The 144,179-nt window shown below is 41.5% G+C and overlaps 2 protein-coding genes across 6 annotated transcripts; one reads left to right on the forward strand and one right to left on the reverse strand.

Annotated features, from left to right (window-relative positions):
- Window positions 1-2,395: 2,395 nt before the first annotated feature.
- setd9 (SET domain containing 9) lies at window positions 2,396-41,293 on the forward strand. 2 transcript variants are annotated; one of them, XM_073064462.1, is made up of 6 exons: window positions 2,396-2,514; window positions 11,538-11,893; window positions 18,007-18,130; window positions 19,415-19,530; window positions 23,028-23,133; window positions 40,718-41,293. In XM_073064462.1, the coding sequence occupies exons 1-6, from the start codon at window positions 2,429-2,431 to the stop codon at window positions 40,803-40,805; spliced, it is 876 nt and encodes a 291-aa protein (XP_072920563.1). In that variant the 5' UTR covers window positions 2,396-2,428; the 3' UTR covers window positions 40,806-41,293. The 2 variants fall into 2 exon arrangements, with proteins under 2 accessions (XP_072920563.1, XP_072920564.1); XM_073064463.1 differs by lacking the exon at window positions 23,028-23,133.
- A 19,870-nt stretch (window positions 41,294-61,163) lies between these two features.
- LOC140737806 (mesoderm induction early response protein 3-like) lies at window positions 61,164-111,437 on the reverse strand. Of its 4 annotated transcripts, none has more exons than XM_073064466.1 (14): window positions 111,336-111,399; window positions 106,462-106,486; window positions 105,787-105,849; window positions 103,300-103,445; window positions 99,329-99,463; window positions 99,093-99,213; window positions 93,261-93,343; window positions 89,653-89,725; window positions 81,512-81,663; window positions 79,743-79,824; window positions 79,550-79,644; window positions 77,934-78,061; window positions 72,593-72,738; window positions 61,164-65,199 (listed from the first exon to the last, which is right to left on the reverse strand). In XM_073064466.1, the coding sequence occupies exons 4-14, from the start codon at window positions 103,396-103,398 to the stop codon at window positions 64,739-64,741; spliced, it is 1,575 nt and encodes a 524-aa protein (XP_072920567.1). In that variant the 5' UTR covers window positions 103,399-103,445; window positions 105,787-105,849; window positions 106,462-106,486; window positions 111,336-111,399; the 3' UTR covers window positions 61,164-64,738. The 4 variants fall into 4 exon arrangements, with proteins under 4 accessions (XP_072920567.1, XP_072920568.1, XP_072920565.1 ...); XM_073064467.1 differs by lacking the exon at window positions 111,336-111,399 and adding an exon at window positions 109,866-109,885; XM_073064464.1 differs by lacking the exon at window positions 105,787-105,849 and having other exon boundaries at window positions 111,336-111,437.
- Between the last annotated feature and the right edge of the window lie 32,742 nt (window positions 111,438-144,179).

Consider the following 144,179-nt stretch of genomic DNA (forward strand, 5'->3'; position numbering starts at 1 on the left):
TGATGGACATGGTCATTCAGAGTTGATGGATAGCTGAAACCCCGTTAGTACGGATAAAAGACAGGTCTGGAGAGACACCCTTCAGACACACCAGTGGACACTGACTGAGTGTTGGGAACCCACAGAAAGGTGGGGGCTTCGGAGACCAAACCAAGAGATCGGTCAGTAAAGCTCACAGTGTTACAGAAGGGCCGGTGGGGACTTGTGTGTGTGTCCACTCATGCCAGAGTGACGAGTCCACTACAGAAGAACGGTCTGGCTGAAGAACAGAGGGGTCATAACTGAATGACCACAACGATACGACGGATTAAGAAAGCAACGGAAGGTTTGGCTGCTGTAGCTGTTACATCTCGCTCGCTCTCTCTCCAACTATTTCAATACAACAACCATAACCACCTCAGCATTTATGAACTGAACTCTATACTTTCCTATGACAATTCATTTACCCCTAGACATCGATAGAGCTTGTTTATTATTGATTATTATTACTCCTACACTTTTAGGTTTATTACTGCTAACTTGTTTTATATGTATATTTGCATTTTTGATACTGTATTGTGTAGTTTACTAATAAACACCTTTAGTTTGGTACCACCAGACTCCAACGGATTCTTCTTTCTCTGCTGGTCAGACACCCAGTTACGGGGTACGTAACACATAACTTTCTGTCTCCTGCAGTTGTCTGTTATCTCTCTATAGAATATATATCACTATAGAAAGAATAAATAAATAACAGTAAGTATATACACATATATTGAATAGATTTTAAATAGTGCAAAAATAGAAATAATATATATTCTTTAATAAGTGAAGTAGTGTTCATGGGTTCAATATCCTTTTAGGAATTGGATTGCAGAGGGGACGAAGCTGTTCCTGAATCGCTGAGTGCGTGCCTTCAGGCTTCTGTACTTCCTACCTAATGTTAACAATGAGAAAAGGGCATGGCCTGAGTGATGGGGTCCTTAATAATGGATGTCACCTTTCTGTGGCACCACTCCTTGAAGATGTCTTGGGTACTGAGGCTAAGACTCTTGACTACTGAGGCTAGTACCCAAGATGGAGCTGACTAATTTTATAACTTTCCATAGCTTCTTTCAGTCCTGTACAACACAGTTATGGGTGCAGAAAGAATAGGGAAGTGGGCTAAGCACACACCCCTGAGATGCGCCAGTGTTGATCATCAGTGAGGAGGCGATATTATCACCAAACCGCACAGATTGTAGTCTTTCAGTTAGGAAGCTGAGGATCCAATTGCAGAGGGAGGTACAGAGGTCCAGGTTATATAATTTATCAATCAGGATTGTGAGAATGATGTTATAGTTAACAAATAGCATCCTGACAGAGGTGTTTATATTGTCCAGGTGATCTAAGGCAGTGTGAAGTGTCATTAAGATTGCATCTGCTGAAGACCTATTGCGGTGATAGGCAAATTGCAATGGGACCAGATCCTTGCTGAGGCAGGAGATCATTCTAGCCATGACCAACCTCTCAAAGCACTTCATCACCGTAGATGTGATTGCTACTGGACATTGTCAGTGGTCCCTCCCATCCGTCCAACGATCTCTTTGACCTCCTTGTATTGCGCAAGAGGTACATCGGGCATAAGACAATAACATTTAGGACAGGAAACAGCTTCTTCCCCCAGTCCATGAGGCCACTGAACTCCCTGCTGCCACCCAGATTTCATCAAGTATGAAGTGTCAGTAGCATTGTACCATTGACTTTCTAGCTTGTGTCATAAAATGCACCTTATAATCTGTGGTAATATTACTTTCTGTGTTATGTGTGAGAGAGGAGTGTTGTTTCATTTGGTGGTTTACATGTGTATGGTTGGATGACAATAAACGAACGTGAGCTTGAAGCTGGGCGGGGTGGGGGGAGGAATGAGAAAGAGAAGCAGAGAGGGGAAAGGAGAGGGAGTGGGGGAAGAGATCGTTCAGTCATGGAGCATTGCATTGCAGCACAGCTACAGACTCTTACCCCACAATTGTCTATACTTGGTGGCCCATATTCCTCTAAGCTTCGCCCTTCCATATACTTCTTAAATAATATTGTTCCTGTGGTCATCTGGCAGCTCATTCCTTATACTCAACACCCTCTGTGTGGAAAAGTTGTCCCCTAGGTCCGTTTAAATCTTTCCCCTCACACCCCGTCTATTGTATAAACGGGAGCATAAATGGAGGGATGAGGGTGTGTTGGGGGGGGGGGGTGCTGTTGAGAGGTGTAGGAGAAAAAGGGGGAGCAGGAAGAGGGGTGTAGGGGAATGTGAAGGGGGGAGTAAAAGGGAAATGAGAATGAAGGGGAGGGGCTGATTATTGCCGAGGGGACTGGGGAGAGGTTAAGTAGCAGCTACGGTGAGAGGGAAAGTTCAGATGTAGGGCCGGTGTGAGCGGTCCCGGGAAGGGCGGCCCGAAGCCGTTCCTCCGCGATGCTGCGGCGGCTCCTCTCCGTCTGGAAGCGCTACAAGTACCGGCTGGTGCCCTGGATCGCGCTGAACATGGGCAGAAACCCCAGGTAAGGAAGGCGGCTGCCCGCAAACAGCCGGACCCTAATCTGCGCCGCGGGGAAACGGCGGACGAGCAGCGGTAACTGTTCCAGCAGCGAACTGCGCATTTAAAGACCAAACCATGGTGCAGAAACATTGTCCAAAAGCAGCAATATTCTCATCTGTATAACACAGGACTGCAATAAAATACAAAATAGGTGCAACAACTTTTATAAAGTACTATATATCAACATTTAATTAGCTTTAAATGTTGCATTTATTAACATATAATTAGTAAGGCTATTCCGAAGTTCTGCAGGAATGAAATGCATTTGAAACATCGATTCTAGGTTCTAACACAAACATGGCAGCCGTGCTAGAAAGAAGAGACGCACGTCTCAAAGCAGAAGGAAATTGTCCGCCGCTGGGTTGTGAATGGCGGCGTTGCGTGAGCGCTTCACGTGGGTCTTACGGAAGGAAACTCGCGCTGCTGGAAATCTGAAATAAAGCCAGCAGTGCTGGTCTGGTGGTATGTTACAAGGTGACCAAAGTTAATGTGGGTGGTTTGGAGCACAGTACACATCAGTTTGTTGCATGAAAGTTCAAAGTAGATTTATTATCAACGTACATATATGTCACCATGTACAGTCATGAGATTCGTTTTCTTGTGGGCATATTCAGTAAATCCAGTAACATAATAGAGTCAATGAAAGATTGCACCCAACGTGGTAGACAACCAGTGTGCAAAAGACAACAAACTGTGCAAATACAAAAGGAAAAAAATAAGAATAATAATGAAAAATAAATATCAAGAACAAGGGATGAAGAGTCCTTTAAAGTGAGTTCTTTGGCTGTGGTAACAGTTCAGTGATGGGGCCAGTGAAGTTAGAGTATAGCACAGAAACCGGTTCTTCAGCCCGTCTCATTTGTGCTGAACCATTTAAAGTGCGAGTCCCGTCAACTTGCACACGGACCATAGCCATCCATACCCCTGCTATCTGTGTATACATTCAAACATCTCTTCAACTTTGAAATCGAGTTGGCATTCACCACTTGCCCTGGCAGCTTGTTCCTAGTCTCATGACCCTCTGAGTGAAGAAGTTCCCTCTTGTGTTCCCGTTAAACTTTCACTTTTAACCCATGACCTCTAGTTGTAGTTCCCCCCCAACCTCGGTGAAAAAGCCTGCTTGCATTACTCTACCTATTACCCCTTATAATTTTGTATACCTCTGTCAAACCTGCCCTCAATTTTCTATGTTGCAAGGAATAGCCTAACCTGTTGAATCTTTCCTTATAACTCGTGTCCTCCAATCCCAGCAACAACCTTATAAATTTTCTCTGTACACTTACAACCATATTTACATCTTTCCTGTAGGTAGGTGACCAAAACCGGACACAACACTCTAAATTAGGTCTCACCAATGATTTATCTAACTTCAACACGTTCACTGTGTAAGACCAACCCTGGTTGGTCCTACTGACGTGCAACACTTTTGACTACATTAAATTTCATCTGACAGTTTTCCAGACCATTTTCCCAGCTGGTCCAGATCCCACTGCAAGCTCTGATAATCCCCTTCACTTTCCACTACACTGCCAACCTTGGTGTCAACCATAAATTTGCTGATCCAGTTTACCACATTATCATCCAGATCATTGATGTAGATGACAAACAACATGGGACCCAGCACCGATGCAATTGCAAAAAAAGCACGATAGTGACTCTACTTCCTTACGTCTGAGGAGATTTGGCATGACATTAAAAACTTAGACAAACATCTGTAGCTGTGTAGCGGAGAGAGAATTGACTGGCTGCAATGTGGCCAATGTCTTTAAATGGAAAATCCTACAAAAGGTAGTGAATTCGGCCCAGTACATCATGGGTAAAGCCCTCCCCGTCACTGAGTACATCTACATGAAATGCTGTCATAAAAAAGCAGTATCAATCATCAGAAATCTTCACCACTCAGGCCATGCTCTTTTCTCACGGCTGCCATCAGATAGAAGGTAGAAGAGCCTCAGTCTCGCACGAACAAGTCCAAGAATGGTTACTATCCTTGAACAAATGGAAATAACTACACTCACTTGCCCAGCTGTTAAGATGTTCTCACAACCAATGATTTCACTTTAAGGAGCCTTTTATCTTATTATTTTGTGTTCTCGTTATTTAGTGCTATTTATTTAGCATTTGCACAGTTTGTTATCTTCTGCGCTCTACTTAATTTTTCACTGATCCTGTTATAGTTCCTATTCTGTAGATTCGCTGAGTATGTCCACAGGAAAATGAATGTCAGGGTTGTATGTGGTGATGTGTATGTACTCTGATGATAAAATTTACTTTGAACTTTTAACTTTTTGAACTTTGATCTCCACGGTACTCCACTAGTCCCAGTCGCCAGTCAGAGAGGCAAACATCTACTACCACTTCCTAGCTTCTCTCACAAAGCCAATGTCTAACCCAATTTACTACCTGATTTTGGACACCAAGCAACTAAACCTTTGTGACCAAATCACATGCGTGACCTTGTCAAATGTCTTCCATGTGGACAACACCTACTGCCTTGCCTTCATCAACATTCCTAGTAACTTCATCAAAATCTCTATAAGATTGGTTAGTCATAACCTACCACACACAAAGCCATGCTGACTATCCCTAATCAATCCTGTCTATTCAAATAGTCAAATGTCTGGTCTCTTAGAATAACTTCCAATAACTTACTCACTACAGATTTCCAGCTCACTGGCCTATTATTTCCTGGTTTATTTTTAGAGCCTCTCCTTCAACAGTGGAAAACATTAGCTACCTTCCAATCCTCTGGTACCTCACCTGTCACTAAGGATGGTTTCAATATCTCTGCTAGGGCCCCTGCAAATTCTGCACTTGGCTCCCACAGGGTCTGAGGAATTTACCTTAAGACAGCAAAGACCATCTCCTCTGTAATCTGTATAGGTTCCATGGCCTTGCTGCTGCTTTGCCTCACGTCTAAAGACTCTGTCTCACTCTCCCAAGTAAATACAGGTTCAAAAAATCCATTTATTATCTCCCCCATCTCTTTTGGCTCCACGCTTGATTACCATCCCAATCTTTCAGAGAACCAGTTCTATCCCTTGCAGTCCTTTTGCTCTTAACATATCTGTAGAATCCCTTGGGATTCTCCTTCACCTTGTCTGCTAGGGCAACCTCATGTCTTCTTTCAGCTGTCCTGAATTCTTTCTTAGGTGCTCTCTTAGACTCCTTATGAACATCACTTGTTCCTACCTGCCTACACCTGCTATACATCTTTTTTTTCAAAGTTCTATAAACCTGGTACCTTTGCCTTTTATTCAGACAGGCACATACAAGTGTTGTATTCTCAAAACTGCTCTTCTGAAGGCCTCACATTTACCAAGTACATCTTTGCCTGCCCCAATCCACACTTGCCAGATCCTTTCTCCAATTTAGAATTGCAACCTGTGCACCACACCTTGAAATTAAAGGCATTATAATCACTAGGTGCAAGTGCTGTCCGACACAATGTTCCATCTTCAGCCCTGTCACATTCTCTAATAGGAGATCAAGTATCACATACTTTCTCACTGGGACTTCTACGTACTGATTAAGGAAACTTTCCTGTACACAGTATGGGAGTTCCAGTCAATATGTGGAAAGTTAAAATCACATACTCTTAACAGGAGCCTGACCTGGGTGGTGGGGGACCCTGATGATGGATGCTGCCTTGCTGAGACAGTGGTCTGTCTAGATGTGCTCCATGGTTCGGAAGGCTTTACCTGTGATGGACTGGGCAGTATCCACTACATTTTGGCCAGTCATCCATGATGGTACAATTGTGTCGCTGGCTACAACCCCACAGAGGAATTCTTTTCTTCACAGGTTAGAGAGCACGGTATCATTGGCTATTACCCGCCAACAAGTTATTTACTATCCTAGTTATTTGCTATTTATTTATTCCACATTTTATTTCTCCTACAAATTAATAATCTCACTTTGTCCACTCAGTGCTCTAATAGCAACCTTCTTTCCTTCTTACAATCTCTTTGAAGTTTTACTCACAGTTTGTTCATTTGCTTGTATCAGCAGAGTCAGATCTTTTAAAATCATTCTGTAGTATGAGTAAATAAGTGTGAAGTCTCCATAGGATTGTATTTGACCATGGGTATCCCTGAGTATACATGCACAATCTGAGAAGACCCTCTCTCCATGCTGACAATATCTGCCCCAGACTGACAGTTTATTCTGTCATACCTCATTGAGTGTCTGCTGAAAATTTAAATGAGCTGCTTCCATTGGTTCTTATTTCGGAAGTATGTATAAATTATAATTTCATGTGCCCTTGAAGTGACTCTTTTAATTCACACTGATAAGTGCCGATGGCAAAAACATACACCAATGTAACTGGAGAGACTGCTTAATCCTTAACCTTGCTAATACAAACACATGTGATTTAAGATGAATCAGTTATAATGGCCTTGTGTTTGAAGTTGAGGTGAGGTTGTGCAATTCCATTGAGTCATACAGCTCAAAATACCTTTCAAACCTTTTTTAGAAATGTGAAATGCTGGAAATACCTCACAGGTGAGGCCATATCTGTGGGGGAAGGATCAGATCACCATTTTTATTTTTATTTTAGACTTCCATCATCTGCAGATTTTATTGTTGACCTTCAAATCCATTATGAAGGATTATCAGATTAATCTCACTCATTTTTTTCCCCTCAAAGTATCTCTTTTCCATGATATTGAATCTGGTTTCATCCTATTTTCAGATTGTACGTTACACATCACAACCTGCTGAGCAAGTCACATTTTACCTTGCATCCTAATGTCAGTCACATTTAAATCAGTGTCATTGGTAACTGATCCCTCTCCCACTGGAAGCGGTTCCTTTTTCTCTTTTTCTCTATTAAAACCGTTCATGATCTTGAGAGCCTCTGTCAAGTGTGTTCATAACCTGGTCTGTGGTTCCAGTTTTCCCATACAACTGATCCCTGATCCTTACTGCCATTCTGGTGAATTCTTCCTGCATCCTCTCCAAAGCCTGGTACTCTTTCTTAAATGACCACATAACTGGATACAGTCCTTTGGGGATCTAATCAGTGTTCTTTAACTTCCCTAGTCTCTCTTTATCTGTTTATTATTTAGAGATACAGCGTGGAACATGATCTTCCAGTCCTTCAGCCGCGATACACAGCAGTCCACTGATTTTAACCCTGGCCTAATCATGACACAACTTACAATGATCTATTAACCTACTAACCGGTAGGTTTTGGGACTGTGGGGGGAAACCCATGCGCACACAGGAAGGAATGTACAAGCTTGCTTACAGAGGATGCTGGAATTGAACTCTGATGCCCCAAACTGTAGTAGTGTTGCATTAACCACTGTTCCATAAGTTCTATAATTTATAAAATCAAGAACTACATGTGCTTAACAGACTTCTAAAGTTACATAAAGCAGTATAGACCCTTTGGCCCACAATATTGAGCTGACCTTTTAACCTACTTCACGATCAGGGCACAGGTTTAAGGTGCTGGGGAGTAGGTACAGAGGAGATGTCAGGGTTGTTTTTTTGCGCAGAGAGTGGTGAGTGTGTGGAATGGGCTGCTGGCAACGGTGTTGAAGGCGGATACGATAAGGTCTTTTAAGACACTCTTGGATAGGTACATGGAGCTTAGAAAAATAGAGGGCTATGGGTAACCCTAGGTAATTTCTAAGTAAGTACATGTTCGGCACAGCATTGTAGGCCGAAAGGACTGTATTATGCTGTAGGTTTTCTATATTTCTATGACCAATCCAACCTTTCCCTCCTGCTTAGCCCTCCATTTTTCTTTCATCCATGTGGCAACCCAGAAGTCTCTTAAATGTCCCTAATGTATCTGCCGTTATCACCACTCCCAAAGTATGTTCCATTCATTTGCCACTCTGTGGGGGTGGGAAGAAAAAACAAACTATCTCTGAATGCTAATGTAAAACTTCAACTGTTTATTCATTTCCATAGATGCTTCCTGGCCTGCTGAGTTTCTCCACCATTTTGTGTGTGTGGCTTTGGATTTCCAACATCTGTAGACTTCCTCGTGTTTATGATTAACTATCTCTGAAATCCTCCCTGTACTTTCCTCAAATCACCTTAAAAGTTTGTCTGCTCATATTAGCCATTGCTACCCTGGAGAAAAGGAGCTTGTTGTTCACTCTATCTGTGCCTTTTATCATCTTAGTTAGTTAGCTAAGTCCTACACCCATACTGGGGCATGGGCCCCCGACAGTAGCTTGCCAGAGTCCTCTGTCCTGGGCCAGAAGATTGGCTAACTTGCAGGAGCAAGGAGTGAGAATGAAGGGGCTTTTACTCATTGGCTGCTGGTGACTAATTGTGTTTCGCAGCGGTTGATATTGGGACTGCCTCTTTTCACATTATATGCAAATGATTTAGACGATGGAATTGATGGCTTTGTGGCCAGGTTCATGGATGAAATGAAGATGGGTAGAGAGGCAAGTTGTGTTGAGGAAGCAGGGAGTTTGTAGAAGGACTTGGACAAACTGGGAGAATGGGCAAAGAAGTGGCAGATGGAATATAGTGTGGGGAAGTGCACGGTCATGCACTTTGGTAGAAGGAATAAAGGTGTAGACTGGTTTCTAAATGGGGAGAAAATTCAAAAATCAGATGTACAAAAGAACTTGGGAGTCCTTGTACATGATTCCCTAAAGATTAACTTACAGGTTGAGTCGATGGTAAGGAAGACACATCCAATATTAGAATTTATTTTGAGAGGACTGGAATATAAGGCAAGGATACAATACTGAGGCCTTATAAGACATTGGTCAGACTGCACTTGGAGTATTGTGAGCAGTTTAGGGCCTCTTATCTGAGAAAAAATGTGCAGCCATTGGAGAGGGTCCAGAGAGGGTTCACGAGAATGATTCTGGGAATGAAAGGGTAAATGTACTGGGGGTGTTTGAGGGCTTCATGTCTGTACTCACTAGAGTTTAGAAGAATGAGAGGGATTTCATTGAAACCTATTGAATATTGAAAGGCCTAGATAGAGGGGATGTGGAGAGGATGCTTCGTATATTGAGGGAGTCTAGAACCAGTGGGCACAGCCTCAGAATAAAGGAATGTCCATTTAGAACAGAGATGAGGAGGAATTTCTTGTGTTAGAAGGAGGTGAATCTGTACAATTCATTGCCATGAACAGCCATGGAATCCAAGTGATAAAGTATACTTAAAGTGGAGGTTGATAGGTTCTTGATTAGTCAAGGCATCAAAGGTGATGGGGGAGAAGGTAACAGAAAGGGGTTGAGAGGGGTAATAAATCAGTCATGGTGGATTAGCGGAGCAGACTTGATGGACTGAATAGCCGAATACTGTTCCTCGCCTTTCAAGTTGTCCCCTGGTGTAGCCTGCTTTGTGTCAGCTTCAAAGTAGTGTCGCCTCTCTTCTGCTTTCCCTGGGGATTCCATGTTAGTGCTCTGCATTTGTACATGATCTTTACATTCCATGTTCCAATGGTGGCAGCCTGGATGATACATAAATAGGAGCAGGAGCTGGCCATCCAGCTTGTTGAGCTTGCCCCCCTATTCAATAACATCATGGCTGATCTGGCCATAGACTCATCTCCCCCACCTGGCTTTTCCCCATAACCCATAATTCCCCTACTATGCAAAAATCTATCCAACCTTGTTTTAAGTATATTTACTGAGGTAGCCTCCACTGCTTCAATGGGCAGATAATTCCACAAATTCACCACTCTCTGGGAAAAGTAGTTCCTCATAATTTCCGTCCTAAGTCTACTCCCTGAATCTTGAGGCTATGTCCCCTAGTTTTGGTCTCACCTACCAGTGGAAACAACTTTCCTGCCTCTATCTTATCTACCCCTTTCATAATTTTATATGTTTCTGTAAGTTCTCCTCTGATTCTTCTGAATTCCTGCAAGTACAATCCCAGGCGACTCAATCGCTCCTCATGGTCTGACCCCCTCATCTCTGGAACCAACCTGGTGAACCGTCTCCAAAGCCAGTATATCCTTCCTCAAATAAGGAGACCAGAACTGATCGCAGTACTCCAGGTGTGGCCTCACCAGTACCCTGTACAGTTGCAGCATAACCTCCCTGCTCTTAAATTTAATCCCTCTAGCAGTGAAGGCAAACATCCCATTTGCCTTCTTGATAGCCTGCTGCACCTGCAAACCAACCTTTTGTGATTCATGCACAAGCAAGAAGGTGGTGTCTTCTAGGTGAAGATCCTTCCTCTCCTAGAGATGAAGTCTTTGGAGCTTCTGTTGATGTGTTTGTTAGCACTATGCCTAACTCTCCTTTCGCATCTGGGCTTGGGACCATCATCTTATACACCTCTATCAGATCTCCTCTTTCACTCCAAAGAGAAAAGCCCTAGCTCACTGAACCTCTCCTCATAAGACATAGTCTCTAATCCAGGCAGCATCCTGGTCAATCTCCTCTGCACCCTCCCTAAAGCTTCTACTTGAACACAACACTCCAAGAGTGGGCTAACCGAAGCTGTGACATTACTTTGCCACTCTTGAACTTCATGCACTAATGAAGGTCAAGATACCACACACTTCTTAACACCCTATCAACTTGCATTATCCTAATATGTTATTCAAGCATGTGTGAAGATTTTTCTTTTACACCCCAGGTCCATCTGTTAAAAGCAGCAGCAAGAATGAAGGATACAGGATATCATTTGTGATTTCGATCATTCTGATCATTGTGCTCTGGAGGGGCAAGTGCAAAGATTGGACTGAAAGCTCACTAATTGGGAAATTATAGCCAATAAATTAGTGAAATAAATAAAATCACTGATCTTTAATCGTATATGCATAATGGTCCAATCAAATTTAATTTCTTTTGAAGAATTTTGTTCTGGGAACTTAACAGTTCGAGCTATAAGGATTCAGGGAGGTACCATTCTTAATTTGCAGATTGTACCTATAAGAAATGACAAGGATTGAGGGAATCTGTGTTTGTCAGATTCCTTTGCTGAGGTTTAATAGTGTATGGTATTGCTAAAGTATACAAGTAATCCTCTTACTTTTCATTACAGGACAATACGATTCGTTCCAGAAGCATCTTTGGATAAAATTATTTCTGACTCTGCGATTGAGGACTCATTACAGAAGTTGTTTTGTGCTTTGCTCAGAGGAGATTTGCGCAATCAAGCTGAGTTTCTTAATATGCTGCCAGAAAGTATTCGATCAAAGTATACGGGTATATTAACTCATTTTCAATCTGTTAAAGAAACTGAAGGAAATCATATGGATTTTAACCCTGAAGGGGCAATGTTTGAAACATTTGGATTCATTATAAGAAGAGCAACAAGTTCACTTTTGTCTGCAGGAAGAGGGGTGTTTGTTACGACAGGAAAGGTGCCAAAAGGAACCGTTGTTTGCATGTATCCTGGTATTGTAGTCATTTTACATTTTCTTTTCCGTTTGAAATTACTGTTGTAATGTGATCTCAGATTTTTGCTCTGTAAACTGGAGTTGTAATGTTAGACAACTTAAGATATCACTTTTGTTTGTTGCTAAGGGCATGATCTTTCATTGCTCGTACCTCCATTCCTTTCACTTTGTACAGTGTAGAGCAGGTCCCTCTGGCCCAATGAGCCACACAGCCCAGCAACCCAACTATTTAAAACTAGCCCAGTCACAGGACAATTGACAATGACCAATTAACCTACTAACCGGTAAGTCTTTGGACTGTGGGATTGCAGTTACTTCTGCCCTTTGTTATCTCCATTTTACTCAGTTCTCCCTCCTGTTCTCATTTTGCAACTCATCTTCTCCTGACTTTCTACTCTTACCTTGTCTCTCCACTCTGTTCCTATGATTACTACTGTCCTTTCTCTGTCATATTTCTTCCCAACACCCCATTTGCCCTCCTTTGCCACCCCTTTATCCTTCAGCCACTCTTGATCATTTCATCTTCTTCCCTTACTAATTTTCTTTCTCAGCTGAAGGGGTTTGAAGTCCAAAATGTAACAAATGTTGGAAGAGGACGTACTTCCTTCTGTAGCTGCTTCACACTGCTGGTGTGAGAAGGTAGACCAGGGTTTTGAAACTAATCGGCACAGGGACTTGGGAGTTCTTGTGCATCAGTTGCAAAATGTTGGTTTGCAGGCGCAACAGGTTCTCAGGGGGAAAATGGAATGTTGGCCTTCATTGCCAGAGAGATTGAATTTCAGATCAGGGAGGTTATGCTGCAATTGTAAGGGTACTGGTGAGGCCACATCTTGAATACTGCATGGAGTTCTGGTCTCCTTACTTGAGAAAAGATATGCTGGCCTTACAGGTGGTGTGGAGGGTGTTCACCCCAGGTTGATTCTAGAGAACAAGGGTGTTAACATGTGAGGAGAGATTGAGTCACCTGGGACTACACTTGCTGGAATTAAGAAGAATGAGAGGTGATCTGGAAACATTTAAAATTATGAGAGGGATCGATAAGATAGAGACTAAAAAATTGTTTCCACTAGTAAGTGAGACTGGAACTGAGAGACATGGCCTCAAGATTTGGAGAAATAGATTTAGAATACAGATGAGGAGAGACTGCTTTTCCCAGAGAGTAGTGAATCTGTGGAATTCTCTGCCCAGGGAAGCAGTAGCTGCTGCCTCATAAAATATATTTAAGACATAGATAGATTTTGGCATAGCAGGGTAATTAAGAGTTATGAGGGAAGGGCAGGCAGATGAAGTTGAGTCCATAGCTAGATCAGCTATGAATCTTATTGAATGGCGGAGCAGGCTCAACAGTCTAGATGGCCGACTCCTGCCCCTATTTCTTGTGCTCTTATGAGATGATGGGGTTGTGGGTCTGTTACTGGTATTGGTGAACCGTGGTGGTTTCCAGCCTCAAAAGGTCTAATATATATGTGGATGAGGGTGGGGATAAAAGTTACTCAAGGCCACTCAAGGGTGGTTGCCCAATGAAACATATCCAGTGATTATTATGGGGTGACAATGGGCCATGTGACTGTAGAGCAAAAAAAACTGTTTGGAAGGCAGCACTCAAATGGTATTGAGAGGTAAAGCACAAAAGTGGTTTTGAATGCTCTGGAATGCAAGAGGTTGTGAAATCGTAATATGGTTACTGGGGAGCGCTGTAGCAAAGACGTAGCATGTCTGAAGTGAAGCCTTACAGACAGTAGTATGGCCAAGGTGAATACTCACCTCCAATGTACATTTGCGCTAAAGCTTGTATCAGGATTCCTAAGGCCCAATGAGCCTCCACATCCAGCACATCGTTCTCCATAGCTTCCTCCAATGGGATCCTACCACTGAGCACATCATTCCCTCCACCTTCCTCTCCGCTTCTCATAGGGATCACTCTTTTTTATTCCCTTGTCCACTCATCCCTTCTCAGTGATCTTCCTCCTGGCACTTATCCCTGCGAGTGGGTCTTGTGCTACACCTCCTCCCTCACCGCCATTCAGGGCCCCAAACAGTTCTTCCAGGTGAGGTGACACTTAACCTGCAAGTACTGTGTCTGGTGCTCTGTGGTGCAGCCTCCTCTACATCAGTGAGAACCGATGCAGATTGGGTGACTGTTTTGTTGAGCATCCTCGCTCTGTCTTCCACAGGATCACCCAGTGGCTACTCATTTCAGTTTGAGTTGCCACTCCCATTCTGACACGTCTATCCTTGGTCCCTCTACTGCCATGATGAATCCAAATGCAGGTTGGAGGAGCAACACCTCATATTCCACATGGGTAGTCTCCAATCTGATGGCATGGACATTGAGTTCTCTAACGTTTGGTAATTTCTGCCCCTCTCTCCTTCTCCCTTTTTTCTACACTCCATTCTGTTTACCTTTTTAACCCTTCTCTTCACCTGCCTTGCACCTCCCTCCATTTCCCCTCCTCCTTCCATGGTCCTCTGTCCTCTCATATTAGATTCCTTTGCTTTAGCTGTTTATCTCTTCCACCCATCCCCACCCGCTCACCTGATTTCATCTCCCACACCTTCTTGTTCTCTAAGTTCAAAGCAAATTTATTATCAGAGTACATATATGCCACCATATACAACCCCTAAGATTAATCTTCTTGCGGGCAATCACAGTAAATCACAAGAAACACAATAGAATCAATGAAAGACCACACCCAATTGGGGGAAACATTAACAGATACGGAAGGGGAAAAAACAACAAACTGTGCAAATAGGAAAAAAAAGAAATAAAATAAATAATAATAATAAATAAGCAATAAATATTGAGGACAGGAGATGAAAAGTTCTTGAAAGTGAGCTCAGTTCAGTGGGAACGGTTGAATGATGGGGTGAGTGAAGTTGAGTGAAGATATCCCCTCTGATTCAAGACCCTGATGGCTGTGGCGTAATAACTGTTCCTGAATCTGGTGATGTGGGTCTTGAGGCTCTTGGATCTTCTTCCTGGTGGCAGCAACAAGAAGGGAGAATGGCCAAGATGGTGGGGGTTCCTGATGATAGATGCTGCTTTCCTGTGACAGCATTCCTTGTAGATGTGTTCAATGGTGGCAAGGGTGGTGAATTTGTGGTCATGTGCAGCTGTCGGGGCCAGGGTGTTGGGTGTATTTAAGGCACAGAGATTGATAGATTCTTGATTGGACTTGGCATCAAAGGTTATGGGGAGAAGGCTGGAAACTGGGGTTGAGGAGGAGGAAAAAAGGATCAGCCATGATTGAATGGTGCAGCAGACTCGATGGGTCAGATGGCCTAATTCTGCTCCTATGTTTTATGGTCATTACCTGTGATGGACTACGCCAAATCCACTGCTGTTTGCAGGTTTTCTATTCAAGAGCACTGGTGTTTCCATACCAATACTGGAATTTTGCAAAGTTCTGAGAAAGTAGAGGCACTGCCATGCTTTCTTCATGATGGCTGGATTCAGGACAGATCCTCTGAAATGATAACACTGAAGAATATAAATTTGCTGATCCAATCCACCTCTGATTCAACCCCCCGCCCCCAGTGACTGGCTCATGGACCTCTGGTTTCCTCCTCCTGAGTCAATGATCATCCCTTGATCTTGCTGACATTGAGTGAGAACTTGTTGTGGCACCACTCAGCCACATTTCCAATCTCCCTCTTGTATGCTGATACATCACCACCTTTGATTTGGCCAACAACAGTGGGGTCGTTGTCAAACTTAAATACGACTTTAGAACTGTATTTAGTCTCACAGGCAGAAGTATGAAGTGAGTAGAGCAGGAAGCTAAGTACATAACTTTATGGTGATCTTGTGGAGGAGATGTCGTTGCCGATTCGAACTGACCGGGGTCTGCAAGTGAGGAAATGGAGGATCTAGTTGCACAAAGAGCTGTAGTCAATGAAGAGCTTCTTGATGTATGGACCTTTGCTGTCCAGATGTTCCGGGATTGAATGAAGAGCCAATGAAATGGCATCTACTGTTGACCTGTTGTGACAGTAGGCAAATTGGAGTGGATCCAAGTTGTTTCTCAGGCAGGAGTTGATATTTTTCATCTCCAACCTCTCAAAGCACTTCACCACAGTGGATGGAAGTGCTGCTGGATGATAGTCATTGAGGCAGGTCACCATATTCTTCTTGGACACCAGTATAATTCAAGCTATATATTCTGGCTTCTGCCCCTTCCTTTTCAGCCCCAATGAAAGTTCTTGACCTAAAAGGTTGACTGTTTATTTCCTTCCATTGATGCTCTCTGACTTGCAGAATTCCTGCAGTGTTTTGTGTGTGTTGTTCAAGATTTGCAGCATCTGCAGTACCTCTTGCATGTATTAGAATACTGTTTGAATATTACGGAAGTGTTTTAGTACTTCTGCATTGGAGTGTAACACCCGACCGAGGATTGGACTGGGAGCCTAATGAGGGGATTTTTCAGTAGGTGAAGATTTCTACCCTTTTCCAGATGGTAGCAGGCTTCCAGTTTTCCTTTCAATAGAAAAGTGCATCCTCTACTGCCTCCCAGTGGAATTTTAAAGGCATTATGTTACCATTGCTGAACAGTAGTTACAAAGCTTGTTTGGATCGATCACTTGGGCAGTTTTTTGCATTATAATTTATTAAAATAGATTCAGAGAAACATGTAGATAACGTTTAACACTTAAATGTTCCTATTGCCAAGTCTGACAGGAGTTTCCCCTCTATTTTGTGATTGGCTATAAAAACCCACTTATTGAGTGTGTGTATGCACGTCTTTATTTTTGTACACCATTGTCCGTATTTACCTCCCTCCAAAGGCAGATGTCATGATGAACATGTAGAGCACATGTATAAGATAAACACATACATGTGAATTATAACCCTGAAGTTGCAAATGATGAAGGCTATTATGCACGAATTGTGTGAAACATTCTGGGTTTTGTTCCCTGTGATGCTTGCTGATACAGCATCAATATGGCAAATGCCAGCTTTTTTATCTACTGTATCTCAACAGGCTTTTCTGAGGTGTAGATTTAAAAATTTGAAGTAATTTGTCTGAGAGTCGTATACTATTTTCGAGAAATGAGGTGTGAATTCTGCTAATAAAAATAGTGGTCATTTCAATAACGTAAAATTATTTTGGGTTTCAGTTGCTATTATAAAATAGTTTTGCTACTGAAATTCAACTTCATGATTTTGATTATTCCAGTGGTTTTTTGGCCATTTTCCCAACTTGCTCCATTTACAAATGTGAATTGATCCGAAACTGCTGGCTCTGTCCCAGCTTAGACCAATCTAATCATTACTAAGAACCTGTGCTTGTTGATCTACATTGGCTCCCAGCACTGCAACGTCTCAGTTTTAAAATTCTCATCCTCGTTTTCAGATTGATTCCTGGCCTTGCTCCACCTTACCATTGCAACCTTCTTCAGGGTTCCTCCGCATCTGGTCTTTAGGTAATTTTCCATTTCAATCGCTGTACCATTGGGACCATACTTTCTAGTGCCATGACCAGTTTTCTTAAACCCTGCTGTTGCTAGAGGATATGTGTAGATTCATCCTGTGGGTATCCTTCATCCCACATGACCACTGCATTCTTGACCATCAACATCCACATTAAGCTTTGCACAGGGGATGCTTTCACAATCTGTTTTCATGTTTCTCGCAAGATTACTCTCTTATTTTACTTTCTCCTTCCTTATAAATGTCTATCTTCCCTTTGTAAATTTTGAAATGTTCCCATCACTCTGACTTGTGTTCTCTCTGGAAAGAGTATAGGCCTTTTTCCTGTTACCTAATATCACATTTAAAGGTTATTATCAATAGTTGGACCACATTTCCTGCTTAGTACTTGTGTTCTATATGAATGGATACTTCTTGTATTCAGTCTATTTATTATTTTAATATTAGCCATTCCATGTCATGTATTTTTAGTTTCCCGATCAATTAGAACCAATTTGCACCTCATTAGTAATTTTTTATTTAGGTTTAATATCTTAGTATAACATTGAATTGAGCCACTCTCCACCATATGTCTTCATATTTGCACCCCACTTTATGTTTTGTGTGTGTGTGTGTGTGTACAATTTAAGAAGCATATAGTTAATTTGATCACATTTAACTGATGTTTTTATTATTAAAAGGTACTGTCTATCAGCAATACGAACCAATCCTTTTCCAGTCTATATGCAACCCATTCATCTTCCGGTGTATAGATGGTGTGTTAATTGATGGAAATGATAAAGGAATTTCTAAAGTTATTTATAGGTATGTCTTATTCATTAAGTGCAGATACTGTATTTTAAATTAACGCACAGTGGGAATTTATAACTAAACTCAATGATACTACGATTTGACCCTCTAGTCTAGATCAGTATAACATCCCCTAGCACTGAAAACCTCCAGGATCTCATGACCACACCAAATCTAACCTCTTGTGAGTCCCAAATTTTTATCACTGCTGTGCATCCATTTTACCTGGGTACCTTGATGCCACACACAGTAAAATGCTGCTGTTCTCAAAGGCCATCGTTCACCATGCCTGATCTGTCAAGAGTAAGGACCATGGTGAGGTCTAGAATTAAGTGGTCTTGGCAAATCCTAAATGGGGCAGCAGTGTGCAAGTTATTGGAGAGAAAGTGCCACTTCATGGCACTGCCCACCACACCTTCCATCCACTGCTCCCTCTAAGCTGTGGGGGGTGCACAGCCGTACAGTAACTGAAATGCTCCCATGCACATAGCCTTTGTTGCATTGCAGCTGGTATTTTATATAATGTTAAAGTGCCGTGCTGTTTTCAGGCCATGTAAAAATTGTTGGTCCGTAAAGCTGTTTTAAAATTTTTTTAAAAAAAAATTAGAGGGAGCGTTGCTTCCAACACTTTACCTAGCGTGATTAAAGCAATGCGGGCAAAATTGAAATTAGCATAGTATTTGTCAATTATTGGATAGCTACTTTTGTAGCAATTATATTGGAGCAGCTTCATCAAAGATAACTAATTCTTCAGCACGGGTGGGATGTTTTCTGTCCCATTACCTCTGTTGTGTGAAGTGCCCCAAGCCATTCTTCACAATGTCGAATGAATCAAATTGGCTGAAGACTGGCTTCTCCAAATGTCTGAATCACAGCAGGGAACCAGGATGGATAAATCACTTGGGGCTTCTGGTTAAACGTACTTTCAAATACTTCAGCCTTGTCTTTAGCTCCATTGTGTTTGAGCTCCACTTTCACCACTGTTGTAGATTGGAGCCACTTTCATGCATTAGCTGTGTCATTATCCAGTACCATTCACAACCGAATGACTTAAGGCTGCAGAACTTTGATCTGTTGTTTGTCGGATATCATAACGTACATTGTTGTTGTTCGGCATCCATTATTCTGTATTACAATTCTGAAGCATGTTGTTAAATCTTTTACCTATTGGACTGCCACCAATTTTACATTGTTGAGAAGTTTGAAGAAAATCTTACTTGCTTTGGAAAGGTATTTATCATAGCAACTAAATTTGCTTGGATAGTCTTGTTTCAAGTTTCTACCTTTGTCTCCTTTCAGATCTTGCAGTGGACGGGATAGACTTGGTCCTTGTAAAACAAGTGATGTCACTTGGCTTACAGAAACCCCAGCCAATCCACTAGGTGTGGGTCAATATGTCAACAACTGTTCTAATGGTATGATGCATTATTTTAGTCAGTTTTTTGTTAAACACATTAAAATAAATGCATTGGAATCATGTAATTAACACTATTTGTGCATATTAACATTATTTCATCAAAGAGCAAATGGAGATTGTTGGAGGGAACAGTAGTAATTGAAGTTGTGGGAATCTCGTATGAAATCAAGAGATGATGATGATGTCACGAAAATCAATTGATCATGATGGGGAAAAGCAGATATTCCCCTTGTACTCAGCATTAAGCCGGCCAGTGGTGTAGAGGTATCAGCACCGAATTTTGAGGCGAGTGTCCTGGGTTCGAATCCAGCTGGCTCCCTGTATGCTTCCCATCCATGCTGGGCTGAGCATCAAGCTAGCAATTCAACCTCATTGAAAAACAGACCATATGCTAAAGAAACAGCAAGGCTGCCACCCAATGTGCCACACAGTACAGAGAGGAATAAAAAAATTCAGTATTAAAGGCCGGTGTTTTGCTCCAAGTGGGACTTTTCATACCCATTACCCGCCATTTATAACAGGCACATTGACTGGGGAAAACAAGGCCTAGAGATTGTTGTAGCAACAGAGCCTTGATAACCATTCTATGTTTACAATTTACAAGAAATCAGGCAACTAAAATTTTTTAATTGAGTAACTTTATCTGTCTTTTGTGATATACCTTTTAAACTTACTGTCAATACTTATACTGCTAAAATAAATCGTGATTCTTCTCTCAGATCCTCGACGTAGCTGATATTACAGACATCTCCATGATGGTCAACCTTGCCCAGTTTGTTATTAGCAAGGTTCCAGAACCTGATACAGTGGATTCGGGTCATGATTGCCTGTGAAAATCAGCAAAGCCACTTCCTCAGTCTTGCTGACCATCAAAGCTATTAATTTTTGAATGCTTATGAACATCCCTGATAACTAAAAGCATTCAAGATCTATTACCAATGAATAGGCAGTTAAAAATATCATGACAAATAATTACGGATAATAAAATCCGTAATTGCCAGTTTTTCTTATTGGCAATTGTAAAACTTCCATTGAAGTAAATAGCCTGTGGATTCTCTGATTCTCTGCCTGTCCAACCTGGCACAAATTATAGAGAAGTACATAGATAGGGGGCATGGTAGCATAGCAGTTAGCACAACAGTATTACAGGTTGGGGCATCAGGGTTCAATTCCAGTGTCTCTGTAAGAAAGTCTGTACATTCTTCCAGTGTGCGCATGGGTTTGCCTCAAGTGTTCAGTTTTCCTCCCACAGTCCAAAGACATTGTGTTTAGGCAAGGGTTAAATCCATGGCTTGCTGGGCTGTATGGCTCAGTGGCCAGAAGGGCCTGTTCTGTGCTATTTCTCTAAATAAATTTGCAAACCAACCCCAAAGCATGTGACTAATGAAAAGTTCAACAACTTGTGCTTTGCCATTAGACATATTCACCAAATGGAATATGCCAATCAGTTCAGAAGAGTCTGATTATGTGTGCACTAATATGTCAAAAGAACAGAAGAAAACAGGAGGTAGAGTAGGCCAGTAGGTTGTACAAGCCTTTGCCACCGTTTAATATGATAGCGGCTGATCTATGCTGGTCTCAAATAGTGGCATCAAACATTTATCCAGCTCCACTTTAGAATAGTGGCATTTCTCTTGCCCCACTTTATCAAACATCTATCCAGCTCCACTTTAGTATAGTGGCATTTCTCTTGCCCCACTTTATCAAACATCTATCCAGCTCCACTTTAGAATAGTGGCATTTCTCTTGCCCCACTTTATCAAACATTTATCCAGCTCCACTTTAGAAACCTGGCTATATTCAGCTGCCATTGCTCATCAGGCAGAGAATTCCAGAGTATTATCACCTTCCGTGAGAGCAAATTTTTATATGGCTCAGGTGTAAATGACTGGCTCCTTATTTTCTAGTTATGCTCCCTTATTCAAGACTTCCTCTCTGGTAAAAACGTCTCAACATCTACCCTGTCAGGCTCCCTTAGGGTCTAATATGTTTGAACAAGGCCACCCCTCATTCTTCTGAACTCTTAAGGAATATAAACAGTAAGCCCAGCTGACTAGGAGAACTCTTTCTTTCCAGAGATTAGCCCAGTGAATCTCTCTTAGACTGTTTATAATGTTACTATGTCCTTTTTTAAGGTAGGAGGACCGATCTTGTGTGCAATACCCCTGGGTGAGGCCTAATAAACCACCTGTACAATTGCACAATAAAAACTCTTATTTTTAAACTCCCTTTCCAATGCAGGCCAAAATGCTGTTTGCTTTCTTAACTAGGTTTTGGATCTGCCTGCTAGTTTTTGATACTAGAACACAGATTCCTCTCTAGTTCACTCATTTGCAGTCTTTCTATCTCTCTCCATTTAGATAATAATCTGCATTTTGATTTCTCTTAGTGCAGTGTATGACCTCACACTTAAACACAGAATGTAGAGCAGTACAGCATATTCGGCCTACGATATTGTGCCAACCTTTTAACCTGCTCCATGATTAATCTAACCCTTTCCTCCCACATAGCCTCCATTTTTCTTTCATCCTTTTGTCTGTTGAAGACTCTCTTAAGCATTTTTAAGGTATCTCCCTCTACCACTGTTGTGTATTTAATATTTCTGTAGTATTTGAATAAACTTGTAAATAAATTGATTAAGCATTCTTGTTCGTTTATGTAATTCATTGTGGGTTATGTGTAAAAATAAGTGAATTGCATACGTCATGATGCTAATCTGTGAGATGTGTGCCACTTGTTTAAAGTAAACATGAAGTTAGACTCGCATTCCTGGCTCTCGTTTTCCTTTCAATTAGCTTTAATGTTTTGAAGTTACAAAACATAACATCCACCACCGCCCCCCCCCCCATCCCCAGCAGTGCGTCCATTTACCTACCACTTTGCCTTAAAAAAAAAACACCTACCTCTGACATCTCCCCTCTAATTTCCACCAATCGCATTAATATTGCCACTCTAGGAAGGACCTGGATGTTCACGCTATCAATGCCTCTTATCACCTATATCAAATTCAACTTCGTTTTGCAGCCTTTTGCCACTTGATCTATATCCTTTTGCAGAATCACAGTATCGTTAACACAAAATACCCATCCTTCTATTTTTGTATCATCTGCAAATCTGGCAAGTTTACATACAGTTTGTTCCTCAAGGTCATTAAAATAAATGCAAATAATTGCAGGTCAAGAACTGATCCTTGCAGTATTCCATGAGTTACTCCCTTCCAGTCTGAAAAGAACCAATTTGTTTTGATTTTATGAGAAAGTCAGTTTTCTATCCAAACTTGCTGTTGTTTATGAGCCTAAATGCTAGCATTTAGCAGCAAAATTGATTAATGTGGAAGAGTATTGAAAAATCTGAGAATTATGCCTGAATTTGAGGATACTAGCAGTTTGGAGCTTCAGGCATAATAGTAAATATTCCTAGTTTTAAAGAGTAAAATATGCACTTACCTTTTACGTGTTAGTATGAAAAATAATCCTATCAACTGCTGTGTTGCAGAGAAAGAAGCCAATGTATGCTATCAGGAATTTGATGTCCCCAAAACCTTTCCTCTCGAGTTCCGTCAGTACATTCCTAACGTCAACTACAGGCATGATGCAGAAAGGTTGGTCCTTTTGATTACCTCATTTTAATGCATCAGACATTAAGATTAGGAGATAAAAATCCAACACTTTCAACAGGAATTTCTACAGTGACTGCTTATTGTTGTACTAAAGGAGGAGAAGGATGTGAAGTATTTCGGATTAGTCACATATTTTCAATTTTTGTTCAATATTATTCTGTTTTTATATTTAGAAAGATGGTCAAGATTTCACGCAGCAACATGACACAAAATGTAATTGCGTTGCAGTTTTTAAAAAATTTGCACATTGAATGAAAGAGTATTTCCCATCAGTGAGATTCTAGGGGTACTAGAGAGAAACTCACGTGAGCAGTCTAGAACAAGGAGGCATAACTGACAATCAACCTTAATAAGAGCTAGCGCTTTCTCAGAGAAAAGCTGGTGGACATCTACATATAATCCTCTTCCCCAAAACTGCTGGAAACTCTCAACAGTTTGGGCAGCTGTGGGTCCTGATGGTGGGTCTTGGATCTGAAACATGAACTCAGCTTCCAGACTGTTGAATGTTGTAGTATATTCTGTTTTTATTTCAGATTTCCAGCATCTGCAGCTTTTTCAGTTTGTTAGATCCTCAAATTGCTGTTTTTGGTTAATAATTTGAAAAAAAAAGAGGGTGTTGGATTTCTGGGAGATGGTGATTAAGGGTCATAAAACAGGATGGCTAGTCAAGATTAACATACACATGATAAATGCAAGGCACAATAAGGTCAAGGAAATGTTTGCCAGATCCTGCTCCTTTGCTAGATGCACATCAGGAGGCAATTGAAGAACTAGGAGAGGCAAGGAAGGTGGGTGGTGAGGGATTTCCAGATTACGCAATTGGCCTAATTGCCACTCATGGAAAAAGTGTTCCGAAATGGAGATGAGCAGGTTCAAACCTAAATGGTGTTTACAATTGTAAAGGAAGGGGGGTGGGGAAACACAAAACGATGCTAGGGCTTAAACTCTATATGTTGGACAATGGGGAAGTTGTTGCAGGCAGAGCCCTGGAGAGTGTTAGATAGGCGCTGAAGGTTTGGATGAAGAATTAAATAATAGTGTTGAATGCACTGAGTTTTCACTAAAATCGTATACGATGATTAGGAACTAGCAGAGAACATTCAAAGCAATTGTTTTTGATGTTTTAAAAAAAGTGATTTTCATCATTTCATAGCTATCATCGTCTCTGATCATCATACCTTCTGATAGAGCCTGAGCCAATAGCCAAGGTTGAGGGCAGTGTTTAAGTTAAACTGTAGCAGGTTTCTGATGGGACCTGTTGCTTACTGGGGGAAATTGTTTGGCTTTATGGGGGTGGTAAAGGTGTGTAGGCATTGAAAGAGGGACAAGTCATGAAAACAAGGCTAGCACTACAGTTAAAGCCAGGTATTGTTGGGACGTAAATAGAAATTGTTCTGCCCTCAATCGCCCCTGAAGGAAAACAAGCAAACAGGAAAGACAAATACAACAGAGTCATGAGGCTGCAGATGCTGGAATCTGAGGCAAAAAAATGCTTCTGTGTGAGCTCAGTGGGCCAGACAGCACCTCTGGAGTGAAATGGACAGTCAGCCTCTCGGATTGAGACCACTTCAACTCAACTAAAAAAGAAGAGGGAGCTGGTAGGAGGAGCTGGAGAGAGTGGGAGTGGAGCAGAAGTAGGTGGCAGCTGGTAGGAGGAGCTGGAGAGAGTGGGAGTGGAGCAGAAGTAGGTGGCACCTGGTGGGTGGATCTAGAGTAGGTGAGATGTTGGATTGGCTGCTGGGGGAAGAGAAGGGTGGAAATAAGTGACAGCCACTGGAGGGTGGTAAGTGCAGGTAGCAAAGACCATAAGATATAGGAGCAGAATTAGGCCATTTGGCCCATTGAATCTGCTCTGCCTTTTCATCATGGATGATCCAACTTTCCTCTCACCTCCAATCTCCCGGTATCCCTTCATGCCCTGACCAATCAAGAATCTTGTAATCTCTCCCTTAAATGTACAAAAAGACTTTGCCTCCACAGATTCACCACTCTCTGACTAAAGTCATTCCTCATCTCCTTTCTAAAAGGACGCCCCTCTATTCTGAGGCTGTGTCCTTTGATCTTAGACTCTCCCACCGAAGGAAACATCTTCTCCATATCCCCTCTATCAAGGCCTTTCACCATTCAATAGGTTTCAATGAGGTCACCCCTCATTCTTCTGAATACTAGCAAATCGAGGCCCAGAGCCATCATACGCTCTTCATATGACAATCCATTCAATCCTGGAATCATTTTCGTGAACCTCCTTTGAATCCTCTGCAGTTTCAGCACATCCTTTCTAAGGTGATGGGCCCAAAACTGCTCACAGTTCCCCAAGTGAGGACTCACTAGTGCTTTATAAAGTCTCAACATCACATCCTTGCATTTATATTCTAGTCTTCTTGAAATGAAGACTAACATTGCATCTGTCTTCCTCAGCACCGACTCAACCTGCAAATTGACTTTTAGGGAATCCTGCATAAGGATTCCCAAGTCCCTTTGCACTTCAGTTTTTTTGTATTTTTTCTCCATTCAGAAAACAGTCAACCCTTTCATTTCTTCTACCAAACTGCATGACCATACATTTCCCGACTCTGTATCCATCTTCTATTTCTTTGCCCATTTTTATAATCTAAGTCCTTCTGTAGCCTCTCTACATCCTCAAAACTAACTGCCCCTCCACCTATCTTCATATCGTCTGCAAACTTTGCAACAAAGCCATCAATTCCATCATCCAAATCATTATCATATAATGTAAAAAGAATCTGTCCCAACACCAACCCCTGTTGAACACCACTAGTCACCGGCAACCAGCCAGAAAAAGCTCCCTTTATTCCCACTCTTTGCTTCCTGCCGATCAGCCACTGCGCTAGAATCTTTCCTGTAATACCATGGGCTCATAACTTATTAAGCAGCCTGATGTGTGGCACCTTATCAAAGGCCTTCTGGAAATCCAAGTACACAACATCAACCAATTCTCCTTTGTCTATCCTGCTTGTTATTTCTTCAAAGAATCCCAACAAGTTTGTCAGGCAAGATTTTCCCTTGTGGAAACCATGTTGACTACGGCCTATTTTATCATGTGCCTCCAAGTACCCTGAGACCTATCCTTAACAATCGACTCCAACATTTTTCAACCGTTAAGATCAGACTAACTGGCCTATAGCTTCCTTTCTTCTGCCTCTCTCCCTTCTTGAAGAGTGAAGTGATATTTGAAATTTTCCGGACTGGCAATTCTTGAAAGATCATCACTAATGCCCTACAATCTCTTCAGCCACCTCTTTCAGAACTCTGGGGTGTACAGCATCTGGTCCAGGTGACTTATCTACCTCAGACCTTTCAGTTTCCCAAAAATCTTCTCTCTATTAATGACAACATCATGCCCCCTGACACCTGGAACTTCCACCATGAAGACTGATGCTAAATGCTTATTCAGTTCATCCGCCGTTTCCTTGTCCCCCATTACTACAACCCCAGCATTATTTCACAGTGGTCCGATATCCACTCTTGCCTCTCTTTTGCACTTTATGTATCAGAAGAAATTTTTGGTATCCTCCTTAATATTATTGGCTAGCTTACTTCTGTATTCCACGTTTACCTTAATGACTTTTTAGTTGCCTTCTGGTGGTTCTTAAAAGCTTCCCAATCCTCTAACTTCCCACTAATTTTTGCTCTATTATTTGCTCTCCCTTTGGCTTTTATGTTGCCTTTGACTTCTCTTGTTAGCCATGATTGTGTCATCTTTCCTTTAGAATACGTCTTCCTCTTTGGGATCTATATATCCTGTGCCTTCAAAATTGCTTCTGAAAATTCCAGCCATTGCTGCTGTGCTGTCATCCCTGCCAGTGTTATTTTTTCCCAATCAGTTCTGGCCAACTCCTCTCTCATGCCTCTGTAATTCCCTTACTCCACTGTAATACTGATACATCTGACCGTAGCTTCTCCTTTACAAATTTAAGGGTGAATTTCTCATATTATGATCACTTGCCCCTAAGGGTTCTTTTACACTAAGATCTCTAATCAATTCTGGTTCATTGCACAACACCCAATCCAGAACAGCTGATCCCCTAGTGGGCTCAACCACAAGCTGCTCTAAAAAGCCATCTCATAGGCACTGTGGAGACTCCCCCTCTTGGAATCCAGCACCAACCAGATTGAAGTCTCCCATGACTATTGTAACTTTGCTCTTTTGGCATGCATTTTCTGTCTCCCGTAATTTGTAGACCACATCCTTACTAATGTTTCGGGGTTTGTATACAACTTACATCAGTGTCTTTTTGCCCTTGCAGTTCCTTAGCTCTATCCACAATAATTCAACACCTTCCAACCCTATGTTACTTCTTTCTCATGATTTGATTTCATTTTTTACCAACAGAGCAACACCGCCCTCTCTGCCTTCCTGCCTGACCTTTCGATACAATGAGTGTCCTTGGACATTATGCTCCCAGCTGTAATCTTCTCTCAACCATGACTCAGTGATACCCACAACATCACATCTGCCAATTTGTAACTGCCTCAAGTTCATCTATACTGCGCACATTCAAATATAACACCTTCAGTCCTGTGTTCACCCTTTTCAATTTTGATTGACTTTTACATTGTAGCTCGTCCTGTTGACTGCAGTTTTGCCCTATCAATAGCCTCTCCTCGCTACACGTTACCTCTGTTTGTAAACTAGCCACCTCATCTTCAGTACTATTATCCACCTTTCCTACGATAACTCTTGCATTGAAATATATGCAATTCAGGACACTATTCACACTATGCTCAACCTTTTGATTGCTAACTTTGTCTGTGGTCTTACTAACATTTGCCTCGACAGCCTCCTATCCGTTAATCAAACAAATGAATCGCCTATCACCACAGCATGTCTCTTCTCCCCACTTCTCTACCGAGTCACAGAGGCAGACTCAGTGCCAGAGACTCGACCACTGTGACTTTCTCTTCTTAGGTGACACCACCCCCCCCCAACAGCATCAGAATCAGAATTGGGTTTATTATCACCGGCATGTGATGTAAAATTTGTTAACTTAGCAGCAGCAGTTCAATGTAATATATAATATAGAAGAGAAAGAAAAATAAATAAAATAATAATAAATCAATTACAGTATATGTACATTGAATAGATTAAAAATCATGCAAAAAAAAACAGAAATACTGTATAATAAAAAAGGTGAGGTAGTGTCCAAGGGTTCAATGTCCATTTAGAAATCGGATGGCAGAGGGGAAGATGCTGTTCCTGAATCACTGAGTGTGTGCCTTCAGGCTTCTGTACCTCCTACCTGATGGTAACAGTGAGAAAAGGGCATGCCCTGGGTGCTGGAGGTCCTTAATAATGGATGCTGCCTTTCTGAGACACCACTCTCTGAAGATGTCCTGGGTACCTGTACAAGAGAGACGGGTTACACCTGAACTACAGGGGGACCAATATCTTTGCAGGGAGGTTTGTTAGTGCTATTGGCGGGGGGTGGGGGGGGGGGTTAAAACTAGATTTGCAGGGGGATGGGAACCAGAGTGCCAGAGTAGATAGTGGAGCGGGGGTGAAAATAAATTATGTTAAAGTTTCATGCAAAGTCACAAATAGAAGGGTTGTGTGTGGTGGTAATAATCTCCTGAGGTGTGTCTATTTCAATGCGAGCAGTATTGTGGAGAAGGCTGACGGCGTGGAATGACACATGGAATTATGACATTGTAGCCATTAGTGAAACTTGGCTACAGGAGGGGCAGGACTGGCAGCTTAATGTTCCAGGGTTCCGATGTTTCAGACGTGATAGAGGCAGAGGGATGAAGGGTGGGGGGGGGGTTGGTAGCATTGCTAGTCAGAGAAAATGTTACGGCAGTGCTCAGGCAGGACAGATTAGAGGGTTTGTCTACTGAGGCCATATGGGTGGAGCTGAGAAACAGGAAAGGTATGACCATATTAATGAGGTTGTATTATAAACCACCCAGTAGTCAGCGAGAATTGGAGGAGCAAATCTGCAGAGAGATAGCAGACAACTGCAGAAAACATAAAGTTGTGATAGTAGGGAATTTTAATTTTCCATGTATTGATTGGGACTCCCATACTGTTAAAGGTTTAGATGGGTTAGAGTTTGTAAAATGTGTTCAGTAAAGCTTTCTAAATATATAGAGGTACCAACTAGGGAGGATGCACTATTAGATCTCCTATTAGGGAATGAGTTAGGGCAGGTGACGGAAGTGTGTGTAGGGGAACACTTTGTTTCCAGTGATCATGACGTCATTAGTTTCAACGTGATCATGGATAAAGATAGATCTGGTCCTCGGGTTGAAGTTCTAAACTGGAAAAAAGCCAAATTTGAAGAAATGAGAAAGGATCTAAAAAGCGTAGATTGGGACAGGTTGTTCTCTGGCAAGGATGTCATTAGTAAGTGGGAGGCCTTCAAAGGAGAAATTTTGAGAGTGCAGAGTTTGTATGTTCCTGTCAGGGTTAAAGGCAAAGTGAATAAGAATAAGGAACTTTGGTTCGCTAGGGATATTGGAACTCTGATAAAGAAGAAGAGAGAGATATATGACGTGTATAGGAAACAGGGAGCAAATAAGGTACTTGTGGAGTATAAAAAGTGCAAAAAAATACTTAAGAAAGAAATCAGGAGGGCTAAAAGAAGACATGAGGTAGTTTTGGCAGTCAAGGTGAAGGATAATCCAAAGAGCTTCAACAGGTATATTAAGAGCAAAAGGATAGTAAGAGATAAAATTGGTCCTCTTGAAGATCAGAGTGGTCGGCTATGTATGGAACCAAAAGAAATGGGGGAGATCTTCAAATGAGTTTTTTGCATCTGTATTTACTAAGGAAACTGGCACGGAGTCAATGGAAGTAAGGCAAATAAGTAGTGAGGTCATGGAACCTATACAGATTGAAGAGGAGGAGGTGCTTGCTATCTGGAAGAAAATCAGAGTAGATAAATTCCCAGGACCTGACAGGGTATTCCCTCAGACCTTGAAGGAGACTAGTGTTGAAATTGCAGGGGCCCTGGCTGATATATTTAAAATGTCGGTATCTACGGGTGAGGTGCTGGAGGATTGGAGGATAGCTCATGTTGTTCTGTTGTTTTAAAAAAGGCTCTAAAAGTAATCTGGGAAATTATAGGCCGGTAAGTTTGACGTCGGTAGTAGGTAAACTATTGGAAGGAGTACTAAGAGATAGGATCTACAAGTATTTGGATAGACAGGGACTTATTAGGGAGAGTCAACACGGCTTTGTGTGTGGTAGGTCATGTTTAACAAATCTATTGGAGTTTTTTGAGGTGGTTACCAGGAAAGTGGATGAAGGGAAGGCAGTGGATGTTATCTACATGGACTTCAGTAAGGCCTTTGACAAGGTCCCCCATGGGAGGTTAGTTAGGAAGATTCAGTTGCTAGGTATACATGGTGAGGTAGTAAATTGGATTAGACATTGGCTCAATGGGAAAAGTCAGAGAGTGGTAGTGGAGGATTGCTTCTCTGAGTGGAGGCCTGTGACTAGTGGTGTGCCACAGGGATCAGTGCTGGGTCCATTGTTATTCGTCATCAGTATCAATGATCTGGATGATAATGTGGTAAATTGGATCAGCAAATTTGCTGATGATACAAAGATTGAAGGTGTAGTGGACAGTGAGGAAGGTTTTCAAAGCTTGCAGAGGGATCTGGACCAGCTGGAAAAATGGGCTGAAAAATGGCAGATGGAGCTTAATACAGACAAGTGTGAGGTATTGCACTTTGTAAGGAAAAACCAAGGTAGAACATACAAGGTAAATGGTAGGGCACTGAGGAGTGCAGTAGAACAGAGGGATCTAGGAATACAGATACAAAATTCCCTCAAAGTGGTGTCACAGGTAGATAGGGTAGTAAAGAGAGCTTTTGGTGCATTGGCCTTTATAAATCAAAGTATTGAGTATAAGAGTTGGAATGTTATGGTGAGGTTGTATAAGGCATTGGTGAGGCCGAATTTGGAGTATTGTGTGCAGTTTTGGTCACCAAATTACAGGAAGGATATTAATAAGGTTGAAAGAGTGCAGAGAAGGTTTACAAGGATGTTGCTGGGACTTGAGAAACTGAGTTACAGAGAAAGGTTGAATAGGTTACGACTTTATTCCCTGGAGCGAAGAAGAATGAGGGGAGACTTGATAGAGGTATATAAAATTATGATGGGTATAGATAGAGTGAATGCAAGCAGGCTTTTTCCATTGAAGCTAGGGGAGAAATAAAACCCAGAGGACATGGGTTAAGGGTGAAGGGGGAAAAGTTTAAAGGGAACATTGGGGGGTGGGCTTCTTCACACAGAGAGTGGTGGGAGTGTGGAATGAGCTGCTAGATGAAATGGTAAATGCGGGCTCACTTTTAACATTTAAGAAAAACTTGGACAGGTATATGGATGAGAGGGGTATGGAGGGATATGGTCCAGGTGCAGGTCAGTGGGACTAGGCAGAAAAATGGTTCGGCACAGCCAAGAAGGGCCAAAAGGCCTGTTTCTGTGCTGTAATGTTCTATGGTTCTACTTTATAGGCTAGTACCCAAGATGGAGCTGACTATATTTACAACCCTCTGCAGCTTCTTTCAGTCCTGTGCAGTAGCCCCTCCATACCAGACAGTGATGCAACCTGTCAGAATGCTCTCCATGGTACAACTATAGAAGTTTTTGACTGTATTTTTGACATGCCAAATCTCTTCAAACTCCTAATGAAGTTAGGAGTTTGAATGCAACCTCTGACTTGCTGCCTTTATAACTGCATTGATATGTTGGGACCAGGTTAGATCCTCAGAGATCTTGACACCCAGGAACTTGAAGCTGCTCACTCTCTCTACTTCTGGTCCCTCTATGAGGATTGGTATGTGTTCCTTTGTCTTACCCTTCCTGAAGTCCACAATCAGCTCTTTGGTCTCACTGCCATTGAATGCCAGGTTGTTGCTGCGGCACCACTCCACCAGTTGGCATATCTCACTCCTGTACGCCCTCTCGTCACCACCTGAGATTTACCAGCAATGGTTGTATCATTAGCAAATATCGTCAGCCACATAGTAATGTGTACACAGAGAGCAGAGCAGTGGGCTAAACACACACCCCTGAGGTGCACCAGTGTTGATCGCCAGTGAGGAGGATATGTTATCACCAATCTGCACAGATTGTCGTCTTCCAGTTAGGAAGTCGAAGATCCAATTTCAGAGGGAGGTACAGAAGCCTAAGTTTTGCAACTTCTCAATCAAATTGTGGGAATAATGGTATTAAATGCTGAGCTATAGTCGATGAAGATCATCCTGACATAGGTGTTTGTGTTGTCCAGGTGGTCTAAAGCCAGGTGGAGAGCCATTGAGATTGTGTCTGCCGTTGACGTATTGTGGCGATAGGCAAATTGCAATTGGTTCAGGTCCTTGCTGAGGCAGGAGTCCAAAGTGATAACCGGTTGTTGACAGAGATGGCTACAGGGATACTCTGCACTACAGAGATACCCTTCCTGACTGTCACCCAGTTTTCTGTGTCCTGCACCTTGGGTGTAACTACCTCTCTATATGTCCTGTCTATCATCCATTCAGCCTCCTGAATCATCTGGAGTTCATCCAGATCCAGCTCCAACTCCCTAAAGTGGATTGTTAGAAATTGCAGCTGAATGCACTTCTTGCAGTTGTAGTCATCAGGGACACTGGAGATCTCCCTGCCTTCCCACATCCCGCAAAGGGAGCATTCCATTATACTGCCTGTCATCCTTACTGTCCCTAATTGAGCAGACATAAAGAAGGAAAAAAACTGGAGCTTTTCTTTCCTTTGCTTTCTGTGAGTGAAGCCTCTCTTTGCTGAAGCCTTGCAGGGCTAAAGCCTCAAGATCACCAATCTGATGACAGCCGCTGCACTTGCCCCTGTCTTCCTTTAATTTGCTTAATCTTGTTAATCAATCCCAAATGCCGAATGGCTGCTGGTCAAAGTTCTTTGTCACTGTATCGACCCGCTGCCGCCTTTTATCCTGGGGCAATGGACCTGATCAAAGCCCCCTCCTCTCAGAGCTTCCAATGTCAGGATTGGCTGCTGGCCCAACATGGGGCTCGATATTTATTTGCTAAACACAAAGATAATTCCATATTTACAAATTATAGACAATGCTTTCTTTTGAAACTACATATAAACTTCACACCTTCTGATTTCGCATCCATCCCGCAGACGCCAGCAGTGTCTGTACTGGGATCCACAGCTTTGTAGGAATCCATTGTTCCAAACTGAATCCACAATACATTATGAAGGAACAGAAGGACTGGTAGCCAAAGCCATTTCCTAAATGTAAATGACCTAAACCCAAAAATCACTCTGACAGTCCCTCCTCTTGGCCCTCCTGGACAAAAATAAATTTGTATCAGGAAAGGCCAACCTAGGAGGATCTATTCAAATAGGGCAGTAAAAACACCCCCACAGGGGGCAGTATAGTCTTTTGTTAATGGACTTTACTGACCCATATAGCCGAGTTAGTAGTTGCCGCAGTCTCTCTGAGTTCCCCTGGGTGTTTTAGTTCCGTCACTATACCCTGAACAGCAGTCAGTGCGTCAGTTATAGGGTACTGTTTATGGGGTTTATACAAACCCTGCTCTATCTTAACTGGGTTTATCTGTACTCGACCACAATCTTGCTTGTGTTTACCCCACACTGCTGAGAATTGCAGGCTCCCCTCTCTAATGATCGGGGCAGCTGCCAGCCAGGTTCTGTATTCTATTGGTTGTACATGTTTGCTGCCCCTGATTTGTCCATATTATTTCTCCCTTCCCCAAATCTATAATGGCCCCTGCTTCCCTTAGGATGTCTATTCCAAGGATGGTGCCCCCGATATTTGGACATACCAAGAAATCCACTGGAAGCTGCACACCCCCCCCCCGCCCCCCCACTGTCATCAGCGCTGGCAGTGGGGCCCACCGCCACATCTTTTTCTGACCTAGAGGCTGTCTTTACTAGCTCTATGATCTGATCGACCATCAGTTTGGTCAGACTGGGCACCGATGGGGTGAGACATTGTGTGTCTGTTGTGATGTTCACCTGTTCTTTCATCTTTCGGGCACTGCCCCAACCATGTCCCAATAGGTCGCATCTATAGCATATCAACTCCTTTACCCTCCCACGTCTGTTCCAACAATTCCTTGCCTTGTGCCCTGGTCGCCGGCAAGCTAAACAAACTCTCTTGGACATCACAGCAGCTACATCCACTATAGCCACTTTACGATCTCTCTTGCACTTTCTTCGGTCTATCTCACTGGCCCATGAAACTATCGCAGAGTAGGTCGACCCCACTGCTGTCCCGAAATCTAAACCTTCCTGGTGGGCTGAGCACAGGCCTTCCTTTATCATTTCCAGGATGACTTGGTTGTCCCTCTCTGATTATCCAACCCGGAATACTCCTCATACGCTCGATATTTACGTTCTGCATAATCCGTGGCCGTCTCATCTGCTTGAATCACTGCCATTATCGTTCCCTGGTTACTCTCACCTCCCCCCAATCGCTGCCTCACTTCCCCTTTAAAAGAGCGATATCTTTCTTCATTGGCGTTCCCGGTAGTTGCCCAGGTCCCATCCTGCAACCCCTGGGCCATTCTATCCCACATATTCCTCAGGCACTTCGCCTTCACTAACACATGTATATTTTTAGGTTGCATCTGGTGAATTTCAACCATTTCCTTAAGTTGACGCCAGAATTCCAAATTCCCACATGCAAATACAAGTGAGGGCAGCTCAGGCAAAATGCTGTTCCTCCCCGGGGTGAAGGGCTTATGAACGGTCGGAATCAAGGTCAAGGGCCGGCTCAGATCATCAGGGTTCGCAACCTGACGTTGCCTGATCTCAATAGGTGCCGTTCTGGCAGATATATCTGGGTAAAACCTCTCCCCGAGATATCTCCACGATAATTCCCATACTAGCAAAATATAAAAGATGGGTACCAGTTAAACAGCACTTACTTAAAACCACAGTACGTAGTCTGCAATCTGCCACTTTTGAGCACCTTAACCCATGATGTCTGCTGTATTCCTTTACATCACACTCATAAAACGTGTACGCTAAAATGCAGCTCCCTGAACGAATGAGCTTCCACACCCCCACTCTGGTGTCCTGAATCGTCGGTAACCACACTTCGCAACTGCTAGCTCTGTCCCAGCACATTAATACGCAAACTTTCATCTCTTACATAAACAAACATGTACGTGCACACACTACTGTTATATCTACCAGTTCAACTCTCCACGTCCGTGATACCTCGTTTTCCCGTGTACCACCGACCCGAACAGATCCCAGTGTGAGTGCTAATTTTAGAAAATACTCACCCACTTAGACTGCTAAAATCGCTGCCCCCACATTGGTCATGAGGGTTTTCCACTTCTGACACCAAATGTTGTTGCGTGAATGAAATCGCTGGAGAAAATTACTGGTAGATACATAGCAGCTTCCTTATTCGACAAAACAAGGTGCAGCAGGCATCATTCGGAGACGCTTTCAGTCGAAAGGTCTGCTAGCCCAATGTGGGGCTCGATATTTACCATAGAGCATTACAGCACAGTACAGGTCCTTCAGCCCTTCATGTTGTGCCGACTCATATAATCCTTAAAAAAGTACTAAATCCACACTACCCCATAACCCTCTATTTTTCTTTCATCCATGTGCCTGTCCAAGAGGCTCTTAAATACCCCTAATGTTTTAGCCTCCACCACCATCCCTGGCAAGTCATTCCAAGCACTCACAACCCTCTGTGTAAAAAAAACAAGAAAAAAACAAAAAAAAAAAACAACTTACCCCTGAAGTCTCCCCTAAACTTCCCTCCCTTAATTTTGTACATATGCCCTCTGGTGTTTGTTGTTGGTGCCCTGGGTAACAGGTACTGACTATCCACCCTATCTATGCCTTTCATAATCTTGTAGACCTCTATCAAGTCCCCTCTCATTCTTCTACGCTCCAAAGAGAAAAGTCCCAACTCTGCTAACCTTGCTTCATATGACTTGTTCTCCAAACCAGGCAACATCCTGGTAAATCTCCTCTGCACTCTCTCCACAGCTTCCACATCCTTCCTATAATGAGGTGACCAGAATTGAACACAATACTCCAAGTGCGGTCTCACCAGAGATTTGTAGAGTTGCAACATGACCTCTCTACTCTTGAACTCAATCCCCCATTAATGAAGCCTAGCATCCCACAGGCCTTCTTAACTACCCTATCAACCTGTGCAGCGACCTTGAGGGATGTATGGATTTGAACCCCAAGGTCCCTTTGTTCATCCACACTCTTAAGTAACTGACCATTAATCCTGTACTCAGTCTTCTGGTTTGTCCTTCCAAAATGCATCACCTCACACTTATCCGGATTGAATTCCTGCTACCATTTTTCTGCCCAACTCTGCAGCCTGTCTATATCTTCTTGTAAACCTTCAACAACCTGCAGCTCCATCCACAACTCCTCCAATCTTCATGTCATCCACAAACTTACTCACCCATCTTTCCACCTCTACATCCCGGTCATTTATAAAAATCACAAATAGCAGGGGTCCCAGGACAGATCCCTGCGGCACTCCACTAGTCACCGACCTCCAGGCAGAATACTTTCCTTCCACAACTACCCTCTGCTTTCTTCCTTTAAGCCAATTTTTTATCCAAACAGCCAAGGTTCCACTTATCCCATGCCTCATGACTTTCTGGATGAGTCTCTCATGAGGGACCTTGTCAAATGCCTTGCTAAAGTCCATGTAGACCACATCCACTGCCCTACCCTCATCAATTTCTTTTGTTACCTCTTCAAAAAACTCAATAAGGCTCGTGAGGCACGATCTTCCCTTCACAAAGCCATGTTGACTGTCCATGAGTAGACTGTACTTCTCCAAATGCTCGTAGATCCTATCCTTAAGAATCCTTTCCAGTAGTTTGCAGACCACCGACGTAAGACTCACCGGTCTACAGTTCCCAGGTTTCTCTCTATTACCTTTTTTTAAACAAGAGAACTACATTTGCCATTCTCCAGTCCTCCGATACTTCCTGTGTAGCCAAGGAGGATTCAAAGATCATAGCTATTGCTCCAGCGATCTCTTCTCTCAATTGCCACAACAACCTGGGGTGTATCATATCCGGCCCTGGGGATTTATCAATCTTAATGTTTTTAAGAAGATCCAGCACTTCTTCTGTAATCTCCACATTGTCCAGCACACAGGCCTGCTCTATTTCGACCTCATCCTGATCAAGATCCTTTTCACATGTGAATACTGAAGCAAAGTATTCATTTAGGACCTCCCCAACCTCCTCCGCCTCCAGGCACATGTTGACCTCTTTATCCTTTAGCGGTCCCACCTTCGTTCTCATCATCCTTCTATTCTTCACATACGCATAGAACGCCTTGGGGTTCTCCTTAATCCTACATGCCAAGTCCTTCTCATGCCCCCTTCGTGCTCTCCTAAGTCCTTTCTTTAATTCCTTCTTGGCTACCCTATATTTCTCATGACCCCCTCCTACTTCTTGTATCTAACATATGCTTCCTTTTACCTTTTGACAAAACAGATATACAGTTTTGGATACTGTTGGGGGAGATGTCTCATCAGGGGAAGGCAGCAGCAGCCGAGTTCATTGCACCATGGGTGGCTCTGCAGCACAGGAGGGAAGGAAAAGGAGTGGGAGAGTTATAGTGATAGGGGATTCGATTGTAAGGGGAATAGATAGGCGTTTCTGCGGCCGCGAACGAGACTCCAGGATGGTATGTTGCCTCCCTGGTGCAAGGGTCAAGGATGTCTCTGAGCGGCTACAGGACATTCTGGAATGGGAGGGTGAACAGCCAGTGGTCGTGGTGCACATAAAAAATGGGATGACGTCCTACAAGGTGAATTTAGGGAGTTAGGAGATAAACTAAAAAGTAGGACCACAAAGGTAATAATCTCTGGATTACTACCAGTGCCACGTGCTAGTCAGAGTAGAAATAGGAGGATATTTCAGATGAATACGTGGCTTGAAAAATGGTGCAAGGGGGAGGGATTCAAATTTCTGGGGCATTGGAACCAGTTCTGGGGGAGGTGGGACCGGTATAAACAGGACAGTCTGCACCTGGGCTGGACTGGAACCAATGTCCTAGGGGGAGCGTTTGCTACTGCTGTTCAGGAGGCTTTAAACTAATGTGGCAGGGGGATGGGAACAAGTGCAGAGAGACAGAGGGGTGTAAAATGAGGGTAGAAGCAAAAAGTAGTAAGGTGAAAAGTAAAAGTGGCAGGCAGGCAAATCCAGGGCAAAAAGCAAAAAGAGCCACTTTTCAACATAATTGTATAAGGGCTAAGAGTGTTGTAAAAACAAGCCTGAAGGCTTTGTGTGTCAATGCGAGGAGCATTCGTAACAAGGTGAATGAATTGAATGTGCAGGTAGTTATTAATGAATATGATATAGTTGGGATCACAGAGACATGGCTCCAGGGTGACCAAGGATGGGAGCTCAACATCCAGGGATATTCAATATTCAGGAGGGATAGACAGGAAAGAAAAGGAGGTGGGGTAGCATTGCTGGTTAGAGAGGAGATTAACGCTATAGAAGGGAAGGACATTGGCCTGGAGGATCTGGAATCGATATGGGTAGAGCTGCATAACACTAAGGGGCAGAAAACGCTGGTGGGAGTTATGTTCAGGCCACCTAACAGTAGTAGTGAGGTTGGGGATGGCATTAAACAGGAAATTAGAAATGCGTGCAATAAAGGAACAGTAGTTATAATGGGTGACTTCAATCTACATATAGATTTGGTGAACCAAATTGGTAAGGGTGCTGAGGAAGAGGATTTCTTGGAATGTATGCGGGATGGTTTTCTGAACCAACATGTCGAGGAACCAACTGGAGAGCAGGCCATTCTAGATTGGGTATTGAGGAATGAGCAAGGGTTAGATAGCAATCTTGTCGTGCGAGGCCCCTTGGGTAAGAGTGACCATAATATGGTGGAATTCTTCATTAAGATGGAGAGTGACATAGTTAATTCAGAAACAAAGGTTCTGAACTTAAAGAAGGGTAACTTTGAAGGTATGAGACGTGAATTAGCTAAGATAGACTGGCAAATGATACTTAAAGGGTTGACGGTGGATATGCAATGGCAAGCATTTAAAGATCGCATGGATGAACTACAACAATTGTTCATCTCAGTTTGGCAAAAGAATAAACCAGGGAAGGTAGTGCACCCGTGGCTGACAAGGGAAATTAGGGATAGTATCAAGTCCAAAGAAGAAACATATAAATTAGCAAAAAAAAGCGGCACACCTGAGGACTGGGAGAAATTCAGAGACCAGCAGAGGAGGACAAAGGGCTTAATTAGGAAAGGGAAAAAAGATTATGAGAGAAAGCTGGCAGGGAACATAAAAACTGACTGTAAAAGCTTTTATAGATACGTGAAAAGAAAAAGATTGGTGAAGACAAATGTAGGTCCTTTACAGTCAGAAACAGGTGAATTGATCATAGGGAACAAAGACATGGCAGACCAATTGAATAACTACTTTGGTTCTGTCTTCACTAAGGAGGACATAAATAATCTTCCGGAAATAGTAAGGGACCGAGGGTCTAGTGAGATGGAGGAATTGAGGAAAATACATGCTAGTAGGGAAGTGGTGTTAGGTAAATTGAAGGGATTAAAGGCAGATAAATCCCCAGGGCCAGATGGTCTGCATCCCAGAGTGCTTAAGGAAGTAGCCCAAGAAATAGTGGATGCATTAGTGATAATTTTTCAAAACTCCTTAGATTCTGGATTAGTTCCTGAGGATTGGAGGGTAGCTAATGTAACCCCACTTTTTAAAAAAGGAGGGAGAGAGAAACTGGGGAATTATAGACCGGTTAGTCTGACATCGGTGGTGGGGAAAATGCTAGAGTCGGTTATCAAAGATGTGATAACAGCACATTTGGAAAGAGGTGAAATCATCGGACAAAGTCAGCATGGATTTGTGAAAGGAAAATCATGACTGATGAATCTTATAGAATTTTTTGAAGATGTACTCCTAGCATAGTGATTGATCCCTTCCTATTTCTGACTTCCACCCACACCAACTCAGTAGACACTCCTTCTGCAGCGTCCTCCCTTTCTATAGCCGTGATTCTATCCCTGACCAGCAATGCCACTCCCCCCCCCTTTTCTACCTCCCATCCTATTCCTTTTAAAACATCTGAACCCCGGGACCTGCATCATCCAATCCTGCCCTTCCTCCAACCAAGTTTCAGTATTTGCTAAACACAAAGGACAATTCCATATTTACAAACTATAGACAATGCTTTCTTTTGAAACTGCATACAAATTTCACATCTCCTGATTCGCATCCATCCCACAGACGCCAGCAGTGTCTGGACTGGGATCCACAAGCTTTTAGGAATGTATCATGCCAAACTGAATCCACAGTACATTATGAAGGAACTGAAGACTGGGGGCCAAAGCCATTTGCTAAATGTAAATGACCTAAACCCAAAAATCACTCTGTCATTACTTCAAGTTGGTTCAAAAACCATAACAGGTAAAAAACCTCTAAGTAATAAAAACAGAATATTAGAAAGCTTGTGCTATATTCATTCTATACAATTGTGGTGTTTACTTTGCAACTTAAATGCTTCATCTATTATTCACAAATTTACTGTTTTTCTTTTGCAGGCCTTTGCGATGTGTAGTTCTTGTGGCTCTTCGAGACATAGAAGTGGGAGAAGAGCTGTTCTCCAATTACTACACTATAATAAAATAAGAACAGTGTACATACCTCTTCTGGTGCTTCAGTCCACCCTCTAGAGTTGGACTTCCTAGATATTGATGCCAAATTCTTGAACTATTTCAATGTTCAAAACACCATTTTAATAAGTGATGAGATGCTCTGCCATTTAGAGTATATTTTGAAATACATAACTTTTGTATAAAGTATAATACTATTTTGTGTGTAATGTGGCGAGCATGCATGCACAACTGCCCTTCATCAGAGTTGTGAAGGCAATCTATTTGCACTCGTTGAGCTTTATCTTGTCAGGCTGCCAGAGCTCGGCAGTAAAGGCGGGCAACCAGGAGAACCAGCCCAAAACTGCAAGAATAATTGAAGGATACTTCATGTTTGTTGCAATGTATGGATCTATTTTTTTTTTAAGTGCAGACTCCCCTTAGCACTACCTATTGGCTGATAACCATGCTCATTGATCTGTTTCTCTGTCGCTGTAAAGTGAATATACCAATTAATCCCCCCCCCCCCGTGTGTGTGCTTTTATTTAATTGACACATCGTTATACAGACACAACAAATTGATGACGTTTTACGTACCTGAATGTCAGCAGATATCACCAGTAGCACCGACAGTTACAAGACAACTGAACAGTTACGAGACAACAGAGTTCGGAGAACGGGGGAGAGACAGCGAGAGGGAAGAGTGAATCAGTTCAGAGAAGGCTGACACGGACGCTAACAAAAGGATGCTGCATGAATAATGGTGCACAGTACACAGTGAGAGATGCACAGCTAGCAAAGTTAAAGTGAAAATAATGCGATGATGGCCTTGGTCGCAAATGTTAACGAATTTGACAGTGCTAATGAAGAGTGGGAATTGTATATCGAGAGGGTTGAACTGTATTGTAATGCGAATGACATGGATGAGGAAAAGCAAGTGTCCATGCTTCTTACCTTAATGGGTGCTAAAACATACGGGCTCTTACGCAACTTAGTAACTCCTGAAAAGCCAGCAAGCAAGACGTTCGATGGAATTGTTGCAACTTTACAAAATCACTTGAGCGCTAAACCGTTAGTAATAGCCGGGAGATTTGGATTTCACAAAAGGAACCAGTAAAAGGATGAAAACATTTCTGAATACTTTGCAGAACTGTGCAAACATTCCCTATGTTGTGACTTTGGAGATGGACTTTCTGATGTATTAAAGAACAGGCTTGTATGTGGCATGCATAGTCAAAGCACACAGAAGAGGCTACTGTCAGTAACAGACCTAACCTTAGAACAGGCATTGACCATTACAATATCATTAGACACAGCAGAAGAGGATGCTTTGGAACTACAGAAAAAGAGTTTAGAATGTGAAACGCACAAAATGCCCTGAATGATACGAAAATCTGAAAATGTTAATGATGTGGCAAATTGTCTCACGATGCAAATAACTATTGGTTCAAAGAAAGTTTGCAGGAAGTGTCACAGACAAGGTCACATGGAGAGTGTGCAAGTCAGACAAAAAGCACAACCAAAGAGAAAAACCACACACTGTGAAAAGCTTCAAACACAGAACTAGACAAATGCACAAGGTGAAACTGAATGAGACAACACTGAATCCTACAAAAGTCAGCTGTCATGCCTAGAACTGCATAGCATTACTAAAACAGATTGCAAAATCATATAGATCACAACAGATGTGTTTGGTATAAAACTGAAATTGGATCTTGATCCAGGGTTAGCTCTGTTTGTTATTCCCGAAGCCGACTACAACAGATTGTTTTCTAAGCTACCTTGATGATTCTAAAGACCGTGTCTCCCGAAGGCAAGCTGAAAGTGTATGTAACATACAGAGACCACACACACCAGTTAGAGCTTTGTGCTGAAAAGTGGAGGGCCAGCACTTTTCAGATGTACGTGGTTGAGAAAACTCCAACTAGACTGGGTCAAAATCAAAGCCCTCCATGTGTCATCAACAGGCAACTGCTGTCTAAATGGTAGCACGAACCAGGGACTGTCACAGCTGCTTAATTCTAATGAGAAGGTGTTTGGTAAACTCAAAGGCATGAAGGCCAGAACTGAACTGGATGAAACAGCAACACCAACATTCCATAAAGCACACCCATTGCTTTACACACTATGTCTGAAGTGGAGGCTGAACTTCAGAGCTTGGCATTCTCTCCAAGGTTGAGTGCAGCGATTGGGCCATACCCTTTGCCCTGATGATCAAGAAAGGGAAGACCAGAGCTGTTTGCATATGCGGGGACTTCCAAGTGTGCTGTACAGTATCCCCCGCCACAAATAGAAAACATTTTTTGCATCTTTGACAGGCGGGGAGACGTTTACAAAGATTGACTTGTCACAAGCCTATCTACAAGTGGGGATTGGGGAGTCAAGCAGGAAGTTGCTCACAACCAACACTCACAAAGGTTCCAGAATAATGGCCTCATCTTTGGCATCACATCAGCTCCAGCAATCTGGCAAAGAGCGACAGACCAAGTGCTCCAAGATATCTGAGGAACACAATGTTACCTTGATGACATCATTGTAACTGGCAAGAAAGATGAAGAGCACCTCCTGAACCTTGCTAAAGTGCTTACCAGGCTGAGTGAGTACGGTCTGCGTGCAAAGAGAGAGAAATGTGAGTTTTTCCAAGAATGAAATCTCATATTGTGCACATGCCATAGCCAAGCATGGTTTTACGTAAGTCACAAGAGAAGACTGAAGCAATGCTGCAAGCACTAAAACCAGAAAAAAAGGTCACAACTCAGGTCAAACTTGGGCCTTGTAAACTACTACCACCGGTTTCTCACAAATATTGCTACAGCCATGGTCCATGTGTGTACCAACAACATGGGTAGAATGAGGAAACAGGCTCTGCTGAGGGAATCTGAGCAACTAGGGACTAAAGTAAAAAATCAGAATCAAAAAGGTAGTAATCTCTGGATTACTACCTGAGCCTCGTGCAAATGGCACATAGTCAAGAAGATTATAGAGTTAAAAGCGTGGCTCACGGATTGGTATGGGAGAAGTGGGTTTGAATTCATGGGAAATTGGCACCAGTACTGGGGAAGGAGGGAGCTGTATCAATGGGACGTGCTCCATCTGAACCATGATGGGACCTGGATACCAGCGAATCACATAACTAGGGCTGTGGATAGGGCTTTAAACTAAATAGTAGGGGGTGGGTTCAACAGATTGGATAAGTATGGATAAAGTAAAATAGAAAAGGGTGGATAAAGAAAAAGCAAAAGAGAAATGTAAGAGCGGAGTAAGTAAAGTCAAGTGCAAAAGAGGAAAGGATTACAAAATTTTAAAAGCACAGTGAGTGTAAGGACATTTTATTTGAAATAAGGTCAGTGAACTTGTGGCACCATTAGTGGCCATTATAGAAACGTGGTTGCAGGGTGGAGAGGAGTACGAATTGAATATCCAAGGATATTAGTTAATATGGATGGATAGGCAAGAAGGTAAGGGAGGTCGGGTAGCATTCTTAAGGATGAGATCAGGGCGATAGTGAGAGATGATATAAGATCTAAGGAGCAGAATGTTGAATCCATCTGGGTACAGATTAGGAATAGTAAAGGGAAAAAATCACTGGTGGGAGTTGTCTATCAGCCACTGAATAATAACATTACAGTGGCACAGGCAATAAACAGAAATATCTGAGGCATGCAAGAATGGAACAGCAGTTATCATGGGGGAATTTAACTTGCACAGAGATTGGGTGAATCAAGTTGGTCGAGGCGGTCTTGAGGAGGACTTCACAGAATGCAAATGTGATGGTTTTCTTGAACAGCATGTTACTGAACCTACAAGGGAACGTGCTATCTTAGATCTGGTCCTGTGCAAAGAGACAGATAAAATTAGTGATCTTGCAGTTGGGGATCCTCTAGGGAAGAGTGATCACAGTATGCTTGAGTTTCTCCTACAAATGGAGGGTGCAATAGTTTGATCAAAAAACCAGTGTATTATGCCTAAGCAATGGAGACTACAATGAGATGAGGGAGGATTTGGCTAGTGTAGACTGGGAACACAGGCTATATGGTGGGATGGTTGAGGAACAGTGGAAGACTTCCAAGAGATTTTTCATGGTGCTCAACAAAAGTATATTCTGGGTAAAAGCAAGGACAGTAAGGGCGGGGAGAGCCAGCCATGGATTACTAAGGAAATAAAAGAAAGCATCAAACTAAAAGTTTGTGTGCGCAAAGTTGCCCAGAGTATTGGGAAACTGGAAAGTCGGGAAGACTTTAAAAAGCAACAACAATCTAAAGCAAGCAATAAAGAAACGGAAGCTAGATTGTGAAAATAATCAAGCACAAATTATAAAAACATAGTAAAAGTTTTTATAATTATATAAAATGGAAAAGAGTGGCTAAAGTGAATGTAGGTACCTTGGAGGATGAGAAGGGGGAATTGATATTGGTTTTGAATGATTATTTCATGTCGGTCTTCATGGTGGAGATGCATCCCAGGGTGCTGAAAGAAATGGCAGAAGTTATAGTAGAGGCTTTGGTGATGATTTACCAAAATTCTCCAGACTCTGGGCTGGTCCTGGTGGATTGGAAGATGACCAATGTTCAAAAAAGGATGTAGACAAGAGGTAGGCAACTACAGGCTAGTTAGTTTTGTTACGAACCCCGTAACTGGGTGTCTTACCAGCAAAGATAGGAGTATCCTTTGGAGTCTGATGATACTATTTTTAACTATTTATTAGTAAAAATACACAAAAATAATATCAATGCAAATATACAGATAATATACGTCATCAATACTAAACCTAAAAATGCAGGTATAATAATAATCAATAAGAAATAAGCTCTATCGTTGTCTAGGGGATAATGAATTGTCCGATGGAAATATAAAGTTCAGTTCAGTTCATGCAGGCTGCGGTAGGTGTTGGTCGCTGTGTTGCAATTGTTGGAGAGAGGGAGAGAGAGAGAGAGAGAGAGAGAGAGAGAACAGTAACAGTGATTAACTTGCCAACTTTCCTTTATGATCTTGATCCGTCGATGCGTCGTTGTTGTGGCCATTCACGTATGACCCCTCCGTCCTTTAGCTAGACCGTTCCGTGGTGGACTTGTCACCCAGGCAAGGGTGGACACACACACAAGTCCCCACTGGTCTCGTAGAGTCTCACCTGGTGCGTCTGAGGGGTGTTGCCCCAGACCTTACTTTTATCCCCACTCACGGGGTCTCAGGTGTCAATCAGGTTGGGATGATGCAACCCATCAACCAGACCAATCTGGTTGCCCCCTGAGGGTTTTCAATGAATAGAACAGTACTCAATACACAATCCTTCTCCAAGAGACAATAGCAGTAATCAGTGGTTCTGTTCCACTTTTGTTAGGAGGAGACATTCCACTTTTGTGTATCTCTGCATTGTCTCGCTCTCACTTCCTTGGTATCAGACCCGAAATAGTAGCGATTTTGCGATTCTTAAAAAGGGGGGGGGCGACTTTGCACCCTTCTGCCCATCAGAGTTGCTCCTCATTTGTAACACCCCCATCCTTCTAAGAATTTTCACCACAGGGGAAAATTAACTAATACAGAGTCTTACAGAATTTCAGAATCTAACACAATACAAAAGAGTTTTTCCACTACAGGGCAATACAGTTATACATTCAACTTAGCATCTAGATAGTTAGCGATTACATTGTCACTTCCTTTAATATCTTAATATCTTGTACCTTAATAAATTCCTGTAGCATCAGACTCCAATTTAATAACCACCCATTTTTATTCCTTTTCTTCAGCAAAACAAAACTAAAGAATTGTGATCTTAGCTTAAGTGTATATTACAAAATGTGAACCAATACATGTGTGATTATTCTGTAGTACATTACAAAAGTTTATGCAAATACAAATCTTTATTTTACTTTTAAACTTAACAGTCAATCTTCTATGGTGTTGTCTTTATTATTTACATGCTTTGTTGAAATCCCTCAAAACCAGATCCTGTTATTTAAAGTGGCATTTTGTCAACCTTCGCCTCTTTTCCACTTAACTCTCACGTGGTTAGCTTGCTCACCAGTGTGGAATAGGTTTTTGCATACTCCTTTCATAGGAGTTAACTTATCAACACTGTTTTCCAAATTTAGCCCATCTTCTGAACTTCCACATAATTCTTCCTTTTTAAGCAAGTCATTAATTTTATCTTCAGGACTCTTCATTCTATTAATTTTCAGTTTCACATCTGCAAGTGATCCCTCTTTGTCCAAACAACATTTCAAATTCTGCCTCTTCACAGCACACCCTTGAATAACATTAGCGAGTGGGGTACCTTTACATTCCAAATCAAACTGTAGTTGATTCACAGGCACCTTGTTAACAAGCCATTGTTTCTTTAGCTTGGTTACTGCTTCTGACACCAATCCAGACTTTAAATTTTCTACATTCAATTTAGGAACTACACTTTTCCCTTCTCCTTCAATAATAATATTCACATCACCACCTTTTATCTCCTCACTAACTTTTAACACACCTTCTAACAGAAACCACTGGGAATTCTCACTTCACTTCCCACTGGTACCAAGGTTAACCCTCTCTTCACTGAACCAAGTCCATCTGACCCAAAAGGACTGCATTCCTTTTCAACTAAATCAGATACCTCAGACTTTTCCTGAGCTCCATTACTAGGTTCAGTACCATGTGCATCCACATCTTGAACACACTCAGATGGGACATCTGCCTCTTCCAGGCTTTCAATACCCATCCCCTTTTCAAATTCTAAGTTCCCCTGATCCTCCCAGTTACTCTCTGGGCAACTCCCATCCAGAGTAAACTCAACCATGTGGGTTAAAACAACCTCATCTGCTAACCCAGCAGACTCCTTCAAGGTAATGGCATCCTTTTCATCTAGGACTGCCCTTATTTCATTATCGGGAACACATTTTAAATTTTCAACTTCTTCAAACAGTTCTGTCAAGCCAGACAGATCATCCATGTCCAACCCTGGACCTTCTAACAGCCTTATCTGTTTCTTATTTTTACTCTGTGCCTCTATAAATTCCCTCTTGGCTAAGGGTAGGTTTATCTCCTCTCCTCTACTCTTGGTCACCTCCCTATTCTCCGTTTTACCACCCTCTAACCCCTCTTGGTACAGGGTCGGTAAAAACGTCTCAGCCAAATCAACACTGGACTGATTTAAACTGGTCTCTTTCTCAGCTGCCTTTCTCGACATGCTGCGAGTGATCGCGCATGCGGGATAGATCTTGGAACTTAGGGGCAGGTCCGCAACACTTACAGGCTGGCTCGTCAGCTTCATTGCTGACCACACCTCACCACCTGCTAAATCGTTACCAAGAAGGACGTCCACACCAGCTCTCGGAAATTCTGATCGCACCCCTATTTCAACTGGTCCAGATACCAGATCACAATTTATAATGATCCTATGCAAAGGCACAGCTTCTGTCCCTTTTCCCATGCCTCTCAAAACTACCTCTCCCATCTCAGGACCAAAATCTAGTACCTTACCGAGAATCAAAGACTGCTCAGCTCCAGTATCTCTCCAGATCCGCACTGGAACTGGTGTTTCTCCCTCTTTCACAGACACGGTCCCTTCTGAAATAAATTTCTCACACCCCTCTCGTACTTTATCTACCTGGGGCTTTCTCGTCAATTTACTGATCAACACAATACACCCTGTAGGGACTGCTGCTCTCCCTTTTCCTGTCTCCTTCCTCGGAGCAAAGCACTTAGATGCAATATGACCCACCTTTCCACAATTAAAACAGGTCAAGCCAGGAACCCTCCTGCCAGCTTGCCTTTCTTCCTCCTTACTTTTACCACTAGCTCCCGGCTGAATTTCTGCCTCAGCCAGCGGGCTTTCTCTACCGTTCCTACAGTCTTTCTGGTAACTCTTATTCGAGGAAAACTTTGTCTTGTGGGTTAGGACATATTCATCTGCGAACCTGGCAAATTCTGATATAGACTTATTCGGCTTCTCGTTCAAATACATCCGGATAACATCCGAAACACAACCTTTAAATTCCTCAATCAGAATTAACTCTCTGAAATGCCAAAAATCCTCTTCCACCCTTTCTGCCGCACACCAACGATCCAAGAGCACACCCTTCTCATAGGCAAACTCTGCATACGTCTGATTCCACACTTTCTTTAAATCTCTGAACTTTTGTCTATAGGCCTCAGGTACCAATTCGTAGGCCTGAAGAATGGCCTGTTTTACTTCCTCGTAATTCCCATACTCCTCCACAGACAATGCCGCATATGCCCGTTGTGCCTTCGCTTTTAACACACTTTGTAACAACGCCACCCACTGATCTCTGGGCCACTTCTGACTCACTGCCACCTTTTCAAAATGCAAGAAATAACTATCAACATCCGTCTCCTCAAACGGAGGTACTAACCTAAACTCCCTACTAACATTAAACCTCTCCTCTCGGTCTGCCCCTTGGACCCTTCTCTCTTGCTTTAACTTCTCCATGTCCAGCTCATGCTGCCTCTGTTTCTCCTTCTTCTCATACTCCCTCTGTTTTTCAGCTCTTTCCTTCTCCTTTTCAGCTGCTTCCAGCTGTTTTAACCTAAGTTCATGCTCCCTCTGCTTTTCAGCCTTTAACTGGAGTTCATACTCCCTTTTCACCTCTAACTCCTTTAGCTGGAGCTCATACTCCCTTTTCCTCTGTTCCGCGTCCAGCCTCAATTTTTCCAACTCTAACTGAGCCGTCCCAATAGCTGGTACCTTTTCAGGAATATTTTCCAATACCTCAGCCGAAAACACATTCTTCTCAATATAATACTGAGTTATGGCCCTCCGCATCTCCCACTTTTTCATTGAGGACCTCACCTCTGCGAGATTTAGTCCTTTCGCAATATTTACCAAGTCCGTCTTTGTGGCCTCCTCTAGCACCTTCAAAGTCAGGTTTTGTGTAAATTCGTCTACGTCCATCTTTGCTGGTTTCCCGTCTGGTTACCTGCACAACCAGATCCAAGTCTGGACTTAAAAGCCAATTCACTGGCCCTTCAATTTGGTATCAAATCCTGAGATGAGGCCCCAAGTTGTTACGAACCCCGTAACTGGGTATCTTACCAGCAAAGATAGGAGTATCCGTTGGAGTCTGGTGATACTATTTTTAATAGTATTTATTAGTAAAAATACACAATAATAATATCAATGCATATATAGATAATATACGTCATCAATACTAAACCTAAAAGTGCGGGTATAAGGGTATAATAATAATCAATAAGAAATAAGCTCTATCGTTGTCTAGGGGATAATGAATTGTCCGATGGAAATATAAAGTTCAGTTCAGTTCATGCAGGCTGCGGTAGTTGTTGGTCGCTGTGTTGCAATTGTTGGAGAGAGGGGGGGGGGGAGGGGGGGGGGGGGGGGGGGGGGGAGAGGAGAGAGAGAGAGAGAGAGAGAGAGAGAGAGAGAGAGAGAGAGAGAGAGAGAGAGAGAGAGAGAGAGAGAGAGAGAGAGAGAGAGAGAGAGAGAGAGAGAGAGAGAGAGAGAGAGAGAGAGAGAGAGAGAGTAACAGCTATTGACTTGCCGACTTTCCTTTACGATCTTGATCCGTTGTTGTTGTGGCCATTCACGTTTGACCCCTCCATCCTTTAGCTAGACCGTTGACCCTTGACTCCCTTGACACCCTTGACTCGTCACCCAGGCAAGGGTGGACACACACACAAGTCCCCACTGGTCTCGTAGTGTCTCTCCTGGTGCGTCTGAGGGGTGTTCCCCAGACCTTACTTTTATCCCCACTCATGGGGTCTCAGGTGTCAATCAGGTTGGGATGATGCAACCCATCAACCAGACCACTCTGGTTGTCCCCTGAGGGTTTTCAATGAATAGAACAGTACTCAATACACAATCCTTCTCCAAGAGACAATAGCAGTTCCATTCCGCTTTTGTTAGGAGGAGACATTCCACTTTTATGTATTTCTGCGTTGTCTCTCTCTCATTTCCTTGGTATCAGACCCGAAATAGTAGCGATTTTGCGATTCTCAAAAAGGGCGACTTTGCACCCTTCTGCCCATCAGAGTTGCTCTTCATTTGTAACAGTTTAAAATCTATAGCTGGGAAAATGCTTGTAGCTATCATTAGAGATAGCAAGGCATCTGGAAAGGAATGGATCCATCAGGCAGATGCAGCATGGATTCAGCAAAGGCTGGACAGTTTTGAGGATATAACGAGCACAGTGGATAGAGGAGAACAGATGGAAGTTATTTATTGGGATTTCCAGAAGGCGTTCGATAAGGTGCTGCACAAAAGACTTCTCCATAAGATAAGGATGCACAGAGTTGGGGGAGATGTATTAGCATGGATAGAGGATTGGTTAACTAATAGAAAGCAGAGAGTTGGGATACATGGGTGTTACTCTGGTTGGCAATCAGTGGTGAGTGGTGTATCGCAGGGGTCGGTGCTGGACTCGCAACTGTTCACGATATACCTTAAGGATCTGGAAGAGGGGACCAAGTGTAGTGTATCAAAGTTTGCTGATGATACTAAATTGAGTGGAAAAGCAAATTGTGCAGAAGATAAGGAGAGTCTGCAGAGTGATATTGCAGCATGATGCTGTGCAGAGGGACTTGGGATTGCTTGTGCATGAATCACAAAATGTTGGTTTGCAGGTGCAGCAGGCTATCAAAAAGGCAAATGGGATGTTTGCCTTCATTGCTAGAGGGATTGAATTTAAAAACGGAGGTTATGCTGCAACTATAGAGGGTACTGGTGAGGCTGCACCTGGAGTACTGCGTGCAGCTCTGGTCTCCTTCCTTGTGGAAGGATACACTGGCTTTGCAGGCAGTGCAGAGCAAGTTCACCAGGTTGATTCCAGAGATGAGGGGGTTAGACTATGAGGAGAGATTGAGTCGCCTGGGACTGTACTCTCTGGAATTCTGAAGAATGAGGGGAGATCTTAGAAACATAGAAAACCTACAGCACAATACAGGCACTTCGGCCCACAATCCTGAGCCAAACATGTACTTACCTTAGAAATTACCTAGGACAGGGGTGGCCAACCTTTTACATTCCATGTGTCAATTTTTTCACGCACGAGTTCATATGCGCCATACAACTCTTGAACCTCCATTCAATTCTTGTAAAAATATGTTAATGTAGACATATTTAGCATTTTACATGATATATTGATTTAATATAAAAACAAGATAAACATTACTTACCTTAATGAGACTTTTAACAAATATATTTTGTCTTCTTTTGATTTCTCCCTTTTTCTTAATCACATATTCTTTCCGTAACTCAGACCCAAGCACAAGCTTCAGTTTTCCTTCTATTTCAGTCTGATGTTGTGTTTTATAGTGTCCATTAAGATCATGTCTTCTATTATGTGGGGAAGTGTTTTCACAAACAATGCACAACGGTTTTCCTGATGGACCTGCTATAAATAGGAAATCATTTTCCCACTGTTCATTGAATTCATGCTTACTATCACTTTCTGCTTTTCTTTTGCTCATTTTCTTTTGCACTGTGATGGGTAATGGAATGTAAAAACAAGGCTTGATTTTCGAAAAAGTACAAAACTGCAAATGTTCACAAAGGATGAACAAAGCACAACTCCGTGGCACACGAGTGTCAATTTTAAACTGACTGGCAAATACTGAGCGTCATAGGAAGTCATTCCTACCTGTGGCCATCAAACTTTACAACTCCTCCCTCGGAGTGTCAGACACCCTGAGCCAATAGGCTGGGCCTGGACTTACTTCCACTGAGCACGATTATCTTATTATTATTATTTAATTATTTATGGTTTTATATTGCTATATTTCTTCACTATTCTTGGTGCAGCTGTAATGAAACCCAATTTCCCTTGGGATCAATAAAGTATGTCTGTCTGTCTGTCAAAATGTGCAGACATCTGGCACCTCAGAATCAAACAAGTATCAAATGTGTATTGAACAGTTACGGAACGACTGCAGAACAAAAGTCCTTCTTTCCTAGTTTGACTCATTGAACATTCTTTAAAATTGAAAACAGATTAATGTGAAAGAAGATAACATTCGCCAAAAGATGTGCACAAAATAAAATCGCTAAAAATAATTGCTAAGTTTTAGATTCATTTTCAGTAAAACCCATTTCTAGCTCTAAGCTACTTCAATTCCTGTTGTAGATTTTTTTCTACAACTCGGTTTTTGGTTAATACATTTTACATGAGTAGGCTTACTTTTTTATTATTCTCACTGGGGTGCAATGCATCACTTCTAATCATCCAATGCACCACTTCTGACGCATGCACCATAGGTTGGCCATCCCTGACATAGGGTTACCCATAGCCCTCTAATTTTCGAAGCTCTAGGTACCTACCTATCCAGGAGTCTCTTAAAGACCGTATCATATCTGCCTCCACCACCTTCGCTGGTAGCCTATTCCACACACTCACCGCTCTCTGCGTAAAAAAACGTACCCCTGACATCTCCTCTGTACTTACTTCCAATCTCCTTAAAACTGTGCCCTCTCATGTTAGCCATTTCAGCCTTGGGAAAAAGCCTCTGACTATCCACATGATCAATGCCTCACATAATCTTATACACCTCTATCAGGTCACCTCTCCTCCTCCACCGCTCCAAGGAGAAAAGGCTGAGTTCACTCAACCTATTCTTATTAGGCATGCTCCCAAATCCAGGCAACATCCTTGTAAATCTCCTCTGCACCCTTTCTATGGCTTCCACATCCTTCCTGTAGTGAGGCGACCTGAACTGAGCACAGTACTCCAAGTGGGGTCTGACCAGGTCCTATATAGTTGCGAAATTACCTCTCGGCTCTTAAACTGAATCCCCCAGTTGAAGAAGGCCAATACACCGTATGCCTTCTTAACCACAGATTCAACCTGCGCAGCAGCTTTGAGTGCCTTGTCTTCATTCACCATGGCAAAGTGTATATTCACTTTGCTGGACCATTCATGGACTCCACGTTTCTGATTGCTGTAGATGCTCATTCGAAGTGGCCAGAGGTCATGCCAATGACATCAAACACCTCAGAAAAGACTTCCTGCTCTGGAGACCATCTTCTCTAGAAATGGCTTACCTGAACAAATTGTGAGTGACAATGGATCAGTGTACACACCAGAAGAGTTCAGAAGAAAAGTGACATCAAACAAGTCAGCTCACCATCACCCAGCAATGAATGAGTTAGCTGAAAGGTTTGTTCAAACCTTCAACAAGTCCATTAAAGCTATGAACAAGGAGGACATTTGCCTACAGCAGAAGGTGGACAACTTCCTTTTTGTGTATCGGAACTCTGTTCATGTGATGACCAAACACCTGCAATGCTGATCGTGAGCAGGAATCTGAGATCTCACATAGACTCTACGGAGGGAATTGCAGAATAAACATTACACCTGTTGCTAAGTAAATCAGCAATGAGCTTCGAGTTTGGACAGGAAGTCCAAGTGCCTGATTACTGAGAAGACAAGTGGACACCTGATGGGATGGCTACAGGAACTGGACCACTGATGTACACAGTGGATGTTGGAGATCAGACATGGAGATGTTTTGTAGACCAGATACTGGATGCTCAACCGAAGAACAATCCTGAGTCGACTACATCCAACAAGACTGACAAATTACATCCACCAGACTTGCCTCTTAGTAATGATCAGGTCAACAACAGCAAATTAACACCTATAGCAGAGAAAGTTGTCTTTGACAAGACACTTGCCAAAGAGGAAATGTGATGTATGGATCTATTTCTTTTAGCGCAATGACTCCCCTAGCACTACTTATTGACTGAACGTACCCATGTGCTTTGATCTGCTTGTACTCTCGCTGCAAAGTGAATATACTGGTTAACTTCACCTCCATGAGCACGTTATTATTTAATTGATATGTAGCTGCACAGCCACATTTGGCTTCTGGTTGACATCCATTGAAACAGCAGTCCAGTGGTGGGAGAAAACAAAACTGGCAAGGTCACGATTTTTATCTTCACTGTGGCTTGTCCATGCTTTTCAGAAGAAAATGGGAATAGCTACCTTCCCCTGGAATCTTCGTAGTGTGTATTCAGGTCAGTGTTGAGCAATGATCCAACCTTAAACCTGTAGGAGATATTTTATTCAAATTGAATTAACTATCTCTTTAATGAGAATGTCACTGTATAACCAAACAACCTCTTCCACACTAGAAGAATGCTTTGAAACAAAAAACTCCTACTAAAAACAAACTACCACTATCTGAAATAAAACCAGAAAATACTGGAAGGGCTTTCTGTATCCTGAATAGTTACTGATGTTCTTCTTTGTTTTGTGAATTGAATGACCATAATACAAAAAGAACATTAAGTCTTTCCATCATGGCAAACTTATTACCCCTCTCAACCCCATTCTCCTGCCTTCTCCCCATAACCTTTGATGCCCTAACTAATCAAGAACCTATCAACCTCTGTTTTAAAAATACCCAATGACTTAGCCTCCAAATCAGTCTGTGGTAATGAATTCCACAGATTCACCAGCTTCTGGCTAAAGAAATTCCTCCTCATTGGACATTCTATTCTGAGGCTGTTACCTCCGGTCCTAGACTCTCCTAACAATGGAAACATACTCTCCACGTCCACTCTGTCTAGGTAGGCCTTTCAATATTCAGTAGTTTCAATTAGATGCCCCTCCCCCCATTCTTTTAAATGTCAGGAAATCTAGGCCTCAGGATTAGTAATCTAGTTGCATAAACACAACACTAACATATTCCACATGTACTATTGAAGTACCTCTTCTCAATTACATTTTATATTTTTTTCAGGGAGAATGTGGTCCATTAATATGTACGAAGAGGAGCAGCAAGAATTTAACAACCTCTTCTTTAAATATTCCCAATGAATTGGCCTCCACAACTGACCGTGGCAATGCTTCATCTATTGCTTAGGTTTTATTTGGTTGATTTTGCAATAAATATTTTTTTCTAGCACCTTGAGTACAGATATAGGAGAAAAGCTTAAATAACGCCGGCATTAGAGCAGGTAGATCTCAAATACATTCTGTCTTGGCAAGAGCAGTGATACTGTCAAAGTGTTCATTTCAAACTGTATTCACGTCTTCCATCCCCATGCACAGGTTTACTTTTTGATCTCCACTTTTTGCTGATCCCTAGTTGTCTGCAAACTATAGCCCCATTTAACATTTAACTTGTTAGCATCTTTCATGTGTTCTCCTTGCTTTCAGAAGAACACAAGGAAATAGGAACAGGAGTAGCCACCTGGTCCTTCAAGTCTGACATCATAACAATTACCAACTCATACTCAGTTTCATTAACATCATCCCTACTTTTTCTAAACTCAAATCATGATATAGTTTATTTAGGTGTTGCGACAGGATAACACATTCATATTAGGAATTGGTTTAATGAATCTCTTTGGGACTGCCTCTACTACTAACATATATCCTTACTTAAGTAGGAGGACAAACTTGTGCAATAACTGCAGCCTCACCAACAGTTCACAACTGTAAAAATTGTTTCTAAATGTTAACCCTCTTTGCTTTCTACTTTTCTTGACTCATACACATCTCTATCCTTCTGTGCTCATTGGCAATCTTCCTCCACGATAAAAGACTGTCTTTATATACCTTTTAGAGTCTTAGAATTATTGTATATAATTACTGAGCCCAACTCATCCACACTTACTGAAGTAGTCCCATTGCCTGCATTTGCCCCATTATCCTCTAAATGTTTCCTGTCCAGGTATCTGCCTAAAAGCTTCATTGCATTTGTATTTGTATTTCCTCATTGCATTTGTACCACTTCCACTGGTTGTTAGTTTCATAGTTTGACCACCCTCCCCTTTGCATCATAACCAGTTTACCACTCCTTTAAATAAATGGATGTCCTCAAGTTTGAGACTCCATTACCTTGGGAAAAAGACTGACCATTCACCTCACATATGTCCATGAGGATATTGGTACCCCTCCAGTTCAGATGCAACCTGTCTTCCTTTACGGTTCACCTCCGCTTCAAAAGTCCTAATGACCAAGAACTTCAGTCCTCTCTTAATAACACTGTTACTGATCTGGGAAATTTAAATTGTTCATTTCATGTTTAACAAAAAGAATGGTGCCCCAGATTGTAGTAAAAAACCCAGCAGCCTCATTAATGTTTTTGAGGAAGGGAGTTTTGTTCATACCTGGTCAACCTGCTTCAGGTTCCTCTCACCATGTTATGTGGGACATTCAAGAAGCTCCTGTTTTTCTTATCCTTCCAATAAATTTGGAGCATGCTGTAGATAACATAGATGGTATTTTTCCAGTAACATTATTAGGGTAGTCCAGGTTTCAGAAACATGATCATTGCCAACCAGTAGACTATGAAGTTTGTACCTAACCTGAGGTCTTGTTCTTCAAATGTTTTCCTCAATCAACAAAAAGTTGTGCAGGGATATTGAAGGTCATAGTAAGTCAAGGTATGTTTTTAAGTGAGAGATGGCTCAGCCCTACTACTATGCTGAATTGCACCCCTTCAGAACAGATTGAGCTGTTCTAGCTGAACATCACAGCATTTTAGGCCAGCAGCCATAATTGTTTTCCATCATAATTTGCAACCTCTTACCCACAAGGTGCCATGTTGGAGAAAGTATAGCAAAGGGGTTACACACAAGGCAAGTGGTATGATTGACTTAATTGAACTCACAACCAATAATAAATCTCTCACATCTTACTGCTAGTGGTGGAGATAATCTAACAACCAATTCCCTCCTATTTTGGTACCCCTGCGTCAGCATTCCTCTTTCAGCTCCCATGTTTGGGCATCCTGCTTCTGCCCCATTGTCTCAGCACCTCTCAGGGTGGTGCCCAGCATTTAATTAAAACTACTCAGGTGTTCTCTTAGCAAGAAATCCCCAGATAGAAAAACAAACATTAAGTAGGTAGGTCAAAGGTGCCTACAGCTTTGTATTTTTGACCATGGCTGATAAGTCTGCCTGCAATCTCTCTCTCTGAAACATCACACTTTGTTTTGCTTTATTCCCATTTTCAATTTCCAGATCAAATTTAACCAGCATGACAGTGTGAACAGTTTACATTGCCCCTACAATGGAGCCTTCAGAAAACATATTCCCAACATCAACCTTTTTCACTTCCATCAAAGTTGTTTGCATTAAAAGCAATCTTTTATTTGGTAAATTGCTTTGGCCTATCTGTGGTGTTGATGATCTGAACAATAACTAAATATACTCCTCTGAAACCAGGATGGCTTTTCCTTATTTTAGAAATAATGAAAACCTCTTTTAATCTACTGAAGATATGTAGAAATGAAATTAATGCAGCCAATTATCTATTATTCAGGGTGACACAATAGCTCCTTGGGTGGCTCTAACAGTAGAATATTTTTGCTGACCAGATTTAAAAGTAATTTCTCATCTGAGCTTCAGGTGCAACTTTCAAAGAAAAAAAAATTTGTCCTACTGCATTTGTTTGAAACTAAATTTATTTCTAAGGTAAATTCTGACCAAGAGCAACCCAGCCAGCAGCTCGATGTCAGTAGCATCCAAACAAAAAGCAAGTTTTTTCCCCCAATTACAGCATTACATTTTTAGTGTTAGTTTTAATGATACTTTAGCTGCTTCCTAGTTACCAACATGCTTTCTTATTCATCTCAAGTTGTTTGGCCTGCAGATTCCCTAATGATCAGGCATAATGAATCAGAATGAGACTTATGCAAATTAATAGCACAAGATGAAATGGCTCCCATCACAAAACAGGAAATGCTTCTGTAACAGGTAATGCTCTATTCTTAAGTAGACCCCCGTTAGATGAAAACTAATTCTAGAGAGCCAATTGCCACATTTTTGTGGTTTAAGGGCAACAACTGATGTCAACCATTAAGAAAATATGAAAAACCTTTCTTAAGGATATATCAACTGCCAAAATGGAGTTAAGAATGTAAATTCAGTAATGCAGAATAGGCAAATGATGGGTTCATAATGGTCTATTGTTTTATCTTAAAAATAACATCATTGAAAATATTATTTTTAATCTCCTTTCAAACATTGAAAGCATACCTACTGCCACACAAAATTACCCAATGATGTTTGTAAAAGGATGATTTAAAAAAATCACCATCTATACACTCAATCATTTAATATATCAAAAGCTAATTTTTAGTAGGAAGGTAGGGAACCAGCAGGAGGCAACTAAAAAAAAACTATAAAGAGATGAAATATGAAGGTAAGTCAGCCAATAGTATAAAATAGGGCACAAAAGATTTTTCAGAATATGAGTAGAAGAGACAAGTGTGGATATCAGACTGCTGGAGAGAATTTTAATAACCATTTTACATTAATCTTCACTGTGGTAGACATTAGCAAGATGCCAGGAATGCAAAATTGACAGAAAGTGGAAGTGAGTGCCTATTGCTATTACGAAGGAGAAGGTGCTTGGGCAGCTGAAAAGACTTAATTTAGATAAGTCGCCTGGACCGGATGGACTGCACTGCAAGATTCTTAAAGAGGTAGCTATCTAGATTCTGGAATGGTTCCAGAGTACTGAAGAATTGCAAATGGCACTCCGCTCTAAGGAAGGGAGGCAGAAAAAAGGAAATTATAGGCTATTTAACCTGACTTCAGTGGTTGGAAAGATATTGGAATCTACTATTAAGGATGAGGTTTCTGGGTACTTGGAGGCACATGATAGGATAAGCCAAAGTCAGCATGGCTTCCTTTAGGGAAACCTTGCCTGACAAATCTGTTGGAATTCTTTGAGGAAACAACAGACAGGGTAGGCAAAAGAAGAGAAAAAGACTGGTGGATCTTATGTACTTGGATTTTCAGAAGGCCACATGAATATGACAGGAAAGGTACTAAAATGGATAGATTAGCTGACTGACTGAAGGTAGAGAGAATAAAGGGGGCCCTTTTCTGCTTGGCTTACAGTGACTAGTGGTTGCTCCAAGAGTCAATGTTCAGACTGCTTCTTTTCACATTGTGTGTCAAACGGTTTGGATTAAGGAATCAATGGCTCTGTGGCCATTTCTGTTCGATGTGAAGATGGAAGTGCAGGTAGCGTTGAGAAAACAGGGTTTTTCACAAATGGACTTAGTTTGGGGAAATGGTCAAAGAAGTGGCAGATGCAATATAAAGAAGTGTATGGTCAATAGTCAATAGACAGTAGGTGCAGGAGTAGGCCATTCGGCCCTTCTAGCCAGCACCGCCATTCACTGTGATCATGGCTGATCATACACAATCAGTACCCTGTTCCTGCCCTCTCCCCATATCCCTTGACCCCGCTATCTATAAGAGCTCTATCTAACTCTCTCTTGAATGCATCCAGAGACTTGGCCTCCACTGCCTTCTGGGGCAGAGCATTCCACATATCCACCACTCTCTGGGTGAAAAAGTTTTTCCGCATCTCTGTTCTAAATGGCCTACCCCTTATTCTGCATCCTGGCAGAAGGAATAAAGGACATGGACTGTTTTGTAAATGTGGAGAAAATTCAAAAATCAGGGATGCACAGCTCATGCAGAATTCCCTAACGGTTTACTTGCAGGGTGAGTCAGTGGTATGGAAGGAAATGTAATGTCAGCATTCATTTTGAGAGGATGAGAATACAAAAGGATGTAATGCTGAGCCTTTATAAAGAATTGGTCAGACTGCACTTGAGAGTACTGTGAGCAGTTTTGAGCCCCTTTATCTAATGAAGTAAGTGCTAGCATCGGAGGAAGTCCACAAGGTTTATGAGAATGATTCCAGGAATGAAAGGGTCAACAGGTGACGAGCATTTGATGGCTCTGGGCCAGTACTCGCTGGAGTTTATAAGAATGTGAGGGAGGTGGGATCTCAATGAAACCTGTTGAATATTGAAAGGAGTGAATATGGAGAGTATTTTTCCTATAGTGGGTGAGTCTAGGACCGGAAGACACAGTCTCAGAATTGAGGGACATCCATTTAGAACAGCGATGATGAAAAATTTCTTTAAGCCAGAGGGTGGTGAATCTGTGGGATTTTTTTTGCCACAGACAGCTGTGCAGACCAAGTTATTGGGTATATTTAAGGTGGAGGTTGATAGGTTCTTGACTAATCAAAGGTTATGACGAGAAGGAAGGAGAATGGAATTGAAAGGGATAATAAATCAGCCATGATGGAATGGTGGACAGACTTGATGAGCCAAATGGTCTAATTCTGCTTCTAGGTCTCATAAAAGTAAAATGTTGAATTACTCTGCTGAAGAAATAGGATAGTCAATTCCAATGCAGCTCTGTATACTCACAGGCATGTGCCACCTTGTGAACTTCAATGCTCAATATAATTTCCTATTTTCAGACAGATCAGGCACATTTTTCTGCTGACTAGAAACTATTGTTAACCATCAGACTGGTGGTAGTTGAGAGTCACAAATTTTCCACAGAGCCTTGTAAAATGGTTTACAGCATGAAATTGTGCCTTTAGAAGAATTTGAGAACAATGTACTTTCACATCAACTCTAAAGTTATAGTTAATCAAAATAAAGATGAGACTTCCAGACTTTTTATTTCTGGAAATGGTATACACCACACATCAAGGTACAACAGAAGTACAAAATAATGCTGAACAAAAACCTTCAGTATTTATATACAAATATTAAAACAAAACACAATGTTAGAGCTTTCCTCTTGTATATCTTCAAAACTGAATGCTGTCTTGATTGTCAACAATGAACCCATTTCCCCACTGGCAGCTCTATTACTAACTACAACAGTAGTTGAAGAGGAGCTGTAGCACCAATTTTTCAGAACAGTATTGCTAGTGCTTTTATTTTATTAGAAGCATTTAAGTAGCATATCTATATTGATCATCAATACCACATTGCTTTCATTCTTCACAAACATTGTACAAACTCTCTCTTCTGCAATGTATCAACTTTTCAAATTTCTGTATACAATTACAGTTAGTTCAACTTGTCACTATTTTACCTTCAATAAGCAATTTTAATTCATACTCCAGACTTTGGATGAAGTATCATTAAATTCAACAACTGGGAGATTTTCTCACTACAGATAATTATCTTCAGCCAAGAAGAAAAAAAACTGTAGTATTTTAAAATGACCTATCCTTGATATTCTTCAGCCATCAAACAGGTAAAACCTTCAAGTAACTGGATCAGGTAATATTAGGAAACTAATCATTTAGACTAGGGAGAAAACATCATCTCTTTTCTTGGTGAAGTATTGCTATATTCACCACAGCACCAGTTACAGTTCTAAATGTATTAGTATATGAACAGACTTTTCAAAATGGAAAGGAAAGACAATCATCTTTGGCCAGCAGTCAACAAAGCTTGACAATAAACATCAAATCTTCTACATCCCAGTGGTTAAATAAGATTCTCATTTAGAAAGAAGCAAGCATCATTTCATGACACTTTAAACTTAAACTTAGTAGTTTACTAGATGCATAAATTCTACATAATTACATTCTCTCAAATTATTGCCCTGTTTAATATGAACATAAAAAAGGAAATTTACAAAATTCTAAAATATCAGTTCCCATTAAGAATTTGGTTTTAGTTTTGGTAGAGTATCATAGATATTTCAATGATCTTTGTTCAACGTGCAGGATGAAGGACATTTTTTTCTACACGCCAAACACATTTCAAAATATTTAAACATTGTAACAAGTAAATAACATTAGCCCCAAACAAAAAGGTTAAACAGTTTAAATTTTGGACTAAATGCTTTTAAATAAACTATTACTCAGTTAGAAGTTAATCAATGTAACTGGCAAGAGAATACATACCAATAAGGATTTTATTTTTTCTCTAAAAATCACAAGCAAATCAGTAATAGTAAATTTTAAATTAAACCCTGTAATAAAAAAAATCACACACTACTGTTTGCCAAGGGAACCTTACAAAGTCTGAATGCATAGTTAATTTCTGTATTTATAATGCACTAGGAATGGTTTTAAAATTTCAAAAAGTGCAACTGATGCAAGTGATCAGTCATAAATCTGTGTGAACATTACTACAGACTAGCCTTTGCAAATCCAGTCATCACGCTCAAATATATAAATGAAGGGATATGTAGAGCATTTCCACAAGAACAGGACTGAGTTTAGTTAACATTAGAAAGAAAAATCCCACAGAAGACAAATGCATAGATCAGCACATGAACACAAGCTATAAGCTGATGACATGAATCAGAATTCCACGCTATACTGGCAAGAGCCAAGGCTACCCGTTACTTCTGTGTCTTGTACCTTTATGCCATTCTGTACTGTCTCAGAACCTAAAGCTTCATCTACCATACTAGATTCCTGTATTAAAAACTGAAAGCATAGTATGGCTTTACAGTCATACTCATCTACACAGAAAATCAACTCAGTCTCTCAAACCACAGTATTCACTCTTGCGCATTTAAAATGGCAGTATTTGTGTAAAATTTCTGCACTAAGTTTTAGGGGATTGTGCAAATATAGGGGCAAGGGTGAAGATAGATTCTCCAGACAGAATGTAAATATTTACATTGTACAAAAGCAGTTCATCATGTTGTGTATCCCAGCTAATTAACCTTCGTCACACTTGCAAATCACTTGGAAAAACAGTAAAATCTTTTTCAAATGCGGTGTAGCAAATTCTTGTAATTTCAAAAAACAAAATAATGTAAGATAGGTAGATACTCACTCAGCAGAGCCTAACTACAATTTTAGCAGATGCTGAACAATAACAATTACATTAATGACCTACATGTCAATTAGAAACTAGGAAGCAAAGCAATAAACACTAATGCAAAAACTACAAAATGAAACACGTGACAATAAACGTACTATAAATAGGCTCAAAGGACACTTATCTTTCTGGATTCCAAGTATCTTCTAATACTAAACCAGGTAGGGAATTCCAAAGTTTCTTGATCAGAACTTGATATAGATCAACAACAATTTACAGATAAAAGTACCATTTTATTTCCTGCTGTGTAAAATAGATACTAGGTACTGTACACCTAATCAAATAATTACTATAATTTAAAATTCAATATTTTCTTCTTGTTTCAGTTCAACAAGTGCTTTATTGCAAACTTTTACTTAGAGAAATTGTGAAGTTTACAACAGACTAAAAATTTGGAATATATTACAAAATAGTAGAGCTTCAGTTTGGTTCATCAGGGTTTCACTGTATTACACTGTGGGCATGGATACAAAACATAATGAACTGCTGCAAGATGGCTTAAGTGTCAAACAGAATTGTGATTAAAAGTGGCAAGTCCCAAGTTGTGTCGAGACGGTTTCAGCTGCCCCAGGAAATCTCATAAGATATATAATGCACTGCGCAGTTTGAGATACACTATAATACAATCTTTAAAGTCTTTTAAAAAAACAAATATACAATTATCACAAAATTCAATATTTAATCTAATCAATAAAAGCTTGAAAAGTTTCTAAGCACAGAAATCTGGCAGTAGTTCCAACCCGTTTACAGATGGCAGCCATGCCCAACACTCGCAAGTCTGTAGGCTTCCTCCCACTTGTATTTCATCCATCAATTTTCTTCCAAAGGATGCGTTCATGGCACCATAAACTGAAGTGCTCTGTTTTAAGTAAATGGATGAGAAGGCTCTATTCATGCAGGTCTTTGCACAGGTTGTGCACAGTTCACTTCCAAAATGCTACATTAGCCAGGGACAAGGCCAGGTACCTGTAAACATTAGTATTCCTCTATACCCACTACTGTGACAGTAGTGTGCATTCATGGAAGCCATTTCTATTGTTTCAGATTCCCAATGGTGGTGTCAGGAGGTGAAATGGTTCTTCAACTACAAAGGAGATGTAATAGCGTGAGAGTTCAGGACTGTGTCGTAAAGTTCAATTTTAAGTCCCCAACTCTGCTATATGAACATAATCTCTCAAATTTCTACGTTACTAGGGACTGAAAATAAATGGCTATTTAACTCTTGAGAAATCAAGATTAAAGTTCTATAGGTAAAAAGACATCACTGATGTCATAGTAAAAAAATTCAAACTTCCAGTGAATGACTGAACAATCTCGATGGCTCATCCACCAAGCTCAACATTACTGCATACCACCATTTCAGAAGAAGTTTCAATGGAGTCACTCTGATTGGAGAGCCGTATGCTGGTGTAGTGCACAGGGATTAATGAAGCCACTTGCTTCACTACTAGGCAAGCTGCTAAAATCTGCAACAGAAACAGACATTTTGGCACTAGTGATGTGATGTGTGTGATTCTCAAAATCCACATCCAGGTTATTTACAGAAAGGTCATTGATAAAAGATTCTTGAACAGAAATCCCCATTTTCAATCTCTTTGCCGGTCTTTCAGACTCATTGTTGCACATGTTTATCTGGTTTAAATCAGAATGGTAGAATCCAGTCTCGAATAAATTTAGACAGTCTGTGTCACCATTTGTAGGCAAACCAAGCGACTCGTCTATTAAAGCAGGCACATGGGTAGTTGGTCCCTTGGTGTGTAAACTCTCCACTGGATGAAAATTATACGAATCCAAACAGTTCACATCGGCAGCGCTGCAAGGTGTACTCACGCTGGTCAGTGCTAAAAGACAGAGAAGTAAAATATAAGTCTTCGGCTTTATAACTGTATCACAATTTATTTTAATTCTTGAAAAGACTGAAAAATTTATATACTTAAAAGGATAAATAAACAAACCTAACTATGAGATCACTCTTAATTTCCATTTACCATATTTACATTACATAAAGGCTTATGACCCACTAGTTATTAAATGCACGGATAAGTACAAAATAGAGCAGATATTACCATCAAGATGCTTAAGTTGGATCCTTAGGAGGCACACTGTGCATTTTACATTTATTTAGAGATATAGCATGAAACAGGTCCCTTCAGGCCCAATGAGCCACACCACCCAGCAACTCATCTAGTCACAGGATAATTTACAATGACCAATTAACCTACTAACTGTTGTATCTTTAAACACCAGGGGGAAACCTATGTGGTTCACAGGAAGAATGTATAAACTCTTTACAGATGGTGCCGGAAATGAACCCCGAAGCATCCCGAGCTGTAACAGCATTGCGCCATCCTGACACCCACTCCAATTTATTTGTGTAGACCAGGCCTTTCCAGCCCAATGAGCTGCACCTCATCACAACCCACCTGTTTAACTCTAGCCTAGACACAGGACAATTTACACAGATCAATTGACCTACTAACCAGTAGGTTCTAACCGGCATGTCTTTGGAGCATGGGAAGAAACCAGAGCACCCAGAGGAAACACATGCACTCACAGGAAATCCAGTACAAACTTCTTACAGACAGCGCCTGAATTGAACTCTTGACATCCCGAGCGTAATAGCGTCGCACTAACTGCTAGGCTATTGTGGCGTTCTATTACTTGATACTAGCTCAAATAACTACAAGGGTAAATTATATTTTGTTTCACATACTTTGCCTAAATATAACCATTATGGCCCTTTCCAGAGGCAGCTCAACTCCGCTGACTGTTCAGAAAGGAGGATGCAAGTTCACACTATAGATTTCAGCACTTAATCTGGCCTGGTAGCTTAATGGACACAAAAGATTCAAGGTGGAACAAGTAAATTAAGATATAAATAAGGACTACTTTATACAAATAAAGCACAAATTAACATTTTATTAATCTATACTGTGCTTCTCATGAACTAACAAATATACTTTCTTGATCCCCAAAACCAATAATGTTATTAGAGTGCTGCTTTTAGCAGATGAGTGAAAACAGGGAAAAACAAAAAAAATGCTAAACTGTGAAATCCAAAATAATGAAGAAACAATAGACTGAAGATGGTAGAGAAAAATAAATGAAGTGCTAGAATTATTCAGCAGGTCAAGCAGCATCAGTAGTGAGAGAAGAGGAGTTAATTGCTCCAGATGATGATCTTTCATTAGAACTTGCCAGTTCTGATTCAAACTGGGAAGGTTAGTTATCTCATATTGTTTGAATTCAACAGAGTCTGTGGGATATTAACGTGCCCAATCACAATACAAGGTGCTGTGTTTGAGCCTACGTTGAACTATAAACATAACTCTTCGACTTCACTAGGTCCACCTTCAGACAGATCAGTGAACATTGCAATGGACTCTCACAACTATATATCCGTCAAAGCCATTTGCTGCAAGGCCATTTCCACTCTCCTATTTGTCCAGCACCTATGTACCTATCCTGTTGATAATGTTTGCAAAACAAATGCTTTCCAAATGTCTTTATTTTTCTTAAATAGTTTCCTCTCCAAAATAGTTGACACAGTTCTCATCTGTGTCCATTTTGTTTTCCATTTGTCTGCTTTTACTCTTCTCTTCCCATGCAAGTTGGATAGGGTTGCCTTCCTCTCAACTTCTCCCCACCAATCTTTAAATTTAACAAACACTCTGTATTTTCCACCAGACATCTTCAACCCCCTTTTGGCATTCCAAAGGAATTTTTCATTCCACAATTTCTGGTTCACCTTTACTTCTTTGCCAACACCTACTCTTGTTCTAATAGCACAACACCATGCAATTGTACGAGATTGAACTGGTACATTTCATAGGAACAGAGCACAGAAATGGGCCCTAATCACCCAACTCATCCATAATGACTGTGATGCCTATTAATGCTAATCCTGTTAGCTAACATTAGGCAAATATCCCTCAATGCCATTGCTAACCATGTAACTGTTCCAAATGCTTTTTAAACATTATAGAAGCATCTATGTCTATTAACTCCCCTGGCAGCTGGTTCTAAGCTGTGATAAGCTTACACCTCAGATCTCCTTTAAGTAGCTCCCCTCTCACCTTAAAACTATTCCTTCCTGTTTTAGACTCACCTGCCCTGGGAAAATGTTTCTCTCTCTCTCCTATCTATATATCTCATGATTTTAGTCCAAATGGATAAACACCATTAAATTCATCTGCTTCTCCTTGTCCAACTCACTTAAATTCATGATGTCCTTGAGATATTATAGAACACAGAGCAGTACAGCATTGGACAGGGCATTCATCCCATGATGTGGCAATCTTGATGACAATTTATACAGAATGCCCTCCTGTGTATCACCTATACTCCTCCATTCCCTTCATATCCATGTACCTATTTAAAAGCCTCTTACACTTCACACTTTCCCCGTCCCTTTTACACTTTCCCTTCTAACCTTAAAAGATGTCCCCTGGTGACTGACTTTTCTACCCTGGTGAAAAGATTTTGTCTGTCGACATAATCCATGTCTCACAATTTAAAAAACCTCTGCCATGTCTCGCCTTAACCTTCCCTGCTCTAGGGAAAACGAGTCAACTTTACTCAACCTTTCCTTACAATTCATATCCTCTAATCAAAATACTATCTTGGCAAACTTTACTGCACCCTCTCCATATCCTTCCTATAATGGATCAGAGGTAGAGAGAGTCAGCAATTTTAAACTCCTTGGTGTTGTTATTTCAAATTACCTCTCGCAGGCTCAGGGTGCAAGTGCAATTACCAAGAAAGTGCGCCTGTGCCTCTACTTCCTTAGGAGTTCGTGAAGATTCGGTATGACATCTAAAACTCTGATAAACTTCTATAAATTTGTAGTGTATTGACTGGTTGAATCACAGCCTGGTATGGAAACAGCAATACCCTTGAATGTTAAGTAATTCAAAAATTAGTGGATATAGTCCAGGCCATCACCGGCAAAGCCCTCCCCACCACTGAGCAGTGTTGTCAGGGGAAGGCAGCATCCATTGAGGATGACCCACCAACCAGGTCATGCTCTCTTCTCGCTACTGCCATCAGGAAGGTGGTACAGGAGCCTTAGGACTCACACCACCAGGTTCAGGAACAGTTATTACACCTAAACTATCAGGCTCTTGAATCAAAGGGGAGAAAGTAAAGTCTGACATAGCAGTATTTCAGTGGAGTAAAGGAAATTACAGTGGTATAAGAAAGGAGTTAGGGCAAGTAAATTGGAAGATGTAGGCAGGGATGACAGTAGAGCAGCAATGGCTTATGTTACTGCGAAAAATGAGGAAGATGCAGGATAAATGTATTCCAAGAAGAAAGAAATACTCTAATGGCAAAACAGTACACCCATGGCTGACAAGGGAGGACAAAGCAAAAGAGAGGGCAAAGCAAAAATTAGCAGCAAGTTAGAGGATTGAGAAGCTTTTAAAAACCTACACAGAGCAACTAAAAGAATCATTAGGAGGGGAAAGATGAAATATGAAAGCAAACAATATCAAAGTGGATAGTAAATAATTTTCAAGTATGTAAAAAATAAAAGAGAGATGAGATTGGATATAGGAATGCTGGAAAATGAGGCTGGATAAATATTAACGGTGGACAAGGAAACGGCAGACGAACCAAATGAGTATTTTACATCAGGCTTCACAGTGGAAGACACTAGCAGTGTGCCAGGTGTTGAAGGGTGTGAGGGAGGAGAAGCGAGTGCAGTTACTATTACAAGGGAGAAGGCGCTCTAAACTCTGGAAGACCCAAGGGTGCATAAGTCACCAAGACCAGATGAACTGCACCCTAAGGTTCTGAAAGAGGTAGTGGTAGAGATTGTGGACGCATCAGTAATGATCTTTTGAGAATCACTGGACTCTGATATGGTGCTAGAGGACTGGAAAATTGCAAATGTCACTCCACTCTTTAAGAAAGGAGGAAGGCAGCAGAAAAGAAATTATAGTCCAGTTAGCCTGACCTCAGTGACTGGGAAGATGCTGGAGTCAATTGTTAAGGAAGAGGTTATGGAGTACTTGGTGACTCAGGAAAATCTTGCCTGAACCTGTTGAAATTCTTTAAGGAGATTACAAGAAGGATAGATAATGGGGATGCATATATTTTGTATATTTGGACTTTCAAACAAGGCCTTTGACAAGGTGCCACACATGAGGCTACTTACCAAAGTAAGAGCCAATGGGATTACAGGAAAGTTACTAGCACAGTTAGAGCATTGGCTGATTAGTAGGAAGCAGCGAGTGGGAATAAAGGGATTCTTTACAGGTTGGCTGCCAGTGACCAGTGGTGCTTCAGCAGGGGATGGAGCTGGGACCACTTCTTTTTATGGAACATATCAATGATTTAGATGATGGAATAGATGGCTTCCTTGCCAAATTTGCAGATGATATGAAGATTGGTGGAGGGGCAGGTGGTGTTGAGGAAACAGGTAGACTGCAAAAGGACTTAAGACAGATTAGGAGATTGGGTAAGAAAGTTGCAAATGAAGTACAATGTTGGAAAATGCATGGTCATGCACTTTGGTAGAAGAAATAAATGTGCAAGCTATTTTCTAAATGGGGAGAAAATCCAAAACTCTGAGATGCAAAGGGACTTGGGAGTCCTTGTGCAGAACACCCTAAAGGTTTACTTGCATGTTCAATCGGTGGTGAGGAAGGCAATTGCAATGTTAGCATTCATTTCAAGAGGTCTAGAATACAAAAGCAGGGATGTGATGCTGATGCATTATAAGGCACTGGTGAGGTCTCACCTTGAGTACTGTGAACAGTTTGGAGCTCCTCATCTAAGAAGTGACACTGGAAAGGGTTCAGAAGAGATTCCCGAGGATGATTCCAGGAATAAAAGGGTGATCAGACGAAGACCATTTGATGGCTCTGGGTCTGTACTCAATGGAATTCAGAAGAATGAAGGGGGATCACATTGAAACCTTTCGAATGTTGAAAGGCCTAGACAGAGAAGATGTGGAAAGGATATTTCCCATGGTGGGAGAGTCTAGGACAAGAGTGCACAGCCTCAGGATAGAGGAGTGTCCATTTAAAACAGAGATGCAAAAAAATTTCTTCAGCTAGAGGGTGGTAAATTTGTGGAATTTATTACCACAGGCAGCTGTAGAGGCCAGGTCGAAATGCCTTCATTACCACCTCATCCACCTGCACAGTGAACTACAGACCCAGATCGCAAGATCCCTCTGTACCTCAAAGGTGTCTACCATTAAGTCTATAATTTTTTCCATTCACTTGACCTCACAAAGTTCAACATTTCACACTTGTCCAAATTAAACCCTAACTTTGGACAGTGTAAGGAATTATCAAAGAACACCATGAGATATATCAACAGATTACATCCCACAGTGTTCTCTGATAATTTGTTACACATACCACAACTCCACCACCCTTTGCCTTTAAAACTGTATCAATTCTGGTCAGTTGTTCCAAGCATCTTGGAGAACCTGCCATCATTCTTCTGCAGACTTTGCCTGTCTCGCTTGCTTCTGTCTCTCCAGGTAATCCCAGACAGCCTCAATGATGTTGAGATAAGTTCTCTGTGGAGGCTATACCGCCTGTTGCGGCACTCCTTGTTGTTCTTTTCGCTGAAGGTAGTTGTTTATGACGTTGGCCACGTGTTTGGGGTTGCTGTCTTGCTGCACAATGGTGTTGGGACGGACCAGATGCCTCCCTAGTGGTATTGAGTGATGGATCAGCATCTGCTTGTACTTCCCAGAATTTAGGATTCCATCAATTCTGACCAAATCACCAACTCCATTTGTAAAAGTGTGACTAAACCTACAGGAAACCTCCACCGTGCTTCACTGTTGACTGCAGACACTCATCTCTGTAGCACTCTCCAATTCTCCTTCAGACTAACAGCATCTTGACTCATCAGTACAGAGCATTTGCACCACTGTTCAGCAGCCAGTCCTTGTGTTTTTGTGCAAAGGTGATTTAAAAAATGTATTTATTGAGATACAGCACGGAATAGACCCCTCTGTCATGGCTGGTTATTATCCTCCTGAATCCCATTTTCCTGTATCCTCCATGTAACCTTTGATGCCCTAACTATTCAAGGTCCAATCAATCTCTTAGATTTACTGAAGAAATCCCACCCCATCTAAGTTTCATGTATTAAGAAAATTTCGATCTATACTGGGAAAGTTAAAGTTCCCCTACTCATGCCAAGCTTGTAGTTTCAGAACCTTTCCATAATCTGTCTACATAGGTGTTTCTCCACCTCTTTGGTGGCCTATCATAGAATCTCATCAGCTTACTTGTACATATCTTATTAAATAGATGACTGAGCAACTTGCATGCCATTTCCGCTGTAATGGATGCCTTCATACTTCAGTATAAATATTCAGGATGTGGTGAATGCAAAGAGTTTATCCAAGTTTATCAATGTAAATAGTATTGGTACAGGAAGCAAAGTAGATTGGAACATAAATCTTATAGAGTTGTTATTATAGAGAACTGGTTATAGAAATACAGGACAACGCTTCTGGTTTTGTTATTTTAGATGTGATACAGGGGGAGGGGCAAAAAAAGAAGTGGAATGTTTGCACTACTGATAACGGAGAACGGCACAACAGTACTCAGAAGATACACCGGAGGGGTTATCCACAAAGAAAATTTGGATGGCAGGATGAAGGTGGTACAAGGAGGCCATTCATATAAGTTTTCAGCAAGACACACCCCCTTGATTTTACCCATGGTTCTGCATATTCTTTCCTTTTGGGTACTTATCCAGCTCTCTTTTGAATAGTTCAATTGAATCTGCCTCTATTATCCCTAGCAATGCATTCCTGACCTTAAACACAAACATTTTCTTCATGTCATTTTTAATTCTCTACCAAACACTTTCTCTATCTCTCAGTTCTTGATCCTTCCATCAACAAGAACATCAATAAGTTCTTGGAATCCCATTATCCAAGATCAAACAACAGTCCTATACTGACTTATATTTCTTATTGAAGAGCTTGGGGAATTGGAATGAGCAGTCATAAATAGGGAAGTTCCCGAACAGATGCTGAGCTTTGCATAAAATCTAGACATATGCAAATTAATAGAGGTGTCACTGCTTGATTCACAATGTTATGCATTGTTTTGTCACAAAGATAAAAGCTTGGACACAAGCAACATTAGTATAAAACTTATTTGCATCATAAAAGTTCAAATGCTTTCATATTCAAGTATACTCATTTCTTAGATAATAACCATTGCTTGCAAATGATATCAAGTTTCTTACCAGAAAACTCATGTCCAGAGCTCATTAGACTATGCTGATCAGAAATTGATTCAGGTCTATTGACAGAAGAACAAATAGAAGGAGAATGTATTGTTCGACTTAACATTCCCATCTCAGCCTCGTCTACAAGGCGATCCATGTAATCCCTTAAAAAGAAAAGTTTTGAAATTAAATTATTGTATAATAAAAAGCTTAAATCCAATTATGATGATGTTATTCACCAGAACTGCCAACACACACATACTTAAAGCTTTTGCACAGTGGAAAATACTCTTAGCTAAGAAGACCATAGACTAGACAAAGGAGCAGAATTAGGCCACTTGGTCCATTGTGTCTTCTCCACCATTCCATTATGACTGATTTATTATCCCTCTCAACCCCATTCTCCTTCACCCTCTGACGCCATTACTAATCAAGAACCTATCAACATGCACTTTAAATATACCCAATTACTTGACCTCAACAGCTATCTGCGGCAATGAATTCAACAGATTCACCACCCTCTGGCAAAAGAAATCCCTCCCCCCCTCTGTCGAAAGGGCTGTCCCATTCTGAAGCTGTGCCCTCTAGTCCTAGGCTCTCCCACTATAGGAAACATTCTCTCCATATTCACTCTATGTAGGCCTTTCATGTTGCAATGAGACAGGCCAAAACCATCAAATGCTCCCCATACATTAATCCTTCATTGCCAGGATCAATCTCATGAGTCCACTCCGGACCCTCTCCAATATCAGCATATCCTTTCTTACAAAAGGGGCCCAGAACTGCTGACCATATTCAAAGTGCGGTCTGACCAATGCCGTATAAAGTCTTGGATTACATCCTTGCCTTTATATTTGAGTCCTCTTGGAATGAATGTTAACATTGCTCTTTTATACCTCACCACCAACTCAACCTACAAGTTAACTGTTCGGGAATCCTGCACAAAAACTCTCAAGTCCCTTTGTACACTTGATTTCTGAATTTTCTCCCCATTTAGAAAATAGTCTATGTCTTTATTTCTTCTTTCAAGGTGCATGACCATATATTTCCTTGCACGATATTCTATCTGTCACTTCTTTGCCCATGTAGCTACAATTATATTAGAATACTGGAATAGTAAATGAAGGGAAAATGGTTCACTGGTAGGTTTATCAATAACTGTAGAATAAAGATTTAAAGTAATTTCAAAAGAAATTAAGCTTAGAATTTTATTTAAAAAATCGTAATTCTTGTGATCTGGAAAGCATAGCCTGAAATGTTGACAGATGTTCGTGTAGCTTTCAAAAATGACTAAGGAAGGTATTTGAAAAGGAACAAAAAAGGGTAGACCCATTCAGTATTTGTGCTGTGCTTTATGACACCTATCTAAACAAGGGTCTCGTGATTTTAATATACAAATTTTGACATTTTGCAGAGAAGATCCAGAGAAGATGAACAAAAGGTACTAAACACCAAACATGAAACAGTTGTGAATAACTAGGATACCATATTTGAAAACTTGAAATCAACTTAAAGTTACTGATGTTAGGAAACAATGACTGGTATTTAGGAAACTGCTCACATACAGTAGAAAATAGTTATTTCACTCCACATACTAAAAACAACTGGACCAGGAATAGTTAATACAGATTCTCAAAAAATATTAGCTGACAAAAAGCAAAGCAGAGCTGGTTCAGTGCTTAATTTGTCCTGTGTGATCTTTTAAAATGTTGGGTATGGAAGGAACAATTACTTTAAAAAAAAGAAAATCAGTAGAGAGGAAAGGCTAGAATACTTCAATTATTGGTTACTTATTGAGAAAGCAATTGCCAAGTTTGCTAATCAATGCAATAAAATACCCTAATAGGAACAACATCTTTAACTGCTGTCAAGCAATCAACAAGGATCAAAATAGGCCATAGGATTCTTAGCATAAACAGAGGCACATCTGGAGGAAAGAGTCAGGAGGTTTTAAATTATGCTTAATAAAGGGAAAGTATTAACATAAGGTTATAATAAAATGCAAAATAAATTTGCAGAAATATTGAACAATACAATAATAAATAATAGCTCAGCCTGCTCCATTATGGGCACTAGCCTCCCCACCATACAAGACAGGCTCAGAAGGTAGCATCCATTATTAAGGACCCTCACCATCCAGGACATGCCCTCATCTCATTACTACCAAAGAGGTAGGGGAGTCTGAGAGACACATATGCAACATTTTAGGAAAAGCTTCTTCCCCTCTGCCATCAGATCTCTGAATGGTCCATAAATCTATGAACACTACCTCACTATTTTACTCTCTTTTTGCACTAATTATTTACTTTTTATATATTTCTTATTGTAGTTTATAATAATTTTAATGTGTTGGACTGTACTGCTGCAGCAAAAATTGTACAAGATGTAAGCAGCCATCGGTCCCAGGGAATCATGGGTTTGCACCTCCAGTGGACTGTATCCTCTCCAGGGCACAAGCCTAGGCGGGAAGATTTGAAGAACCGGCTGTTGCCCGGGCAGCAGGTTCCCTCTCTCCACATCACTGATGTGGTCCAAGGGAAGGAGAAGCGCTGATACAGCTTGGCACAGAGGTTGCCAGAGTGAAGTTGTAAACAACATTAAACTGTCTTAGGGACCCTGGTTCTGGATTTCTTCCTCGAGGTTTACTCCCGAAGCTCTTCCCTTGGGTGGGTATGGCTTTACAAGATATGTCAGTGATAACATACCTGAAACTGAGTTATACACAGTTTTGGTACTCTTCACTATCGTGGTAACATGCAGTTTTTAAACTATGCTTGTATTATGTTATGATCAGTGTGGGGACAGGTGGGGAAGCTGCAAGCATTAAAGAACCTCGGTGTTGCACCATGAGATCAGGCCTTGTGTGTTTTCTGGGCTACTTGGTCCATTGAGTCTTCTCCACCATGACTCATGTCATGACTGATTTACCTCATGGATATGGCCACCAGACACCTATTCAACCACACAGAGGGTTTTCAGCTGCTGACTGGACAGCTTCCCAAGCTCTGTTCTGAGTGTGTTGAAAGCTCAAGAGACAGAATTTAAAAGATACCCTAACTAAAATAAATAACTTTACTACAAAGTTTGTGGACTACATAGTAACTACACAGCAGTTTGTGATGCATTAGCAAATGCAGTTCTGGATTCCATGCATGGCAATATGGCAGTTCTGAAATACTCCAGTCCATATTAACGCGAACACAATCTTTGAATTTATACCCCAGCTGCACTTGGCTTTGGTTTACTTCAATATTGGAAAAAATGCTGCTAACATATGACTTGGACACCACAATTAAATACTGGCCAACATTCTGCAGCAAGGAGCTTTAAAATCATTAAGACATAGAGGACTCATTAGGTATTAAAGATATTGATGGAAATCAGGTGAATCCCAGTTACAATTACCGTGGCACTGGAACCAAGCATATGCAGCTAAGCTGGGGGGGCGGGAGGCAAATTTCACTCCTCATTGCTACAACAGGTACAAATCATTGGTAGCAGAAACAATGACTACATATGCAAGTATATAACGATGTTTACTGCTCACACAGTGGATCATATTGGACTAGTTAAGTGTAGATTCATGTGGTAGTTGCACCTATCCCATACCAAAGATATGATAGACACAAAATGTCAAAGTAGGAAAAAATATAGTCTGCAGAATGAATTTGCTCCCCTATCTTCAAAACAAACAGACTAAACTAATTTGTTCAGCTGTTTAAAATCAAATTATCCCAGGCACCTAATTCTGAGCTAGTAGTTATTTCAGCTTTGTGCATTAAAAGCTAGGTAGTTATTATCGTGGCAAAGTCAGGCTGCAACCACAATCTGCCACTCTTCTTGGATACGGGGGGGGGGGGGGGGGGGGGGTAGTTTACATGTATGGAGAATGTAAGACATAATTGCAGTTTGCTGGGAGATTGCAAATCACAATGTTGGGAAGTGGGATGAATGTGAAGAGACATATCAAAGACAGATGTGTAGGTGTGGGAATGAGGAGAAGAATGAAAAGGGCCTGCCATAAGGAGATTCGGGTGGCACAGCAGATAGAATGAAGATGCGAGGCAAAGCAGTCTGACCTCAGCCTCCACTATCGCCAAAGTGAGGCTAAATGCAGATTAGAATAGCACCTTATACTCTGCCTCGGTAATCTACAGCCTGGTGATATGAACACCGAATTCTCCAAATTCCAGTAACTGCTCCCCCTCTGTCCTGTTTTTCTCTCCTTAAAAATCACCTTGTCTCAATTGCCCAATCTAGTGAACCTCAGAGGGAATTTCTTCACCCAGAAGAAATTGTGAGTGTGGAACAAGCTGTGAGGCTAAAGCGGTGGACGCAGTTCAACTGTAACATTTTCGAGAAATTTGGATAAGCATATGGATGGGAGATTGTATTGAGGGCTATGTTCCAGGTGTGGGTCGATGAAACTAGTCAGAAGAACAGTTAAATACAGATTAGATGAGCTTGTTTCTGTGCTGGAGTGCTCTATGACACTATAATCTCTTTCCCCTTCTACCTCTCCATTTGCCCATCACCCACATCCCCCACTCACTGGTTTCACTCCCTTTTCTCATGCTCCACCTTCCTCTCCCATCTCTTTCAACCCTTTTTCACTTCCACCGATCACTTCCCAGCTTCTGATGACACTCCCACTGTTCCCTCTTCCTCTGCCTATCATCTCCACCCTTCACCCACTCTTTTACAGGCTATCTTTCTTCTACTTTTACTCCTGATGAAGAGTCTTGTTCCAAACCTTCAACTACCCATTTCCCTTTAAACATGCCTGCCTGACTTACAGAGTTCTTCCAGCACTTTGCATGTTGGTCCAGATTCCAGCAACTGCAATCTTTGGTATCAACATATTAAAGGAGATTGACATAAACAAAAAGATTTAACGCAGGGAAACAATTTTTCCATGATCTGGAATACACTGGCTGAGTGAGCGTTGGAATGACATTTAACAGTGAACATCAAAAGATTGAATGAATGAAATGAACAATTCATAGGGCTTTGGGAGAGAAGATGATACCATACAGGTGAAGTTGGAATTTTCAAACAAAAATCAAGCTCCTACCAGCTTTTTCAATACTGATCTGAGGATTGAAGACACGGGAAACTTAAAAGTTACAATATAAAAAAAAAACTACTGTAAGTTTCAAATGATTGGTCAAAGTTTAGTTCCTTTAAGGTAAGCAAGAAAGTCAGCAAAATTAAAATGGTCAGACTGCTTCAGGATTGTCAAGATGCAGATGAATGAGTTCCTCACACCAACTACCTTTACCTTAAGTCAGCTTTCCCAATAAGAGCTTCCAGCTGTTATCTGCCTACTGTAATCACATCATTTACTGTATCTACTTACGTAACTCCAGGATGAACATTGTACCTCTTCTTCCCAAATCTAGTTTGCTGAGCAAAATAGTCGTATCTTTCAGACTTTTTCCACATGTAGTAGAAAGCCACACATTCCCCTACAGAGCGATTCTTGACCTAAAGATAAAAACCAACATCTTGATTGGAGGCAAAAGGCAAAGGTATAGAACATAGAACATTATAGCCCAGGCACAGGCCTTTTGTCCCATAATGTTGTGTCGAGCTAATTAAATTAGTAATTAAATGGCCAACTAATCTCTTCTGCCAATACAATTCATTTTACTCACATTCATGTACCTTTAGTACAAAATACTTTTCTAGATGTATTTACATGTCAAACAAAACAAAATTGTGGAAATTTTAGGTTCCTACTTCAACCTATAGCTTCTTTAGACAGACCAGCTGAGAGTAACGAGCTTTCACCACCCTTCCTTGGCTGTAATCAGTCATTTGTGTCATTCATTCCCTTGGTCTCTACAGTATCAGACGTTTTCCTTGTTATCTGCACCCCTCAGTTTAAACTATATATTTAGAACTCTGATGAAAAGTCATCAATCTGAAACATTAGTTCAATACCTCTCCCCACACATACTGCTGGACCTGCTGAGTAGTGCCAGTATTTTCCATTTTTATTTTAGATTTGTATTATCTGCAAGCTTTTTTTCCTGTTTACTTTCATGGTCATTCTTCTGGCTACATTATTTAGATTCCAGGAAAGAAATGAGGGGTAATTTTGAGGGGTATTTGGATGGGTATTTTCAACGATAAACTTAAGATACAGATCACTTTCATGGGCAAGGCGCCAAAATTAAAGTTGATGGGCACAGATCTTGATAAAACTGTCTACTACACTGGCACCAAATCAGCCTCTTGTGATGGAAGCTGCTATTTTTCCCCATCTGTGTATGGCTACACAGCTTCCCCCCGCCTAGTGATTTTTTAAAGGTAGTTTTAAGTGTTAGCATCCTGATGAGGATTTTGGCATGAAACGTCAACTAATTATTTATTTCCATAGATGCTGCCTGACCTGCTGAGTTCCTCCAGCATTTTTTGTTTGCTGCTTGTTGAGTTGTTAGTACTGGGAAAAGCTGTGCAGCCCAAGAAGGAGAGATAGCAGGTTCCTTCAAATCCAACAGGTGGTGATGACAAAGATCATAGGGGTGTTTTGTCATGACATGAAGTTGGTGCTGACAGTCCCATGCAATGACCCACATTTGTATTTAGAGACTGCATCCTTTAAGCTACTCAGCAAGTCCTTAATGGCAATCTCTCTGCATTGAGCTGTCAGCAATTAATTGCTGCAACAGCACCAGCAGAGGTTAGGAATTTGTGCCAAGTTCTCAGTACAGTTGCACATAGTCTGAGTAGCTTCTTTTAAAAAAGTACCAAAAGTAATAACAAATCAGTGCTTCATGGGGTGGTGCTAATCAAGGCACTATTATAATTGGTTTTATTCAACATCAAATAAATGACAAAATTACAGAATTACATTTCAGCAGGTTCATGGAATTAAATAATATTATGAGGAGAGGTTTGTAGGCAAATCCATTATAAAATTAAATAATTATAACCAAATTGAAATAAAAATCATTGCATCTTTCTTGCCTTATTAGCTTGTATTAGGTGAAAATCTTTGCCATAAAGTCGAAGAGCAAGTTCAAAGTTTCTGCATTCCTCTTCTGTCCAAGCTGACCGGTCATCTGTGGATAATAAAAATTGACATTTCCACATAAAAATTCCAAAATTATTTAAGTTCACAACTAAAGCATTTTAAACTTAAAGTATATTAATATTTTACCTTGTGCAACCTTTACATTTGAACGATAATTTCCAAGTGCTTCTTTAACAACGTAGTTACATTTCAGAAGTTCATACAGTGCCTGTCAAAAGCATGCAAAAAGTTAAAATTCCTAATATAGAACAGTTTCAGTTCCAGCTGAAAATGAAATACACTTGGGAATGCGCCCAAGTCAAATTACTAAGAAATTATTAAACTCATCCATTTTCCATAAACCCAGTAATATACAAACATAATTAACATATCTTCCATAGAATCAGAGGCCTATCATAATAACTTTTATTTCTGTTCCTTAAATGCAAGACAAATAAAGGACTTTAATCACTACTATTTAGCTTTAGATTTTCTTCTTTAGCAGTTGCAGTCCCAAACTTTCTAATAATTTCAGAGAATTCTGCTCATTCATCTAGTACTGTATTCACTTCCTTAACAGAATTAAAATAATAGTCTCGTCCTTGAATTGAATACCAGATAATGCCATCTCTGAGGTTTGATGCTTGATAATTAATGCTGGTCTAGCTAGTAACACTTCCTTTTAAACTCTCTTTGCTCCTATTGCACTTTCTGTATTTATAAGGTTCCTTTCTAAAATAAAGGCCTAACATTTATCAAAATGTGAAATGAAAATCATAGTAGGTGCAGAAAACACTGGAAACACTCAGCAGGTCAGGTAACATCTGTGGAAAGAGAAACAGAACAGACACTACAGGTCAAAGACCTTTTGTCAAAAACGAGGAAAGAGAAAATAAGCTTGTTTTAACATGTAGAGAAATTGGGAAGGGATAGATAGCCTACAAGGGAGTATCTCTGATAGAACTAAGCCAAAGTTGCCTTGGGGATGTTAGAGGCATCATCCATTCAATAGATTAATGAAAGCAGTTAAAAAGAGAAAAGTTGTCTGCTATTTTAACTTCCCATCCTACTTTTAAAATGATCACACTGTGTCTGGCACTGTTATAACAAAGCCCAACATAAGGCTTAGATGGTGTGGATGTACTGAGGATGAAACTTAATAGTAAAGGGATGAAGAGTAACTTCTTTAGCCAGAGGGTCTTGAATCTGTGTAAGTTATTGCCTCAAACGGATGTGGAGGCCAAGTCATTGGTGGTTATATTTAAAGTGGAGATTGAAATGTTTTTTATTAGTAAGGGTGTTAAAGGTTATGGGGAAAAGGCAAGAGAATGGGGTTAAGATGGATAACAAATTATCCATGATGGAATGGCAGAAGAAACTCGATGGACAAAATGACCTAATTCAGCTCCTATGTCTTATGAACCACGTCTTTCTGTAGTACACTCACTTAATCTGTCGTCTCTCACTAGAATCCCCTTGTGCTCCAGTTTGCCTTTTTAAAAATAAATAATCCTTTAGTCTTCTTGCTAAATTCTGAGACTTACCTAAATTTCAGGCTTATCATTTCTTTGGCAACATCATAATCTTTTAACTTTAACATCTCTTGGTAGACATAATTAACCACTCTCTGTTGAAAATTTTGCTCTGAAGTATTTATTAAATTATATTAACACTTTAAAAGTTAGTCATTGCTGGTTTATTGCCATATAATAATCAACTGCTTCATACCATTACAATATTCTAATTTTTGACAAATATTGTCAAAACAATATTGTTTTGTTTAATTTGTTTAACTCTTGTTTAACTCACCTTCTTCATTTAGTTGGGAATGTTACTATTCTTATGCACTTGGAATTATATTTTAGGAGATTCTACAAAAATTCTCTCTAATGAAATATCATTCAGTAAATATTCACCTGTTCATTGTCCCTTACATGCGTCTCTTCAGGTATACTACCAACACCTTTCTCATCTGCAGATTTCTTAGCCACTTCATGCAAGAACTCCTTTACTGTACTTTCAGGAAGCAAATAGGGAGTCCAGAGTAACTGGTCCTCATTTTCATAGACTAGAAATAAAATACATGTTACTCTAAATTTAATTCTGAATAAAGTATGAATATATCCAGACACAATTAAAAACTAATACATAGGTGAAAGAATTTGATGATAAACATTCAACATTCCAAAACAGTTTCTCAGTGCACTCAACGCAATCCTACAATTTCTACCTTCTTTTTCATACAACATTCTGAAATGAATGCTCATAACTAGGAATGTGTCCTTCATTCTGCAAATGAAGAAATCAATTTTTCAAATAATTGTACCGGTGATAAGAATTTATAATATATTTAAAACATTGATGCCATCATGAAAAGCTGGAAGAATTATATTTTAAATATGGAATTCTCACCTAGACATCACCTTTAACATAGCAGTATGCCCTAAGACACTTTATTGGAATGTGAACAGATAAGAAGCAATAGCAGATGAAATCAGACTGGTTGCACAGTGTGAACTGAAAGGAAGTGCATCTTAGCTTTGGGGATCTCATGCAACCCAAATTAGCATGCAGGAAATGATGAACTGCCTCCCACCAACTACTGCTCCAGTTCATTTAAAAACTTCAAGCAATTCATATTTTCAACCTGTACTTAGCGCTTATAGTTTTTTTTGATGGTGCTGAATGTAGAAGTTGTGCCAGCAGTAATGTCAAAAGGGCAATAGTCCTGGGGGATTTCAATATACAACTTCAGTAGATTGGGAAAATCAGGTTGATGCTGGATCCCATGAGACAGTATTTGTACAATGCCTGCGAATTGGCTTTTTAGAGCAGTTTGTGGTTCAGCCCACTCAGCTATTCTGGATTAGGTGTTGTGTAATAAACTGGATTTGATTAGGGAGCTTAAGGTAAAGGAACCCTTAGGTGAGTGATCATAATATGATAGGATTCACTCTGCAATTTGAGAGGGAGAAGCTAAATTTTGGATATATCAGTATTACAGTGGAGTAAAGGGAATTATACAGGGATAAGAGAGTAGCAGGCCAAAGTTGATTAAAAAGAGGACATTAGCAGAGACGACTGCAGAACAGCAATGGCTGTACTTCCCTAAAGAAATATGGAAGGTGCAGGATAGATAAATCCCAAAGAAGTAGTATTCTAAAGGCAGGATGAGACAAGCATGGCTGACAAGGGAAATCAAAGCCAACACAAAAGGCACAGAGAGGGAATATAATAGAGCAAAAATTAGTGGTAAGTTAGAGGATTGGGAAACTTTTAAAAACCAACAGAAGGCAACTAAAAAAAAAGCCAAGAGGGAAAAGTTGAAATATGAAGGCAAATTAGCCAATAATATCAAAGAGGATACAAAAGCTTTTTTCAGATATATAAAGAGTAATATTAAAGTGAGAGTAGATATCGGACCACTGAAAAAAGCCGCTGGAGATAGTAATATGATCTGCCTTTTCTATGAAAGACACTAACAGTATGCTGGAAGTATGAGAATGTCAGGGAGCAGAAATGAGTGTAATTGCTATTACTGGGAAGAAGGTGCTTAGAAAGGTAGGTAAGTCACCTGGACCAGACAAACTACACCCTAGGGTTCTGAAAGAGGTAGCAGGGGAAATTATGAAGGCATTGGTAATGATCTTTCAAGAATTAGTAGATTCTTATTTAAGAGGATTCTTTCAAAGAAAGGATATGCTGATTTGGAGAGCATTCAGAGGTGGTTCACAAAAATGATTCCGAGAATGAAATGGTTATCGTATAAGGAGCGTTCCATGGCTCTGGGCTTATGCTCGAATACAGAAAAATGAGGGAGGATCATATGGCCAGGTATTTAAGGTGAAGTTGATATGTTTTTGAATAGTCGGGGCGTGGAAGTTTACAGGGAGAAGGCAGGAAAATGGCATTGAGAAGGAAAATGCATCAGTCATGATGAAATGGTGGAGCAGAATCGATGCGCCAAATAACCGAATTCTGCTCCTATCTCTTGTGGTCGTGGTGTAAGTGGTAGATGCAAGATCAATTGTAATACTTGAGAAGCTGGAAGAGAGAGGTTTGAAGGAATATGGACCAAATATAGGTAGATGGGATGAGGCAGGATACTGAGTCAGTCTGGACTGAGTGGGGTGAAGGACCTGCTTCTGTCCTACAGTATTCTTGACTCCATGACTAAACACATAACAAAATCTAATGTCTTAATACAGCTATAATAAATTTTTAGTGTTTAAACTAATTTAAAAAATAAATAATTGAAATCCTAGAAACAAAAAACTTGTTACAGATGGCAGACCAGATTATGTATTATAACTGCTTTAAGTTGAGACCAGCGAGGTTTCAAACAATTACATCAGCAGTGAACCGAGTTGGAGCTTTGAACATTGGCATAAATCAGGAAAGGGAATAGTTATAATTGCACTTGATCCCGGAAGCAATCACACTTGCTTCGTTAAGTAACAATAGGTAAATTTGATCAGTGGTCAAAGATGGGGAGGGAGGATATATGACTGCATTTCATTCAAAAATGAGAATGAGAATGCAGTGTTGCAGGAACTTCATCTAATAACTTTACCAGCAAGCAATAAATTTTTTCTTTTTGCATGACAAATGAAAAAAACCACATATGACATCCTCATCTTCAAAAGGATTTTTCAAGAGAGCAGAACAGGAAATGCTGAAGGAGAGTTAATGGGTAAGAAATTGCAATCAACAACTATCAAAAGTATTTAAAGGTTATGCATCACCCATATGGTGCCAGGATTAAGAATATCTCTACATAGTTAGAGAAGAGTTCAAGAAAGGGAAATGACATTGGCAGAACTAAGAATGGAGTTATACTGTGGAAGATCAAGGACATGTAGAACAGAAGTAATCATAAGCTTACAGAGCAGTGTACTGACAGAGAAGGTTAAAAAGATTGTGTCTGCAATGGACTGAGACTTTTACTATTAAAATGCATCAAGAAAAATTGTTCAAACACAGAAAAATGCTAAAAGCTCAAGATTAAAGTCAGTTTCAGTCATTGTAAGATGCTTCCATAGCAAGACAGAGATCACAGATAATTATTATGATTTCAAAAGGACAAGTTTTGAAGTTGAATAAGGCATATCAACTGGCTCTTTGAGCAATTGTGGATTGAAAAAATAGGAATGGCATAACCACAATTGTCAAGACTTCTCTAGGCTCCGACAATCAGAAAATAGAATCAACTACATGGAAAAATAAGGAACAACAAAAAAACATTAGTGAGAGCAGTTTTTAAATTTGAAGAAATATCTCAGATCTTCTGAAATTAAAAAGAAAATTGATCATGAATCTCTTAATTTCACATTAACAATGACATTCAAATATAGTCTTAAAACCGATTACATACATTAAGTCACAAGGTGTTACATATAAAAATATCTGGAAAAAAAATCCACGGGGAAAGTGTTTTGCCCAAAGCTAAGAAAACGGAATAATAAATTAAAAGACTGAGCTCATATTATTGTAAGTTGAGTAATTTCCCTGAGCTTTGTGCAGATTTTTAAAATGCAATGATGAGAAAACTGATGAGAAAGGTAAAACTGGCCATGAGAATGAACTGGCAAAAATATAACAAACATATTTCTTTGAGTTTTAATGAAGTTAAATGTTGGAGAGATTTACTTAGGGGATATTTAGAGTAAGTTAAAATCTGGGCTATCACACCGAATATTTTATGCTTTTGCTTCCATACATAGCAGTGAATCAATGGCCCAATAAATGAGGAAGTTAAAAACAACTAGTAAGGCTATGAAGTAATAAAGGGACCAGAAAGCGGGCAAATCTTCTGGACCTGAGAGTCTGCAACAAAAGTTGACCAAGCCAAACTAAAAGTGGTGGTCACAGTGAAAGTGGGCGGAGTGGACATCGAGCTCTGAAGAAATTAGGAAGTCTCTTGCTTTGGAAATATTAAAAATAGCAGCCATCTGTTTTACAGTTTAATCAGATCATGGTCAATCTTTTAGCTTGGCATCAATTTCCTGCACTACCTCTTTGTTCTTTGATTCCCATAAAGAACATAAATCTGTTGCACTCCACCTCCAATATTCAGCAATTCCGTTGGATGACTGTAAATATCTTCTAGTTTTTTTTAAATAAAGAAATTCTTTTCATTTCCATCCTGAATGACCAAATTTAGATAACAAATACTGATTCTAAACATCCCAACAGGGTACATCATCCAGTCATATAACCTGGCATGCTGAATGAGACTCATCACTCTTTCCTCTAAACTGTAGGAAATATAGACCCAGTCATCTCAAGGTAACCTGCCACTTCAAGAACCTAGCGTTTGGCCAAATCTTTGCTACAGTAAGTCTATCACAGCCTTATCCTTCCTTAGTTATGGAAACCAGACCATTACAATCTGTATTTGCCCTAATTTCATATGGTCAAATTCTGATTAGTATCCTCTTCAGTGTAAACCGAAGTCTAAATACACCACAGTCAATACAACCCATTTATCTATTCTTCCATGTAAAACTAACAGATGTATATGGCATTACTCATGAGGGAGAATATCACAGCATTGCTCAAGAGAACATATTGGACAGTTTGTCTACTACGACAATATGCGTAGAACTGAGAAATAAAAAACAAATGACCACATTAATGGAACTGTATGATAGATCTTCCACAGTCTTTCAAAGGGGCAAATCTGTAGAGATAACAAAGCTGCAGGAAATATGGTTGTGATAGTTGGTGATTGTAATTTTTAACATATTGGCTGGGAGGCCCACACTGTAAAAGGACTGGATGGGAGAGAGCTTGTCAAATGTGTAGAAGCCCCAACTAGAGAGAGCATGATACAGTAACTTCTCTTAGGGAATGACAAAGGATAGGTGACAAATATCTTGTGGTTTATTGGAGAATAGTTGGGATCAAGCAATCATAATTTCATTAGTTTCAAGATAATTATGCAGAATATGACTAGTCCCAAGGGTAAAATTCTAAATTTGATAAAGGCCCATTTTGCTGGCATTAGAAGGGATCTAGCAGACATGGATGGGATAGGTTGCTTTCCAGCAAAGATATGTTTAGTAAGTGACAGGGCATACAAGTGAAATATTAGGAGTAAGAATCTATTATGTTCCTCTGTTCGAATAAAGGCAAGGCTTACAGGCGGAGATAACCTTGGTTATCAAGTCATTGAGGCTCTAGCAAAGAAAAAGGAAGCGCATATCAGATATAGGCAATCAGAATCAAAAGCAGTGCTTGAGGAATGCAAGAGAACACTAAAAGGAAAGTTCAGAAGGGCAAAAAGAGGATATGAGGTTGCTCTGACAGACAACGTGATAGAGAATCCCAAGGGCTTCTAAAGGTATATTAAAGAGCAAAAGGATAGCAAGGGACAAAATTGGTCCACTTGAATATCAGTGTGGTCATCTATGCATGGAGCCGAAAAAAATGGGGAAGATCTTAAATGGATGTTTTGTATCTATATTTACTTGGGAGACTGGCACAGAGACTACTAAACCGAGGCAAAAGAGTAGTGAGTAGCGAGTCCCACTAACACCACAACTTTATTATTTCCTGTTAGTCACCTTATCTATAGCCTAGTGTCACTTTATGGGCATAAAATCAATGTACTGTATTTAAGCTATCTTAACTATTTACAGTTGCATGAAAAAGTTTGTGAACCCTTTGCAATTTCCTGGTTTTCTGCATTAATTACTCATAAAATGTGGTTTGATTTTCATCTAAGTCACAATAACAGACAAGCACAATTTGCCTAAAATAATAACACACAGGCAATTGTACTTTTTCTCATCAGTACCATTAAAACAAACACAGTCTAGGTTCAAAAATGTATGTGAACCTCTGGGGTAATGCCTTCTATAAAAGCTATTTGGAGTCAGATGTTCCAATTCACAAGATGAGATGGAGGTGTGGGTTGTAGAGGTGCCCTGCCCTATAAAAAAGTCAAAGTCAGGTCATTGACATAGTCTACTCTTCTCAAGAAAGATCTGTTTACGTACACCATGCCTTGAATAACTTTCAGAGGACCTTAGGAGGAGGAGTGTAGACATGCATGAAGCCAGAAAAGGCTACAAAAGCATTTCTAAAGACCTGAGTGTTCATCAGTCCACAGAAAGAAAAACTGTCTCCAAACGGAGGAAATTCAGTACTGTTGCTACTCTCCCCAGGAGTGGGCACCCTGCAAAGATCACACCAAGAGCACAATGTGCAATGCTGAAGGTGGTGAAAAAGAACCCAAGGATAACACAGCATACATAGCACATATAAGACAGCAGTGAAATACAGTCACATAAAATACAGTCCAAGTCCCTGAGTCTATGAGTGTTGCAGCAGTCTGCAGTTGAACACAATACATCTTGTTTTCTGCCAAGTGAACATTGGAGGGTAGCAATGACACACTATCTCGCCTCCAGCACTCCAGTGGAGCACACTGGCTCTGATGCCTCTCTTCTGAGCGGCTGCAAACAGGCAACACTGCAGCTTGAGGCCTAGTCCTTGCTTCAGCTGGGGCCACGCAGCCCCCCTGCAGTTTGCCAATAAACCAGAGAACTGGACTTGCAGCCTTCCAGATGATCAATGTCCATCAGGGTCAAGTGATCACAAGAAAAACAACTAAGACCATACAACTTCTTCGAGCACCCACTCCGACACCTCTCTGATCCAGGCAACAGCATGATCCGCACCAAGTTCAGCTCCTTCAGTTTCACTGCCAACAATCTCTGCAGTACTAAGTTCTTAGGATGCAGAAAGGTCTTGCAAACATAAAACAATTATTTTAACAAAGACAATATCACCTTTGGTTGGCCCTCAGAGGCCACTGCATCTGGCTGCGCCGCCATCTCATCCGAGTGAATTGGATTCAATGTTGGCTTAGCCGGAGTAGCCAGGAGTGGCAGTAGACAGCTGTCTCTCTGACTGGAGGCACATGGCTGTGTGCTGCCAGGATTGAAGCTGTTTCCATTGTAGTTTACTATCTATATGAATGACTTAGATGATAATGTAAACAGGATCAGCAAAACTGTAGGTGACACCAAGAGTGGGAGTGTAGTGGACAGCAAGAAAGGCTACCAAAGCTTGCAAAGTGATCTGGACTAGCTGGGGAAAATGGCTGAAAGAATTTAATGCATTCAAGGGTAAGGAATTGCACTTTGGAAAGACCAACTAGGTTAAGACTTACACAGTACATGACAGGGCACTGAACTGTGTCATAGAACAAAGGGATCTGGGATACAGATCTGCAATACCGTGAAAGTGGCATCACAAGTAGACAGGGTTACAAAAAGAGCTTTCAGCACACTGGCTTTCATAAATTAGATCATGGAATATTATGTTAAAGTTGTATCAGACGTTGTTGAGGCCAAATCTGGAGTATTGAGTACAGTTCTGGTCACAGAAAAGATATCATTGAAGTTGAAAGAATGCAGAGAAAATTAACAAAGATGCTGCCAAGACTTGAGGACCTGAGTTATAGGGAAAGGTTAATTCACTGAAGCACAGGAAAATGAGGGGAGATCATATAAATGAATACTAAATTATGGGAGTACAGCTTTTTCCTCTCAGTCTGGAGGAGACTATAGCTAGAGGTCATTGATTTTGGGCAAAAGGTGAAATATTTAAGGGGAAGCTAAAGGTGAACTTCTTTACCCAGATGATGGTGCATGTGGAAATAACCTCCAGTATACATTGTAGACACAAGTCCAACTGTAACACTGAAGTGAATTTTGAATAGGTACGTGGATGGGCGAGGTATGGAGGTAGTGCAGGTAAATAGGACAAGGTGGAAGGCCATGGACTAGATGGGCTGAAAGCCCTATTTCTGTGTTGTAGTACTCTGTGACTATGACTTTTCTTTCAAAATCCAAACCAACCCTGCCAATTGTATCTGTAGATTCTCAAAGCTGACATTATCCCAACGCATTTAATTCATGCAGCTCCTTGGATTCAAAATCATAGCGATTATAGAAAAATATACTAATTTATTAGGGATCACCTGGAGAAAAGTCATTTGATCCCCCTGAATATTTTATTATAATCCATAAAAGATATTCCTCACCTTTATCTCCATCTTTATATTTACAAAGAGTTGATGGAATTTCAGCTTGATACTCTGAACCCACCATTATTTCCTAAACAAGAAGAATCCAATATCATTATCCAGTTAAAACATTTACTATCCAGAAAGCAGCATAGCAATTAAACATTCTAATTTGATATAATTTATTGATACACTGTAACACCAGGTACCTTCAGCATTGATGATAAATATTTATAATTCAACATATTATCCTCTGCTGTGATTTTTTTATTGATTCAGAGCGCAGGACATCATGAGCAAGACTAGCATACAATTGCCATCTGTTATTTCCCCTAATGGTAAGCTACCTTCTTGAACCACTCTGAAGAAATCTTAAATCTGGGGAGTATAGATCTTGAACATTACATGAAGCTGAGTTTAAACACAACAATTATTTTCTATCAGAAATGGCATATCCATGTCAACTGTGATGTCTGTCTGAACTAATCTCATTTGGCCACATTATGCCCATATCCCTCCTTTCCTATCCATTTAACCCTCAGATCGCCTTTAAATTTGGCGGCGCAACACAGCGCGCAGTGACCACTCCAGGAATGAATATCTGTTATCTGTAAGTAGGGGCAGTGTACAATCCTGATTTGATGGAGACGAACGTGTGAAGCACGGAGGAACATCTGGTGGAACTTTTGAGATGCCTGTTTCGCTGCCGCTGCTACTGTGCGATCGGAAAAATCTCCGGGAGGAAGGCCCCGAATCCTCGGCTTTGCCTGTTGCTTGGCGGCCGGTGCCGGGGTCGAAGCACTCGGCAGAGATGGTGCTCGGTGTCAGAGGGCTGGTCGGAGGCTTGAAGTTTTCAGATGGACTGTTGGCTGTGGTCGGAGCTCCCAGAGTGCTGTATCGGCAAGCTGCAGCACTGGAGGTTCATGGCAGGAAGAGTTTTTCTTCCTTCTGCCATCTGCGTGAGATGATGGGCTGTCGGGACTTTGAGACTTTCTTTTAAACCGTGCATGGACTGCTCTTTATCAGATTTCGGTATTGTCTGCACTGTTAAAACTATATGTTAACTATAACTATATGTAACTATGTGGTTTTGTGTATGTCTTGTAGCTTTAGGTTTGTCTGATGGGTTTGTAGCTCCTTTCTGGGGAACGTGCTAAGACGGTAGCGCGATATCGATACGCAGCAACCTCTCCGGACTCTGGACTGGGGATTACCAAACGTTATGTAGTTTTTCTTGTGTGGTCTGTTTTGTGCTTTTTCGTGATATAATTCCGGAGAATGTTGTCTCATTTTTTAACTGCATTGTATTTGTGGTTTATAAATGACAATAAACTGAATCTGAAATTTCTCCACTTTCACCTTAAACTGTGTTCTCTTGTTCCAGATTCCACTATCCTGGGAAATAACAACCTATTCCCCTCATAATTTTATAAACTTCTAAGGTCACTACTCACTCAGTGAGAATAAACCTGACATATCCAATCTCTCCTTATAACTACAGCCCTCTATTGCTCACAACATCCTAGTAAACACCTTCTGCCTTCTCTTTATTGCTCCTTCCTGTCATGAGGTAACCAGAACGGTATACCATACTGTTAGTGCCATTTAACAAATGTTTTCTGCAGCTGAAATGTGATGTCCCAACTCTTATAGTCAATGCCTCCGCCTTTGAAAGCAAGTATACCAAATGCCTTTTTTACTCTCCTTTCCATACACGTGGTCAAGTTTTCCCAGAGAGCTATGGATTTCCACCCTAAAATCTTTCTGTACATCCATGTTCCCAAGGCCCTGCCATTTATTCCATGTCCTACCAGAACTTGACTTCACAGAGTTAACTACCCTCCACCACTCTACCCAAATTTCCAGTAACCCACAAAACTCAATCAATCCATTAAGGAATATATTTCTACCCTGAAGTAAATCTTAAAATCAGATTAATTTCAAAGCCAGTATAAGATCAAAGCAACTTATTAGATGCCCTGATGATATAACAGGTGCTATATGAATTAAATTCAGCCCCTTTGAGAAAATTAACTCTGTTTCTTGACTTGAACAAAATAATTACACAGCATGAGTCTGGACTCACTAAAGCAGAAGTTGGAATTGTATAGAGTGGAATACACTGATGCAGACCAGAGAGGAAAAAAAACATGAGCCACTATTTCCACGCACTTATAATTTAATTCTATCTCCTCAATGAATTATGAAGTGAGATCAAAATAAATCAGATAAGTTAACCATGATTCAAAAATACTAGTCAAGCAGCTGTACGACTTGGAAAAAGATGTAAAATGACCATCAGCTGCCAAGGTACTTTGTCTGAATATGTATTATTGCATTTAGAAGAGGAGAAAGAAGAAATCAAACAAACTTTTGAGTTATTACTTCTACATCAATAGGGAAACTGCATGTATTGTTCAACTTTAAATTTTGTTGAGTGGAAAAGGATTCAGAAATGGTATAGAAACCTTTGGGGAAAATAAATTACATTTATTTATAGGGGCTCTCCAAATTGTAGAAGACTGACTAACAAATCTGCTCAAATTCTCCAATATATACTGTGAATTCTAGTTAATTCAGACACAGCAGGACCAGTACATTTTGACTCAATTAAGTGGCTGCCAGAATTAGCCGAAGTTTCATGGAAATAGTTAAAATGTATTGAAAACATACTACCATTTAACTGATTAACAAATTATGTATTTAAATGAAATACAGAACATATCAGAACACTAACAGTACAACTACACTACTATAAAACACTAGTTGTTTATAGTTTTGCCTGAGGAATTCACCCAGTGTTTTTTTGATTGACCGTGAACAAAATCAATGCAGACACCTAGTGCAGATAATGGACTGTCATCATATAATGCTATCAACATTGCATTCTCCAAATCTTCATTTTTATTGTATTTTAGATGATAGTGACAATGTTAAATTCTTCATAGTTCCCAATTTGTTGAAGTAGTAAAATTGTCTCATTTTCACTCCTGGCCATCTCTGGCATCTCAAAGCCTGAATGCTTGAAACCGCAGTGAGCAAAACAACACATAATTGCCTTGCTACTGATTTCTCACCAACTATCACTGACTAAAATAACTATTTTTTGAACAGTCCCCTGCCCCAATTAAACAACCCAGTGTTCCAAATAAACAAAGGAAATCCTGGCTACTTTTATCCATTATTTTCTGTTCTTGAAGAGTTGTCCCAAATAAGTGGCTGCCCTGACTAACCGAAGGCCCAATTAACTGGAACCCACTATTTTTAAAACACTTTTAAAATAGCAACAGTAACTACATGTTTTGTTCTGTTCATTAAAGATGTTATCCCTTCATAAGGCACTATTTAATGGATAGTGCCTTATGGCACTATGTATCATTAGTGTTTCAAATCTGGATTAATTTCACACTGAGGCAATCTGGGTTAACTTCTTGAGAACTTAATGACCCTGAGGAACTTTTATGCAGAGTCAGAAATGCAGCTGGAGCTTTACTGTGGGTACTGGGGTAGATAATTCTGCAATTTTAACTTGCCTTCAAAAACCAAAGGGACAAACAAAACAAATATTCTGAAGAACATAAATTCAAAGTGCAAAATTTAAATATCTTACATTAAGTTTTAATTACCTTTTTCAAATCTTCAGAAGGAACACAATCATCTTGTCCTTCTTCATCTTCAGATTCTTTATCACCATCAAAGGCAGTGCTTGCTGTAAAAGGCAAAAGCAAACGTCACAGAAAGGCTAAGAATCTGTTTTGCGCTTCTAATATGAGAAATGTCATTCTTAATCAAGAACATCAGTTTTCCTTCTCGATTACAGATTTTCCACAATATTCAGAACTCATCCTCTGAATATGTTTTGATGCTATGTATTACACCCTCTATATCTTAAATGAAATATGTCCTCATAACGAAAAGGTTTTGTGTCAAGTGTTATTCAAGAGAGCAGAGTGCATGCATCTCAGTCCCAAATCTTCAGTCAAGAATACCATTGCTATAACTTATGATCATGTCTACAATGAAAACAACCTGTGAAAAGTTATCACGATTACACTTTCAAGTCCTCTCAGTGAAAGTGTACAATAAAACTTACATATGCTGTTTATATCAGTGTTTTTATAATGGTAAACACCCCTGTAAGGTTTTGATTTAGATAATAGATTTTAAATGACCTATCATGTGAAATTGATTTAGCTTGACCAAAAGGCAGCTACATATATGTCAAAGGAAATCCTAGGCACTGATGTAAATTTCTGCATTAACTCAACATGAAGCTCTCAGATACTGCCCTACAAAAGACGATTATTTAAATTTCCATAGGTATTCAGCATATTCCTGAAGAGCTAAGATTTTATTTAATCACACTAAAAACATTGAAAATTCGGTTAAAAGTATTGGCCCAAAGGTTAAATAAAACAATTACAAACTCTTCCCTCAATTTACTGATTAGATATCAAAACATTGTTAAGTCATCAAGTACACAACTGCTGGGGTTAAGATGTTACTTAAAATGCTCATGCCTAATAGCCTCTGAATTGGATATTTACTTCACCTTCTCACATCCCTCCCATGAAATTGAAGACACCACTGCCCCTAGGAGAAAATGTAACCCCTTAGACATTACTTGCTCAACTACATAGCTAAAAATTCTACTTACTACTATTCTGTAATTAAAGTCCAACAAAAGCAACCAGAAGTCGTCTTTTTTTTGGGAGTTGCAAAGTACAAAGAAAATCAAAAGCTACGCAGGTCCATTTTTTTTCTGAGCACCAAAAAGTACTCTGGTAGCTACTTTTCTTCGCCAATCTCTAATTAACCAATTAAATATATAATATACTAACACAATTTTGTTGAAACAGATTCGCTGACTCAATAAAGACAAAATGGAAGAAAAACTTACCAACAGTTCTTTAACAAATCAACTTTTTCTATCAGTAAAATTAACATTAATTGATGCAGTTAATGTATAAAAAGGACAAGTGGTATAACTACATTACATTTAAAAACAGCTACCCAGTGGGACATTCACCTAAATGGATACTCAATTTATTAAACAGATGTCAGTACTAACAATTAACTAAGTACTAAGTCAGTACTAACTAAGAATAAAGCTTTGCTCAAATGATGTAGTAGCTGGAGAAGCTATAGGGATTGAAATGAGATTTGTAAATGCTAACTCTGCATTTTTATACATCAGGTCAGACTTATAAACTGGATGTCTTTTATATCCGTCTGGACAAGCACAATGTTAAGATACAAATCTTGGTGACAAAGACTACTTGAAGAAACAGTATTGTGGGCAAGAAAGTCAAATGCTCTTTGCTATCTTAAATTGAAAACAAAAATATAAATATATCCATCCAATGCATTAAATATATAGTTCTGAAGAACGTTAAAAAGAAAGGTCTTCTACAACTGAACACGAACTGCTCTCATCAGTTAGTGAATTGAAAGAATAACAGTTGGCCATAATTGTTCATATTTCAAAATCATTAAGAAATAGTATGAAATTTACTGAGGTCTTATTTTCCTTGAGTAAATTATTTGGAGCGCTTTATTCAAAGCCAGGTTCCAAAAAGAATACAATAAATTATTTTTGATATAATATTCAATGAGAAAGAAAAACTTGGACAATTAGAATTTACAAAATAAAGTGGGTATCAATCAAAATATATTTTAAACGTGCAAAAAAATGAAATAAATTGAAGTTTGTCAAGTGTTAACGCAACAAAGACCGGAAAGATCTCAAATGACCAAGACTTTCCATTTGAGAACCAAAGTAGTAACCATATCATTTCTTGAACAAGTAAATAAAATTACAGTTGCCTCAAGTGACTGAATGTCACCATCAACAAAATGAATTGGCATAGACACAAGATCAGTACTCAAAAACCACCAGCACTCTAGAAATAAGTCTTACTGAATGGGTGCAAGAAAAAGCAATCTTTGAAATATCACAGAATCATGCACCATATATACAGATATTCTTATTTGTCAAGAATGCAACAATTAATAGGCCAAGAGGTTGGAACTGGAGGCCAAAAGCAGAAATGTAAGACAAGACACAATTTCACAATCTTGACCTCAAAACGCAAGACAGCATCTGGTTATATTTCCAAATGAAGAATCCTGAAATTGGTCCAGAGATAAGTAGAGAATATCTTAACTACATCAATCTCAAAAAAGAAACAGCAATAGACCAATATTAAAAATATGTTGAACATATCCAGAAAACAAAGCTGACATCCCACACACCTAAGGAAAAGACAGTATCCACTATAAAACTTGGTACAGAAAATGGGAATTTACAATGAAGTATAGATGGAGAGGGCTTTTCTAAGCTTGGAGTTAACAGCAAGTTAAACTAATTTTCTTTCCAAAGATGTTGTCTTACTTATTTCTTTCTCTTTCCAGCATTTTTCTGTTTAGAGGAGGGGAATACCGACAACTCCAATTGATCACAAAAAGTTCAAGGTAGAAAGATGAGTAGCTAAAATATCCCCGTTGTTCTGTAATAAAATAAAACCACATGCATACAAACATTTCTTGAATTCAAACAGTGTCATGTTTATGACTTTGGTTCCAAGTCATGAGAAACCCCAGAATTCTGAAGCCAGGGCTTTCTGGATGGGGTTAATGCTCTGATGTGATAAGCAGTTCTGACAAGTCAATAATTCAAATGTAGATAAATCTTAGTGTTGTTGGGTCACAGAGAAGCTGTCACCTTAGATGGTGTCGTAAGGCTAAAATGAACATTGCACTTTAATATCATTTCTTTGAATGCAAAATCTCAGAGGCTTCCTGTGTGTAATCAATCACATTGAAACAAAACATCAGCCAAGCTTCAAAAGAGCCCACAAAGGATAGATGCAGAAATAGCATCAGGTACAAAGATGTATTCAACAACCTTCTTTTCATCATGGAGAAAAGGTTTTTTTCTTGACTCTATCAGCAGCTGAGCAAGTACAAACACAGTGTAGTAATAGTGATAATACTGTCACAGATGCCTTCAAAGATAAAGATTAAGGAGAATGCAAGAATAAAATGTGGAAGTACCAACTAAAAATTCTTCACCCACTCTCATGCCAGGGGTTGAAATGGACTAACTTGGATATGTTAAGGACAAAAGACGTTAAGTCTGATTTAGGTAGTGCTCAAATATGGATGTAACTCTTCCAAATATCATCTGATTCATCTTCGAATGAAGTAATCCTTGGATAAGAACAGGAATCTGTATCGTTTGGGTCTCTGGACCTCATCTTAGCACAATAAATTGAAGAACCAATTACTTTGTTTTTGGACAGCAACACAATCAAATATCCACAGTTCCTGTTGTTTGTAAAGGAAAATTCTTGCCATCACTGGAGAATTTGTCAACAGCAGTTTGTGTTCTCAAACAGGATTCAGCGCAAATAATGAATGATGGCTGACCAACTGCTGCACATTCCGGAAGGAGTTTCCTACATCTTCCCTTCAAAAGAAAAGTTGTTGTGGCAAGTTTGAGGGAGAGGGGAGAAAAGAGTGGCAATAGTGAAAGATGGAAAGGGGTGGTGCGGGGAAAGGTTTGGTGGGAATAGAATGGTGCAAGAGTAAAAGAAGTGACATCCTGGCATCAAGTTTGCTTGGCACTACATTGGATTGACTCCTCATACAAGGCAGCGCCAATAAGTTGAGCCACAGCAGGAGTGGTGACCTTAGGAGGAACCATATTTCTTGGCACCTGTGGAGCAGGCTTATGGTGGGGGCCAACTTACCTGGCTCCCAGACCTGACTCCTGCAATGGACGCTTTTCTTGGAGATTTGCAGACTCTCCCGTCTGGTACAGGAGGAGACTTCCAAGCATATAGCGCACAATGCCAGGTTGTGCTTCAAGCATAATTTCAACAAACTGAAGTGGCCATCTGCCACAACGAAGTCGTCAATACATTTTGTGTAATGTGTAAAACCAGCAGACAACTTGCTTGAAGATCAATAATCCAAGCTGGAAAACAAGAGAACACAGAACTCAACCAAGTGAGAAAATAGTGCCAAGCGTTTACATGCTACAAAGGGGAAATGTTACAATGCATGAGACAAGGAAAGAAGCTCTAAAATGAATGAAGAAAGAAAATTGTGTTAGAAAAATGCTATTACACTTTAAAAGTTGACTTACTCCGAGAGAACGATGATCAGTATGCCCATTATCGTACTTTTTACCAAGAAACATGCAAAGAGTCATTTTGTTTAAAATGATTGCTGAAAGTAAAGATTTCCCTACGTTGACACCATCTTGAGCTTGGCAATAACTATAAAGCCATGCAAATAATTGTTTGCTTTTCCCCATGATAAACCTACAATTCATTCTTGGGGACAAAATTCCCAAAATCAGGTAAATATATACACAAGTGAAACAATAATGGTCTTTATAATAGTCACTGAAATGACAATATTTGTACATGGTCCCACACATCCACCAATAGTTCAGCTGAATATGGAAGAGACTAGATCGCCAAATGTTTTTTTTTTAATGTAGTTACTATCCCTAGGCTTATGAAATTTAACAAAATCACTTTGAGGTACAAAATATGTCTGTAATTAGGCAAAGTCTGTTTAGAAAAAAGATGAAGTTCAAAGTACTTTCACATAAAATACTTCATTGCATTCTTTAAAAAAGTATCTCAATTATAGCCCATTATGTCAAGGAACTGTACACACTGTTCTTGGTTTTCACATTTATAGCAAAAACAAGATTGTAATGCATACTTCAAAAAAACACTGCAGCTTTTAAAAAAAATACTTTCATGTACAAGAAACTGACATCTGGGTTGGAATATTTTTCTGTGAACTTCACATGCAATACCACCCAAACAAGGAAGATAAATGCTTTGTCAACAGATATATTTATTGTAGTGATGGGTCTTGTACGATCTAACAACATATCACACATTAAGCATATTCATTCACCAAATGCCATGAGAGAGGCCTTCAGGAAAGCTGCATTATGAAATACCAATCCAGTCAGTACGGAGTACACAGCCAAGGTTATGAATTAAGCATCAGATGATTTTGGAAGCTCTGTCCAGTTAATGGTAAAAATCCGAGTATATAAACAAAAAAAAAAAGTCCTTCCCCAACACAGAATTTCTACCTCCAATAAAAATATTGAAAACTACTTATTAAGCATTATTTTGTATTATAATCTACAAGATGACTTGTCAGTAATCCCATTTTACAGATGACAGTAATGGTGCTGAATGAGATCAAGTACAGTTACATGATTCAAAAACATATCTGCTAATATACATGTGCTGGTTTTGAAACAAAGATGAGCTGCAAGTATTGAACTATTTGTGATGCACTGATCTAATAACATGTAAGTCAGCTCCATGTTTTTTTTAAGTTGCTAATTGTACAACCTGTGAATGTAACTGGAGACCCAAAGTTTTTGATGATACTTTTGTTTTTAACCCATAACTTACATCTTAAATGTCGGGGAAATAAATCAGTTGTTTCATGAGAAGTTACAGATGGAGTCAAGTCATCAGCAGAAGACTGTGTTTCTTCATCATCACCTGAAAGTAAGTCTTTTGCTATCTCCTCCTGTTAAATCCAGATAAGAAAATATATTGGACAAAATCCAGCGTACACATTAAAAAACATTCTTCAGGCATACATGTATACATTGCAAAAAAGAGATGGAAATTATAAAGCTTGCCTTATCAAGAGTCATGTCAGGTAATTCATCAGCAAGTTCACTTGGAGAACTCCCTGGATTTTCATTTTCTAACACCGGAACAGGAGGATCATATCCATAGAGTACCAGCAAATCATCAAGTGGCATGTTGCTCTCCTGTTAAACAAAATTATTTATTCACTGTTCAATGACAGATAAGGAATCCCTAACAATTTAGAATTATCAGTATCATTCACATTTTATTAACTATTTTTAAAATAATTTAGTAAATTCCAAGCAAACTAGATTTAATAATACAAACTAGTTTTCAGAAATGAAAATCGCAAGATCTAATCTGCATTTCCATCCAAAAGTACTTCTATCATTCCCACATGCAGACAGAGAGTTTGGAATGTAATTTTAAGTGCAAGACAAAAATAAACATAAGTTTGGAACAAAAATCAAAAACAAAGGACATAAAACAGTCGCTTGGCAATAAAGATGAATTGTTAAGGCAATAATTTCATAATAATTGAAAATAGGTGATCCAGTATGAAGGATTCAAATCAGACCTTGCACATACTTAGGGAATATATTTCAGGAGGTTCTTCAAAACAAGCATGCATCTTTTGTTGGAAAACTAAGCAGTGAACCAAGCAACTAATGACTAGATGTAAAGTAAAATATAGCATTTTGACTGCACTTCAGTTAAGGGGATATTTAAGCTTCAATGTGATAAAGGACAGATAATTTCTTTAAAGATTGATGGAGAACAGATTTCATAACATTTAAAAATGATGAAGAAATGGCTGTGGAAAAATAGCCATTGTCCTGAACTGCATATGAGTTCTGCCTGAAAAGAGTAATCGGAAAGGCACATAAAAGTGCATCCCATATAATTCTGATAGATGCAGCATAATTGCTATTCTTACTAGGCCTGGTGATTTTTAAAAAAAATATAAGTTTTATATCAAGATGTGAATATCACTGACAGGAAGGTAATAAGCTGGCTCCTCTTACCCCCAAATATCCTTCATAAAGCTCTCCAATCTTTTTGTAGAAGATACTGCACATAATATTGGGTAAGGAACAGCCAGATTTAGACTCAGCACTGAAGGATCTGTAAAGTACTTTTAAGATCAGATAGCACAGGACTTAAAGGAAAACTTGTTAGTGGAAATGTTCCTGCGTGTCTGTTTCCCCCACCTTCCGTGGTGGTACAAAAGTTTGGGGAAAATATTGCTGTAAATAGCTTAAGAAATTTGCTTACATTGTCAGTGATTCACACCGAAACCTTGGGGCAACACCTGTGTATAAGGAGAGTACGGTAGGAGGTGAGTCAGTTGGTGGACAGTGTGGCACCCAAGCAGGCCAGTTGGTCCTGGATTGAATTGTTTGTGAACGAAAGGCTCTGGGGAGTCAGGAAGCAAGTTATTTGCTCAGGATGCCCACTCTTGTTATTTGCTCACTCTTGTAGCCACACCAAACTTGGAGGGCAGGGGACTAGAAAAAAAATGTCACTGAACATTTTGGGTAGATTTTTATTGGCTAACAAATTGAATTGTCTCTCATCAGCATATGCCTGAACAACATTCAGATGTCACGGCATGCAGGCATGATTAGTGATGACTGCAAATGGAATTGAACACGGTGCAATCATTAGCAAACTGCCTCATTCCTCACTCACAAAGGTCACTGATGAAGCAGCTGATAGTACTCAGCCCCAGTGATTGCACTAGGAAACTGACCTCATTAAAAACACATACACAACCATCATATTCTATGCAAGGTAGAACTCTTGACTAATGGTGAGATATCCCTTTAAAATCTCTTGACTTTAGTATTACTAGGAATCTTAATGATAGTCAAATACAGTGTCTAAGTTATGAGTAGTCAGTCACATCATATCCATCGCTTGGGTCCATGTTTGAATCATGGATGTAGCAAGGCTGGAGCTAGGAACTTCAGGCAAAACCCAAAATGAACATTAAAGAGTAAATTATTGGCACGTAGCATCGCTTGCTAACTTTGTTGATAACAACTTTTGTCTTTGCTGGTAATTATCAGAATTGTATTTCTTCTGCATTTCTTTGACAGGGTGCATCTCAACAATTTTATGCATTCTAAATTAGATGTTAATATCATAACTATGCTTAAAAAGCTTGCTAAAGGCAAGTTAATCCTGGAATCCATATTTCAGTTCTGTATCTGGGATGCTAGTTAGTTCCAGAGCCTTTACTGTATCCAGGGATCTCAGCCTTTTTTTCTCCTAAGTGAATCAAAATGGCTGAAAACCGATTATCTATGATGCCAAATTCTTAGGGGAAAGCTAATTTGGGGGCTCTACTCAGAACATTCCATTGAAGATGACTGCAAATGCATCATTATTGTTTCTGCTATTCATGCTGGGTCTCACTAACAGCAAGGATGGGGACCTTTCGGAGCCTCCTCTTCCTGTTATTTCTTGCATTCATGATGTGAGACAGGATTACAGAGCTTTGATTTTATCTGTTAATTGTGCAATCACTTACGTTTTCTATATTCCAAGCTGCTTTTGCTGTTTAGAATACAACTAGTACTATATCACAAGTTCACTAATATTGCATCTCATTTTTAAGCAAATTTAATGCTGCCCCCAAACATTTTTCTACATTTCTCACATAAAGTTTGGACCTCTGGTTTGATGGTTATACATGGACATGACAGACAATGAAGCAAAAAGACTGTTATGGAATGAAATTCTCTAGCCAACTGCACACAGTATCTATCTCATGAGAAGTACTCCAGGGTATTTGGCTTCATGCATATTTTTAGATAGAATTTTAATGCAATAATCTCAGATTTTACAGGATAAAACTTGCCCGAAGTTTAGTTCTCATATTTGACAGAAATTTTAAATTTAGTTATTGTCATTGTTGAGAACCAACTGCAACTCACACAAAATGCTGGAGGAATATAGCAGGTCAGGCAGCATCCATGGAAGGGAATATATAGTTGACATTTTGGGCCAAGAGCCTTCATCAGTCCTGAAACTTCAAATGTTTATTCACTTCCATAGATGCTCCCTGACCTGCTTAGTTCCTCTACCATGTTGTGTGTGTTGCTCTGGATTTCCAGCATCTACAGAATCTCATGTTTACAGTTTGTTGAATGACTTATTTTTTCACTTTGAACATTGAAATTAACATAAAAAGTCAATTTGGTTTTCCCTTTTTCCTAATTCCCTGTTCATAATCCATGTAATTTCACATTGCCCAAAAGATTAAACTGAAGGCTTGGGCCAAACCTCTTAGCCAAAAGCTTGAACTTCCAGCAATACATTGGAAAAAATCAACATAGTTTGACTGGCTTTGATATTTTTTCCCTGCTTTCAAGAGTGCATACAGACTCCATTTATATGGCTAATATTCCCACCGTCTAGTAGAAAGGTTAAAAGAAAAAGTTCCATAACAACATTGGTTTGTATCTGCTAAAAATATATATTTTATCCAATAACAGTAGTAATTATGACCATGGATATCAGCTGTTCTTACCTAGACTAGAAAAAGCAAATTCAGACACAGCACCAACATTACCAGCTCTCTTATCAAAGCATTCAATTCATAAGGATAGAAAATAAATGCCATAGTCACATCCCATTAATACATAAAAATTCCTGGTAATGTCCCTTTTGATGTATACAGACAAGAATAGGAAAACATTTTTCTTTAATGGGTATACACTCTGTACAGAATACGTTGACTTAGCTTTTCCTCTTCTATTCTAGCATGTTACAATTTTTTAGTGCAAGGTGAAAGAAACATGTTACTTTAAAAACTCCATTTATGAACCCTACCACCAGCTATTCTTAAACAGAGTAATAATTCATGATCATGGAAGATAGTCCTACATTACAAATCTTTACATTATTTTTACTCTATAAAGACTATTGATGAATTTTGTGACAAAGCAGCACCATTTCAGTTTCAAACAATTCAAATGTCAAGTTATTTACTGTTTAAAAAAATAGATACCCTTTCCAAATCTTCAATTTCTGATGTGAAATTCTTCCCTCCCTCTAACATTTCCTCTTCTTCAAGTGTTCGCTCATCATCGTAATCATGCACTAGCATTTCTGCTGTAGGGTCGAAATCATGATCCTCAGACGATAATGAGCCAACTATAAAGTAAAAACAATGAAATGAGTGTATACTAAATCTGTGATATATCTTATATTGTGTTCTGGCAAATCAATCACTTCACAAACTGCTTATACTAGGTATCAGTATAAGTTTAAATGATTTGATTTAGATGACTCCAGATAGGATTTCTTTTGTCCAAGACTAAATTGGCTAATTCAAAAGATTTGGTTATTTAATACGAAGATTCAAAATCAGAATTCCTCTACAAAGTACTCAATTCAATTCAAAGTAATTTAAATAAAACATAGGACAGATCATAAACAAACATTAAAAGCAGCCAAATTAAGTTGTTGAATGGGAGGATAATGAAAAAAGCACCAGCAACAGAGCTTGATAAGTCTCACAATGGTTCCTAGTCACTGCTACAACACAACAGACTAAATGGCTCTGACAGCGTATGACTGCATGATCCCAAGAACCCCTTCTCCATTGGACCAGCTTTTTGCCAGAAAACGAGAGCATTGTACTGAGCAACTAAAAAAATCAAATCATTTGTTTTTGGTAGCTCACTGCCATTTTCATAAAACAGTGTATTGAGACTTTCATCAGTTAATACCAAACATAGCGCTAAGTCTAATAACTGCAGTCTAATCTGGTTCACGAGTTTTAATTTCTATTGGTATCACTAAATACAAGTCACAAAATGAAGTACATTTAAACATTTAAAATACATTCATCCCAAGTAGAGGAGCATCAATTATGGGATCTTGAAATGACATTAGCAAATGGAAGTGCAAGAAATCTGAAATATTAAACCAGTTTTCAGTTGACAATTCCTTCAGAACTTATGACTTCCAAACAAATGGCTTTTCATTTCTCACCAGAAGCTGTAATTCCACAATCATCCATATTTCCTGTACAGGAGATCCCACAATCAAAAAAAAAATAGAAAAATGACGGTCAGATTAGCTTTCTCCGCTAAAAAAACCTGCATTGTTAGTTACCATATACAAAGATGAGAGGATGATCACAGCACAAAAATGAAAAGTAATTTCAACAATGAAGTAGATGCATTTTAGAAAGTTTGAAAGATAGTAGATAACCTTGAAATAAAATGAAAATATGAACTAGTTTCAAAAGCTGAAAACTCCAAAACCGGAGCATGGGATAAATTATGCTTTCTATGAAGCTGACCAGCACATTCCAAGAAACAACAAAAAGAGAATTAAGATAGCAAACCTATTCCACCTCCCCCAGGGGTTCAAGTCAGTAAAAGTCATAAATTATGGAAGGAAATAATTCCCCTGTACACTTCGATTAGCAGCTCAAAACAAAGAGTTTTGGTCAAAAATAACGCGATAACCCTTTTTCATAAATGCATGTTTAGTTTACAAGAGTATATTTAGCCACTCAAAAAGGAGGAGAAATCTTAATCTACTGTCAACCTGAATATCACCACCTTTGAAGCTGATTCAGCACCAGGACAGAGATGGAGATTTGGTAATAACAGGATATTTCACATAATGAGCAAGTTTCAATTTTCTTTCCTGTGTCTATTATCCCAAATGTGCGTGCATGCTAGCAACGTAAAGATTTCTAAAATCAGCCAAAATAGAAAGACATATGTCCCACTAATGACAACATAGCTGCAAAGTAAATATTTGGCAGGAAAACCCAAAAACAAGATTCCATGACTTTTGTATGACTGAAATCCATTTCAAGCTTAGGAAACATGTAACCGGGCTCATTAGGTAGCACATGATCGGAAGTGTTTTTACCCAGGAAAGCATTCTAATCAAATTTGAATATACACATTAAAAAAAATCTATACACAAGTTTGTATATAGATTCCAAGCCAAAAATCTACAATAAATTTACATCTTTGCACAAAAACTGAATTTCCATTTATACATACACTTTCTCTACTTTTAAGCAGAACAGTACAAATTCTTTGAATATTTAATAGAAACTACTTTTGAAATGAGAGATATGTGGACACACCGTTATAGCGCCAAGGTGTTGATCAACAGACTTCTGTTGGCTGACATTATTTTAACAAATTTCACTGTTAGCACTATAGCATTTTGCTTTTGATTTATATTAGTTAACATAAAAAGAGGAAAATAACCGTACCTAACACTATATTATGCTCAATTTATTCCAATAAAAATACCCACATTAACTCAAATGGATATGCACCAAAGTATTAGCAGATGCAATTCAAAACTGAAAAACTTGTATCCTAACCAGTGATAAAAGCTTGAGCAATAGTGACAAACCTATTACCATAATCTCCAGTGTATCCTCAGGCACTATGAAGTGAAATTAATAATTCAAATTAAATAATCTCATAATAAACCTAACAAGAGCATCACTTGCCTCAACTTCTTGTGAATTAACTTAGCATGTCTTCTGGTTCCTCTCTCATTCGTTGAACAGTATCTTAAATGTTTCAGATTTGTAAGAGACAATCATCAGTATATATGCTGATTAAATGCCACAGCCAAGAAATTTAATAAAATACTTAAGTTTCTTTGCCTGAAAGAGAGGTCGCCATTGTTATACCATAATTTCAGATTTTAAATATTAACACTTTTGTTCTAACACTTAACCCAATATTTGGGTTGTAATTATGTTAGATTTTAAGACAGTTTGACATCAACTGAATTAATGTAAGGTAACAAAATGCCTGCGAGTTTATGGATTAAAATGAAGTTTCAAATGTTAAAGCAAGGACTGCATGTTTTCCAGAATTCATCATACAACAAAAAGTAGGTTAATAAAAGTTGAATAATTTGATGAAATCTATTTGTTCTAGTTGTTGCAAAGGACATCTACAAATAGAATAAAAATTACCACTCAAAAAACACCATACCAAAAAGAAGATCATTTAAATGATTAAATGCATCCTCTTTAAATACATATATTTGTGTTGCATGCTTATGTTAACTGCAGGGTGGAGCCACTAATATTATACATTTTTTTCTTTAAAACGAATCTTAAAAATTAGACTACAAAGGGTCACACTCAAAAGTAAAGTAGATCAGCACATACCTGGACTCGAACTTCCATAGGAAGCCTAAAACAAAATATTTCAAAATGCAAGGATTAACATAATATTCACATCTTGTGCATAAAATACATCGCACACTGAACACCGGGGCCAAAGCTTTCTATTCACATCTTGGGGATTGGGCAAAAGGGATGCTACTTTGCAGAAGTACTCTTCTGCTCAAGTTTCTACTCAAACTTACTTGCACATCTGCAAACAAAACATGTTCATAACCCATGCAATTATGTAGTGTTTTGGAACACAGCTTGAAAATATGTATATTCACTAAAAATATTTATAGTAATGGCTTTCTCATTTCATTACAGCAGCAAAAAAAATTGTTAACACCAATAATAAGGAATACAATCTGATTTAAAATAACTAGAAGTTACTTTGAAGATCTAATAGAACCATTTACCAATTGCATTGATGTAAATTAATAAAATTCCTCTTCAAAAACCAGGTACACAAAGCTTTGAAAATGTCTTAACAATAAATTCCAATCATCACCATGCTCTATTTTGCATGTGGAGCACACCTCAACATATTTCTCTATTAAAACTGTTTTCTCTATAACAGCTATGTAATCTCCATCCATTCTTTTGGAATAATTTCTGTTTCTCCCTTGCCATTGACATTTTATAATTTCTTCCACTCTCAATCGTTATATTAAAAGGAATCATGGAGAATCAATTTGGATTAAATTCTTCAATCCTTGAACTGGTTTGGTAGATTTGGTGCAGGTCATGAAGGAAACAGTCTGGCAGAAATCTAACCAGAATTTTATTCTCATCATTTGTTGATCAGAGTTGAATATGTCCTGATATATTCTTTTTCCTCTGTAGCCATTAGACAAAAGCACCTAGCACTCCAGAATAACTAAGGGATTTCTGATTAAAAAATCTCTGCTTAGCTTTGGTTTTAAATTATCATCCCCTACCAGCTTTTAAATTGACACATCTTTGCAGAAGAAAGTACAACATTTCCCTGCTTACAATTTAGTTGAAATTTGTGTTTCCAAAGTAAAATACTCTAAATGCTGAAAATCTGAAGCAAAAGCAAATGCTGGAACTACTGAGCAAATCAGGCAGTCACCTCTGGATAGAGGACCAGAAATGAGACATCAACAAAATTAAACAGATTGCTTTTCCCTTCTCTCACCAATGCTACCTGACCTGTCATTTGCAGTATTTTGTTTTTAATTTTTAGTAAATTTTGCATAGAAACATATAAACATAGAAAACCTACAGCACAATACAGGCACTTCAGTCCACAAAGTTGAACCGAACATATCCCTACCTTAGAAATTACTAGGCTTACCTATAGCCCTCTATTTTACTAAGCTCCATGTACCTATCTAAAAGCCTCTTAAAAAACCCTATTGTATCCACCTCCACCATCGTTGCCAGCAGCCCATTCCACGCACTCACCATTCTGAGTTAAAAACTTACCCTGATACCTCCTCTGTGCCTACTCCCCATCACCTTAAACCTGTGTCCTCTTATGGCAACCATTTCAGCTCTGGGAAAAAGCCTCTGACTATCCACACGATCAATACCTCTCATCATCTTGTACACCTCTATCAGGTCACCTCTCATCCTCCGTCGCTCCAAGAAGAAAAGGCCAAGTTCACTCAACCTATTCTCATAAGGCATGCTCCCCAATTCAGGCAACATTCTTTTAAATCTGCTCTGCACCCTTTCTATAATTTGAGGTGACCAGAACTGAGCACAGTACTTCAAATGGGGTTTGACCAGGGTCCTATATAGCTGCAAGATTACCTCTCGGCTCCTAAATTCAATTCCACAATTGATGAAGGCCAATACACCATATTCTTAACCACAGAGTCAACTTGCGCAGCTGCTTTGAGCATCCTATGGACTCGGACCCCAAGATCCCTCTGATCCGCCACACTGCCAAGAGTCTTACACTTATAAAATTACCTGCTGGTTGATTACTAACTTTTTCCTGCTGGTGTCTCCAGTTCAATGAAATGCCATTTCCATGGAACATTAAGTTTGTCTTCTGACTTACTCAGTATTTTGGCTATTTTCTTCTTTCCATTACAGATGAACAGCTTTTGTCTCAATCTCTCAGGCTAATGCTCTTCTAGCAATTTTGCTCATTCCCAGTTCTCTCATCTCACTCCTGATCACCTGCCACTGACTATTGCCATTTGCTATCCAGCTGCTGTATTCCCTCGTTAGTTTTGCTTTTCTCCCATGTATCAGCAAAGGCTCTCATCCCACTTCCACATGGCCCCTAACCATAAAGATCGAATTTTGACCATCTCCATTTCCACTTTACCAGTTTCTTTGGAGTTCCTGTCCCTTCACATCCTTTTTGGTCAGCTCCTCTCAGGTTCTCCAAAGATCTTTCACTTCTTCTCCCTTTTTCTAGAGACATCACCAACTTTCTCTTATGCCATTTCTTGAGGAATTTTGCTGTATCTCCCCCACATTTTCATTCTGATTCTCATGAACACAATTCAAAACAATGCCATATACCACATGCAGGTCAAGTTCTCATAAATTATCTATTCTCTAAATGTAAGCTTTTTATTTGACATTTCCTAGTAGATGATCCCAGTAAGATTCAAGCCATCATTTTCAATCTCCACCACCATCTCCATCTCCCGCTCCACAAGATTAAAGTAGAGCATTGATGAGCATGGCATCTGATTTGATCCCATGAACTTATCGCCCCATATTTGATCCATCACAAGATTATCTGACTCCAGTTTGCTTCAGAAGATCTGCTGTTGAGCCCTTAACTGTACTTCTGGAATCCACAACCATGACTGTTTCAGTGCTCCACAGATAAGTCTTTCTTTGCTGTTCTTCAAGAACTCATTCTACACTTGCGTGTAAACTTAAAAATCACACCAAGTCCAATTCAGCTATTCTCCCTGTACTCATTGACATAGACTTAAATCCTTGACAACCAATGCCTTCACTTTTAATTTTCCTAATCTGACGTTCAAATTCTTCTATGGTAGAGTCTGTGTCCTCATCTTCAGCTTATTTTCCTAATTTTTTTGAGCCTCTTAAAAACGTCCCAAGATATTTGAGCTCCTCCAAATCTATCCACTAGCAGGCTGAGTCATTAGTACTAAGAAATGAAATTCTCTCCCTGTCTTTCAGGCGGTTTAAAGATACTTTATCCTGGTCTTACATTTTCTATCCAATATGACCCCATCATTTCCCCCTTCCTCATTTTCTCTTTCTCCCCTTTCTACAGTTCTATTTCCTATCCTCAGTACCTTTTCTTCATGGTTTGTTTTCCCCTCCATCCCTTCATTACTCCTTCCCCCCTTCTCTGACTTTACTACTTACACCTTACTTCTCCTAACTTACTCTTCCACAATTTATCAGCTTCCACTATTGGCAATATTCGTTATACTTACTCCCTCCTTGACCACAGCTGGTCAACTGATTTGAAGGGGTTGCAACATCTGTCCTTTCACTTCCTCGCTCACCACAATCTAGAGATCTGAAGTGAGACAGAGGTTCAGCTGCACCTCTTCCAACTTGATCCACTGCTCACAACATAGCCTCTACTACGCTAGAGAATCCAAGCATAGAAGAGACAATGGTTTGTGGAAAATCTGCAGTTTACAGCAGTCACATCAAGCTTCAGTAGCATTTCACTTTAACTCGCCCTCCAAATCCTACACTGTGATGTCCGACTTTAGCCCTCTACATCATTACAGAGAGACCAAATATAAATTGGAACAACTCATATTCAGCTGAGGTAACTTACAACCCAACAGTATGGTATGAACAATTTCATGCAACACACACAACCCTGTCCATCTAGGTCTTTTCTCCTTTAATTTATCGCATCTTTCCCATCCACCCCCCCCCCCACCCCCGTTCCATCAGCCCATCATTCCACTCATCACCCACCGACTTCTGCCCACCCTTCCCTTGTACGACTATATACTGGCAATCTTTCCTCCAAGACCTGATTCAGACTCTTTACATACACCTTCACGGTTTTGTTTGAACCACTGTTCTTCCAGAATTGTTTTTGCCCCCTCTCTGTCTAACCCCTTTTCCCGGTCAACCCTTGTCCATGCTTTTTATCAACTCCCCTTTCCTCTGCTTGATGCAATTCTATCTATGCTACTCTTTCCCTATCTCTCCCTACCTCGTTTCCTTCCAGATCCACTTTCCTCCTTGCCCCTTTTCTCATTATGTCCATTCCTCTTACTCTTCTCCCAACGATTTATTTTTGCCATCTAGTCTTAAAAGGTCCCCTAAGTTCTGCTTTGGATTTATTTTCTCTCCCTCACCCTTCTCACTCCTTTACTTCTGCGCCCCGCCCGTTTTTTCTAACCTGCTCTGCATCTTCTGCCCGTTCGCACCCCTCTCTCTGGCCAGGATCCGCTGCGCTGCTTTTAACCGCTATCTAAAAGTTATTCGGCCCGAGCCTCCGCCGGCTGAGGCTACTCCTCCTCCAGCCGCTAACCCAGGGAACTGCGAAACGGCGTCTCGCAACCACTCCAGCTTCTTCCTAAACAACTCCGCCTCCTCGCCACCGGCCGCGGGCTGATGGACTGCGCCGGCCGAAGAATCTCAACGGGCCTGTCGCGGCGCCCGGCTTCGACATCACCCGCCCGTCCCTGCCCGGAGGCCAGCGGGCCAACCCCCCACATCCCTCGTACCCTTCTCCCCCTCCCCAGCCCACCACAGCTACCCCGGTCCCTCCGTCTACCGGAGCGGCGCCCCAGTAGCCGGGCAGCGGCCGCCGCCTCCCTCTAACGCGGGAGCGGGGAGATGGCGGGAGCGAGGGGGTGTCTGCCGGTGCCGCGGCTGCTCGGCTGGCCCGCAGTGCCGGTCCGAGCCAGCGGTCGGGTCCGCCGTCTCCTTACCTCCGCCATGTTGTTACCTCTCCCGGAGAGCGAGCTGGCCAGCCCGAGACCCGGATGGAGCAGAAGGAGCTCTGCAACATTTGTTACCATTGGTGGAGCTGCCGACAAAATGTCATTTCAACTTTACCGCTCTGCTCTGCTCCCCTCTCCCGTCCCGACACCAGCATCCCCTCTCCACCCAGCATCTCATTTCCTCCCCGTTGCCCAGCCACTTACTCCCAGGAAGTTTCTTTTTTTTAAAAAAAAATTAACGTTGCGTGCAGACGGAATGTGCGAAACATTTAAAAAGTATTTTTTTGAAAAAAAAACGAAAACAAAACCCACAGTCTTCTTGTCCGTTCGTTCGCTGAGCAAAGTGATCGCACTTAGTTGCCTTCTTCTCGATCCGATAGTGATAATGTCATTTTTGTTTTGTATGTTCGGATTTATGTAGAAATTGGGTTTCAGGCTCCCTTTAGGTGAGCCCAGAGTTAGTTTTCCCCGACTCGTCATTTGGTTCTGTTGTTTCTGATAATTACATTTATGGAAATAGTTTTGGGAAATGACACCATTTTATTCATATATTTCTGAAAACAAAGATTGTTCAAGGCGAACAATAAATATAATTGCATTGCGTCAACGCATATTATGTCAAAGTTTACTATACCCAGACAACATAAACCTAATGGAAGAATTTAATAAAGGAAATAACAGAAATATTTGGGGGTAAATATGCACAATTCTTAGGAAGAAGCAGGGCAGGTTGAGATGGTGGTTGTTACAAAGCAAGATGTCATAAATAAGGCAAAGAGCAAGTAAGGCTGAGTCCTTTAAAACATTGTTTTAAACAGAACTGGGTTACTATCTCTGACTTTAGTGCTACAAAGTCTAAAGAATTCAGGAAGCATACAGAAGGGCTTTACAGAAATGATTACAGTGATGACGGACTTTGGTTACTTCCATTACAAGAGAAACGGAACTTGACTTCGATAAGAGGGGAATTTAAAGGGACAGATGTACTTAACATAAAATAAAAAGACAGCAAACAGATCTGACAATAAGAAACCATTTTCTAATGGTAAAGGAGCCAAGAACCATGGGACAAGGAATGAAGGCACTAGACAAAAGAAGCAAGGGTAACATGAAGGAAAATTCTTTAACACAGTGAGTGGTAACCTCTGGGATACTGTGCAATGGAGGTAGATGCTATTGGAGCATTCAAAATGAATCTACATTAGTACACAAAAGGAAGAACTTTGCAGGGCAATGGGCATAGGCATGGAATGAACTGGATTTCTCTCACATAGGGTCATCTTAAGTATGGCCTTAATAGGAGGAGTGGCTACATTCCATCCTGCAACCTTCTTGTATTATTGTTTGAACATTTGTTTCCTTGGAAACGACAGATGGGATCAATATAAATATAAAAGTATAAATGAAATGCAATTTCAGAATTTTGGTCCAAAAGTCCTTGGAATGCAGGGCAAGATCACAAACTGGATCTAACATTGACTTGGTAATAGCTGAACAGAGATTTTTTTTTGACTAGGATTTACAAAATTATAAGGATAGTGTGAATGCATGCAGAATTCTCCCCCCAGATTAGCTGAGACTAGAACTAGAGGTTATCGGTTTAGCATGGAAAGTGAACTATTTAAGTGGAAACTGAGGAGGAATTTCTTCAATTATTTATATTATGGTAAGCGTGGAATGGGCTGCCAGCAGAGATGGCAGGTGTGGATCAAATTGGAACACCTTCAGTGAGCCCAATCTTTTTAAAAATCAAATCAAACTTTATTCATAATAAGATATTTACAAGAATAAACTATTCAGTGCCTTTTCATTCTTTACTTTCACAGTCAATGTTTTCTGGACTGTTCTATTATATTCCTACATATCAATAGCACTGCTGCACTCGTGGCACTTGGGGGTGGTAAACTATGACAATAATTGAGGGACTTCCTCACTCAACCTGGCCCCTCCCTCTCCAGTAGCAGAAAAACTCCACGCTGCAGCCCTTCCCACCGACCCCTTGCAGAGAATGCACCAAGCTTCAGTGTGTCCGTCAGCATGTACTCCTGCAGGCTGGAATGTGCCAGTCTGCAGCATTCCTCCATGGACACCTTGACGTACTGATGGGCCATCGACCTTTGGGCAGACTGAAGGATGTTTTTCACTAAGCTGATGATCTCCCAGCAGCACTTAATGTCCATCTCTGTGTGTATCGCTGGGAATAGCCCACAGATCCAAGAGTCCTCTGCCATGCAGCCATGCAGGATGATCACAACATAGGCCCTTGTGTCTTTCTTCACTCCACAGGTCCAATCTTAACCTAGCATCATTGGGAAAATGTATTTGAACACTAAATCTGTCATCTGCTTTGCTGCGATGATCCTCACACTCTTTTAACTTGTCAGAAATATTAACAATCTGAAATAAACACCTCAAAGCACTGGCGACATAATCTGTCCTCATGAAATTCTCCAAATCCACTGGCAAGATAAATGTATACTGATGAACATCTCCAGCAGTGAGGCTCTGATCAATCTCCATCAGCGCCATGTTGGACAATGGCATTGTGCGCTGAGACACAACACTTTATTCGAGCTATGTCACAGAAAGAGATTCCCAGCAGAATGAAAAAAAAGGTTCTTCAAGGTTATTTGCAAAGACTTGTGGAAAAATGTAACGTTGCCCAAGATTGCTCATATTAGCAGAAAAGCATGCAGAAAGCACTGAGCACTTGGCAGTTTTCCAATTTGACTATATGCTCAAACAACTCAAAGAGTGCATAATATTTCTAACAAGATATCATCCATCTCATTAAGTTATAGAACAAAGAACACAACAGCATAAAGGCCCTTCAGCCCACAATGTTGTGCTGACCTTTTAAGCTACACTAAGAAAAATCTAACCCTTTCCTCCTGCATATCCCTCTATTTTTCTATTATAGCTGTCCCTTCTGGCGGAGTATGCAGATCCAGCATTTGATCCTTAAAAGTCTGGCAAAAACAAGTCATCCTCAACGTTGATGTAGTGCCCAAGAAGAGTAGATGAAAGTAGTTATGAAAAAATATATTCAAGCAACACTCACTGAGAAATTTCAATTTGGTGTTTCCCCTGATCCACTTGGTTCCAAACTTCATAAACATATTGGGCCAAATATAAATATAAAAACTGAATTCCAGGCATGAAATGAGAGTGACTGACCTTAACGTCAGGACAATATTTGAACACGCATGGCATCAAAACGCCTGGTAGAAATTGAACAGTGGGAATTGAAGAGAAAATTCTCCATTTGAATAATAGTCACTGTTGGAGTGCACAAGGAAGAACTTTAGACACAGCTCTCTTCAGTAGCCTCAGCAAATTCTTCATTCCACCAAAAAATCAGAAGTAGCAGTCCATGCCTGAATGCAGCAAAAATCAGATGATATTGTCGCATGACTGATAAGTGGGAAGTTACATTCATGTCATCTATGTAAAGCAAAAAACATCTTCAGCAAGAGATAGCCTCACTACTTAATCATGACATTCATGGATTCATAGATTAAAACCCCAGCTCTCTTTTGAACTTTGTGAATATTTATTCACCAGTTCCCCTGTGGAGATGGCAATAGGACCATCTTCACGTTTTCCATAACCAGGATGTTCCAAACACTAAGCACACATTACTCAAAGTAGTGTTACTTATTTTTCCACTGTATTTGATAATTGTGACCTCCAGTTCTTGATCACTTACCAAAGGGATGGGGGTCAATCTATCACTCTTCTTTAGAGCTTATAATACTCATAATACTGACAAGATTTGTGTTAACTGCAAATTTAGAAGTTATGGTTTCTAATCATTAATATCAATCACAAAAAAGGAATGGTCTCATCACTGATTCCAGGGAAATGCCACTATTCATATTTCTCTAGTCAGAAAAAGTAACAAATACTAGTATCTTATATTGTCTGCTACTTAGCCTTCCTTCATGCTTCAATCTCTTTGATGTTTTGTACTTCAATACTGCTGATAAGCTTGTTATGTGGGACAAATGGCATATACACCACATTGATTGCAGTACCCTCATCAACTCTATCCCTTATCAAATAGGTTAAGCACACTTTACATTTAACAAGTCCATTTTCCTCTACCTATTAAACATGTCCTGGAACAATGCCTTGAAAAACTATCCAACCACCAAAATAAAACTGAGTGGCTTGTAACTGCTGGAGTTATCCTTGCTCCCTCTACTAAAAAAGGAAGTAATATATTTTGCTGTCCGGTCTTTTGTCAGTAGCCCCATCTTCAAAGAACATTGAAGGATTATGGTCAACAACTCCTCAGTTTCCTCTTGTACTTTCCTCAAAATCTGTCCATTGCATAGACCATTGGAGTCAATTCCATTGACCAAAGAGTCAACTGAGCCACGCATTGACAAACTATGACCACAAGAGCAGGTCAGGGATTACATCTCCAGAGATTAGATAAATGACTTCCTGATTGATTTTTTCCACCTTCTGAAAGGCACCAGTCAGGAGAAAAATGGGACATACTTCGTTTGAAACATAGAAACATAGAAAATAGGTGCAGGAGTAGGCCATTCGGCTCTTCGAGCCTGCGCCGCCATTCAGTATGATCATGGCTGATCATCCAACTCAGAATCCTGTACCTGCTTTCTCTCCATACCCCCCGATCCCTTTAACCAGAAGGGCCATATCTAACTTCCTCTTAAATATAGCCAATGAACCGGCTTCAACTGTTTCCTGTGGCAGAGAATTCCACAGATTCACCACTCTATGTGTGAAGAGGTTTTTCCTCATCTCGGTCCTAAAAGGCTTCCCCTTTATCCTTAAACTGTGACCCCTCATTCCGGACTTCCCCCAACATCGGAAATAATCTTCCTGCATCTAGCCTGTCCAATCCCTTCAGAATTTTATACGTTTCAATAAGATCCCCCCTCAATCTTCTAAATTCCAGTGAGTATAAGCCTAGTCGATCCAGTCTTTCTTCATATGAAAGTCCTGCCATCCCAGGAATCAATCTGGTGAACCTTCTCTGTACTCCCTCTATGGCAAGAATGTCTTTCCTCAGATTAGGGGACCAAAACTGCACACAATATTCTAGGTGCGGTCTCACCAAGGCCTTGTACAACTGCAGTAGGACCTCCCTGCTCCTGTACTCAAATCCTTTTGCTATGAATGCCAACATACCATTTGCCTTTTTCACCGCCTGCTGTACCTGCATGCCCACCTTCAATGACTGGTGTACAATGACACCCAGGTCTCGTTGCATCTCCCCTTTTCCTAATCGGCCACCGTTCAGATAATAATCTGTTTTCCTGTTCTTGCAACCAAAGTGGATAACCTCACATTTATCCACATTAAATTGCATCTGCCATGAATTTGCCCACTCACCTAACCTATCCAAGTCACCCTGCATCCTCTTAGCATCCTCCTCACAGCTAACACCGCCGCCCAGCTTCGTGTCATCCGCAAACTTGGAGATGCTGCATTTAATTCCCTTGTCTAAATCATTAATATATATTGTAAACAACTGGGGTCCCATTACTGAGCCTTGCGGTACCCCACTAGTCACTGCCTGCCATTCTGAAAAGGTCCCATTTACTCCTACTCTTTGCTTCCTGTCTGCCAACCAATTCTCTATCCACATCAAAACCATACCCCCAATACCGTGTGCTTTAAGTTTGCACAATAATCTCCTGTGTGGGACCTTGTCAAAAGCCTTTTGAAAATCTAAATATACCACATCCACTGGCTCTCCCCTATCCACTCTACTAGTTACATCTTCAAAAAATTCTATAAGATTCGTCAGACATGATTTTCCTTTCACAAATCCATGCTGACTTTGTCCGATGATTTCACCTCTTTCCAAATGTGCTGTTATCACATCTTTGATAACCGACTCTAGCATTTTCCCCACCACCGATGTCGGACTAACCGGTCTATAATTCCCCGGTTTCTCTCTCCCTCCTTTTTTAAAAAGTGGGGTTACATTAGTCACCCTCCAATCCTCAGGAACTAATCCAGAATCTAAGGAGTTTTGAAAAATTATCACTAATGCATCCACTATTTCTTGGGCTACTTCCTTAAGCACTCTGGGATGCAGACCATCTGGCCCTGGGGATTTATCTGCCTTTAATCCCTTCAATTTACCTAACACCACTTCCCTACTAACATGTATTTCCCTCAGTTCCTCCATCTCACTAGACCCTTGGTCCCTTACTATTTTCGGAAGATTATTTATGTCCTCCTTAGTGAAGACAGAACCAAAGTAGTTATTCAATTGGTCTGCCATGTCTTTGTTCCCTATGATCAATTCACCTGTTTCTGACTGTAAAGGACCTACATTTGTCTTCACCAATTTTTTCTTTTCACGTATCTATAAAAGCTTTTACAGTCAGTTTTTATGTTCCCTGCCAGCTTTCTCTCATAATCTTTTTTCCCTTTCCTAATTAAGTCCTTTGTCCTCCTCTGCTGGTCTCTGAATTTCTCCCAGTCCTCAGGTGTGCCGCTTTTTTTTTGCTAATTTATATGTTTCTTCTTTGGACTTGATACTATCCCTAATTTCCCTTGTCAGCCATGGGTGCACTGCCTTCCCTGGTTTATTCTTTTGCCAAACTGGGATGAACAATTGTTGTAGTTCATCCATGCGATCTTTAAATGCTTGCCATTGCATATCCACCGTCAACCCTTTAAGTATCATTTGCCAGTCTATCTTAGCTAATTCACGTCTCATACCTTCAAAGTTACCCTTCTTTAAGTTCAGAACCTTTGTTTCTTTCTTTCTTTTCAAATCTTTTTATTAATTTTAAGAAAAACATAAGAAAAATATAAGTACAAAACATTTGAGAGTACATAATAGATTAATTAACAATCAAATATGTATTAATCAATACATAAAGTCTCCCAAACTCATAGTATAATGTAAAGGAATTTTAAAAAAAAGAAAAGAAACCCCCCCCAAAAAAAAACAACTAAAAAAAAACTAAAAAAAACTAACCAACATGGGCAATTGTCTTTGTTTCTGAATTAACTATGTCACTCTCCATTTTAATGAAGAATTCCACCATATTATGGTCAATCTTACCCAACGGGCCTCGCACGACATGATTGCTATCTAACCCTTCCTCATTGCTCAATACACAATCTAGAATGGCCTGCTCTCCAGTTGGTTCCTCGACACGTTGGTTCAGAAAACCATCCCGCATACATTCCAAGAAATCCTCTTCCTCAGCACCCTTACCAATTTGGTTCACCCAGTCTGTATGTAGATTGAAGTCACCCATTATAACTACTGTTCCTTTTTTGCACGCATTTCTAATTTCCTGTTTAATGCCATCCCCAACCTCACTACTACTGTTAGGTGGCCTGAACATAACTCCCACCAGCGTTTTCTGCCCCTTAGTATTATGCAGCTCTACCCATATCGATTCCACATCCTCCAGGCCAATGTCCTTCCTTTCTATTGCGTTAATCTCCTCTCCAACCAGCAATGCTACCCCACCTCCTTTTCTTTCCAGTCTATCCCTCCTGAATATTGAATATCCCTGGATGTTGAGCTCCCATCCTTGGTCACCCTGGAGCCATGTCTCTGTGATCCCAACTATATCATATTCATTAATAACTACCTGCACATTCAATTCATTCACCTTGTTACGAATGCTCCTCGCATTGACACACAAAGCCTTCAGGCTTGTTTTTACAACACTCTTAGCCCTTATACAATTATGTTGAAAAGTGGCTCTTTTTGCTTTTTGCCCTGGATTTGCCTGCCTGCCTGCCACTTTTACTTTTCACCTTACTACTTTTTGCTTCTACCCTCATTTTACACCCCTCTGTGTCTCTGCACTTGTTCCCATCCCCCTGCCACATTAGTTTAAAGCCTCCTGAACAGCAGTAGCAAACGCTCCCCCTAGGACATTGGTTCCAGTCCAGCCCAGGTGCAGACTGTCCTGTTTATATCGGTCCCACCTCCCCCAGAACTGGTTCCAATGCCCCAGAAATTTGAATCCCTCCCCCTTGCACCATTTTTCAAGCCAGGTATTCATCTGAAATATTCTCCTATTTCTACTCTGACTAGCACGTGGTACTGGTAGTAATCCAGAGATTATTACCTTTGTGGTCCTACTTTTTAGTTTATCTCCTAACTCCCTAAATTCACCTTGTAGGACCTCATCCTGTTTTTTACCTATATCGTTGGTACCTATGTGCACCATGACCACTGGCTGTTCACCCACCCACTCCAGAATGTCCTGCAGCTGCTCAGAGACATCCTTGACCCTTGCACCAGGGAGGCAACATACCATCCTGGAGTCTCGTTTGCGGCTGCAGAAACGCCTATCTATTCCCCTTACAATCGAATCCCCTATCACTATAGCTCTCCCACTCCTTTTCCTTCCCTCCTGTGCCACAGAGCCACCCATGGTGCAATGAACTCGGCTGCTGCTGCCTTCCCCTGATGAGACATCTCCCCCAACAGTATCCAAAACTGTATATCTGTTTAGGAGGGAGATGACCTCAGGGGACTCCTGCACTACCTGCCTACTGCTACACTGTCTAGTGGCCACCCCTTCCCTTTCTGCCTGTGTAGCCTTTACCTGCGGTGTGGCCAACTCACTGAATGTGCTATTCACGACTTTCTCAGCATCGCGGATGCTCCAGTTTGCTTAGATAAGTGCAACTTCAACACCCAAGAAACCATCCAGATTAAACAGCCTACTGGGCTGCCAACCCACTGCTACCTTCAACATTCAATTTCCTGTTATCAGCATTTTGGGACTGTAGAGAGTACCTTCTACAGTTGTGCATTGCAGTTTATCAGCAAGGTGAGTACGTATTGTAAACCCTCTCAAAACCTGCAATGGCTATCAGGGAGCAAGTAGATGTAACATCACCACTTGCAAGTTCCTTTTCAACTCACTCGCCTTCCTCCCTTGATGCTGTTCAAGATCACTAGGTATAACTAGGTACACCTCCTAGTTTACTAATTACACCTGGTGATAGAGAGGTGTAAAGCCCTAAACAATTATATCTGAACCATGAGATAAACACAATTACAAAGAAGTACATTTAAAAGAAAATAATTCAAAGAAAAGCATCATCTTCAAAGTAAGAAAATGTTCACTACAGCCTATATCTTCAAACAAAGCTGTTAGAGTTTGATCACATTGGGCTCTTTTGTTCACTGAGTTCTTAACTGTATCTTGCATATGACATCTTTCATATATCAGTTCCAGATTCTATGAACTTCAATGGAATCACATATCCATCTAGTCATATACAATATATAAATAGATCAAACCAAACACACTCAGCAGCTCAAGTGGGATCTGCAGACAAACAGAATTATAATTTCAGATTGATAACCTTTCATCTGCACTTGCTAGCTGGATATTTCTTGGTTCCTCCCAAGCCCACCTGACCAATGGTCTAATTAGGTAGGGCCAGAGGCTTGAATGGCTCCTGGATGTCCTTGCTGCCTAATGCTTTGATCATCTCAAAAATAGTCCCCAGTGTGAGCAATTTACTGCAGACTACACTGGTGCCTGCTTGGAACTCATAATTGTTGAAAAGCCACCGATCTTCTCCACGAGGAATCCAACATGTCAGCCCTCATAATTCAGTGATCTCCTCTTACATGAGTGTCAATTACAGTTTTACTCTGGCTCCACAGAAAATGGTTGAAGTATTTCAGATACACAGCCCAAATGCTGTTTCAATATGCATTCTTATAGCTTCCTCAGTCAATAAATTTACTGCTCTTATTAACCTTCTGTGGTGTACAATAGAACCAGTTTGGCATCCTGGTTTTCACCTCCTCATTGTCTCATTTGACAACATGCGAGATTCCCCAGTGAGATTGCTCTATAGCCTTATCCTCTTCTGACTAACTGTGACTCTGGGCAATGTTGAACAGGCATTCAGAGGCCTAGAGCTTTTTTCGTGAGGTCTCCCACAATTTGGACTCAGATGATCTGTTGATTTCCCACTGAAATCACTTTAGTACCATTTTGATTTGGCTGTGAAAACAAGGCAACACTGCCAAAACTCCTGTGGTGGGGTTGTTCCTCCTTGCACCTTGAAATTGTGTTCTAAGTGAAACTGCCTCATATTTCTGAAGTGACATCTCCATACTGGTTGCTATTCTACATTACGTCCAGTAGATCAAAAAGTTTCATCTGAATTCTCTCATTCATTAGGAATGTTCACAATGCCTACTTCAAAAAAAAGTTCAGACTCTTCATCTTTCTCAGCTAGTCTTTGACCTCACCACAATCAGCAACTATTTCCTTTGGTTCCAGGTTACTCAGGTCACACAAAGCTCTGAGGATATGAAAAAGTACTTATATGAGATGCTGTGTACAGCTTATGGAGGAGATAGACTTAAAATCTCATCTATTTCTGCCCATAACACTAACAACAACACAGCCTTCACGTACTGTCGCATTTCTATGTTCTCACCCGACATCGACAATATTATTCACCTGCAGGAGTGTTTCCATTTATTTCACCTATAGCCATATCACTTCATTTCTTTTAAGCTGTCCGACTGGGCTGTATGGGATCATCACTGCTCTACTTAGGGAGTCCCCTCTTCTCATTTCCTGCTATTCCCTCAAGTAGCAGCATTCCAAACTCAATGCCAATGCATTGTCTTTAATGTTGCTGTTTGAAAAGACAAATAAGATGAGATAGAGTTAACAATAGAAAATCCCTTACTGACAGCATTAAATTCTCAGCGAAGGTACAGTGATGTCACCAATGTATCAAAAAGTCATATGATGTGGTACACCACAGGATTTCTCAGTGGCCAATCATTGTAATTCCAATCTCCATTCCTATATGTCAGCCAATGACTACCTCTACTGCTACCATGAGGCCACACTCAGGTTGCAGGAGCAACACCTCACAGTCCATCTGGGTAACTTTCAAACCGATGGCATAAACACTGATTTCTCCATCTTCTAGTAATTTCCCCCCTACCCCTTCCCTCTTCTTCAATTCCCTACTCCGGTCCCCCGTTACCTTTTCTCTTCTCCTCTCCTGCCTATCACCTCCCTCTATTGTCCCTCCTCCTTCTCTTTCTCCCACGGTCCACTCTCTTGTCCAATCAGATTCCTTCCTCGCCATCTCTTTATCTTTCCCACCCATCACCTGCTAGATTCTCACTTCATCCCCCCTCACACAGCCACCGGGCTTCATCTATCACCTTCTCACTTGTGCTTCTACCCCACCCCCCCATCTTCTTATTCAGGCTTCTTCCTCCTTCCTTTCCAGTCCTGATGAAGGGTCTTGACTTGAAACATCGATTGTTTATTCATTTCCATAGATGCTGCCTGACCTGCTGAGCTCCCCCTGCATTTTGTGCATGTTGATGTGGTACACTCCACTCTTAAGGGGACACTTACATATGTCCCCTATACAAATATAATGCATCCGGAAACATTGCAGGACTGCATGGTGAGTGGAATTAATTAGATAGCATTTTCAGACAGCTAATAAATGGCCATTTGTGTAGCAGCATTTTTTGTGCTTCATGTAGAATCCTAATCAATGAACAAAGCAATGAGTTTCACCGAAATGCTAGCTAAAACCAGAGGCACTGAAAGCACATTTTCCAGATGATAGTTATCCTTACTATGGAAAGGTGTACAGGATGTAGCTTGTTCAGCATTATATTTCAATCTCATTGGATCAAATGTCTGAAAGGATTGAACTTTCAAACAGTTTTCAAAAGTATGATTTTGATTTTAGAAAAGTATGAATATGAGGGACTTGCAAAATTTTAAAAGAGCTTGGCAGGCTAGAATAAAGAGGGTTTTCCCTCTGATTGAGAAGCTCAGGACCAGGGGTACAAGATAGGCCACTTTGGACTGAGATTAAGGGGAAATTTCTTTACTTGGAGGGTGGTGAACCTTTAGAATTGTCTGCTCTCGAGAATGGAGTTGCCTCAGTCCTTGTGTTCATCAGGAATAGAAATGAACAGATTTCTGGACATTAATGGAGCCGAAGGGTAAGGGAAAAAGTTTTCTGATTCGGAGATTAGTTATTATTTTAGTCAATGTCAGCACAGGAGGGTCAGATGGCCTACTCATGCTCCTATTTCTCATAATCTACTGTTTCCCTTTAACAATTAAACCACTCCTTAAAACTACATTTTGGATCAAGCTTTTGACCACTAGCCATGATATCATCTTATGTGGCTTAATGCCATTGTAATGTTTGGCTGTGTTAAAGTTGATATATTAAAGTTCATCTTGTTGCCATCTAGATTATCAACTTTAATTTTAAGTCATGATTTAAGCATTATTTTTGTAACCTTTTTTGGCTTTTGCTACAAAAAATATATTTTTTAATGAACAAAGTGTAAGTTGATCTCCACAAATTCAGATAGATTGAGAAATAGCAAATTCTCAGTTAACTTCTTTAGTTGGTTTCTCCACAACGGGTCATTTTGCAAAGCCACTTTTGTTTCTTAAATACTCTCAAATGCTCTGAAAAGATAATAATGGCCTGTTTTGAACCACTTGTTGATGTTTGATGCAATTGCCCACTTTGAAGAGCAATTAGATTCAGCCATGTTGATGTGAGACAAGAACCAGACATAAATCAGGCCCAACAAGCTTATTCCCTTCCTAAAGGACACTTGTGAACCACTTAAGTTTTATTATAATCAGACACATCTGTGGTTGTTTTCATGTTCCACAGGATGTGCTTTATTCATAAGTAACCCTAATAGAGTCCAAGTTTCTAGTTCTGGTGACTCTTTTTATATAATTGTCACTATATACAGTTTTCTCCTTCAAGCATTAATAAAAAAGGACTTAGATTGTGAGGGAAGACAGTTTCTACTCAATAGACATTTTGGATGGCTGCGTTTGGACAGAAAATAAATAATTATATTTATAAATTATTGCCTATGACCATAGGACGTTGCATTGTACTTTACGGCCCACAAGTGCTTTTCAAATGTAATCTATGTTGTGATGTAAGAAACAACAGTAAACTGACTCAGATAATTTGCATAGTCATACAGACATCTGTGCCAGCTAATTATTTGGAGGTTGTATCCAGCTAGTGGTCTTTCAGCCCTGAATCAATTTTGTGTTCAACTCTTTCTCCAGGGACTAAGGCTAACACTTTAATGTGGTACTGAGGGAATATGACATTGTCATCTTCTGAATACAGTAAAACTCTAATAACTCCCTCTCTGACTATTCTGAAATTCTAGTGCTTCATCCCGTTCACTCAGTATGGTTTGCCCCATTCTAATTCAATTACAGGGGTCACAGGTTGTGCACTCTTTTTGAATTCAGTGAGTCCCCACTTCCTGTACTCCTCTCCCACTCACTGCTGCCTTGGTCCTGTGCTCTTTTCCACTCACCGCTGCCTTGGTTCTGTGCCCTTTTCCACTCACCGCTGCCTTGGTTCTGTGCTCTTTTCCACTCACTGATGCCTTGGTTCTGTGCTCTTTTCCACTCACTGCTGCCTTGGTTCTGTGCCCTTTTCCACTCACTGATGCCTTGGTTCTGTGCTCTTTTCCACTCACTGATGCCTTGGTTCTGTGCTCTTTTCCACGCACTGCTGCCTTGGTTCTGTGCTCTTTTCCACTCACTGCTGCCTTGGTTCTGTGCTCTTTTCCACTCACTGCTGCCTTGGTTCTGTGCTCTTTTCCACTCACTGCTGCCTTGGTTCTGTGCTCTTTTCCACTCACTGCTGCCTTGGTTCTGTGCTCTTTTCCACTCACTGCTGCCTTGGTTCTGTGCTCTTTTCCACTCACTGTTGCCTTGGTTCTGTGCTCTTTTCCACTCACTGATGCCTTGGTTCTGTGCTCTTTTCCACTCACTGATGCCTTGGTTCTGTGCTCTTTTCCACTCACTGATGCCTTGGTTCTGTGCCCTTTTCCACTCACTGATGCCTTGGTTCTGTGCTCTTTTCCACTCACTGATGCCTTGGTTCTGTGCTCTTTTCCACTCACTGCTGCCTTGGTTCTGTGCTCTTTTCCACTCACTGCTGCCTTGGTTCTATGCTCTTTTCCACTCACTGATGCCTTGGTTCTGTGCTCTTTTCCACTCACTGATGCCTTGGTTGTGTGCTCTTTTCCACTCACTGATGCCTTGGTTCTGTGCTCTTTTCCACTCACTGATGCCTTGGTTCTGTGCCCTTTTCCACTCACTGATGCCTTGGTTCTGTGCTCTTTTCCATTCACCGCTGCCTTGGTTCTGTGCTCTTTTCCACTCACCGCTGCCTTGGTTCTGTGCTCTTTTCCACTCACTGATGCCTTGGTTCTGTGCTCTTTTCCACTCACTGATGCCTTGGTTCTGTGCCCTTTTCCACTCACTGATGCCTTGGTTCTGTGCTCTTTTCCACTCACTGATGCCATGGTTCTGTGCTCTTTTCCACTCACTGATGCCTTGGTTCTGTGCTCTTTTCCACTCACTGCTGCCTTGGTTCTGTGCCCTTTTCCACTCACTGCTGCCTTGGTTCTGTGCTCTTTTCCACTCACTGATGCCTTGGTTCTGTGCCCTTTTCCACTCACTGATGCCTTGGTTCTGTGCTCTTTTCCACTCACTGATGCCTTGGTTCTGTGCTCTTTTCCATTCACCGATGCCTTGGTTCTGTGCCCTTTTCCATTCACTGATGCCTTGGTTCTGTGCCCTTTTCCACTCACTGATGCCTTGGTTCTGTGCCCTTTTCCACTCACTGATGCCTTGGTTCTGTGCTCTTTTCCACTCACTGATGCCTTGGTTCTGTGCTCTTTTCCATTCACTGATGCCTTGGTTCTGTGCCCTTTTCCACTCACTGATGCCTTGGTTCTGTGCCCTTTTCCACTCACTGATGCCTTGGTTCTGTGCTCTTTTCCACTCACTGATGCCTTGGTTCTGTGCTCTTTTCCACTCACTGATGCCTTGGTTCTGTGCCCTTTTCCACTCACTGATGCCTTGGTTCTGTGCTCTTTTCCACTCACTGATGCCTTGGTTCTGTGCTCTTTTCCACTCACTGATGCCTTGGTTCTGTGCTCTTTTCCATTCACTGATGCCTTGGTTCTGTGCTCTTTTCCACTCACTGCTGCCTTGGTTCTGTGCTCTTTTCCACTCACTGATGCCTTGGTCCTGTGCTCTTTTCCATTCACCGATGCCTTGGTTCTGTGCTCTTTTTCACTCACTGCTGCCTTGGTTCTGTGCTCTTTTCCACTCACTGCTGCCTTGGTTCTGTGCTCTTTTCCACTCACTGATGCCTTGGTTCTGTGCTCTTTTCCATTCACTGATGCCTTGGTTCTGTGCTCTTTTCCATTCACTGATGCCTTGGTTCTGTGCTCTTTTCCACTCACTGCTGCCTTGGTTCTGTGCTCTTTTCCACTCACTGATGCCTTGGTTCTGTGCTCTTTTCCACTCACTGCTGCCTTGGTTCTGTGCTCTTTTCCATTCACTGATGCCTTGGTTCTGTGCTCTTTTCCATTCACTGATGCCTTGGTTCTGTGCTCTTTTCCACTCACTGCTGCCTTGGTTCTGTGCTCTTTTCCACTCACTGCTGCCTTGGTTCTGTGCTCTTTTCCACTCACTGATGCCTTGGTTCTGTGCTCTTTTCCACTCACTGATGCCTTGGTTCTGTGCCCTTTTCCACTCACTGATGCCTTGGTTCTGTGCTCTTTTCCACTCACTGATGCCTTGGTTCTGTGCTCTTTTCCACTCACTGCTGCCTTGGTTCTGTGCTCTTTTCCACTCACTGCTGCCTTGGTTCTGTGCTCTTTTCCACTCACTGATGCCTTGGTTCTGTGCTCTTTTCCACTCACTGATGCCTTGGTTCTGTGCTCTTTTCCACTCACTGCTGCCTTGGTTCTGTGCTCTTTTCCACTCACTGATGCCTTGGTTCTGTGCTCTTTTCCATTCACCGATGCCTTGGTTCTGTGCTCTTTTCCACTCACAGATGCCTTGGTTCTGTGCTCTTTTCCACTCACTGATGCCTTGGTTCTGTGCCCTTTTCCACTCACTGATGCCTTGGTTCTGTGCTCTTTTCCATTCACTGATGCCTTGGTTCTGTGCTCTTTTCCACTCACCGCTGCCTTGGTTCTGTGCTCTTTTCCACTCACCGCTGCCTTGGTTCTGTGCTCTTTTCCACTCACTGATGCCTTGGTTCTGTGCTCTTTTCCACTCACTGATGCCTTGGTTCTGTGCTCTTTTCCACTCACTGATGCCTTGGTTCTGTGCTCTTTTCCACTCACTGATGCCTTGGTTCTGTGCCCTTTTCCACTCACTGATGCCTTGGTTCTGTGCTCTTTTCCACTCACTGATGCCTTGGTTCTGTGCTCTTTTCCACTCACTGATGCCTTGGTTCTGTGCTCTTTTCCACTCACTGATGCCTTGGTCCTGTGCTCTTTTCCATTCACCGATGCCTTGGTTCTGTGCTCTTTTCCACTCACTGCTGCCTTGGTTCTGTGCTCTTTTCCACTCACTGCTGCCTTGGTTCTGTGCTCTTTTCCACTCACTGATGCCTTGGTCCTGTGCTCTTTTCCATTCACCGATGCCTTGGTTCTGTGCTCTTTTCCACTCACTGCTGCCTTGGTTCTGTGCTCTTTTCCACTCACTGCTGCCTTGGTTCTGTGCTCTTTTCCACTCACTGCTGCCTTGGTTCTGTGCTCTTTTCCATTCACCGATGCCTTGGTTCTGTGCTCTTTTCCATTCACTGCTGCCTTGGTTCTGTGCTCTTTTCCATTCACTGATGCCTTGGTTCTGTGCTCTTTTTCACTCACTGATGCCTTGGTTCTGTGCTCTTTTCCATTCACTGATGCCTTGGTTCTGTGCTCTTTTCCACTCACTGATGCCTTGGTTCTGTGCTCTTTTCCACTCACTGATGCCTTGGTTCTGTGCTCTTTTCCACTCACTGATGCCTTGGTTCTGTGCTCTTTTCCATTCACTGATGCCTTGGTTGTGTGCTCTTTTCCACTCACTGATGCCTTGGTTCTGTGCTCTTTTCCACTCACTGATGCCTTGGTTCTGTGCCCTTTTCCACTCACTGATGCCTTGGTTCTGTGCTCTTTTCCATTCACTGATGCCTTGGTTCTGTGCTCTTTTCCATTCACTGATGCATTGGTTCTGTGCTCTTTTCCACTCACTGCTGCCTTGGTTCTGTGCTCTTTTCCACTCACTGATGCCTTGGTTCTGTGCTCTTTTCCACTCACTGCTGCCTTGGTTCTGTGCTCTTTTCCATTCACTGATGCCTTGGTTCTGTGCTCTTTTCCATTCACTGATGCCTTGGTTCTGTGCTCTTTTCCACTCACTGCTGCCTTGGTTCTGTGCTCTTTTCCACTCACTGCTGCCTTGGTTCTGTGCTCTTTTCCATTCACCGATGCCTTGGTTCTGTGCTCTTTTCCACTCACTGATGCCTTGGTTCTGTGCTCTTTTCCACTCACCGCTGCCTTGGTTCTGTGCTCTTTTCCACTCACTGATGCCTTGGTTCTGTGCTCTTTTCCACTCACTGATGCCTTGGTTCTGTGCTCTTTTCCACTCACTGATGCCTTGGTTCTGTGCTCTTTTCCACTCACTGATGCCTTGGTTCTGTGCTCTTTTCCATTCACTGATGCCTTGGTTCTGTGCTCTTTTCCACTCACTGATGCCTTGGTTCTGTGCTCTTTTCCATTCACTGATGCCTTGGTTCTGTGCCCTTTTCCACTCACTGATGCCTTGGTTCTGTGCTCTTTTCCACTCACTGATGCCTTGGTTCTGTGCTCTTTTCCACTCACTGATGCCTTGGTTCTGTGCTCTTTTCCACTCACTGCTGCCTTGGTTCTGTGCTCTTTTCCATTCACTGATGCCTTGGTTATGTGCTCTTTTCCACTCACTGCTGCCTTGGTTCTGTGCTCTTTTCCATTCACCGATGCCTTGGTTCTGTGCTCTTTTCCACTCACTGCTGCCTTGGTTCTGTGCTCTTTTCCACTCACTGATGCCTTGGTTCTGTGCTCTTTTCCACTCACTGATGCCTTGGTTGTGTGCTCTTTTCCACTCACTGATGCCTTGGTTCTGTGCTCTTTTCCACTCACTGATGCCTTGGTTCTGTGCCCTTTTCCACTCACTGATGCCTTGGTTCTGTGCTCTTTTCCATTCACTGATGCCTTGGTTCTGTGCTCTTTTCCACTCACCGCTGCCTTGGTTCTGTGCTCTTTTCCACTCACCGCTGCCTTGGTTCTGTGCTCTTTTCCACTCACTGATGCCTTGGTTCTGTGCTCTTTTCCACTCACTGATGCCTTGGTTCTGTGCTCTTTTCCACTCACTGATGCCTTGGTTCTGTGCCCTTTTCCACTCACTGATGCCTTGGTTCTGTGCTCTTTTCCACTCACTGATGCCTTGGTTCTGTGCTCTTTTCCACTCACTGATGCCTTGGTTCTGTGCCCTTTTCCACTCACTGATGACTTGGTTCTGTGCTCTTTTCCACTCACTGATGCCTTGGTTCTGTGCTCTTTTCCACTCACTGATGCCTTGGTTCTGTGCTCTTTTCCACTCACTGCTGCCTTGGTTCTGTGCTCTTTTCCATTCACTGATGCCTTGGTTCTGTGCTCTTTTCCACTCACTGCTGCCTTGGTTCTGTGCTCTTTTCCACTCACTGATGCCTTGGTCCTGTGCTCTTTTCCATTCACCGATGCCTTGGTTCTGTGCTCTTTTTCACTCACTGCTGCCTTGGTTCTGTGCTCTTTTCCACTCACTGCTGCCTTGGTTCTGTGCTCTTTTCCATTCACTGATGCCTTGGTTCTGTGCTCTTTTCCATTCACTGATGCCTTGGTTCTGTGCTCTTTTCCACTCACTGCTGCCTTGGTTCTGTGCTCTTTTCCACTCACTGATGCCTTGGTTCTGTGCTCTTTTCCACTCACTGCTGCCTTGGTTCTGTGCTCTTTTCCATTCACTGATGCCTTGGTTCTGTGCTCTTTTTCACTCACTGATGCCTTGGTTCTGTGCTCTTTTCCACTCACTGATGCCTTGGTTCTGTGCTCTTTTCCACTCACTGATGCCTTGGTTCTGTGCTCTTTTCCACTCACTGATGCCTTGGTTCTGTGCTCTTTTCCACTCACCGATGCCTTGGTTCTGTGCTCTTTTCCACTCACTGCTGCCTTGGTTCTGTGCTCTTTTCCATTCACCGATGCCTTGGTTCTGTGCTCTTTTCCACTCACTGCTGCCTTGGTTCTGTGCTCTTTTCCACTCACTGCTGCCTTGGTTCTGTGCTCTTTTCCACTCACTGATGCCTTGGTTCTGTGCTCTTTTCCATTCACTGATGCCTTGGTTCTGTGCTCTTTTCCACTCACTGATGCCTTGGTTCTGTGCTCTTTTCCACTCACTGCTGCCTTGGTTCTGTGCTCTTTTCCACTCACTGATGCCTTGGTTCTGTGCTCTTTTCCACTCACTGATGCCTTGGTTCTGTGCTCTTTTCCATTCACCGATGCCTTGGTTCTGTGCTCTTTTCCACTCACTGCTGCCTTGGTTCTGTGCTCTTTTCCACTCACTGCTGCCTTGGTTCTGTGCTCTTTTCCACTCACTGATGCCTTGGTTCTGTGCTCTTTTCCACTCACTGCTGCCTTGGTTCTGTGCTCTTTTCCATTCACTGATGCCTTGGTTCTGTGCTCTTTTCCACTCACTGCTGCCTTGGTTCTGTGCTCTTTTCCATTCACCGATGCCTTGGTTCTGTGCTCTTTTCCACTCACTGATGCCTTGGTTCTGTGCTCTTTTCCACTCACTGCTGCCTTGGTTCTGTGCTCTTTTCCATTCACCGATGCCTTGGTTCTGTGCTCTTTTCCACTCACTGATGCCTTGGTTCTGTGCTCTTTTCCACTCACCGCTGCCTTGGTTCTGTGCTCTTTTCCACTCACTGATGCCTTGGTTCTGTGCTCTTTTCCACTCACTGATGCCTTGGTTCTGTGCTCTTTTCCACTCACTGATGCCTTGGTTCTGCTCTTTTCCATTCACTGATGCCTTGGTTCTGTGCTCTTTTCCACTCACTGATGCCTTGGTTCTGTGCTCTTTTCCATTCACTGATGCCTTGGTTCTGTGCCCTTTTCCACTCACTGATGCCTTGGTTCTGTGCTCTTTTCCACTCACTGATGCCTTGGTTCTGTGCCCTTTTCCACTCACTGATGCCTTGGTTCTGTGCTCTTTTCCACTCACTGATGCCTTGGTTCTGTGCTCTTTTCCACTCACTGCTGCCTTGGTTCTGTGCTCTTTTCCATTCACTGATGCCTTGGTTCTGTGCTCTTTTCCACTCACTGATGCCTTGGTTCTGTGCTCTTTTCCACTCACTGCTGCTTTGGTTCTGTGCTCTTTTCCACTCACTGATGCCTTGGTTCTGTGCTCTTTTCCACTCACTGATGCCTTGGTCCCGTGCTCTTTTCCACTCACCGCTGCCTTGGTTCTGTGCTCTTTTCCATTCACTGATGCCTTGGTTCTGTGCTCTTTTCCACTCACCGCTGCCTTGGTTCTGTGCTCTTTTCCACTCACTGATGCCTTGGTTCTGTGCTCTTTTCCACTCACCGCTGCCTTGGTTCTGTGCTCTTTTCCATTCACTGCTGCCTTGGTTCTGTGCTCTTTTCCACTCACTGCTGCCTTGGTTCTGTGCTCTTTTCCACTCACTGATGCCTTGGTTCTGTGCTCTTTTCCACTCACTGCTACCTTGGTTCTGTGCTCTTTTCCACTCACCGATGCCTTGGTTCTGTGCTCTTTTCCACTCACCGCAGCCTTGGTTCTGTGCCCTTTTCCACTCACCGCTGCCTTGGTTCTGTGCTCTTTTCCACTCACTGCTGCCTTGGTTCTGTGCTCTTTTCCACTCACCGCTGCCTTGGTTCTGTGCTCTTTTCCATTCACTGATGCCTTGGTTCTGTGCTCTTTTCCACTCACTGATGCCTTGGTTCTGTGCTCTTTTCCACTCACTGATGCCTTGGTTCTGTGCTCTTTTCCACTCACCGCAGCCTTGGTTCTGTGCTCTTTTCCACTCACTGATGCCTTGGTTCTGTGCTCTTTTCCACTCACTGATGCCTTGGTTCTGTGCTCTTTTCCACTCACCGCAGCCTTGGTTCTGTGCTCTTTTCCACTCACCGATGCCTTGGTTCTGTGCTCTTTTCCACTCACCGCAGCCTTGGTTCTGTGCCCTTTTCCACTCACCGCTGCTTTGGTTCTGTGCTCTTTTCCACTCACTGCTGCCTTGGTTCTGTGCTCTTTTCCACTCACCGCAGCCTTGGTTCTGTGCTCTTTTCCACTCACTGATGCCTTGGTTCTGTGCTCTTTTCCACTCACTGCTGCCTTGGTTCTGTGCTCTTTTCCACTCACCGCAGCCTTGGTTCTGTGCTCTTTTCCACTCACTGATGCCTTGGTTCTGTGCTCTTTTCCACTCACTGATGCCTTGGTTCTGTGCTCTTTTCCACTCACCGCAGCCTTGGTTCTGTGCTCTTTTCCACTCACTGCTGCCTTGGTTCTGTGCTCTTTTCCACTCACCGCTGCCTTGGTTCTGTGCTCTTTTCCACTCACTGATGCCTTGGTTCTGTGCTCTTTTCCACTCACTGCTGCCTTGGTTCTGTGCTCTTTTCCACTCACTGCTGCCTTGGTTCTGTGCTCTTTTCCATTCACTGATGCCTTGGTTCTGTGCTCTTTTCCACTCACTGCTGCCTTGGTTCTGTGCTCTTTTCCACTCACTGATGCCTTGGTTCTGTGCTCTTTTCCACTCACTGATGCCTTGGTTCTGTGCTCTTTTCCACTCACTGATGCCTTGGTTCTGTGCTCTTTTTCACTCACTGATGCCTTGGTTCTGTGCTCTTTTCCACTCACCGCTGCCTTGGTTCTGTGCTCTTTTCCACTCACTGATGCCTTGGTCCTGTGCTCTTTTCCACTCACCGCTGCCTTGGTTCTGTGCTCTTTTCCACTCACCACTGCCTTGGTCCTGTGCTCTTTTTCACTCACTGCTGCCTTGGTTCTGTGCTCTTTTCCACTCACTGATGCCTTGGTTCTGTGCTCTTTTCCATTCACTGATGCCTTGGTTCTGTGCTCTTTTCCATTCACTGATGCCTTGGTTCTGTGCTCTTTTCCACTCACTGATGCCTTGGTTCTGTGCCCTTTTCCACTCACTGATGCCTTGGTTCTGTGCTCTTTTCCACTCACTGATGCCTTGGTTCTGTGCTCTTTTCCACTCACTGATGCCTTGGTTCTGTGCTCTTTTCCACTCACTGATGCCTTGGTTCTGTGCTCTTTTCCACTCACTGATGCCTTGGTTCTGTGCTCTTTTTCACTCACTGATGCCTTGGTTCTGTGCTCTTTTCCACTCACCGCTGCCTTGGTTCTGTGCTCTTTTCCACTCACTGATGCCTTGGTCCTGTGCTCTTTTCCACTCACCGCTGCCTTGGTTCTGTGCTCTTTTCCACTCACCACTGCCTTGGTCCTGTGCTCTTTTTCACTCACTGCTGCCTTGGTTCTGTGCTCTTTTCCACTCACTGATGCCTTGGTTCTGTGCTCTTTTCCACTCACTGATGCCTTGGTTCTGTGCTCTTTTCCATTCACTGATGCCTTGGTTCTGTGCTCTTTTCCACTCACTGATGCCTTGGTTCTGTGCCCTTTTCCACTCACTGATGCCTTGGTTCTGTGCTCTTTTCCACTCACTGATGCCTTGGTTCTGTGCTCTTTTCCACTCACTGATGCCTTGGTTCTGTGCTCTTTTCCACTCACTGCTGCCTTGGTTCTGTGCTCTTTTCCATTCACTGATGCCTTGGTTCTGTGCTCTTTTCCACTCACTGCTGCCTTGGTTCTGTGCTCTTTTCCACTCACTGATGCCTTGGTCCTGTGCTCTTTTCCATTCACCGATGCCTTGGTTCTGTGCTCTTTTTCACTCACTGCTGCCTTGGTTCTGTGCTCTTTTCCATTCACTGATGCCTTGGTTCTGTGCTCTTTTCCATTCACTGATGCCTTGGTTCTGTGCTCTTTTCCACTCACTGCTGCCTTGGTTCTGTGCTCTTTTCCACTCACTGATGCCTTGGTTCTGTGCTCTTTTCCACTCACTGCTGCCTTGGTTCTGTGCTCTTTTCCATTCACTGATGCCTTGGTTCTGTGCTCTTTTCCATTCACTGATGCCTTGGTTCTGTGCTCTTTTCCACTCACTGCTGCCTTGGTTCTGTGCTCTTTTCCACTCACTGCTGCCTTGGTTCTGTGCTCTTTTCCACTCACTGCTGCCTTGGTTCTGTGCTCTTTTCCATTCACCGATGCCTTGGTTCTGTGCTCTTTTCCATTCACTGCTGCCTTGGTTCTGTGCTCTTTTCCACTCACCGCTGCCTTGGTTCTGTGCTCTTTTCCACTCACTGATGCCTTGGTTCTGTGCTCTTTTCCACTCACTGATGCCTTGGTTCTGTGCTCTTTTCCACTCACTGATGCCTTGGTTCTGCTCTTTTCCATTCACTGATGCCTTGGTTCTGTGCTCTTTTCCACTCACTGATGCCTTGGTTCTGTGCTCTTTTCCATTCACTGATGCCTTGGTTCTGTGCCCTTTTCCACTCACTGATGCCTTGGTTCTGTGCTCTTTTCCACTCACTGATGCCTTGGTTCTGTGCCCTTTTCCACTCACTGATGCCTTGGTTCTGTGCTCTTTTCCACTCACTGATGCCTTGGTTCTGTGCTCTTTTCCACTCACTGCTGCCTTGGTTCTGTGCTCTTTTCCATTCACTGATGCCTTGGTTCTGTGCTCTTTTCCACTCACTGATGCCTTGGTTCTGTGCTCTTTTCCACTCACTGCTGCTTTGGTTCTGTGCTCTTTTCCACTCACTGATGCCTTGGTTCTGTGCTCTTTTCCACTCACTGATGCCTTGGTCCCGTGCTCTTTTCCACTCACCGCTGCCTTGGTTCTGTGCTCTTTTCCATTCACTGATGCCTTGGTTCTGTGCTCTTTTCCACTCACCGCTGCCTTGGTTCTGTGCTCTTTTCCACTCACTGATGCCTTGGTTCTGTGCTCTTTTCCACTCACCGCTGCCTTGGTTCTGTGCTCTTTTCCATTCACTGCTGCCTTGGTTCTGTGCTCTTTTCCACTCACTGCTGCCTTGGTTCTGTGCTCTTTTCCACTCACTGATGCCTTGGTTCTGTGCTCTTTTCCACTCACTGCTACCTTGGTTCTGTGCTCTTTTCCACTCACCGATGCCTTGGTTCTGTGCTCTTTTCCACTCACCGCAGCCTTGGTTCTGTGCCCTTTTCCACTCACCGCTGCCTTGGTTCTGTGCTCTTTTCCACTCACTGCTGCCTTGGTTCTGTGCTCTTTTCCACTCACCGCTGCCTTGGTTCTGTGCTCTTTTCCATTCACTGATGCCTTGGTTCTGTGCTCTTTTCCACTCACTGATGCCTTGGTTCTGTGCTCTTTTCCACTCACTGATGCCTTGGTTCTGTGCTCTTTTCCACTCACCGCAGCCTTGGTTCTGTGCTCTTTTCCACTCACTGATGCCTTGGTTCTGTGCTCTTTTCCACTCACTGATGCCTTGGTTCTGTGCTCTTTTCCACTCACCGCAGCCTTGGTTCTGTGCTCTTTTCCACTCACCGATGCCTTGGTTCTGTGCTCTTTTCCACTCACCGCAGCCTTGGTTCTGTGCCCTTTTCCACTCACCGCTGCCTTGGTTCTGTGCTCTTTTCCACTCACTGCTGCCTTGGTTCTGTGCTCTTTTCCACTCACCGCAGCCTTGGTTCTGTGCTCTTTTCCACTCACTGATGCCTTGGTTCTGTGCTCTTTTCCACTCACTGCTGCCTTGGTTCTGTGCTCTTTTCCACTCACCGCAGCCTTGGTTCTGTGCTCTTTTCCACTCACTGATGCCTTGGTTCTGTGCTCTTTTCCACTCACTGATGCCTTGGTTCTGTGCTCTTTTCCACTCACCGCAGCCTTGGTTCTGTGCTCTTTTCCACTCACTGCTGCCTTGGTTCTGTGCTCTTTTCCACTCACCGCTGCCTTGGTTCTGTGCTCTTTTCCACTCACTGATGCCTTGGTTCTGTGCTCTTTTCCACTCACTGCTGCCTTGGTTCTGTGCTCTTTTCCACTCACTGCTGCCTTGGTTCTGTGCTCTTTTCCATTCACTGATGCCTTGGTTCTGTGCTCTTTTCCACTCACTGCTGCCTTGGTTCTGTGCTCTTTTCCACTCACTGATGCCTTGGTTCTGTGCTCTTTTCCACTCACTGATGCCTTGGTTCTGTGCTCTTTTCCACTCACTGATGCCTTGGTTCTGTGCTCTTTTTCACTCACTGATGCCTTGGTTCTGTGCTCTTTTCCACTCACCGCTGCCTTGGTTCTGTGCTCTTTTCCACTCACTGATGCCTTGGTCCTGTGCTCTTTTCCACTCACCGCTGCCTTGGTTCTGTGCTCTTTTCCACTCACCACTGCCTTGGTCCTGTGCTCTTTTTCACTCACTGCTGCCTTGGTTCTGTGCTCTTTTCCACTCACTGATGCCTTGGTTCTGTGCTCTTTTCCATTCACTGATGCCTTGGTTCTGTGCTCTTTTCCACTCACTGATGCCTTGGTTCTGTGCTCTTTTCCACTCACTGATGCCTTGGTTCTGTGCTCTTTTCCATTCACTGATGCCTTGGTTCTGTGCTCTTTTCCACTCACTGATGCCTTGGTTCTGTGCCCTTTTCCACTCACTGATGCCTTGGTTCTGTGCTCTTTTCCACTCACTGATGCCTTGGTTCTGTGCTCTTTTCCACTCACTGATGCCTTGGTTCTGTGCTCTTTTCCACTCACTGCTGCCTTGGTTCTGTGCTCTTTTCCATTCACTGATGCCTTGGTTCTGTGCTCTTTTCCACTCACTGCTGCCTTGGTTCTGTGCTCTTTTCCACTCACTGATGCCTTGGTCCTGTGCTCTTTTCCATTCACCGATGCCTTGGTTCTGTGCTGTTTTTCACTCACTGCTGCCTTGGTTCTGTGCTCTTTTCCATTCACTGATGCCTTGGTTCTGTGCTCTTTTCCATTCACTGATGCCTTGGTTCTGTGCTCTTTTCCACTCACTGCTGCCTTGGTTCTGTGCTCTTTTCCACTCACTGATGCCTTGGTTCTGTGCTCTTTTCCACTCACTGCTGCCTTGGTTCTGTGCTCTTTTCCATTCACTGATGCCTTGGTTCTGTGCTCTTTTCCATTCACTGATGCCTTGGTTCTGTGCTCTTTTCCACTCACTGCTGCCTTGGTTCTGTGCTCTTTTCCACTCACTGCTGCCTTGGTTCTGTGCTCTTTTCCACTCACTGCTGCCTTGGTTCTGTGCTCTTTTCCATTCACCGATGCCTTGGTTCTGTGCTCTTTTCCATTCACTGCTGCCTTGGTTCTGTGCTCTTTTCCATTCACCGATGCCTTGGTTCTGTGCTCTTTTCCACTCACTGCTGCCTTGGTTCTGTGCTCTTTTCCACTCACTGATGCCTTGGTTCTGTGCTCTTTTCCATTCACTGATGCCTTGGTTCTGTGCTCTTTTTCACTCACTGATGCCTTGGTTCTGTGCTCTTTTCCACTCACTGATGCCTTGGTTCTGTGCTCTTTTCCACTCACTGATGCCTTGGTTCTGTGCTCTTTTCCACTCACTGATGCCTTGGTTCTGTGCTCTTTTCCACTCACTGATGCCTTGGTTCTGTGCTCTTTTCCACTCACTGCTGCCTTGGTTCTGTGCTCTTTTCCACTCACCGATGCCTTGGTTCTGTGCTCTTTTCCACTCACTGCTGCCTTGGTTCTGTGCTCTTTTCCACTCACTGCTGCCTTGGTTCTGTGCTCTTTTCCACTCACTGATGCCTTGGTTCTGTGCTCTTTTCCATTCACTGATGCCTTGGTTCTGTGCTCTTTTCCATTCACTGATGCCTTGGTTCTGTGCTCTTTTCCACTCACTGATGCCTTGGTTCTGTGCTCTTTTCCACTCACTGCTGCCTTGGTTCTGTGCTCTTTTTCACTCACTGATGCCTTGGTTCTGTGCTCTTTTCCATTCACTGATGCCTTGGTTCTGTGCTCTTTTCCATTCACCGATGCCTTGGTTCTGTGCTCTTTTCTACTCACTGCTGCCTTGGTTCTGTGCTCTTTTCCACTCACTGCTGCCTTGGTTCTGTGCTCTTTTCCACTCACTGATGCCTTGGTTCTGTGCTCTTTTCCACTCACTGCTGCCTTGGTTCTGTGCTCTTTTCCATTCACTGATGCCTTGGTTCTGTGCTCTTTTCCACTCACTGCTGCCTTGGTTCTGTGCTCTTTTCCATTCACCGATGCCTTGGTTCTGTGCTCTTTTCCACTCACTGATGCCTTGGTTCTGTGCTCTTTTCCACTCACTGCTGCCTTGGTTCTGTGCTCTTTTCCATTCACCGATGCCTTGGTTCTGTGCTCTTTTCCACTCACTGATGCCTTGGTTCTGTGCTCTTTTCCACTCACCGCTGCCTTGGTTCTGTGCTCTTTTCCACTCACTGATGCCTTGGTTCTGTGCTCTTTTCCACTCACTGATGCCTTGGTTCTGTGCTCTTTTCCACTCACTGATGCCTTGGTTCTGCTCTTTTCCATTCACTGATGCCTTGGTTCTGTGCTCTTTTCCACTCACTGATGCCTTGGTTCTGTGCTCTTTTCCATTCACTGATGCCTTGGTTCTGTGCCCTTTTCCACTCACTGATGCCTTGGTTCTGTGCTCTTTTCCACTCACTGATGCCTTGGTTCTGTGCCCTTTTCCACTCACTGATGCCTTGGTTCTGTGCTCTTTTCCACTCACTGCTGCCTTGGTTCTGTGCTCTTTTCCACTCACTGCTGCCTTGGTTCTGTGCTCTTTTCCACTCACTGCTGCCTTGGTTCTGTGCTCTTTTCCACTCACTGCTGCCTTGGTTCTGTGCTCTTTTCCACTCACTGCTGCTTTGGTTCTGTGCTCTTTTCCACTCACTGATGCCTTGGTTCTGTGCTCTTTTCCACTCACTGATGCCTTGGTCCCGTGCTCTTTTCCACTCACCGCTGCCTTGGTTCTGTGCTCTTTTCCATTCACTGATGCCTTGGTTCTGTGCTCTTTTCCACTCACCGCTGCCTTGGTTCTGTGCTCTTTTCCACTCACTGATGCCTTGGTTCTGTGCTCTTTTCCACTCACCGCTGCCTTGGTTCTGTGCTCTTTTCCACTCACTGCTGCCTTGGTTCTGTGCTCTTTTCCACTCACCGATGCCTTGGTTCTGTGCTCTTTTCCACTCACCGCAGCCTTGGTTCTGTGCCCTTTTCCACTCACCGCTGCCTTGGTTCTGTGCTCTTTTCCACTCACTGCTGCCTTGGTTCTGTGCTCTTTTCCACTCACCGCTGCCTTGGTTCTGTGCTCTTTTCCATTCACTGATGCCTTGGTTTTGTGCTCTTTTCCACTCACTGATGCCTTGGTTCTGTGCTCTTTTCCACTCACTGATGCCTTGGTTCTGTGCTCTTTTCCACTCACCGCAGCCTTGGTTCTGTGCTCTTTTCCACTCACTGCAGCCTTGGTTCTGTGCTCTTTTCCACTCACTGATGCCTTGGTTCTGTGCTCTTTTCCACTCACCGCAGCCTTGGTTCTGTGCTCTTTTCCACTCACCGATGCCTTGGTTCTGTGCTCTTTTCCACTCACCGCAGCCTTGGTTCTGTGCCCTTTTCCACTCACCGCTGCCTTGGTTCTGTGCTCTTTTCCACTCACTGCTGCCTTGGTTCTGTGCTCTTTTCCACTCACCGCAGCCTTGGTTCTGTGCTCTTTTCCACTCACTGATGCCTTGGTTCTGTGCTCTTTTCCACTCACTGCTGCCTTGGTTCTGTGCTCTTTTCCACTCACCGCAGCCTTGGTTCTGTGCTCTTTTCCACTCACTGATGCCTTGGTTCTGTGCCCTTTTCCACTCACTGATGCCTTGGTTCTGTGCTCTTTTCCACTCACTGCTGCCTTGGTTCTGTGCTCTTTTCCACTCACTGCTGCCTTGGTTCTGTGCTCTTTTCCACTCACTGCTGCCTTGGTTCTGTGCTCTTTTCCACTCACTGCTGCCTTGGTTCTGTGCTCTTTTCCACTCACTGCTGCTTTGGTTCTGTGCTCTTTTCCACTCACTGATGCCTTGGTTCTGTGCTCTTTTCCACTCACTGATGCCTTGGTCCCGTGCTCTTTTCCACTCACCGCTGCCTTGGTTCTGTGCTCTTTTCCATTCACTGATGCCTTGGTTCTGTGCTCTTTTCCACTCACCGCTGCCTTGGTTCTGTGCTCTTTTCCACTCACTGATGCCTTGGTTCTGTGCTCTTTTCCACTCACCGCTGCCTTGGTTCTGTGCTCTTTTCCACTCACTGCTGCCTTGGTTCTGTGCTCTTTTCCACTCACCGATGCCTTGGTTCTGTGCTCTTTTCCACTCACCGCAGCCTTGGTTCTGTGCCCTTTTCCACTCACCGCTGCCTTGGTTCTGTGCTCTTTTCCACTCACTGCTGCCTTGGTTCTGTGCTCTTTTCCACTCACCGCTGCCTTGGTTCTGTGCTCTTTTCCATTCACTGATGCCTTGGTTCTGTGCTCTTTTCCACTCACTGATGCCTTGGTTCTGTGCTCTTTTCCACTCACTGATGCCTTGGTTCTGTGCTCTTTTCCACTCACCGCAGCCTTGGTTCTGTGCTCTTTTCCACTCACTGCAGCCTTGGTTCTGTGCTCTTTTCCACTCACCGATGCCTTGGTTCTGTGCTCTTTTCCACTCACCGCAGCCTTGGTTCTGTGCTCTTTTCCACTCACCGATGCCTTGGTTCTGTGCTCTTTTCCACTCACCGCAGCCTTGGTTCTGTGCCCTTTTCCACTCACCGCTGCCTTGGTTCTGTGCTCTTTTCCACTCACTGCTGCCTTGGTTCTGTGCTCTTTTCCACTCACCGCAGCCTTGGTTCTGTGCTCTTTTCCACTCACTGATGCCTTGGTTCTGTGCTCTTTTCCACTCACTGCTGCCTTGGTTCTGTGCTCTTTTCCACTCACCGCAGCCTTGGTTCTGTGCTCTTTTCCACTCACTGATGCCTTGGTTCTGTGCTCTTTTCCACTCACTGATGCCTTGGTTCTGTGCTCTTTTCCACTCACCGCAGCCTTGGTTCTGTGCTCTTTTCCACTCACTGCTGCCTTGGTTCTGTGCTCTTTTCCACTCACCGCTGCCTTGGTTCTGTGCTCTTTTCCACTCACTGATGCCTTGGTTCTGTGCTCTTTTCCACTCACTGCTGCCTTGGTTCTGTGCTCTTTTCCACTCACCGCTGCCTTGGTTCTGTGCTCTTTTCCATTCACTGATGCCTTGGTTCTGTGCTCTTTTCCACTCACTGCTGCCTTGGTTCTGTGCTCTTTTCCACTCACTGATGCCTTGGTTCTGTGCTCTTTTCCATTCACTGATGCCTTGGTTCTGTGCTCTTTTCCACTCACTGATGCCTTGGTTCTGTGCTCTTTTTCACTCACTGATGCCTTGGTTCTGTGCTCTTTTCCACTCACCGCTGCCTTGGTTCTGTGCTCTTTTCCACTCACTGATGCCTTGGTCCTGTGCTCTTTTCCACTCACCGCTGCCTTGGTTCTGTGCTCTTTTCCACTCACCGCTGCCTTGGTCCTGTGCTCTTTTTCACTCACTGCTGCCTTGGTTCTGTGCTCTTTTCCACTCACCGCTGCCTTGGTTCTGTGCTCTTTTCCACTCACTGCTGCCTTGGTTCTGTGCTCTTTTCCACTCACTGATGCCTTGGTTCTGTGCTCTTTTCCACTCACTGATGCCTTGGTTCTGTGCTCTTTTCCATTCACTGATGCCTTGGTTCTGTGCTCTTTTCCACTCACTGATGCCTTGGTTCTGTGCTCTTTTCCATTCACTGATGCCTTGGTTCTGTGCTCTTTTCCACTCACTGATGCCTTGGTTCTGTGCTCTTTTCCACTCACTGATGCCTTGGTTCTGTGCTCTTTTCCATTCACTGATGCCTTGGTTCTGTGCTCTTTTCCACTCACTGATGCCTTGGTTCTGTGCTCTTTTCCACTCACTGCTGCCTTGGTTCTGTGCTCTTTTCCACTCACTGCTGCCTTGGTTCTGTGCTCTTTTCCATTCACTGATGCCTTGGTTCTGTGCTCTTTTCCACTCACTGATGCCTTGGTTCTGTGCTCTTTTCCACTCACTGATGCCTTGGTTCTGTGCTGTTTTCCACTCACTGATGCCTTGGTTCTGTGCTCTTTTCCACTCACTGATGCCTTGGTTCTGTGCTCTTTTCCACTCACTGATGCCTTGGTTCTGTGCTCTGTTCCACTGACTGCTGCCTTGGTTCTGTGCTCTTTTCCACTCACCGCTGCCTTGGTTCTGTGCTCTTTTCCATTCACTGATGCCTTGGTTCTGTGCTCTTTTCCACTCACTGCTGCCTTGGTTCTGTGCTCTTTTCCACTCACCGATGCCTTGGTTCTGTGCTCTTTTCCACTCACCGATGCCTTGGTTCTGTGCTCTTTTCCACTCACCGCTGCCTTGGTTCTGTGCTCTTTTCCACTCACTGATGCCTTGGTTCTGTGCTCTTTTTCACTCACTGATGCCTTGGTTCTGTGCTCTTTTCCACTCACTGCTGCCTTGGTTCTGTGCTCTGTTCCACTGACTGCTGCCTTGGTTCTGTGCTCTTTTCCACTCACCGCTGCCTTGGTTCTGTGCTCTTTTCCATTCACTGATGCCTTGGTTCTGTGCTCTTTTCCACTCACTGCTGCCTTGGTTCTGTGCTCTTTTCCACTCACCGCTGCCTTGGTTCTGTGCTCTTTTCCACTCACTGCTGCCTTGGTTCTGTGCTCTTTTCCACTCACCGCTGCCTTGGTTCTGTGCTCTTTTCCACTCACTGCTGCCTTGGTTCTGTGCTCTTTTCCACTCACTGATGCCTTGGTTCTGTGCTCTTTTCCATTCACTGATGCCTTGGTTCTGTGCTCTTTTCCACTCACTGCTGCCTTGGTTCTGTGCTCTTTTCCACTCACTGCTGCCTTGGTTCCTGTGCTCTTTTTCAACTCACCAGGCCGATGGTACCCACACTCTGTTTCTACTGACCAGAACCCCTGTGCTCCCTGTCTACTCACAGGGCCCCAGTCCTCATGTTCCCTGTCAACTGAATGGGTTCCTGGTTCCTGTACTTCCCTTAAACTTAGATGATTATCTGGAAAATGTATTATAATAACTGAGCAACATCTTAAAAAAAGTGAATTAAAAGTTTCTTGAACCATTACTAGCAATAACATCTAATAGTCCAGAAATCTGCCATTTCTGCACCACTGAAGTCCTGAATGCATTGTATTATCAGAGTTTTACGATAATCATGATAAATTTGCACTCTGGAGTAAGCATACCACCCTTGAGATAAGACCAGCTAAGTCCTACTGGTGTCCCGAATCAGCAGTGCTGGACATGGCTTTGCACTGGAAACAAAAGAGACTGCAGATGTTGCAATCTGGAGTAATAAACATCGCTGCTCGACCCATTGAGATCCCTCAGCAGACTGCTTGATGACCTTGCTACTGCTTGAGGGATTTCTATGTACACAAATGCTATTAACATGACTGCATGTCCAAAAGTAATTTATTGATTATAAAGGACTTGAGACTGGGAAAGTGTTACCAAAGTGCAAGTTTTTCTGTCATAGTAGACTCATCTTAACGGTGAACGTAACAAAGAGAACTAAGTTCACCTTGTTTTAAATTCCCTGCAGTATTTGCCCGTTGTCTTTCCAAAGTTCATAGTAAATTTATTATCCAAGTACATATATGTCACCATATACAACCCTGAGATTCATTTTCTTGCTGGCATACACAATAAATCCTAAAACCATAGTAGAATCAATGAAAGACCGAACCAATTGGGCATACAATCAGTGTGCAAAAGACAACTGTGCAAAAACAAAAATAAGATGAAGAAATAATAATAATAATGGATGATTTGAAATTATATG

The sequence above is a fragment of the Hemitrygon akajei genome, chromosome 13, assembly GCF_048418815.1.
Source record: "Hemitrygon akajei chromosome 13, sHemAka1.3, whole genome shotgun sequence".
In the NCBI taxonomy this organism is placed as follows: Eukaryota; Metazoa; Chordata; class Chondrichthyes; order Myliobatiformes; family Dasyatidae; genus Hemitrygon; species Hemitrygon akajei.

Coding starts and splice junctions, on each gene's coding strand:
- LOC140737806 (XM_073064464.1), bottom strand. CDS start 111,425: ATGGTAACAAATGTTGCAGAGCTCCTTCTGCTCCATCCGGGTCTCGGG. Junction 106,487..111,335: donor GAGGTAACAACATGGCGGAG/GTAAGGAGACGG, acceptor ATTTTGTTTTAG/GCTTCCTATGGAAGTTCGAG. Junction 99,464..103,299: donor AAATTGAAGATTTGGAAAGG/GTATCTATTTTT, acceptor TTTGTTTAACAG/GAGAGCAACATGCCACTTGA.
- setd9 (XM_073064462.1), top strand. CDS start 2,429: ATGCTGCGGCGGCTCCTCTCCGTCTGGAAGCGCTACAAGTACCGGCTG. Junction 11,894..18,006: donor CGTTGTTTGCATGTATCCTG/GTATTGTAGTCA, acceptor TATTATTAAAAG/GTACTGTCTATCAGCAATAC. Junction 18,131..19,414: donor ATTTCTAAAGTTATTTATAG/GTATGTCTTATT, acceptor GTCTCCTTTCAG/ATCTTGCAGTGGACGGGATA.